Here is a 129,075-nt window from a genome sequence, read left to right as displayed (position 1 = left end):
CTGGCGGGGCTCAGTGCCAGATCCCGCACTCACACGGACCGGGCATCGCGGAGTCGGTTCGGAAGCCCAAGTTCCCAGTCCCCCGCCTCCCCCTTAGTGGAATTCGGGCGCCGCCCGGCCCGGCCCGGCCTCTGCCCCGTTCTGCTGCATCTCTTTCACTCATCCGCGTCTTGAAGACTTCTTTTCCTCCAGTTGCGGTTCTAGGTTCTGTTGTTTCAGCTCCAATCAATCCACACGCACTATGGAAGCACCGAGCTGTTCGGAGAGACAGCGGGCACCGGGGTATATTTGTACATGTCCCTTCACGGAAAAAAGGGAATAAAGGCTCTCTGTCTGTCATTCTGCAACCTTTCCCCAGGGGATAAGATACTTTGTAATCCTGGGGGCAGAAGACTTACATGCGCACAAACCAGAATGTAACAAGATGGTGATACCTGACATTTTTACAGTTTTTAACTGTATACATTGGGTAATCGAATCAAAAAGTCTTGAAGGCCACACTCCATCCATACCTAGCCATCTTCTGGGACTCACCTTAAATGGCTTACATTTGAAGGACTGATGACTGAGCTAAGACTTCCAGATTGCCCAAGAACTGGGATCCCCAGCCCCTTCCGCCGCCCTTTCTCTTCCCTGCACCATCACTTTTCAAGTGCTGGCTTACAGGACCCAAGGCTCTTTTGTGCCTTTCCTGGTTGCCCGGGTTTTAGTCACAGTCAAAGAACTCATCAAGGACGCAATCTGGTGGTGATGACCCCCTCCCTGCCTTGCGCTTGGGCCGATCCTCAGAAAGCCAAAAAAGTGGTAAATACTGGGATTGGTCTTGAAGCCTTTGGAACACAACAGAATGCCATAGACTTATAGAAGCACTCCAAGATGAGGCGTTAGAGCAGGACGTTGGAAGTTGGGAGGAAATAGAGGGATTTGTGATTTAGTTGTGTCCAACTCTCTGTGACCCTCTATAGATTTGGTTTTTGGCAAAGATGCTGCAGTGGTTTGCCATTTCCTTCTCCAGCTTATTTTACAGATGAGTAAACTGAGGCATGCAGGATGAAATGATTTACCCAGGGTCACACAGCTAGTATTCCTGACTCGTAGCTGCTCCTCTATCCCTTAGTCCTCTTCTTGGTCCTCATCAGCTCCCACGGTTTAATTATTGTCTTTATACAGGCGATGCCCAAATCTATATGTCCAAGTCACAGTGCCCTGAGTCTCAATGCTGCATCACCAACTGCCTTTTGGGCATTTCCAAGTGGATGTCCTTGTAACTCAAATTCAGAATATCCAAAAGAGAACTCATCTTTTCCTTCAAACTTACCCTGATTTGTCACTTTCCAATTTGTGCCATGCTATGGGCCATAGGGTCAAGAAGGGACTCACCTGAATCATTGAACAGCAACACAAATTTCTGTTGAGGGCATTGTCTCAGTTCTATTCTCCTGGGTTTGAACCCAAATCTTGTTTCTCTCACCATGCAATCCCTCATTACTGACTGTTTCTTGGTATCCACAAGCCCCCATTTTAGCTTAGGCCCATATCTCTTCTCCACAACTATGACAATGGCCTCTAGTCTCCCCCCACCCAAATGTGTCTTCCACAAAGCTGCCCAAGGGATATTCCTTCTGCAGAGATCTGCTCATGTGACTCCTCCACGCTCTACACTAGGAGTAGTTTCCTGTTGATCTAAGATAAAATAGAAAAACCTCTGTTTTTCTTTTTAAGTCCTTCACAGTCTGACCCTAGCCCATGTCATCCTGGATATTGCTCTCCCTCCTATACTACCAGCAGCCAAACTGGATGCTATCCTCCATCTCCTGTTTCTAGGCTTTTACACTGGCTGGTCCCCATGCCTGGAATGCCCTTTCTCCTCACCTCTGCTTCTGAGAATCCCTTACTTTCAAGACTCAACACAAGTGCCATTTTCCTCTTGAATCCTTTCTTGACACCCCTAGCTGCTGGCTCTCCCCTCCTCCAAAACTACTTTGTTTGTATTTTGGATGCATTTCATATATATTTACATATGGAGGTCTCCCTTGAGAGAATGTAAACTTCTTGAGGCCAGGGACTGTTTCATTTTTATCATTGTATTCCACCATTATGAGTACCCAAATTAGCTACAGAGGACACGTGAAGGGAGATGCTATCTGCATCCAGAGAAAGAACTGATAAATACAAGTATGTAGTAATTTTACATATACATAATATGTATAATATAACATATAATTTTACATATATAATATATAATTTTACATATATATAACATGTTATATATCTATAAATTTTACATACACATATATACATATATATTTGTGTTGTCAACCTGAAAGTTTTGTTAAAAGAGGCAAACAGGCTAGGGGATTTATAAATTCACGTTATTTTATTCCCTTAAAGCTAGCAGAATACATGCATGCACAGAGCCAGATAAAATCTGTCTGATAAAAAGAATGAGAAGACTTAAATACATTTTAGAACAATTCCGACTCAGGATGTCTACGTCACTTAAATTTATGATCTCCAAATATGTTTAACCATAGTATGAAAAAGGAATTTTCATAACTGAATAGGTAATAAATACAGTAAGATAAGAAAGTTGACAGTGTCAATTGAAATTATGACCCAGGATATCTGTTTTCTTTATCATTAACCTGACATAGTTATAGTATATGTCCATAAAATATTAAGATAAGAAAAGTCCTTTTATTCCAGGTAGTGTCTCGGGTTAAGGTCTTAGTGGCCATAAACAGAGGAAAATGCTCTTAGCTCTCTCTGGCCTTGTTGCCACAGGAAATGTAAGAAGGAGAATATCTGTCAGGTTGCGGGGCTTCTTCTGGTTGATTAGTTTAGACTCTGGTCCTTATTGAGGTTCAAATGATATTAAATGATTACCAGTGTCTAATGGTAACCATTTCTGGGAAGAGGAGGAGGGGGAACAAAGAATTTACTTGATAACTTTATTATATATTTAAAAAGGGGTAGCAAATTGTAAATAATAGATTTGCAGTTTCACTAGCTGTGTGACCCTTGGCAAATCACTTAACCCTGATTGCTTTAAAAAAAAATTTAAGAAGTGGGAGGAGAAGGAGGAACTCCCACAAGGGGCAAGGTGTAGATGTTCAATGAACAACAGAGTTGACCTGGTTAGAAGGAACCATGGCTGGTTTGGGCACTCCATTAAATGTAGGTTCAGGGCAGCGACTCACTGATCCAAGGAGGCTGCCAGGGCAGAGGCATCTCCCTGCTTGGGGAGGCAGATGAGGAGATGGGGGGAGGCATAGAAGTCTCCGGAGTGGAGAGCAGTGCTAGGTTAGAAGTGAGGACAGATGAGAGAAAGAAGGCTTGGGTTAAGTGACTTGGGCAGGGTCACACAGCCAGTTGAGCATCTGAGCTGGGATTCAAACCCAGGTGTTTCATGATCTCAAGTGCAGTGGTCTTTCCCTCATTATCCAGCTCTATCACTGACAGCCAGTAGGTGTTCTTGGCTTGAGCAAGGCTCCTATCAGTGAGGACTCATGTGTTCACTCTTGCTCTCTGAGGTGGTACTGTTCATCATCTTCCACCCTTCTCCTTCATATTCTACACCTGTGCTTAGATGTCCTTGGAGGTCAGTCCTCACTGTTGTGCAAGCAGGTCAAGTAAAGCAGTCGATGACCATTTGTGAAGTGTTCACCTCATGACAAGCACTTGCTTGGGAGGTGGTTTCCAGGCCCCTCATTGTGCTGACTAATTTAAATCAGAGAATCACAGATTTAGGGAGATGAAAGGCACCTCAGTAGCCTCTATCTAGTTCAACAGGCATGAAAAGAAGCCTGACCAGTGGTCTCACCCTCTGCCTGGAGACCCTCTCAAGATGGCCCATTCCACTGCACAGCTTCCATTGGGAGGAGGTTTTTCCTGATATCAAGTCTAGAGTTGTATTTTTGCAACGTCCCCTCACAATTCCTGGTTCTGCTCTCTGGGCAGAACAAATTAGAACAAGTCGAATTACTCCACCATATAACACCTCTTCAAATACTCCACAGCCACCATATCTCCCTTAAGTGTTCTCTTCTCCAGGCTAAACATTCCTAGTTCCAAAGCTTTCCCCATCATGGTGGCCTCCTCTGGATATTCGATAGCTTATTAATATCCTTCCGTTTTGAGTGATCTCAAGAATGGACCTCCATACTTTGGATGAGGTCAGGTGATGGTGGAACACAGAGAGACAATCACCATGGCCTGCGTCATTGGAAGCATGGAATTCTTAATACAGTCCAAGATCACCCTATGAGCTTTCTTGGCTGCCCCATCTTACTGCTGAATCCTATTCAACTTGCAGCCTACTAAGATCCCAGATCTTTTTCAGAACAACTGCTTCCTCCATTTTATGCTTTTGAAGCTGATTTTTTAAATTCAAATGCAAGACTCTGTATTTATCTCTACTCAATTTCATCTTATTAGAGTCAACCTTACGGTCAAAATGTCTCAATCTTGGCTTTCTTATTCAGTGTGCTAGCTTGATGTCATCTGTACATGGGATGATTATAATCATCTATGCCTCCATCCAAATCTTTGGTAAAAACATTAAATAGCACAAGACCAAGCACAGATCCCTGGGTCACTCCACTGGAGACTTCCTGCCACATTGACACAGCGCCATTAACAACTGCTCTTTGGCTTCACCATCTGACAGATTCCAAGTCCTTACTACTGAATTCTCATGCGATCCACATGTCTCTCTTTTCTCCACAAGAAGAGACATGAGAAGTGTTGGGGTGTCGGGAGTAATGGATAAGAAGACTGGAAAAATAGGAGGGGGCCAGTGATGAAAGGCTTTGAATGCCCAACAGGATATTGTATTAGATCTTGGAAGCAATGGGAAACCACTGGGGTTTATTGAGTAGGGGGGAGGGAGTTTCACGATTGGAGCCTGTGCTTTAGGAAAATCCCTCTGGTGCATGAATGGAGGATGGACTGGAGTGAAGGGAGTCTCCAGACAGGCAGACCCACCCCTAGGCTATTTAGATATTCCAAACATGAGGTGATGAGGGCCTGTACCAGGTGGGAGCAGTGTCAGAGGAGAGAAGGGAATGTATTTGATAAATGTTGTAAAGCTGAAATCGACAGGCTTTGGCACTATTTTTGATATGGGGAGTGAGAGGTCATAAGAAATCCAGCCTGACTCCTAAGTTTTGAGCCTGGGAGATTAAGAGGATGGTGTTGCCCTCTATAGTAATAGGGAAGGTAGGAGCGGGGAGCTTTTCAGGCAGTAGATCATGACTTCTGGTTTTGGACAGAATGTAATTGAATTGGACAGAATTTGAATGGAATTTAAGCTGTATACTGGACATGTTTAAACTGTCTGAAAGGCAGTGAAGATATGAGATTGGGGGTCAGTGGAAAGATTGGGGCAGGAAAGGTAGATTTGAGCATTCTCAGCAGAGAGGTGGTCATTAAATCCACCAGAGCTGATGAGATCATGTGGTGAAGCAGTCTAGAAAGAGAAGAGAAGAGAAGAGGACCTGGCATGAAGCCCAGAAGGACACCTATGGTCAGAGAAAGAGGATCCAGCAAAGGAGGAAGAGAAGGGGTGGTCAGAGAGGGAGGAGGAGAACCAGAAAGGGGGGTGGTCTGAAAAACCTAGAGAGAAGAGAATATTAAGGAGCAGCGATCACCTATGTCAGAAGCTGCAGAGAGGTCAAGGAGAATGAAGAATGAGAGAAGAAGGCCATTGGATTTGGCAACTAAAAAGTCATCACTAACTTTGGAGAGAGCAGTTTTGGTGGAATGATAAGGTCAGAAGCCAAACTGTAAGGGTTTAAGTAGAGAGAGAGAAGAGAAACGGTGGGGGCAGCCAGTGTAGACACCCTTTTGGAGTTTAGCCACAAAGGGCAGAAGAGACACAGGAATGACAGTTGCAGGGAGACAGAAGGTGGAAGTGAAGGTTTTTTTCAGGATTGGGGAGGCCTGGGCATGTTTGGGGACAGAAAAACAGCCAGCAGGCAGGGAGAGATGGAAAAGAAAGGATAGTGTAGGGACGACATGGGGCAATCTGTTGGAGACAGGATGAAATGGGATCAACTGTTGACTTGGCCTTGGTCAAGAGAAAGGCCACCATTGGACACAGGAGGAGAGAGGGCAGGCAGAAGGTGTCTGAGGGACTGGGGAGGATGCAAGCCCTGATCTATCTTGGGCATCTACTTCATACTAGTTATTGTGGTTCAGCTGTCTCCAGTGGAAGAATCACCCTCGTTTGCAGAGAAAACAGAAACCCCAAATCAAGGCATTCTGCTTTGTTTCTGTCCATCTCCATCTCTTCTACTTCAGGCAAAGAGTCTGACCTTTCTTGGAATCTTTTTCTCTCAACATAACTAAAAAAGCAAAATAAACAACACAGCAGATTCTTGGGTATCTTTAACTTTTTTCAATCATCTGTACATATGTATGTATGTGGTGCACAATATACATATGTGTATATGTATGTCTACATGTGCACAAACATGTATGTATATGTATACATAAATAAAATCTGTTTCCTATGCATTCACCTTGGTCTCTTGGTCTAAATTCCTTACTTTCCTTCTCATTGAAATTGTCTCTCTTTGTATGTTTGGAATTTTCATTCTTCGGCATCTCCTGTCCCTCCTGGATTGACCTCCCCTGAAACATTTTAGTTTACAGGATTTTCTCTTCCTTCTTTCCTCCTTTCCTCTCTCTCTCTTTCTTTCATCAGCATGGTGCTTTGATCTGCTCTATTTCCAACCTGGGCCAGATTGGCTCTGGTGGCTGCTCCCTGCCTGCCCTCCCATTGTCCTGGCTACTGGAAACTCACCATATTGGTGCCAGACTTGTGTGGACACTAGATTGGCTTAGTCCATTGCTGCTCAAATAATCCCCCAGCTCCAGCCTTCTCAGGAGAGGGGGCATGTACCTCCACACCCAATAATCCTATCTTTCCTTCGAACCCCTTGAAACCTGCTTCCTCAAAATATGGGGCTCAAGTCATACCATGCCCAGATAGCCTCTCCTTTGTCATAAATGCTAGGATGGAATGGTATGTCCATGTCTAGAGTACATTCCAATGACAAAATCCCTTCTCTTTATTTTTCCTTTGCCTTTCATCCCAATTCTGCCATGCTTCTGCTTCCGGTTTCTAGATTTCTTACATGAATATACCTTCTTAATATAAAATGTTGCCCCCTTCCCCTTTTACTTGTCATGTTTCTTTATAATAAAGCATAGCTAACCATACAGAAGTATAACCTAGTAACGTGTTTTGTCCCACCAATTCCCAGTGAAGCCTAATGAGGTCTCATTTGCCCCCTTGCATTAGGACCTGTTACTTGTTTGTTACCTAAACTTTGGGCACATGTCTATATGGATGCTTGATGACCTGAATCTGTTAGATTTTGTCTCCTGTGAATTTATGGGTGTCTCAACTGCTATTTTCCATTCTTTGTGACTATTCTTTGTAGTATCTAATTTTGGAGGATACATACTGATTGTCATCACCTTCCCTTTTCCCTGTCAGTTTAAAGCTCTTTTGATTAGATTTGCACCACATCTGGCATTCTTACCTGCCTTGGTTAGATCTACTCCATCTCTGGCCAGGCATCTGTCAAGCCTTTGATCCCGAAATCCCAATCTCATTCTTAGAAACCATTTTCTTAGCCTAAATTAACTTTCCTCTTCTGCCTCTCTGGCTTTTAAAGTGTAGCCTCTACCTGTACGTTTTTCACCTTCTTAGGCAGGTCTTCCTAAATGCTTGTGTGACTTTTCAGGCTCCTTCTGACCCCAGGCTTCAGTCATCTGCTCTGATAAGTCTTGGAAGCATTGTTGTCGCTTCTTGAATACATGTCCCAGGAAGACAATAGACCTTTCCACTATTGCTGTGAGGTCAGCCAATGGCTACTTCTCTCCTGGATCACTGCTGTCTGCTCGGATCCTTTCTACCGATCCCCTCCTCTGACTGTTTTTATGGCTTTGCTTTATCATTCTCAGAGGGCCTTCCAAGGTGCTTTCCTTCTCAGAGCACCCAGCTGTCTTTTCTTCAGAGAAATCTCAAATCTGTTTTGTTTTCCTCCATTACTATCCATCTGTATCTCTCTCCCTCCCTTCTTCCTCTCTCCTCTTTCCCTCTCTTTCTACTCTCTCCCTCCCACTCTCTTGTTGATGGGCGGTAGTCCCATCTGTTTTTACACACTATTGGGACAACTCTCCTTTCCTTTCCTTGTCTCTTCTTTGTAGCATGCTTCTACCCTCCTCCCTTCTTCTTCCTGTTTCCTTTATAGAGTTCTTCATTCTCCCCAACAATCTGATGTGTGGAGTTGTTTTTTCAGTTCCTTTGTGTTCTCCTCTAGGAGAACACAAGCTTACACTTGGAACACAGATACTAGTCATACAGACATGGCAGGAATATCAGGGTTGCCTGTAGGCTCCAAGTCCCTGCCCACTCTCCCTCCTCCATAGCGGTCAAGATCGTCAGTCTCTTGAATGGAATCCTCTCATGGTCTGCCCCACCTTTTCTTGATCTTACCAGCTCCTTTCTCCCTACCTTTCTTGAGTCTACCTCTTCAGGTGGAATTCACTCCCACTTTAATGTTCCTCATTCCTCCTCTAGCTTTCTAAATCTTCCCTTATCCCGCATCACTTATAAGCTAGGAGGAGACTCTGAACTAGCATCTGGATCTAGCAAGTGCTACATTTCCCCCCTCCCAAATTTTGCCAGAGTTCTCCCCAAATTCAACCTCTGACCTTCTTCAGTAGCCAAATCCCTCCAAGCCACCTCTTTCCTTCCATGGAAACTGGGAGCAGTCACGAAAGGAGCAGAGAACAGTTAAGCTTCCATAGGAATTGTTAATAGTTCATCATTATCTCCTGTTTTTAACATCAACAGTTTAGATGTCTCAGGTTTATTTATCTCCACCTTCTAATTTTTTGTTTTCTTCTAATTTGGTTTTGACCTTTGTTCTAAAAAGGCAGCTGATTTGGAAGTGGACTCCCCCTGTGTCCCCCTTCATTGGTAACCATCCATCCAGGGTCCCTTAGATATAGTCAGTTTCACTTTTTGGTGCTAGATGGTGCAGTGGATAGAGCACAGGTCTGGGGTTAGGAGGACTCTTCTACCTGAGTTTAAATCTGGTCTCAGATACTTACTAGCTGTGTGACCCTGGGCAAGTCATTGTACCTTATTTGCCTCAATTTCCTCATCTGTAAAATGAGCAAGAGAAGGAAATGACAAACCACTTCAGCATCTTTGCCAAGAAAACCCCAAACGGGGTCACAGAGAGTCAGACAGGACTGAAAAACAACTCAACAAACACATTCAGCACTTCCTGATTCTTTTTTGGAATAAAGTACTTATTACATACAGGTGCAAAGCTTCCTGACTTCAAGTTCTTTTGTTTTTTAATCTGAGCCATGTTTTCTGACCTATTTCTGCTTGGCTATGCCCACCTTTGCTTTAAATCACCAAAACTCAACAGAGGGTCTCCTGGAATTCTCCAGACATTTTCTGCCCTGTCCCTAATCCTTTGCAATAGCAACAGTTATCTTTGTGACGGTCTTGTCATATACGCTGATCAGGAATAATATGAAACATTCCTCCTTGTGTTGTTGGTGCTTAAGAAAGGAGAACCTGGAGGTTCTCTTTCCATTGAGTCAAGAAGTTGCTTTTGGTCTTCTGTTTTCATTTCTATCCAACAAGATGCCATTTTGGCCATTAGATGAGGACATCTGAGTTAAGGGTATGACCTCACACCTGGGGCTCTTAGCACACCTCCGCTCCCTTTCCCCAGCCCTGGCACCCTCTTGGGATGTCTCCCCCATTAAAATGACAACTTGAGAGCAAGGATTTTTCTACTGCTTTTCTATTTGTGCTTAGCACAAGGGATACAAATAGTAGAATACTTACTACATTTGTACCCACAGCAGGCTACAAATTTGCACGTAGTTAGCACTTATTAAAGCTTTTAGTTAAGTGATTGATTCACCAATGAAAGGAAAGAGGCCCCTCAGGACTGGGGGCCATTTTGCTTTTCACTCTGCTCTATGGGTTTCCAATGCCCAAGAACAATCACCTAGGGCACAGACAAATGGTGAAGAACTTCTTTATGCCTTGAGTCCTGTACTTGGGCCTTTTTAGCTTAGCAGAAACTACCAGAGTTTCTAAGGACTTGGTTCATGAAGGAACAACATGGGACCAATGGAGAAATGAGTTAGAATACTGAGCATCACCAAGGGTCAGAAGGTGCTGATTGGACTTACTAATTACATATTACTACTCTTGAGTGTCTAACTCTTAAGGTTCTAGGACATGGGAACTGAGCTTAGGTTTTGAGTGTGAGTGGCAAACCTATGGTGGCAGAAAAAAGGCCATCTCTGACAAAGATTTGGAGGCAAGAATGAATGTGTGCAAGAGAAAAGGAGATGAGCCTGGATGGAAATACAGGTAGAGAACAGTGAGAGATGAAATGGGATAGGTCAAGTAGGGTAGGGTTGGATTTAGGGTTAGGACTTAATTGTACAGGCACAGGTTGCTGCCGTGAGCTTTGGAGCAGAATGCCCTGGGGATCATGGTGTTTCAGTTGGATCTGTGAGAGGTAAAGAGCCCTGAAACAGCATCACCCCAAAGTATTTGCAGAAGTTATCTACACTGCCCTGGCTGCTGGGCTGTCTTTGTGCCAGCTCCCAGGGAGGTTGGAGGGGGAATAGGAATGGAAGAGCCCAATCGTTGGGTAGGGTGAAGGGATATTATCCCTGTGGGATAATAATGGCACCTCTCCCCCAACGTGGTTGTGAGGACCAAGCGAGTCAATCAACGTAAAGCAGTTAGCACGATCCTGGGCACATAGCAAGCCCTATATAAATTCTAGTTATTATTATTCTTGCCCCGGACACCAGCTACCGACTGACATTGATGGGCAGGAAGTCCTTCCAAAACATGTCTTGTTTCCAGCATGTCAAGTGGTTCAATATTGACCCAAGATGGATTTATTGATGGAAATGAAGATGTAGGATTATCTGCTTTGTTACTGTACACTAAGGAAATGCTTATTAAATGATCATTCATGCATGCATTCATCTGTGGGCTAAGTGACTTGGCCAGAGATGGGAGCTGTGGAGTCCCGGGTCATGCTGAGCTCTTCCCTGAGCAGTTTAGGGGTTCAGCTATCTTTGCCCTCCTCTGAACTCCAAGTACATATGTGTAAAGACATTACCTAGCTCTACGTTTGAGGGGAATCCCTGACAATATACATGGTCCTCCTTTCTTTAAAGGGCCAGAGTTCTGGTTTCCATGTGGGTCCCATTAGAAATGGGGTGGAGTCTGGAAGGAGTTACATGAACTGAGGCCCAGTGAAGTGAGCAGAACCGGGAGAACATACTCAGCAGCAGCAACACTGTATGATGATTTGGCTTTTCTCAGCAATGCAAGGGTCCAAGACAACTTCAAAGGCTCATGATGGAAAGTGCATCCACCTCCGGAGGAGGAACTGGGAAGTCTGGATGCAGATCAAATCAGATAACTTTTCTCTCTTTTTTGTGGCTTTTCCCTTTGGTTCTGATTCTTCTTTACAACATGACTAATATGGAAATACGTTTACTACGACTGTACAAGTATAGCCTTTATCATCAGATTGCATACTATCTTGGGGAGGGGAGGAAGGGATGGAGAAAAAATTTGGAACTCAAAATCTAATGGAAGAGAATACTGAAAACTATCTTTACATGCAATTGGAAAAAATAAAATACTATTAAGTAAGGAAAAAATTAGAAATAGGTGGAGATCACTGAATATGTTGGGACCCTGAAATCCAGTGTTGCAGGGAAGGGGCCAGAGAGAGGCTGGGGAAAAAGGGAACTCCATTCTCCTCACTCAACTAGACGCTAGGGAAGTTCAGAGGACCCAGCTGGATTATGGGGCAAGACAGGGCCTCAGGGTCAGACTGGATTGCGTTGAGAAAAGAACGGAGCTCACCTACAGGCTTCCCTGCCCTGGCCCTTGACATTGGACTGGCCTCAGTGCCGCAGGGACCCTGCTCTCCCTTCGCCCTCAGCTCCAGGACCAGGCCCTGGGAAGATAACCATTTTCCTGGCCCCCTCATCTCCTCCTCCACCCCTGGGGTCTACAGAGCTGCTCCTCTGAACCTTCGTTGCACCCAGGCCTCCCCAGAGGTGGGGCAGGGGATATCCTTGGAAGAAGTGGACCCTGGAAGCATTAACTGTAGTCTCTGCCTTGGCTCTGGGCCCTCCAGACATTCCTGAGGGGGAAGGGGACAGAAGACAGACAGCGGCCCCTCCCCAGAGTTCCTGAAGTCGCTGCTCATGGGCCCAAACGTGGTGCCGGCCCTACTCTGGTAGGTGGATCTGGAACAAGAGTGGCTGTCAGGGCAGCAGCACTTGGGGTCTGGCAGAGAAGCAGCCATCCCTCCCCTGAAATAAGGAAGTCAACCTTTTGCCTTTCACCTAAGGTGGCAGTAGAGACATAAACAATCCCAGGCGGCTGGTAAGAAATCACCAGTTTATTGAATGAAAAATCCAACAGCAACTTCCCCCACACCCATGGCCCTGACGGAGATAGCTGAGCCCAGGCACGGTGCTTTGGACAGCAGGACTGAGGGACAGGACAGGAGGGTTGAACCAGGATGGAGTCTTTCAGAACAAAGTTCTGTCCACATTTGTTGGCTAGGGACGACGTTGGGGATAGGGAAGAGGCTCTCAGTGGACAGAACACTGGAGGGCTGACTGCTGTAGCCCACCCCAGGATTAAAATCCCCCCAAAGTTGGGGTGGGGGGAGAAGGAAGCTAGAGCTCAGACACCTGCGTCCAGAAGGCAGAGGCGGCTGGAGGGGAGGGTTCCATCAGGGAGGCTGCTCCTTAGGGCAGGGGGCTCACAGAGGGAGGAGGGGGGAAGACAGACAGCTAGGTGGGTGTGCTGGGGCCAAGAGCCTGGAAGAGGCAGGACAAGGCTTTGAGGCGGGCAGGAGGAGTGTTGGGACTGGAGAAACCAGAGGGCACAGGGCCTGGAGTGCATGGGGGTTACAGTGGGCAAGGGCAGGGTGTTGGAGAACAGAAAAGCCAATGAGCTCTCAAGGACATACACACAACATTGACACGGACACACTGGGGACACTGGGGGCACTGGGCAGGGCCGGGGTGGGCAGGACACAGAGGTGTGGCTGCCCTGCCTGCCTCTATCTAGGTGGGCTCAGGTTGAGCCTTCTGTCTCCTTTGGGAAAGCCAAGTTGATTTGAGGCAGAGATGACGTTTGTGGGGATGGGAGGGCAGGGAACTAATTCCTGACAAATGGCTGGGTACCCAGGGGGCACTGTAGCCAGAAAGGAGGGGGACAAGGAACTTTGGGAGACAGTGGCCTTAAATGCAGAGAGGCTGGTAACTAACCAGACAAGGGCCAGGAATGGTTTGCTCCTTGGGTGGATTCAGGCTCCAGGAGCTGGGCCCCCTTGGAAGAGTTTGCTTAAATTCCAGTGATGGATGGGCTCAGGGCCCAAGTGGGGAGGATGGGGGGCAGTGTCCCTCAGAAGTGGGCAAGGGGAGAGGTAGACCCCAGTGCAAAGAAAGGGCACCCTCAGGCCCCAGGCCTGCTGGTGTCCCCCCCAGAAGGTGCCCCAGACCAGCAGATGACACGAAGGCCCGGAGAAGGGGCAGTCAGGTGGGTTTGTTGCCACTGAACAGGCCCACGGGGAAGTGCTTGACATGGGTGGGCCACTGGGCGGCCAGCTGGAAGAACTTGATGTCGCTCCACTCCACGCCGTCAATGGACACTGAAGGGAGGAGACAAGTGAGGGCCAGGGGCATTCGGGGGTTGGGGGGGGTCATGGGAATCAAGGATCATGGGCACTCGGGGGCCATGGGACCCCTCCCCCTCAGCTCCTCCCTGACCCCCCCCACCCCAATCCTCCTCACCTCTCAACATGGTCTGCTGTTGCTTGGCTGAGCAGATGAGGCGGCTGATGCCCTCGATGACTTGGCTCTTGGAGTCCACCTCCTTCTCTCGAGGCTTCTTGCTCAGGAAGATGGTGGGCACTGTAAAGCATGCCACCCATCAAGGCCACTGGCACAGTGAACCCCCCACCTTGCTTTCCTCCAATGCCCAAGTTCCCCTAGGCAGAGATGGAGGGCAGCAGTTTGTCCACATCAAGTGAAAGGTCTCTGTCACCCAGGAGCCTGTGTGGGTGTTAATTAAGCCCCAGAGATGGGTAGGGCAGCCAGGAAGGAGAGAAACAAAGGCAGGGATCCTGGCCAGGGTGGGCCCAGCCTCCTTCCCCCCCTCCAGGCAAGCTCTGGGTCAGAGCCTAGCGCCACCCCCCAGGCTGACCACCCCAGCATGGCTCACCTGCTTTGTTTCTCACCTCAAAGGGCCCAGAACCTGAGAGGAGGGGGCAGGGACCAGAGGCCCCATGGCAGGCACTGGCATAATGTGCCCCAACGATCAAGCTAGCCTTGCCAGTCAATGACAAAGGCTCTGAGGAGGGGCCTGGAGGGGTTCAGACCTCAAATCTTTCTGGCTTATTTCCTTCCCTGCCTCAAGCTACAGCCCAGGGAGAGGTCTTTCCCTGTCTACATGTCTGACCTTCTCCAAAAACAAGCATGGCCCAGGGCTTCCCCAGTCTGGCCCTTGATCCAAGGCCCAGCAGGTGGTCGCCTCCTAGTCTGAGCCCAGCTCAGGCCTGTCCCTGGGGCCCTTCTCCTGACTCTGGCCTCCGCTTCTCTGACCATAAGTGGGAAATCGATGTCTGGGAGCCCAGAGTCGGGTCTGATGAGGGGCCTTTGGATGGGCCCTTGCTCACCTTTCTTGTTCTTCTCCTTGGTGACCACAGTCATGGCCATGGTACCGGAGAGCTGTGTCTCGTTGCCATGGGGCAGCCGGGACACCTGCAGCGAGCGGAAGACACTCTTGAGGGTGTTCTTGGAGCTGGCATCCCTCTTCTCACCTTCCCGCCGCCGCTCCCCAGGGTGGGCCAGCCAGTAGTCGACTTGCAGGCCAATGACATCCCCGTACGGGCTGTTGGGACTCCTGGAGGCAGAGTGGACGTGGAAGAAGCTAGACTGGCTTCCACCTGCCAAGCACTGACTCTGCCCAGTGCCAGGAGACTGAACAAAGCTGGCTTGCCCTCAGAGGGCTTCCATTCTCCTGAGGGCAGGGTGGATAGGGAATGGGATGAAGGCTCTGGCCCCTTCTCTGGGCTGCCCAGGCTCCCCCGGGAGCTGGTGAGGTAGGAGGATACCAAGCAGGGAATGCTCCTCTCAGGGACAAGGGATGCTATGTGTGAGTGTGAGTGCACCCGTGTATGACTACAAATGTGACAGCTTGAATGTGTCAGCTTGAGTGCATGTGAATGTGTATGAGAGAGTACACATGGGTGCCTCGAAGCAGCCAAGCACTCCAGGCAGGAGGGGCCCCTCCCACCAAGGCACCCTGGGGAGTGGGGTAGGGGCAGCTGACCACAGAGCCAGAGCTTCTGCCTGACCTCCCAGGTCTTCTTGTTCAGTGCCCCTTATTTTACAAATGGTAGGAAGGAAAACGTCCAGGGCAGGTTAGGCTTCAATGCTAGGCTGAGGTACTAGGGAGCCACAGAGATGTCTGAGCATGGAAGTGACCTGGTCATCTCGGGGTTTGGGGAATGTCTGGCAGATGTGGGGGGTGAGAGGCCCAGAGAGGCAGGGAGACAAATGAAAAGTTGCTGCAGCCTTTTATCCTCCCCAGAATCTTGGCTTCAGGGGCTACAAGGGTGCAGCCAACCATTACACAGAGAGGAGGAGGAGCTGCCAGAAGCCACCCCCAGGATCCTTAGAGGCAGGGATGGAGGGGAGCAAGGCAGAAGAGATGGAGGGGGACCCTAGGACTGCACCCTCCTGCATGCTCCCTACTGCGCACTCCCCCTCTGCGCATTCTCTGTTTCATGGCACCTTGAGCACCAGGATAATTTTAGCCCCACAGGGGAAAAGCAGCTGATGCCTTCTTGAAAGGAGGTGTCAGACATAATGGGTACAGAGGCCACCAAGGCTCCTCTCACGTCTTCCTTCCTGTCTGGGTTCTCATTTTTAAATATTAAAGCAGGACAGGGAAGGAGGGCCAAGCAGGGCACCCTCATTTGTACCAAGGAGATAGACTACTAAGGTGCTATGGGGTTGATTCCTCTTGACCCTCTTGCCAGGTTCACTCCAGATGCATGTGGGTTGGGGGTGGGGGCAGAGTGGGTCAATGGCACGTGACACTTACCCAACCACAGCCAGAGCGCTGCTCATGGAGGGGGAGGAAGGGGGCGTGGCTGATGCATCCCGACTCAGGCCAGAGCTGGAAGGTGGGGACGTGGAGGGGACAGTGAGGCTGACCACAGGCGCATCATCGCCATCACCTGAAGGGGGAGAGATCCTGCTACCCAAAGAGCTCTCTTCTCCCTGCACCCCAGGGAGCCCACAGACCATCTCCTTGTCTGCCCTTGGGAACCCTTCTGGAGTGAAGAGGTCAGGACCCCTGGCAGTGGAGAGCATGCCCAGCCTAGGGAGGTAAAGGAAGGCCCCATCTTACCTGTGGTGAGAGGGGAGTCTTCCACCAGGCCTACTTTGACCACCTGAAGAGAAGGGAACAACAGGGAGGGTTAGCTCCTTCCTCGGTCGCTGTGCTGGTGGGGCTGAGAAAGTGAGGCCCTAGGCCTGCTCTGGTGGGGGCGGGGGTGGGGGGCTCAAGAAGAATAAGCCGACCCTGACCAGGACTTGTTTCCTCAAAAAGAAAAAACTCCAGAGAATTCTGAGAGGAAGAGAAGGCTGTGGGGGTGTGGGGGAGGGCCACATGGATGGACTGCAGGGTTCAGGCCTGAGACCCCCACCAGTGCAGGTTGTTCTTATTATCCAAGTCTGTCTGGAGAAGACCAGTGAGGTGAAGCATGGCATGCCCCAGGGCTTTCTGGGCCTGGCCTGAGTCCAAGCAGAAGGAGGGGGGCAGGGCCAGGGATGGGGTCCTGCTGCCTGGAGAACCTGCTGCATCACATGACAAAAATGAGCCAGCGCTCTGGGCTTCTGTTCTGGACTCTCTTGGGCCCTCCTAGGGAGCTCCCTCCCACCCCCCTCGGCTCCCCCATCAGGCCTTTCCGCTAAGGTGCTCTCTGAGAGAAGCACTCCAGGACCCCAGGCCCAGGTGTGCAGAAGCAGGAACTGCCTGCCAGCTGTAGAAGAGCAGAGGAGCAGCAGGGGGTGGCAACCTCTTTTGGAGAAGGCCCTCCTTGCTTTGGGGAGCTGGGAGGGGCCTGGGAAGGAGGGGCCTGGGAAGGAGACGCCCATCTACTCAGCTTAATTTTAAGGGAAAGCATCAGAAGACACAAAAATGAGGCTCTGCTTCCTGGCCATCTGTGCTGCAATGGTCCTCTCCAACGCGCTCTGACTTGGCCCATAGCTGAGGTCCATAGGCCAGGCCACACCATCTCCCCCCAAGGGAAAGACACTGGCAGCTTTTGCACGTCACTCAGCCCCCAAATACTCAGGGACACGGCCAGGACAGTATTCCCTCTGTGATAATGTAGGGTCAGGGGAGTTAGGGGGCCCCCAGGAGAGCCCCAAAGCCCAGAGGGCTCAGGGGAGGGGTGGAGAAGGGGGGACTCACCCCAATGAAGGGGATAAACTTCTGGTAGGAATCTTCATCTTGGCTGTTGGGAGAGAAGGGGAGAGGGTGTTGTGAGCAGGGGGCACTCCTGGGGACCTTCCAGAGGGCAGGGGGCAATGTGCACTCACAATTTGTGTCTGCAGGTCAGCATGGCCTCTGCTACAGGCAGCTGATGTGTCACACCAGCCCCACTCACATACTGCATCACGCGGCCAACCACATCCAGTGGCTCTGTGGAGAAGCGTGGAGGGTTGAAACTGGCCATTTTCCAGACCCTTCTCAACCTGCCAGTCACCTTCCTCATCATCAGTCCCCTGCCCACTGCTTCCTCTGGGGTCTCCAATTCCCTGTGCGGTGAGCCTGAATGACCTCTAGATCTTTCTTGCCACAGCAGCTGCTGCGCCCCTGGTTCCCAAGGGCTCACTGAGGGCTGGGCAGGGCTCATCCCCAAGGCTTTCAGAGGAGAAACCTCTAGCTGCCTGTGGGTCCAATCTAGGAATGAAAACTCCAGGGACACCGCCCCCCCCCCCCCCGGCCCCTGCCAGCTCCTCAGACAATGAACCAATGGTAAGGAGGAGCAGAGCACTGGGGACATCTCCCCTACCACCCTGCCCAACTTTCTCAGAGGGATTACCTGAAACTGGGGGCTCTGAGCGACTAAATAAGTCCCTCCAGGCTGGGTCGAGGAAGGTGCTGCTATATCTGCTGTCCACTGAGCCAATGTACTTGGCAACAGGGTGAGAACCTGGTGGAGGGAAATGTTACAGCAGAGGGTGAGAGATGGCTGCTCTAGTCCCCCTGGCCCCCCACCCTCAGCAGCACCACCCTCACTCACCCAGGGGCACGATGAGGAAGCGCATGTAGCCTAGCCAGTCGGACGTCTTGTTGGCTAAGGCCTTGACAAAGAAACGGAGGATGGAGCTCAGGTAGCTCTGCCCGCCCACCGCCACCACCTTCACGGGCCTTGGCATGGAGGAATTACAGTTGCAGCTGGGGAGGGAACAGGAGGAGGATGGTGAAGAGGTTCCTCAGGTGCCACTCATGCAGGGGGCGGGGAGGGCTGGCCCTTGCAGGTGTCACTTGTCAGGGAGGGTCCTAATGAATGGCACTTGGGGCCCGTGGATTAGTGACATGCCACCCACTCTCAAGCGTGGTGGAGGCAGAGGACAGTGGACTGCCTTCCTCCAATTTTGTCTGGACATCCAAAAGGCCACAAACAGGTGGGCTTTTGTAGGGAGGGGCCTCGAATGCAGGGGTTGGAGCCCTTACTATCTCTGGATGCGGGTGAGCAGGGCGGAGAGAACAGCATGGACTTCCACGGTGGAACACGTGCACACCACGGGCCTCCTCTGGTCCTGAAGCAGCTCTGCCACATACTGGGAATGGCAGCACAGGCCACAGGTCAGGGGAACGAGGGTCCCTGACTGCCTTTACCGGCCCCTCAAAGAGTATGGGGCAGGGCTATCCCCTGAGGGGCTTCCAAGAAATCTCGAGTGTGTCCCGGGGCCTCCCTGCGAGACCCGCTCTGCCCCATGCTTGACACAATGAAACCCTCATGTATCTGATTCCTCGCATTGTTGGCACCATGATCTTCATCTTAGACCTGGGGAAATCGTGGCTTCCTCAAGATCCAGGTCAGTGAGGAGGCCCGGGGGCCCAGCTCAGGTCACCAGCGACCATGGAGAGACTTGCCCATCCCCTCCTCCCTCACCTGTCCCTGCCAGTCGGCAGTGTTCACGAGGATGACATTTTCTGGGAGGGCCGCGTCAGAAACCAGGATCTGATTCAGCTGGTCGTACACCACCTTTCTTGGGATCTAGGCAGAGACATGGCAAAGGTACTCTTATCAGGTCCTCCCCCAGGACCCGTGGGGATGAACAAGAGTGGGTGAGGGAAGGCAGAAAGGGGGATGGTGGAGGAGGAGAATCAAGTCTTGGGCACTAGGCCTCCGCATGGAGGGAAGGAGAGTAGCTGCAGCTATCTAGCTGCCTAGCGCCTAATTAGTATGACTTGCATTGGGATAAACAAGAAGGTGATGGGGAGAGCCCTGTGAGGAGGGCAGAGAAGTTGAAGCCAGAGTGGCAGTGGCAGTGGCAGAGGCAGGGCAGGCCGGGTAGGTGGGAGGAAAGCCAGGGATCTCAGTCCCCACACAGGGCCTGCAGGCGGCTTACAGGGCTAGCCTTGTCTCTAAGACTGGCACCAGCAGGGAGACAGAAATTGGGCCAGCCCAGTGAATCACCGTGCTTGTTGCCTGTTTGAGGCACCCCCCTAACATCACCAAGAGAATCTTGGAGCAGGTGGGGAGGAGGGTGCAGAGGCATTCAGTCCAACCCCAACATGGCCTGGCAAGGCCCAAAGCAAGGACACTGGCTCTTGAGGAAACCCAGGTTTCCCTCTCATCAGATTTCCTTGGGATGGGCCCCCCAGCTCTGAGCTCTGTCTTCTGGGCCAAGGATAAGTCTAACCCTTGACTACTTCTGGAAAACAGATATTCTAGGACCCTTCTCTCAACCCCTCCCCTATCTTCCACATTGCCCTCACACCATAGCAACCTGCCAGGCCCTTCGCCATTCCCACTGCTTTGTTCTAGACACTCCCTGCTTCTGACACAATTTTTTAAATGGGAAGTTCTCCATTTCAGAATCCTCAGTTTATAGACTCAGGCTGGAGGCCCTGGCAGCAGCACCATAGAGAAACACTTGTTTGACACAGGGCCTAGGCAGGGTTTGGGAGAGCGGCTGATGGGAAGGGGCCTGGGGCTGACCCCAGGCAAAGGTCTTCTCAGTCAGTCAACAGGCCCTGACTTAGTGCTTAAATGGAGCAGTCCCATCTTGCTAGTCCACTGGCAAGAGCCAAAAGCTTGCAACACTTCAGACAGAACAACCGCATGTCTTTTCCAAGCAGTCACAGACTCATCTCAGGCCTGGGAGTGTTGCAAGATGGACAGACAGGAGGAAATCTGTTCCCTCTCCTGCCCCTCAGTGTCATCTATGCAATGGGGCACTATGGAAGGATGTGCACCCCAAGGTCTCAACTCCAGGGACCCTACCTGGGTGCTGTGGCCAAGGTCTGGAGACCGCTCACTGTCTGAACTGTTGGTCCTCTCGCTGAGAGGCTTGGAGAGCTGCCGCTCCTTCAACGGGGTACTCCTTTTCTGCCTGGGGGTGTGAATGCCATCCATTTTGCTGCAGAGATGAGCAGAGGAAGGTGTCTATGATGTCTTACCACTCCCAGGGGTTACACTGGGCCTGAGGCTGTCTTGCTGGCAGGTACCTGGGGGAGGCAGAACCCTGGAGATCCACCTTGCCAGACTTCATGGGGGTTTTCACTTTCTCGGGCACAACCAGAGTGGTGCTATCTCCAAACATGTCCTGGTCACTGATGTCCTGTCACAGAGAGGGAGGAGAGAGAGTGTGGTTTGTCCCCAATGAATCGATGGCTCACACAGGAGTTCCTGAGAGATCAGGGTGGCCATAACCCCACACATTTGCCCCTGTGAGTGAGGTACCCAGGGCTCCACCCTGTGCAGAAGAGTGGGCACGCTACGTAGGGTAGGACACTGACCCTGCCCAACAGGACCCTAAGCTTCCAGTAGGCCTGGCAGTCTTGACAGGATATCCTTGCAATGGTGCAAACTGTAGCTCATCATCAGCAGGTTGACAAACAAAGCCCTCTCTGCTGTCAGATGCCTCAAGGAGAGACACAATGATCGTCCCCAAGGGAGATACAACATGGTCACCAGCTGGAAGCTGGGGTAGGATTGAAAGAAGGGCTGACCTTGGGGTGGAGGGAGTGTGGGCAGGGATGAATCACCAGAGAGAGAGAAGGTCTGGCAGCCAGAGGGCCCTACTGCTCACAGGGAGCAGCCTGGTGAGCTCAAAAACAAACATTTGCTATTGGGCAGGGTCTCTCATTGATCGATCACAGTGGCACGCAGTGAACCAAAGTGCTCTGATGCACACATACCAGAGCGTCGTTCTCAGTCAGACTGTCATCCGGGTTTTTGATCCAAGCAGTAGCTTTGACTCTGTCCAGAGCAGTCAATTCCATCTGTAAAGCCCCGAGTACCAGTTACTATAAAACAAAGTTCCTTTCCCTTTGGTTTTACCGCAGTTTCAAAGGTGCTCAAGAACAATCCTCTGCCACCTTCATCATGTGAACCTTGGGAAAGCCCAGCCCTGGGTCACCTGTGGGTCATTCCGGTAGCTGTCAAGGTGATGATGCAGTCAAGAATCAACTTAAAAATCTCACCTTGTGGGCCTCTAATCCCAAAGGACATCAAGGAAGGCTGTTTCTAGGGATGCCATCTTCCCTTCCCTGGTCAGGCGTGAGTCTGCTGCCCCAAACAGCTGCAGACCCTGGTTGCTCTGGGGCCCAGTGACCCTCCCCTTCCCACCCACCTCTCCTAGGCCTGCTCCTTCCCCAACAGTGATCAAGCCCCTCCAATGACTCTGGGACGCCCACTGCAGAATTAACTAATTTCTTCTTCTACTGCTCCGATCCTCTGGCTCTCCTGCTCCCACCAGGGAGCACACCGCTGTATCCTGGGCCACCCTTTAAGTACTAGTTTTACCTCCCCTCCCTGCCAGTCAATGAAGGGGAAGGAGCCTCCTTCCTCTCCATTGTCACTCCACATTCTTCATCTGTCATCACTGGTCAGAAAGCTCTCCTTTTCTGAAGGTCACTTTGTCCCAATCCAGACCATGGGGCTGCTCCCCCATGTCCATCCACCCTGCTCCCAACATTTTCCCTTTCCACCCGAGTCCTGCCCTAAGGTGAGGGAATTTCCACATGGTTACAGATTCTAACATCCCAGAGCCTCTACCCAGCTCCCAGGACTCCTTCAGAGGGGTTCATACCCTTGGTTTCACTATTACCCATGAGTGTTGCACTTCAGTGACCAAGAATGCCTATGTCAAGGAATTCTTTTCTTATCCCCTCTTTCCTTAGACTCCTCACACCACCCTCCTCCACTCAACCCCCTCCATTCCTTTCTCCATGACTCTGGCCACAATCTCCCACCTTCCTCACCTCAAACCCTGAGTGACTTGTCCAAACTCAGCACAATCCTTTAATTTGGTTTCTTCAAACCTTTGTCCCAGAGCTTCTGGTGGCCTGCCAAAGCCCAGCCCTGAATGACCATGCTCCTCCATGTGTGCTGGTAAGTGGCACTGGAGGAAGGGGCTGCCACCAGTTCCTGTTAGTTCACCGCACACCTCACTCCTGGCTGTCCTGATCTCCTCTTCCTCAGCATTCTCCACCCTCTCAAGAGAGGACATCACATCACCTGCCACTAGCTCCCCGACCCGACTCCTGTCCAAGAACAAACTTATGCGCTCCTTTGTGGCCCTCACCATCACCCCCTTTCTGTCTGGAATCACGTCCAACCCCTCTCTGTCTAAAGACACACCCAATGCCCTTCCTGAAAAAGCCTTCCCTAGATTCTGCCTTTGCCTCTTGCTGGCATCCTTCATATCCAAACTCCTGGGAAAAGCTGCCACCCTTGGGTGCTCCCACTCCTCTCTCCATGACCCTTGGCAGCTCAGTTTCTGATGTCACCCCCACCATTAGTAGTCATCTCCTAATTGCCAGATCTGAGTCTCTTCTCTGTCCTCAACCTTCCTGACCCTGTAGCCTCTGTCAGTGCTGACAACCCTTGGCTCTCGTTGGCTTCTCATGACACTGATCTTTCCTGGTTCTCTCACTTCTCTGACCATTCCTCTGTCTCCATCACCGGAATCCATTACAAGTGCTGGAGCCATCTCCAGTCATCCTAATGAGTATCTGGTCACAGGACCCTGATGGCTCAGGAAGAGAAAGTGAAGCTGGTGACCTGCACAGCCCTCCCTCACTCAAAACAAAGTCAAGTGCAAGTCACGTCATCGTTTCTCTGAAGGCACATTCTTCTTCAGCAACGAAGGATGAACGCAACAACCCTTACCAGTGCTCAGTGTGGGTGCAGCCCAAGGTTCTGCCTGGACTATGTGTCTTCTAGTTTCCTACTTTATCTTCTCAGCTCTCAGGGGTTTCGTTATCACCTTCCTACACAGGGTTCCGTTTTCTATCCAGCCCCAGGCTCTCTCCTAAGTTCTGATCAATCGATCAACCAATATTTATTAAGCAGCTACGATGTGCCAGGCCTTGTGCCCATGGGTACATAAAAAGGTGTTGGGGGTGTAAGCTCAGTTCCATGTGGACAGTCTCCGGCAGGTAAAAGTGAGGACTTCTAAACCTTAGAGTTCTCATGAGGCCCCCCAGGGAACAGCTGGGAATTGAGGTGTGAGACACGGCTATCTCGTGCATTTCCGCCTCTTCCCGTGGGAAACATGCTGGGAGAGAGCATCCCCACCCTCGCCCTGGAGATTGGCCCGGGTCTGAGCACACCTATTGTTATCTAACAGGCACGGTATTCAGGTGCAAACTATGCAGCAGGAGAGCTTAAGTAGGGTCAGGAAAGTCTGAAGGCGCTCTTAGCGCTGAGGGGCCCTTAGAGGACAGAAGGCCCCTCTTCCATTCTCCCATTCTCCCATTCTCCCACTTCCAATCTCTTACTGTAAGATCTTTGCCTCCTTGGGAGATTTCTCTCTCTCCTAAGGAAGAGTTCCCCCTGCACATGTAACCAAGACCCTGAATAAAGCCTAACCCTTGTTCGACTCTGGAAAGTCTCTTCTCTCATACGTTTATCCGGTTTGGCCAGCCGAAGACCTGCGATAGGTAAGGTAAGACTCAGGTAGCCCTCAGGCCTCTAGGCCTGGCAAAAAGGGGAGAAAAGTCCTTGACCTCAAGGAGTTTACAAGATGATGGGGAAACCACAAGCAGACACAAAGCAAGTGACACAGAACAGAAACAGGGATCAAGGAAAGGGAATGAAGAAGGTTAAACAGGATTTTAGCAGAGACTTGGGGGGAGAGTCTTGTCCACTGGGGGCACTGGATCCAAGAGTCTGCGTGTGGGGGAGGGATAGGAAGACTGGGCAGATGTGAGGAGGCAGGGGACTAAGGCCTGTACTCCATTTTATGCCTCAAACTCCTAACACTTCCATCAGAACAGCTGAGGTTCTTCAGAACCTCGGTCTTTTCTGAACAATCCTATTGTGTTTTCAGAACCCCACCCACCATCATTCCAGGCACCCAGATTCACCTCAGCCTCATCCTGGACTCTTCATTCCCACTCACCCAATCAGTTGCCAACCTTTGTTTCTGTCTCCAAATTCATCCTCCTTTACTAATAAAAATCCTAACAGCAGCCAGTGTTTCTGTAGCACTATTCTGTGCCTGGCCCTGTGCAATAATTAGCTCACAAGATGCTCAGATCCTGTTATAGATGAGGAAACTGAGGCAGACTAAAGTGAAGTGACTTGCCCAGGTTTACCCGGCTTCCAAGTATGAGACTAGATTTGAACCCAGGTCTTCCTCACTCCAGGCCTGGTTCCACCATGGGGCCACTTTCCTGTCAGTCAGTTACCATTTAGTTTAGGCCATCAGAGGGAGGTGGGTGGCTCAGTGGATAGAACGCTAGGCCTAGAGTCAAGAAGGGCTGAGTTCAAACTCAGCCTCAGACATTCCTGGCTATGTGGCCAGGGGCAGAATCACTTCATCTGTTTGCCTCAGTTTCCTCAGTTGTAAAATGAGGGTAATAACAGCATCTTCCTCACAAGGTGGATGTGAGGATCAAATGAAATAGCTTTTGTTTAGCACAGTACTGGGCACATGGAAGGCACTTAATAGATGCTCCCCCCCATCCCTTCGCACTTGGACTGCAGTGATGGTCTCCAAACTGGCCTCCTACCTCCAGTTCTGCCTTCACGGAGCTGCCACTTATTTGGCCACATCTCCCCCTCCTCAGACAGTTCTGATTTAGGGACCAAACCGGAGGAATTTGAGGGGAGAAGGATGTGTCCAGTCAAGTTTTTTTAAAACTAAGTAACATTCCGTGAAAAATTACATTTTGGAGCAGGCAACGTCAGTTGTGAGAAAGCATCCTGCTGCCTTTACCAGAAACACCGCGCCCAAACCATTTAGATCAGCAGATTGGCCCCAAGACAGAAGCTGCTGTGTTACACAGCTGCTGTAGGTTGACTTCTTGAAATATTGGCCACTCAGACAGCTGTGTGTCAATGAGAATTCTGTGCTACAATGATCCATTCGGAGTCAGAGGGCGGAGGAAGAAGAACCAGGAGGGAGTAGGAAGGCCCAAAGCTGACGGGGACAGAGCAGAACCCACCTGGGCATTATTTGATCACGGAGGTCCTCGGTGCTCTGTTTTATAGACTTCAAAGCCCTAGTCTTGTAAGTAAGTAAGACCCCAAAGCATTCCACCCACATCAGACATGCATGGGTCTCAGTGAACCATGAAAAAAAGGCTGGCTAGGGTTGAGGGCCTGGTTTCTTTCGATATTCTTCCCCATGTAATAGGAACCTGGATTGGAAGGTGTCATTCCAAATAAAAAGGCAGCTTTCCTTCTTTAAACCTGGTGAGACATCAAACTGTCGCAGAGCTGCCAACAGTTTCATGGGCCTAAAAATCCCACTCATTTTGCCACCTGGCTACTCCAGTGCCCCCTTTTCTTGCCCCATTCTTTCAAGGGGCTGCCATTTTGCTGTGAGATCCTTGACCAAAGGGGCCTCTAAGAGTTGCTCTGGCCAAAAATCCCGCCCCATGCCCACAGCTTCCCTGGGGCCTCTGGAGCTCTGCTGGTCCTTGGAGGATGGGCTACTCTTGGACCTGAGGCCCATGCAGCTTTGGCAGCACAGCCTTTGCAAACACAGCAAGGGGAGGCAGGGGCATGACACATCCGAGGCCCACTGACCAACCAGCTTCCTCTGCCAGGGCTCAGTCCATATTCTGAAAGTGTCACCTTTTCTGCATGTACGTGTGCATGTATGTGTACACACAGGTACGAGTGTGCACACACAAGGCTGTCAATGGGCCTAGCTGTTAGGATGATGACCTTTCAAATGTCAAGGCATCCTCCACCAGTGCAGATAGCTGCCCTCTGCCCCATGTCTGACTGCAGACTTGGGGCTCATCCCCTAGCTCTGAGGAGTGACAAACCTGCCTGACCAGGCGACCTCCCCGGGATGGGCCCAGAAAGACCTGCTTGGGCACCACCCCTCCAGCAACACACTGTGGGCCTCACCAGGCTGTGTGATGCCAGTCTGGGAGCCCCTGCTGACCCTAACCCTACACACTAGCAGTCAGAGTTTCCATAGGGTAAGGGGATATGGAGTGTGGCAGCTCCACCTGGTGGCCACTGGGGAGAATGCAACTAAGAGCTGCCTTCATGCCTTCTGACCAAACTCTTTGTTCATTCCCACGTGTAAATCAATGACTCTAAACTGCGTGATAACAAACTCAAACAACAGTGATGAAAATCATCGAGCAACATAAAGGGGAGCCGAGCTGGCCACCCTACTGAGGCCTGCAAGGCTTTCTCTTGCGGCCAGCGGAGGCTCCCCGGGTGATGCTCAGCACACAGCAAGGACGCACATGTTTTCTCATTCATTCATTAAAGATTCCCGGAAAGGAAAGGCTTCGATTCACCCATGCAGCCGACTAGAGGTGGACAGCAAAGTGGCCCTTCTGACTAACTCAGGCAAACACTGCCACGGTGTATCTTAATAAGTGGGCACAGGGCCACACGGCCCCCCAGTGGTCTGCACACCCCCTTTGTGCTTGACGCAGCACCCAGCACCCAGCAAGTGTGTGCGTTCCTCCTTCATTGCCAAAGAAGACTGTGCCATCAGAGAAATGATGACACAACTTGCACTTGACTTTGTGTTGAGTGAGGGACGTCTGTGGAGGTCACCAGCTTCACTTCTCCTCCAGAGCCACCTGAATCCATGACCAGATGTTCATCAGGAAGACTGGAGATGACCCAGGATGAGGCAGTTGGGGTGAAGTGACTTGCCCAAGGTCACACAGCTAGCGAGTGTCAAGTGTCTTGAGGTGAGATTTGAACTCAGGTCCTCCTGACTCCTGCACTGCTGCTCTATCCACTGCACCACCTAGCTGCCCCATACCCAGCAAGTGCTGGATAAATGAAACACCCCCAGCTTCTGGCAGGCTACTCCCTTGCCTGGACAGAACACTCTCCTGTCCTCCAGCTGCTCCCTCTCTGTTCTTAAAGGTCCAGCTCAGCTCCTGCCCCTACCCCTACTCCCCCAGTGCTCTCACGCTACTTCCCCTGCCTCCCATGCACACCCTTTCAGTTAGAATGTTAATTCAATGATGGAGAGCAGGGCCTATGCCACAGCATCCTGAACACAGAAAGTTATGGCTAAATCTCAAAAACGCAGCAAGCACACTCTGATAGGAAGAAGGGAGGCTCTCAAGTTCTGGAGCATGGGAGTAACTGTGACTACCCCAGGCCCCTGAGGGATGAGGAGGTGTGACCTGAGCTGCCCTACCCATATGCCAGGTTGCTCACCGGGCTGCTGGCATCCTTTCCCAGGCTGCCTTTGCTATTGAGGCTGCCGATCTCCGTCTGGGAACTGGATTGAGACATTCCCTCAAAGAAGGGCCTGTGAAGAAGGAGAAGAGCCAGCATCACTTTGGTGTCTCGCTATGATTTTACACCCAAGTCTGAGAGAAAGTAATGGAAGGCAATGGGAGGCTGAACAAGGACAAGGGTCTGTAGGGCGTATCTGGTCTCTTGCCAGACCCTCGAGAGTCCCCGGGGCCCGAGGAGTGGGGAAGAGAGAGGACCAGGGACCCACTTGAGCTTGGGCTTGGGTGTGCTCAGGACACTCTCCGTCTCTTCCATCTCGGGTCCGCTGTCACTGGGGTTGTACATCTCCAGGCTGTCATACAGCTCATCTAAGTCTTCTTCCACTTCCCGGATCTGCTCCCGAGACACATGCTCCAGCCCAAAACCCACCTGTGGGGAAAGATGCCAGGAATCAAAGCCTGTGCCAACAAGGGGAGGGGCAGTAAAGGGCACGAGGCAGATTGGGCCCCCTGACACTTAGGGCCTCTGGGCCTCACCTGTATAAATGAGGAAGGGGTCAGACTAGACACATTGTGAGGCTCCCCCCAGCTCGAGGTATGTGAGCCTTGCCTGACAATACTTCTCCTTCTCCAAGAGGTCACTTCATCTAACCATTTCAGAGGAGGAAACTGAAGTAATTTCTTCCTTTGGGTATAAATCCCTGGATGTGAGGGCTAGTAACTACTCTCTAGGCAACTGTCAGTGGCTATTCCTGATTATTCTCAGGGAAGCTCCCTAATCTTTCAGAGGATGGAGGGCATTAAAATATGCAGGTGTCCTTTCCCAAGAACCAAGAACAAGAAAACCCTACAGGCTTTCAAGAGGTCTCAATCTTGCCACTGGTGAGTTCCCTGGCTGCCTGTCCCATGCCCACCTGCTGGTCAGAAAGACTGTATCCTGGGTCAGTTGGATATATCACAGGAAGTGAGCAGCATTGAAACAAGCCTTCTGTACTCTCTGACCAACCATGGGCTGAGCAGGGAGGGGGGCCTTCCCTGCTGCATTTCCACAAGAGAGTGGGGCAGGGAGGTAGAAGGTCAACTGACCCTACTGATGTTGTCCTTGGCTGAGGAGGTCCAAGCCCTCACTTATCTATGACTCTCAGGTCTCGACGTGACTGGGCAGTGGTCAGGATGTTGGGGGCTTGGGCATACCTCATCGGAGACTTTAAATCTCTTCAGCAGGGCCACAAACTTCTGTTTGATGTTGGGTTGCTGCAAAGACACAGGGAGCGAGTACTGTCAGAGGGTACTGGGAGGGCATTGTGCCATACTCCCACCTTCTGGGCCCAAACAGGGAAGAGGCTGTGGTGCTCAGCAGCTGGCCCAAGTGGGGGCCCTCGAAGGGTCAAACTGCCACCCCAGTGAGGGCACAGCTGCACACAAGATGCCCCTGGTCACACCCAGGATCTCTGGGTAGACTTTCCCCACCCCCAGCCGGTTAAGCTCAATGATTCCGAGGGAAGACCACAGGGATCACCTGGAGTGAGTGACTTGGGAGAGGACAATGCCACACAGTGTGGCTGCCCAGCTCCCAAGACTAGGCACAAAAGTCCAGTGTCCACACTTAACATCTAGGTTTGTTCTGGATGAGTGTCAGGAAGGTTTAGGGCAAACATCTGGAGACTGGCCCACTCCCACTCAGGCCCAAAGATGCTCCTGGCACGCTGACCTCCGCAAGTCCCAGGGGCAAGGCCACTTCTGCCTCTGCATCCCCAAGACCCAGCCCAGGCATTTCCTAAATGCTGACTGGCTGACGGAACTGCTCTAAGTAACTGAGAAGAGGGGAGCTCCTGGAGGGCAAGACCCCACACAGAACCCACTGACAACTCAAGTCCTATCCTGTTCCTCGTGGGGGCTCATGGAGGGTGTGACAAAGCCCAGAGAGCAGTGACTGGGTATAGGGAGGAGGCCTTCTCTGCTCACCCTTGTGATGGCAGAGGCTGAGGTCAATTTCCTCCGGGTTTTCTTCACTTTCCGTAGATCCTCATCTTCATAGAACAAGTCCTAAAGGGAGAGTAGTGTCACCTTCCCCTGCCCCCTCTGCAGACACCTTGCCTGGGGGAGGGTGGGAGGCTGGGAAGAGGTACAGTACCGTACCTGGCCATGCAAAGGGTCATCACTCCCCTCCTGCTCTGATGAGAAGCTCTCTTCCTCCTCTTCTGAGTAGTTGTCGATATCAGGAGAGCGGTCTGGGGGTAAATGCTGCTGTGAGGCTGGAGCTGATAGCCCAAGAGCCCACAGGGACCACATCGTGTCTCTGCTGGGAAGGTGGCGTTTGTGGGGAGGGGCTATGAATGGCAGCGTCCCACTGGGTCTTTCTGGACCAGCCTGGGAAGAGGGGGCTCTCTGTGAGGCTCTTACCAGACAGCTTGGACTTGATCCCTTCTTGGTCAATGGGCTGGCTTGACAGCGAGTAGATCTTGATTTCCGCCACGGGGACAGAGACGTCCTTCACATTACTGTGCAGGCCGAGCACGAGAGCACCTTCGCTGGGATGCTGCATGACCTGTGGGGAGGCGTGCAGAGATGCCAGCAGTCAGGAGAAGGTCCCCCCACCTCCCCTCTTGGCATATTCTCCACACACAGCCCATGACTGCCAAACTCTGAGCGGAAGCACCTGCCCACTCACCTGGCGACACTGGAATGACCACATTAATTTAACAGAGAACCAACCCTGACCTGTGAGTGCTAAGGGAGACTCAGTGACATCAGCACCACCCTCCCACCTTCCCCTTCATACAACAGGAAGCAGAGAAGGAGAATGGGTTACACTTGCTGCTGCCCTCTGGCAGTCAGGGCTGCCAGGCCCCACTGACCTCCGCCATGTTGATCAGCCCCACGGCCAGAGTCTTGTAGCCAAGGATCGTGCGGTTCTTGTAGCGCTTTCTCCTCTGCAGCATGATCTGAAGTTTGTTGGCATCACGCTTGAGGAAATGAGGGTACTGCAAAGGGCCAAGAGGGTAAATGGGCAGGTGGGTGGTGCAGGGCGGGGTGAGGCACCATGGCTGGGCACCTACTTCTGCCTTCATCCCGTGCTGGGATCGGGTGGGGGAGGCAGGGAACCTAGGCCATAGGAGAGGAAGTGAGGAGAGCAGTGGGTGTGGGGCCTCCAAGCTAGCAGAGAAGGCTGATAAGGAGGGAGAGATAACAAGACCTTGTTGATAGAGAAGCCTGTTCAGAACCCTGCTGCACCTGCCTCTAGGACCTAAAGCCTCTTCCCACTCCCAGTGGCCTCAACTGAGTCTGCGGCTTCTGGATCCCTAGCCTGCCTGAGGGACTCCCATGGAGGCTCCAAAGAGAATGAAGAGATCCTCTGATAATGGGGCGGGGGGGGGGGGGGGGGGGAGGATTTTAAAGTGCAAACAGAAGGAAAAGACCTCCAGGAGATCAGATTCCCTGAACATATGGAGGAGGAAATGCTTGTCTTCTAAGGAAAAAAGTGACCAACCCTTAGGTACCACAAGGTGCAGGGTCACCCAGCGTGAGACCGAAGAAGAGACAGAGGGTGGTGGGCGAATTTTGCTGACGAGGGGGTAAGGCAGCTTTTTGTCTAAGGGCCAGGGACAAGTGCACCCACTAACCAAGTCTGAGGGCCAGTGATGCTGCCTGTCACCTCCCTGAGGTGTCCTTTTCAGAGTGGCCAATGTGGGATGGATTTTGCTTGATTATGTACACTGGTTACAAGGGTTTTTGCTTTTCTTTTCTTTTTCCTCTACTAAAAACGGCAGGCTGGGTTTCAAAGGTGGGAGCAGGGAAATAAAAATGCATTCATTGAAAATTGTTTCAAAAAATCTATTTGCTGAGTGGGCTTTATGCGGAAAAGGAAAAGGGAGGAGGGGAGAGCTGCCTATGCTGTGTCTCATTGAGTCCCAAAGTGGGTAAAGTGGAGGAAGACGACTGACAGGAAACAGAAGTCCAAGGAGAAGCCGAGAATAAACCTCTGCTCTCAGATGCTCAGGTCTCTGAAAGAGGCCCTGAGTGAAGGAAGCAAACGTGACCACCGAAGTTCCAGGGAGACTTGGTGAGACAAGGCTGTGTTCAGAATGTGATCCTACAAATGCGCCTCTGATTCTAAAGAAACAGATGAAATGTGGGGTGGCTGAGGCCTTGGAGTCTGGGGGGCCTGAGCATCTTCCTAGACAGACCTCAACAAGCTGGAGGATCCAGAGGAAAGCAAGGCAGACTGGCCGGGGCCCCATGCTCATGGCACATGAGGCTTGGCTGAGCCTGCAACAAAGACACCTAGATGGGCACACTGGCCGCATTGAGCACAGGGAGGACTGCCATGGGGGACAGGGCCCCAGGGGATGGAAGTTGCAAAGAGCCAAGCTGAGGCTTGATGTCAGGAAAAACTTCCCAGTGACCAGCACTGTTCAGAGTTCACCTGTGAAGCCTGATCTAGAGGGGACCCTTGTTCTGTGACAAGTCAGACAAGCTCTTTCCAAATGTGAAGGGAGCTGGGATGACAACAGAAGGGTGAGCCTCATTCCTCAGCCTCTTAACCATGAGTGTCCCCTGCACTGGCTTGGGTGGTGCCTGCTCTGATGTAACAAATGGACTAAGGCTACCCCAATGAAGTGTTGAACCTCCTGAGAGCCTGCCTAGGATGGGATATAGCCCCATCTCAATCAACGTGGTCTCTGGGAAATGCGGGATTGCCCAAGGTAAAGCCCTGAGCCTTTAGTCTGGGACCTGTTAAAAAATATTTGGATCACTGCATTTCAATATAGTTGACGCATTAAAAAAAAAGTATTTAGAAAGTTTATTCTGGGAAAGTCCCAGAGCTTCCCCAGTCTGCAGCCCAAGGTGGGGTCCATGCCGTAGAAAAGGCCATCACCTGGAGGGAGAAGGTCAGCTGAAGCTCTGTCTCTGCCAGGCCACTGGCTGGAAGGAGGATCTCATTAGACCGAAGGATCCTTTTTGAGCCCTGAAATAGAGTTGGAACCTGTTATGGTGGGCGTATGGAAACTGCACCAGCAGAACATTTAGCATGACATCCCCAGGCTGGGCAGGCGGCCTTCCCCATTGCTATGAGAATCAGTGAGGGGACAGCTGGTCGCAGGAAGCCTCAAGGGCCACATGGCTTGCCAGAGCACTTCTGCAGCTGCTGTCCAGCAGCCCTTTGAAGGGACATGTGGATTCTCCTCTATGTTCTCAGTATCCCAGTATCCCTCCATAGGAAGGAGGGCTGGGCTTGCAAGTGGTTTCCCTCCTGTGTGATTCCTGCCTCTCCTGTCTCTGGTCTGCTCTGAACATGTGGTCTACACTCCTGGAAGGCTCAGATGCCCCAGCCCTTGGAGAAGCCGCCAGTGGAGAAGCTGCCACTGATTAGCTGTCAGACTACGCTCAAGGCAGACTCTCCGAGTCTCAATTTGCTCACATATAAAACTAATTGAGTGCCTTGGACCATGTGCTTTTGTGAGGATCCCAAGAGAGTATGTGGGCAAAGTGCTTCGTAAGCATAAGGTGCTGTATGAACATCAGCGACTTTACTACGACTATCACTACACTGAAAAGTAAGTGCTATATTCCCTGCATTTCAATCCTTGATCACAATTTAAATGTGTCCTATGCTGCGACATTCCCCATCTCCCAAAATATGTTTGAAAGGGGTTGACTGACGGAACAACACAATCTCAAGGTGGCCCAAGCCAAGGTACTCACCCTACCCTAGGAGGCTCTGCCACCTGACCCTAAGGACACAAAAAGAACTGCCTGGACAGCTGAGGGGTGGGGGTAGAACCTCCACTGTACCTCCAGTGAGGGGTCAATAGATCACTAATGCAGGCGGCCTCCTCCACTACCCCACCGCTTGGGTCACGTCCCATATCCCATACCAACCCACCACATACCAAGAGGCAGCTCCTGTCCCCCACATCCTCTCAGCCCAATCCTTCTGGGCCACGGGCTCAAGGTCTTTCCTATCCTGGATGCCCCACTCTGGACATTCCCCAGGGCCTTCAACCCTGCTGCCTAGGACAGAACATTCTCAATGGCTAAGTGCACAGGAACTGTCATTTCCAGGAGCCACACCTATTAATGCAGCTGGGACAAATGATGTGCATTTTGTAGATTAAGCCTGAGCTTCTAGCCTGCCAAGACTATTTCTGGATCAGGACTTGGTTGTCCCTTTAGGCTGTTTTTCCAAGTCCTGCCCCACAACTGCTGCCGTTCCAGGTGGAGGTCTGCAGGAAGAGGAGGGGGCCCACGAACACTGGGCCTCCCCCAGGATAAGATGGCCCCCTGAAACCTGACTCCAGTTTGGTCACTCAGTACATCCCTCAGTGGCCTCTCCCCTCTACTTCCCAAAGCCTTCCATTTTGGTCCGGACTCTCCTTAAGACCCCACTCTGCCCATTTCAGTACAGCCAGGGCTAACAAAGGACAGAATCAGAAAACCTCCCTCACCCCACTCTAGGCTGGTGACAAAAGCAGTCTATAAGGCAGGTATGTCTGTCTCTAGGGGGGGTGAGGTCCTTCAGTGGAGCCACATGTGCACCCAGGATGGCATGTTCAGGCACATTTTTGTGCAGGGAGGCACGGTGCCAGGAATGTAAGAGTTGGCAAGATAACCTCAGTTTCTTCCACAAGAACCAACGGAAGGACAGGTGACTGGCATAAGATGAACAGTGTAGGAACCGTACTGAGGACTGAGAGGTACAGAAGCCCAGGTGCCCATTCTGGCTGGGCAGGCACCAGTGCCCGAGTACTCCAGGAGATGCTGGGGTGACACACGTACAACAGAGCCTGTGGCTCTGATACCTGTCAGCACACTCAGGGTTTGGGAGCTGCCCTGTGTAAAGGGACTCCTTCTCTTTCTACTACAAGGAGGCAGAGCAGTAACACAACAGGTTTCAATTGTTCCAGTTGGACTAAACTTTACTTAAACCATACAAACAGATCTGCAGAAGCTGCTGAGGGGCCAGAGGAGATGTATAAACCACATTTATTCCCAGGATTAATTTTCTCCACTTAATGAGCTGATAGCAGCTTCCCAGTATCAGAGAGGGCATGGGACCCTGGAGACTGAGAAGTGGATTGGGAGGCTGCTTGACTCCATCCATGGCTGTTCAAAGGGTTCCTGAGATTCCCCTGGTGTTTGGGGAATCCTACTAGTCTCCTCCAGACAGACACATGACACGTGAAACAAGCTGCTGATTTACTCCCTGGCTTCACTCTTTGGCTACTCGTCTTAAAAGACATCCTCTGCATTGGCTTGAGAGATTTGATGTTCCCCCTCTATTAATTAGCTCTTTTAAGAAGTGACTCCATGGCCTAAGAAACTTTTAGATGCTAAATAAAACTACCAACTGACCAAGAAATGAATGGAAGCCTTTCTGGATGAACAGCACTGTCCTGACTGGCTTCCTCAGCTCTGATTTTCTGCATTGATGATGTGTGCGCTGAAGTTCCAAGCCCTCTCCCCAAGAGGGGTGGGTGCCTCTCCAGGTCTGCCACGGGAGAATTACAGACCACTGGACTGAATCAGGAGGGGCCTCGGAGCCCAGCCAGGCCAACCTGTCCCACTGTAGGGCAGCCAGTCTCTGGTGTTCTCCTGAGTGGAGAACACATGAGGCAGCCCCTCCTCTGATCAGGACAAAGTTCCTCCTCCCTTCCCCTCACTGCTCTCCATTCTGGCTGGTAGGTTTCCTTCAGAGATGCACCCCAGCCCACCTTTCTCTCATCCGTAGGTCTGCCTGGCCCTGCCAGCTAAGGTGGTTCAGGAGGAGGAGGGAAGGAAGTAGGAGGGAGGAGCCTCTCCTGATCCTGGTGGTAGCAATCTACTGGTGGTGCAGCAACTAGTAATGGGCTTGGAGATAGTTCCTGAGTTCACATCCTTCCTCAGATACTTAACTAGCTGTGTGATCCCAGGCAAGTCATTTAACCATGTCTGCCTCAGTTTCCTCATCTGTCAAATGAGCTGGAGAAGGCAATGGCAAACCACTCCAGCATCTGCCAAGAAAACCCCAAATGGGGTCACCAAGCATTGAACGTGATTGACACAACCAAACAACAGTAGGAAGCAGGATTTCCTTTTAATTTCCATTTTGTCTGCTACAAGAAGAGCGGCTGTCAATATTTCTGTACCAACAGGAATGACGGCACATTCCCAGGTGGCCAAAGGACATTGGTACACTGGCTTCCAGTGACTCTGTGAAATGCATAAGCTGTTTGGATTGGCTCAATCAGCACGGATGAAGTTAGGAAACCTAGCACAAACTAGCTCTGTGACCTCAGAGTTCACATCTGTAAAATGGGACCCCACCTTCTCTGGTTACTGACACAGAGACCATGCTGAATGAATGGGAGTGCTCTGAACAGCAGTGTGATCCACAGGGCAAAGCAAAAGCCCAAGGCAGCGTGGGGACGGGTCCTGGAGTGGGGGCTGCCACTCTTGGGCTTTGTTCCCAAAGGCAACTTACAATATTCAGGGATCTCCATAGGGCACCCTCCCTGCACACCAGGAGGATGCAGGAAGCCTCGCTGGGACATTCTGAGGACGGACAAAGTAACATCGAGGATCACTTTCAGCTACTTACAAAGGAGGTGCCGGAAAATTCAGAGCATTACTATTATTACTGCTTGGGAAAATACACAATTCTACATATGATGTTAAACATTTAATCAAGAAACAAATGAGATTATTTACTTTGGCAAAAGTCCACAGATTTGGGGGTGGCAAGAGCAGCAGGGAGCTTTTGCAGAGTGCACCAAGGCTGTGTGCAGTGGAAAGTAGCAGCTTTGAGCATAAGGGATGACTGCCCTAAACTGGAACTCTGTCTGTGATCCAGAAAAAGAGCATGTGGCTAGTGAGAAGGGAGGAGAAATACCCAGACTTCTCCATCCATCTCACTTCCCCATGTGTTCTGAAGTGGAAGGAAAAGACACATGGACTTCAGAGACTTTTTCATTTTCAGGGTGCTCTTTCTTCCTTCACCTGGTGACCCTCCATCAGCTAAGCTGAACATCCAGCTGTGGCCTAGCTCACTGTCTGGACCACATGCAGCAAGGACATGGCCTCTTCACTGTGAACTCCTTGGCCACTCATCTCCCAGGATCTCGGGGAGTCTAGCACCTCCTCGCCTGTGGGCACTCCTGTCACATTCCACATACCTTGTGCAGGTGGCCACACACACTACCTTCCCTCCTGAGAATCCCTCGTGGTACAGTGACTGAGGGCACTCAACTTGGAATCAGGAAGCCCTTGGTCAGACAGTCAACAAGCACTTTTCAAGTGAAAGAAGCAAAAGAAAATCAATCCTCACCCTCAGGGAACTTCCATTCCAATCCAGAACCAGAAAGGCCCAGGTGGGGCTGGCCGGGAAGGGGAGCCAAGGTCCTTGGAGAGGCCCTCAGCAGGGCAATCACATCAGGCCTTACCGTGTGGAACCTACAGGCCCCCACAGTCTGGTCTAGCTCGGAATCTCTTATCCTCGTCTTCTTGCCCTGTCTCTGTGAGGGCGGGGTTGTGGCACCTTGGCCTGGGCACCTGACCACATGTGCGCTTTTCTGTCTCCCAGAGTGGGATACACTGGAGGCCTGGAAGCCCCACTGACCATGGTCTGGGCAGAGACCGCATCAAGGTCAATGGTCCCTACAACGAGCCAGAGAACCACAGGCTCGGGGTGACTCATGGGACCATTCTGCAGGGAGCTTGGCAGCTGACCAGTTCAATTCATAGCTGAAAATGGAACCAGCTCCTCCCTGAAGACCTCCAATGGTGAGTAACCCACTGTTTCCTGGGCAGAGTGGTCCATTCCACTTCTAGACAGCACTGATTCCTCCAAGCATTTCTCTCTTCACAATCCCTGCTCTGGGCTGTTTCTTTGTGGCCAAACACACCAAGTGTAACCTCAGTTTCCTTCCCACTTCTATCACTTCTATCCCACTCCCTAGGGCACTGTCCTGGGACTTGTCTCTAAAAACTCTTTCTTGGTCATCTTGTTCAAATATCACCTTGGCTACCTACTGGATCTGCTATGACCCAGCCTCTGCTAGACAGCTTCAGTGGAATGTCCCAATAGAGCTCACCGTCCTGCCCCCAGACCTTCCATCTCCCTTCCTCTGGAAGCAGCACCAACTCCTTCTCATCCTCACCCACTTCCAAGCCTTCTCTATTCTATTTCTACAAACCCTCTCAGGACCATCTCTTTTGTTCCATCAGGTATCTCCACCTGCCCTATCATGATGGCCTGCCCTTTCTGAAATGTCCTCTGCAGAGTCACCAAATCAAGATGCTGAGGGCACGAGTTCTGACCATAGTCAGGAAGTGCTGCCTCAGTCCTGGGGACAGCGCCACTTTTCACGTGCAATTCACTAAAAGCTTTATACTCTTACTTGGGATATTTTTCCTCACTTAAGAGTGAGGAAACCCCCTTATCTAAGCAGATAGCTTACATCAGTAAGAGAAATTCTACTGATTAAAAAATAACCAAAAGCACACAAGAAGAATGAGCCTTTCCAGCTAGAGCAAGCTAGATCTCTCTCAATCAAGGGAGAGTCTAACTTTACCCAAAGGGACCCTCCCTCAAGTCTCTAGGGAGGCGAGCTGCAGCCAGAAGCCCTATCAGAAGAGAAGCTTTCTGCTCTCCCTGGAGTCTCTTTCAGAAAGCATGAAGAACATCTTCTTTCTGCAGCACTCTGCTGCCAGCTTGGCCCCTTCCCGATCATGTAACATTCTCTCCACCAACTCCAAGGGCCACAGACAAAAGGCCAAAGGCTGAGTTGGAACTTCACAAACATGAAAGTACAGAGTCGATGCAACTTATTCTCCAGGTCTCAGAAGGGGAGGCAGCTGCAAAGGCCAGGACCAGGACAAGAGCCCCTCCCCCTCCCCCCCCCCCCCCCCCCGGGGCCTTTCTCTCCAAAGGTTTATGTCATCCAGTAGGTCTGGGCAGTCGATATTTTCTCATCTATTATTTTATTATCTTTTAATTTTTAAAAACTGAATTTTATTTGCAAACACATATCAGCCTTCTCTCTCTGTGCACCCCCCTCCCACACCAAGAAAGCATAAGGAAAACAAATTCCCCATTACAAGCATGCTTGGTCAAGTCAAGCAACGTTTCTCACAGGCCATGTGTAAAAAACCATGTTTTAATCTGCACTCTGAGTCCTCTGCTAGGAGACTGGCAGTCCTCAGGACTTGTATGTGGTCACTGTGTTAATGGCAGCTGGCATGCTGGGCATGCTGGGCCTAGGCTCAGGAAATACATATTAGTTGTGAGACTCTGGGCAAATCACCTTACTCTGTTTGCCTCAGTTTTCTCACCATCAAATGGGTTGGAGAAGGGAAATGGCAAACCACTCCAAGAAAATCCCCAGTGGGCTCACAAAGAGTCAAGCACGACTTAAAAATGACTGAACAAAAAATCCCTTCCCCTTCCACCCAAGCCTGACAACTCACTGGGTCCAATTATTCCGTGAGTTTGGAAGGTACCCATGTCTGCTACTGCTTAGCGCCCAGTTGTCCACCTTGTCCAGGAGAAGGAGCACGAGAAGCACTTGATCAAATGCCGGGTTAGAATCTGGATAAACTAGACCCACAACGTGTGCTGGTCTAGCCTCAGCACCCCATCCAAAGGACACGTGTTAAATCTGGTACAACCTGTTCCTACTATTTCTGCTGTACTGCTGCCAGTCATTCACCGATACACTCGGTACACTCCTTTGTAAGAAAGAAAACCAGGGAAGCAAACTGATGGACAAAACAATCACAGCTGGCACCATATGTGGCATGCTGCACCTGTACACCACCCCTTCCCCTTAGAAAAGTGGAGTCTGTTCTCTCAACAACGGGGTCTGAGCTTGAGAATGAGCTGCTCATTCGCTCTCTCCCAGCTCAGAGATCCTGAAAATATTCTTGTGAAGTACAAGCCTTTCTGGGACATTCGAAGGCAGCTCTCCATCCCTGAGAATGGACATAAAATGCTGATGCTCAGGGCCTGAGGCAGAGTCTGGCATGAAGGAGGTGACAGTGCTCAGAGCCTCAGGGTGAGGGTGGCCTGATCAGGGCTCGCCCTTCTCACCTGCAGTTTCACAGCAATGACCACGGAGTTCAGGTCTTTGTCCATTTCCTTCAGCATGACGAGCTTCTTCAGGGTCAGACTGAAAAGCCTAGGAACGGAGAGAAAACAGCTCGTCAGAGGGAAAACACAGCAAGGGAGAGGAAAACACAGCTTCTCCCAGGAAGATGTGAGTGTCCTTTATTGCAAAGTGACCATTATTGATCCCCTGGCACACAGCACTGCTCTGAAGGAACCTGCAGAGCAGGAAAGGAGAGGATTCCAGAGAAGTGGGGGTCCAAAGAGCGTGTCGGGTTACACTGTCATCATGTCCACTTGGTTCATTCCTAGCATGGCACCCGGCCCACAGTGAGCACTGAAATCAGTTAGTTGGCTGACTGAGGTAGGAAAGCTTGAAACGGTATCTCCTGGTGACCTGCAGGGAGCTCCCACTCCACACTTCGAGGGGCCAGTCCTTGATCTCTAGGATGGGGTTAAGGAAAGGAGGTCTTCAAAGCCTCTTACCCTCACAAGCCAATCTCATGATCTGCAGCTGTGTCCGTCATTTTACTGAAATGATTCCCGATGCTTTTTTTGCCTGGGCCAACCCCTAAGTTAGCCCTGAGTTCTTACAAAGAGCTGCAGTGTCACCACTGGACGCCTGACTTTAGTTCCCCTCCCCCCTCACTTGAGACCAGGAGAGGGTTGATTTGTTGGAACCGAGACCCTAGACTTTGCATCTGGGTCCAGACTGTCATTGAGCACATTCTCTCTCTTCTTGTCCTTCTCCAGCATTCAACAACATTTCCTCCTTCTCCCGCCAGCTGCAGTTTCCTAAGCTAGGAAACCAGGTAGCTGAAGACTTGTAGCTCTAAACTGATCATTTTCTGGTCCTTCCAAAGTTCAACAAGTACTGACCAAGTGAGAAGACTGGCCCACTGCGAAGCCCTCCCTGACAAATGGGCTCCTCAGATCCCCCTCCCACTAGGTCTAGGTGCTTCCCCTCTCCCCCCAACAGATCTTCGGGCTGAGAAGAGGCAAAGCGGCCACTGCCCCTCATCAAATGGGAGACAACATGCAGACGAACAAGAAATAGTTAGCGGGACAAGATGAGTCTAAAGGACATGTGATGAAAAATGTTAATGCCTTCCACAGAGAGAACTGATGAAGTCTGAGTGCAGATTAGAGCATACTTTTTTCAATCTTTACCCTTGCAACATGGCTAAGATAATTTCACATGTATAATTGATAGCTCATTTCTTATGGGTGGTGGAAGAGTGGAGGGAGAGAATGTGGAACTCAACATTTTTAAAAAAATTAACACCAAAAATAAATTTTAAAAATTTAACAGATGGAAGGCACTTGAATTAAGGGGGGGATTGGGTAGGACTTCCTGCAAGAAATGGGATTTTTGCTGGGACTTAATGGAAAATAGAGAGGTCCATAGGAGGAGTGGATGAGGGGGAGCATTCCAGGTACAGGGGATAATGCCCAGAGCTGAGAAATGGAGGGTCCTGTTGACGGAACAGCCAGGACACTGGGGAGACAGGTGGGAGAAGACTAGAGAGGTACGAGGGAACTAGGTGACAGGAAGGCCTCTGAATGTGTCTTTGTGAGGGTGACATGACCAGACCTGCATTCCAGGACAATCCCTTTGGCAGCTGAATGGGAAGAGGCTGGAGGTGGAGGTCTGCACCAGGGTGGGGGAGGTGTCAGAGGAGAAGAGATGGTACAGAGGGGACACTGAAAGGCACTGGCAACAGCTCAGATATGGGGGTAGTGAAAGATAGTGAGGCATCTAGGACGACTGATAGAAGGTGAGCCTGGGTGTGCCAACTACAGTCAGAGGGAAGGAGACTTGGGGGAAAAGAACATGAGGCCAGTTTTGGACATGTGGAGTTTAAGAGGTCTACTGGATATTCAGTCTGAGATGACTGCAAGGCAATGGGAGATGAGAGACTGCAGAACAGCAGAGAGGAATGGTCAGCAGAGAGATGGTCATTGAATCCATGGGAACTGATGCAAATACCAGATCGCCCAGTGAAGGCGTCTGAGGGAGAGCAGAGCATCCAGGAAAGAGTCCTAAGGGATACCTACAGTTAGAGGGTATGATCTGGAGGAGGATTCAGTGTGGGAGACTGAGAAGGGCAGTCAGGGGAGAGAACCAGAAAAGAGGAGTACCTAAGGAGGACAGAATGAGCACCAGTATCAAGGTCTGTAAAGAGGTAAAGGAGAATGAGGGTTGAGGCCACTGGATTTGGGAATGAAGAGATCGCTGATAACTTAGAGCAGTTTAGGTGGAATGCTAAGTCCAGAAGCCAGACTGCAAGGGGTGAGTGACAGGAGAAAAAGTGGAGGCACCCAATGTAGACGGTCTTTTCTGAGAGTTCAGCCACAAAGGGCAGAAGTGATCGAGGACAATATTAGCAGAGAAGGGACAGGTGAGGGGTTTGAGAGTGGGGGAGACATGGGCATGTTTGCAGGTAGCAGGAAATGAGCCAGTAGGGAGGAAAAGACTGAAAATAAGCGAGATGAGGATGATTGGAGGAGACAGATGGAATGGGGTCACTTGAGCAGGTGGAGGAGCTTGCCTTGGTCAGGAGTCAGGCCACCCCATCATGTGACAGGGGTGAAGGAGGAGAGAGGGCCAGAAGGTATCTGAGTGATGGGAGAGAAAAGGGAGGCAAGGATTTCAGCTGAGAGGGTTGGGAGAGGGAGGTATCAGAGGATTGCCAGGCAGCAGTAAGGGCCCAGGGGATGTAGCACAACATGAATCTGTGTCAAACCCAGAACAGTTGCATGATTTTCTCCACCTTCATTCAACAACAAACATGTAGGAGCAAAGGCAGAGGATGGTGGGAAGGATCCAAAGCCGAGGTGTGGCAGGGCATAATCAGCCATGTTATAAGGGATTGAGGGACTCAAGGACAGTGCAGTTGAATTGGTCACTGAGGAGTCGAGATGGGGAGAAGAAGAGAGGATGACCAGCACAGGGAGGTCACACTGTGTTATGTAAGGAAAAGCAGAGGGAGAGGTAGAAAGCCAACAGAATACAGTCAGATATGGGGATCTGGGGATTCTTGGTAGATTGGTACACTGGGTACATTGGTGGATGATACAAGACAGAAGGCATGACCATCTTTGTGTGTGGTTGCGGTGTGGCGGAGTGGCTCATGGGAGGTTCAGTAGGTTAAGGACCTGAGCGGTTGGGGGTGCTTGGGGAAGGGACAGGGAATCAGCATTTATATAGTCTTACTATATATATAGACACCGAGCTAAAGCACTTTACAAATCACAGCCTTTGAAGTCTGTTAGTACTCCCATTTCACAGCTGAAAAAACTGAGGCAACAGAGACTTCATGACTTGCCCAGGGTTCCACAGCTAAGTGTCTGAGGTCGGCTTGAACTTGGATCTCCTGACTCCAGGCCTTAAGCTCCACCCCCCACACCACCGAGTGCCCTCTTGTGAGGACAGGAATTGGTAAGGCCCCCGGGGGGTAGTGGGTGAGGGGGTTGGAGACAACACCTACCAGCACTTGGACTGATTGGGAGATATGAATGGCATGTTGAAGGAAGTGTGGCTGCCTGAGGGAAGGAGGAAGAGGGAGCATGGGGAGTCTCTCTACTACCCCTGCCCCAACCAGTGGACCGAGCAGGATGAGTGAAGGTGCAGCCAGGCCTGGAGAGGTGGCCAGGGAGACTGCATCCTCAGGGGGAGCCAGGTTTCAGTAAGAACTACAAGATGGGAGAGTGGGAGAGGAAAAGATTTAGGGTGAAGGGAAATTTGCTGCCTATGGAACATTCCAAAGGAAACAGAGGAAGGAAAGGCTGGTGTTTGCCTGGAACTTTGGGGTGGGAGGGTTGAGGGGGTGGAATAAGGAATTGGGTGGTGGGGGATGGGGAACAGGATTAGGATGGTGGTTTACAGGGTCAGAATCGCAGAGTTGTGAAGGGTATGAGCAGGTGGGAGAACATTCCTCACAGAGAGGAGAGGGCTGCTCCTTTTCCCAAAGGAGGCTCGAGACTGAGTTTGAGTGGTGTGCCCCACAGGATGCAAGGCCCCATCTCCCCCTTCTCACAGATGGAAGGTGAGAGGTCAAAAGCAAGGACACTGCCTTGGCCTGGGTTTCCAGATTTCCCCATCCTACACCAGGAAAAAACAAAAGTCACCTGAGGGTAAGGGCTGTGCTGTTTACACCGAGGTCCTCCTGGTGCCCAGCAGAGCCCACACAATGAAGGCTCGATAAACACCTGCTGAATTTATGAGGGTTATTTCCACCACTTAGCAAGCTCAGCCTTACAAATGTAAGCATTCCCTACCATTCTTACACATGTGAAAGCAGAGGAGAAAAGCGATCATGGATGGAGTTAAAATGATTAATTGCAGAGAGAAAGGGGAGAAGCTGGGGTTTGATTATCCTCTGTCAGAGTGACAGACGCGTCTGCAGTGCCTGCACCAGATCTACGGCTTCAGGAACGCAAGAAACAAGGCTCTCAATGGGAGGGGAGCACAGGGCAGCAAAGTCTGGGAACCATTGCTTTTTTTCACTGCTACTAAGCATGCTTCACCAGGGTTATGGAATCGAGATTTTCTCAAGCAACAGATTCTGAATGGTTCAGTGATGACCATCGCTTGTGGTCAGGTGGAAAGCACAACACATAATTTCCCAGGTCTTCTGAAAACAAATGAAGCCCGAGAGCCTGCTCTCCCTCAGCAGATTCCAGAACCCAAATGGATCTTGGCAATTCTTTCTCTGAGCTGCCAGTGCCTCTGAAGAGGGCCAAACAGCTGACAAGATGGTGGCGGGGCTCCTCTCCACATCTCCTTCACAGACCTCACCAAACTGATGTTTCTGAATATGTAACTCACAAAACCCTCTGGTGGCTCCCTTTCTCTCTAGGATAAAATACAGACTCCTGGTTGGCTTTTATGGAGCCTTCCACAATATGGCCTGGTTTTCCACCCTTCTGCTGTAGTGCAGTCATTTCAGTTGTATCTGACTCTGTGACCCCATTTTTTTGTGTACCTTTTTTGTGGACCTCCTCCAGCTCACTGTACAGATGAGGAAACTGAGACAAAGTTCAGTGACATGCCCAAGGTCATACAGCTAGAGTCTGAGGCTGGCTTCCTGACTCTAGGCCTGGAGGCTCTATTCAGTGAGCACCTTAGCTGCCCTGCTTTCCACCCTTACTATACATTATACTCCAACCAAACTGGTTCACTTTCTGTGCCCTAGTCACAAACCCTCTGGCTGCCGTGAAGACTGTCCCTGATGTTTACAGTACCCTCTCTTCTTACCTGTGCCTCTTGAAACCAGGGCTCCCTTCAAAATTCTAGCCCAGGGTCACTTCCTAGAGATGGAAGGCCTATCCTCATCTCCCCATGTTCCCTACACCCCACCAAAGGATTTTTTTAAATCTACTCTGTGTAGAAGCATTTTTAATGTTACGTTTTTGTTATGAACCTAAAATACCTAAAAAGAATATCATCACGTATATAGCAGAACCCAAAAAGAGGACAGTAAGAGAGACTGGAAACCTCAATTTCATTCCTCCTGTGCTTTGAAAAGTATATAATAAATTCGAGACAGAATTGTCAAAACTGTCAGGGCATGGCTAACAGGCTTCATCACAGGGATGACAGAGGAGACTTGTATGGAAACGTTTCTTTTTTTATGTTAAGTTCAGAATAGAGAAGAAAATCAGCCAATGGAAGGTATTTGCAGGGAAGATTGCTTCCTGGATGATATGTGTACCATAATGCCGCCTCCCTGCCCTAACCTGGCACAGTATAGCTCTACTGAATCAAGCCCACGGATGATGAATTACTGATTGATGGTTAAACACATTTACAAAGAACTATCTGCCCAGAAATGAGTCAGATCCATGGGGCTGTGCTAGAATGTGAAGAGAAAAGAGAAGGGGACCCAGGGCAAGAACCCTGAGGGGCACCCACAGTCCATGATCATTTGCTGAGCCCTCCCCTTCCCCTTCTCCCCTCTGCCTTGTCTCCTACCACCCAGATCTCTTTTCCCCTATGTCACATAAAGAAGGGGTCCTTCCCAGATATCCTCAGCCCCATTCTATCCCCTTTCCTCCAGCAGGTTACCCCCATTCTCTCACTAATCTTGGCTTCCTTTATCTGATCACAATCTTTTGCCATGCCATCCCTCCCTGTCCTTGTGACTTCTAACCCTGTTTTTCCTCTCTGCCCCCTCCCCCAATAGATCACTCCCAGATTCCTGTACGTCCCTCACCCATTCTGACCCACTCGTGAACCAGCTCTTCTTCCCTTGTTCCCTTGTCCTGCCATGTTGCCACCTTGGATTATTTCCAGAACCTGTTGACTTTATTCCCATTCCCATGTGGCTGAACCCCACTGGAGAAGATCACCAGTCACTCGCTAGCCGGGCTCTCTGGGGTCCTTTTCCGTAACACCCCTCATACTGCAGCCGGGCACCCTCTTTTCTCTCATCACAGAGCATCCCTTCCTTTATCCCTGTCTCACACAGTGAGATGACCCTTCTCTTTGTTCTATATGCTTTTGCAGTCTTTCTCATAAACTTCCCATTCTCCCCAAGACAGCTGCCACCGAGGGCAGGGCCTGGCCACATCGTCCTCCCTAGGGAAATAAAGGCGATGCAGAAATCAAAGACAGACAGAAAGAAACAAATGCCAGTGGGAGGGGACTAGGGAGAGGAACGCTTGGCCTGCCTCCAATGCAGAGCTGAGCAGCTTCAGCTGTGGACGCTGCTCCCGAGGGGCCTCCGTCAGGGGCCTGGGCCAGGCCTGGGCACGTGGCTTGACATTAATGACCTGCACAGACAGAGGCCATGTTCACCAAGCTGCCTGGAGGTCAGTTAGCAGCCGATGGCTGACATTCCTGTGCTTGGTTCCTGGAGGCCAGAGACCTAAGCCTGAAGTGACTCAAACTCTTCCACTGGACAATCTACCTGATCTCCCCTTTCCTTCACCCCAACAACTGCCAAGTTCTTCTCCCTGATCCTTCCCAGCCTTGGTCCTGTTCTGCGGTTCATCACGCATCAAAGATTGGAGCTTGGTAGCCATCACATTTTCTTGAATTTATTTCAAATTTCTTTTCCCCAAATAACAACGTCATTAATTTTAGAACTCACTAAAGCTAACCTACTCTATGTCACTTAGATGATTTCATTCTCCTAATTCTCCCTCCTTCCACAGAATATGCTTTCTCCTTAGATGCCCACTTGGCAGAACTACGCTGTGGGCGTTCCTGGGGAGCATGGGAGGTCCTCCTCCTTCCAGGCCCCAGATTCTCCGAGTCTGTGATTCTGATTCCATAGGAAATTTGCCCCATAACCTTCATCCCTTTTCTAGATGCCAAGCAAGTAAAATGATCAAGCCATGTAGTCCTAGAGATAAGTAGGTTTGATCTCACACAATCATGGTAACAGACAGAACGCTTCTTCACCAAACAGTGTCTGGGAGGAAACAACATGTCTCATCTTCCAAAGTCAGTGCTTCCTTTGACACTGTTCTCTGTGGTGTGCCCCCCCACCCCAAGTCCAGGAAATGGAGAAAAAAGGCTGCTCGGTGTTTGCTAGTGGAAAATGGGGGCATGACAGCAGTCAGAGGGCTGGAAGGGGCCTCTGGGGCCATCTGATCCAACTGGGACCTGAGCGAGAGACCCTTCTACAAAAGGCATCAATTGACAAGCACCTATGATGTTCCAGGCACTGTGGTGATGGGACCAGGAAGGGTTTTATGTGGAAAAGGGTGCCTGGAATGAGGTCAGAGTCACAGAGGATGCCAGTGCGGCTGGATTGCCGACTATGGGGAATGTATTTTTCTGTGGGGGGAAAGGAGAGTAGTTCCAAGGGTTTGGGGGAAGTTTCTGGTGTGCAAAAACAAAGTGTAACAAAAAACGTATTATTTTAAGAAAGTATTTTCAGGATTTCCTGCCAAGATGGCTACTGATGAGGGAGTACCACCCCCAAACCAACTGACAATCAAGTAACACAAGGAAAAACGACTCTAAGCACCATGTTCTGCCTCATCTCTGCACAAAAAGTCAGACATTGGCGACACATGGGCAGGGCCAGCCATCCAAGGCAAAGGACTCCCCCGGGGTGGGGGGTGGAGTGGGGAGCCAGGGATCCAGACCCACGAGCTGGACCCTGATTCAGTGTTCTGACCTTCAAAAATGGGAGGGGATGCAGGAAAAGGGCAAGCTGGGTTGTCCATTCCACCCAAAAGGGCAACAAGGGCAAGGCCTCAGCTCAGGACCTAAAGCTGAGACATGAGTAGAAGCAAGAATGACATTATCAAAATTAATTACAAATCTAACTCTTCAAAGGAAATGGATTTTCCATAAGGACAAGAGGCAAGGGATAAAAAGCGAAGTAAAGGCCTGGTTAGGACGACTCAGGAGAATGAGTAGCCTAGGAGAGCATGTGGCCACGTCCCCCACAGATCAGTGAGAACACGTCCCTCACCCTGCTCTGACTCAGGTCCAGAATGCTGGACTCGGGGGAGAGGGTCTGAAATGCTAGGATACCCAGGTCCCTGGAAGCGGTGGCGGCTCTCCCAGCCTGTTTCCATGAGTATACCCACGTCAGGAAACATAACCATGATTTGCACGACATTTTCCTTCTGTCTGAAAGTCAGCTTTGGTTCTGTTTTTCCCAATAAGCACCTAGATATTTCGTTCTTTTCATGTGCTCGGTGTCAGGGAGTGGAGGGAGTCCAAAGAAAGGAGCCAGCAGCATGTGCCCAACCGGAAACTTGCAGGAAGGAGAAGCCAACAGCCACGATGCCCTCTGCAGCACCCAGGCCCACCGAGGCCACATTCACAGCTGCTAAACAAGGGCCACAGGGATAAGCAGGGATCAACCCACATTGGTAAAACAGTAGCCACACGGGCAAAATGGTGCTTCACGAAGATCTATATTCAAATCTAGCCTCAGATACTTATTACCTGTAACTCTAAACAAATCACTTAACCTCTATCTCCCTCAGTTTCCTTATCTGTAAAATGGGGATAAAAACAGCTCCTTCTTGCCAAGGTTGTTGTGAGGATAAAATAATATATGTAAAGTGGTTTGAAAACCTTATTTCCTTTTTTAACAAAGTTATTAAACCAGCAGATCAGGAGAAGGGTATGGATATAGTTTACAGAGGTTTTACCCCAGCACTTGATCAAATATCTCATACTATTCTTGTGGAAAAAATTATAGAGAAGCATACTAGTTAAATCAAAGATAGTATATCCATTAAATTTGCAGAACACACAAAGCTGGAAAGAATAGCTACCATGTTATTATCGAAATGCATGCAAATGTGCACACAGTTCATGGGCCTGTGGAAGGCTCCTCCCTGGAGAGTCAGCTAAAATTCTGGCTTTAAAAGGCATTTTCTGCCCCTCACCCCCACCCCCTGGCTCTGTCCCCTCCCTGGACTCCCAATGCCTTCCCTCTGAGATGACCTCCCATTTACATGTTTTATATCTTACATGGATGTCCCCAGTCAAGGCAGACAATCACAGATTCATCATCATCATCGTCACAAGAGCTCATATTTCCATAGTGCTTATTTTGAACTGGAGCCTTACCTTCACAGGTCATCTATAAAATGTCAAACTAGCTGAGAACTGAAGTCATTCCACAGCCTGGAGCAAATGCAGCATCTCAGAAAAAACTGCTTGGGGGCTGGGGTGAGGTGGGGGGTAGGAAAGGAGGACCCTCTGCTCTGGGAAGGGTCCAGAGGATGTTGGCTTTCCAATCTTCTCATCCTGGTCAGCTGACAGCGCTTTCTGCCTGGAGGAAGACACCCAGTTCTACAAAGAGCCCAAGGAGAAGGCGCTGAACTCAGGTCTGGTGGCTACTAGGAGCCAGTTCTGCATATATTGGTGCAAGAGGGCTCCCCCTCCACCACTGCCAGTGGAAGGGTCTGAGGTGTTTAGACCCACTGTGTTTACTGTTCCATCTTAGTCGAACAGCCCATTTCTCAAGGCTATTTGCAGTTGGCTGACTAAATGATCCTGAACTGAAAGCCTTGGCTACTTTCATGAAAAATACTCCATCTCATGCTTATGGTGAAAAATGCTACCCACCTTTAGTGGGAGAACTGATGAACTCTGAATAAAAATGGAAATATAAATTTTCTGGCTTTCTATATATTGTTTGCCTTTTTTGGGTGATACGGCTAATATGCAAATAAGTTCTGCATGACTTACATGTGTAATTGATTTCATTTTGTATGTCTCATCAGTGGACTGGGGAAAGTTTGGAACTCAATTTAAAAAGAAAAGGACATTAAAACATAAAAAGAACATAAAACATAAAAAAACTGTTAAAAATAAATAATAAAAATTTTTGAAAAGGCAGAAAAGGAGGGCCAAGCACAGGTGTTCTTCCATCTTTTGATGACTCTCACACAGCTTCAGGAAGAACGAGCGGGATCACACGGAACCAGACCTGGAGACACTCGGGATGTCAGGGATCCCTCGTCATAAACTCCTCCCTCCCATTCAGAGTCCTCCCTCCATTTCAGAAGGGATCCTCAGTGCTCACAGTCTTCCCTTATCTGCTGATCTACCTTGGGTAGCCACTCTTTCCTGGCCAGTTAATTTTCTGCCCTTCTTCTTTGCAAAGGAAACAAAAGCAGCCTTGGTTTGTCCTCACATCTCTTCCACAAGCAGAGGTGGTCAACTGTGGTCCAAAACCCTTTTCAAGTCCACAGCAGAGTTTTCAAATGAGCTCTCCTAATCTGAAGGGCACGCCAGACTGTGCCACCAAACAAGAGGGCATCTCTGGCTTCCAAGAACTGACTGACACAAAACTCAAGTGTCTCATGTCAACAACCAACTTACTCCTAATGCGATCGGAAAAAAATTTCTGCTTTGCCTTTTAAGCTTGTTGGTCGAACTGCGGGGACTCTTCATCACACTGAACAAAAGGTCATTGAGAAATCCAGGGGCACCTCAGAAACTGACCCTTATGACATGTTTGCTTCCTGGCACAAGGCCTAAACAAGATGAGACAGGAGAACAAGGAGATATGCTTTGCTTTAGAAAAAAGGCAAAACATAAGAAGGTGCTTAATAAGATGTTTGAGCGGTTCTTAGAAAGCCCAAAGAGTAGCAAATTCTCTTTGGCATACAAAGCACAGCCAGGGCATCGGGTATAGACCAAGAGAGAGGCTTTAGTAAACGTGCCCCACCTCCAGAGCAGTGCAGGAGCAGTGGCTAACAGAAAGACAGGCCCTAGACTGAAGGGGCAGGTTGGCTCCATGGTCGCTGCTATTTAATCTCTCCTGGCTTCAGGTGCTCAATATGAAAAATGAGGACAATGCCACTTGCACTGTCTACACCAGAGCTGTGGTGAGGGTCAAAGGGCACAGACAAAGGTTATTGCTGTTTTAATATACTCCAGCTCGTCAAAGCGCATTCTGGCTTCAAAAATGAGTGCCACATTCTGGAAAGCCATCCCAACGAGACCCCCAACCTACTGAACTGGGCCTACCTACCCTTAGCGCCAGCAATACAGACAACCAGGCCCATTTAGTCTGCACTTGTAGCCTTTTCAAGATGAATAATTTACTGTCAGTGCAGTAGCCGACCATGGTGAATTCCTTCTATTTGACTTGTCTTAGAAAGACTCTGAGAATCACCTGACAAGACCACCTAACTGGACGCTGAGGTCCTTTCTTGAACTGAACTGTCAAACATTCAAACCACACTGTAGGGCAGGTAACTCCCACGGCTGGCCACACTGTTCGAATGCCAAGCATACATTTGCCGAGAAGACTATTCTACAGAGAACTCTCACACAGCAAGCCTCACATGGAGGTTTGAAGGGATACAAGGGCACTTCTGGAATCAGTTGGGAAACACTGGCACAGGACAGTGCCCGCATGGCATGCCCACATCAAAGAAGATGCTGTGAGCTACGAGCAAATCACAGCAGCTCAAAAGAAACGTAAGATGGGAAAATCTAGAAACATCTCCCTTCCAAACGTTCACATGGACTATTTGTGCCCAAGACATGATAGAGCCCTCCAAGCTTGAATTTGTCTGATTGGTCACAGTTGCCCTAACATAGCAATGCCATTTGGGTCTTCTTTGGGCATGAAAGACAACCACTCCCAGGCCTATACTTCTAAAGAGCTCTAAGAAAGCAAACATGTTTTAGAGCAGCAGCCCATCAGCTGGGGCGAAGCTGAACAAGTTCTGCGTTAGGGAATCCTATTGTGCTGTGAGAAGTGATGAAGGGGATGGTTTCAGAGAAACCTTAGAAGATATGTATAAACTGGTGCCAAGTGAAGTGAGTAGAACAGGGGAACAATTCATACAGTGACCCCCACTCTGAAAGACTCCAGAATTCTGACCAACCACCATTTCAGAAGGCACATGCTAAAACATGCTGTCTCCTGACAATGACAAAAGGAGGCTCACTTCTTTAGGACACAGTAAATGTGGGGATTTGTTTGGCTAGCCTGTACATATTCCTTGCTTTCTTAATGGGAAAGACGGGAAGGTGGAAGGGAGAAAGTACCAAGATGAAAACAAAACGAACCACATCCAGTCAGTAAGTGCTCCTTCAGTTCCTGTGCCTTGCACTGCCCATGCTCCTCAATGAGGAAAGGATAGGATCCTTGGCCTTCGAAGTACTTGCCTTCGAGGTAAGAATCAAGATGAATTTCACCTTAACAATTCCATCAACACCGAGCAAACAGCATGAAATGTGCCAATGAACAGGAGAGCTCATTGCTACAGATGTTCCCTTCCCCATCATGAGCATCTCTGACCCATGGGTTCCAGCATTCCTCAATGTGCTATGCTAGGGCTCAGCCTCAGTGTCTCCAGATACCAGTGAGTGCTCAGGCTCTCCACCTGCCATCCCACCTTCTTTCCTCCTCTTTGTTTCTTCTTCCAAGCTCCTCCCTGGTTCTGTGCTGCAGTTTGGTCAAACCCATCAAGCCCTGGCCCCTCCGTCAGCCTCTGGGCACTTCTAATTTTGAATTTCTTCTGAGGCGGTAGTATTCCATGAGTCACAGCCAAGCGATGACCTATAAAACACTGGTATTAAAAATATGGACTGTTGTTTATGAGAAAAGTTTGGGGATCGGCCAAGGAGCTTTGCAATGTCAACTCCCTCTCCTTATCCTGATGAATTCTGGGCACAACATGCTGTCCATTTTCTGTTGTCTTTCCAAGAGAGATAAAGTGACAGATGAGCTCTGTAGGCTGTAAGCTGTGAGCTGTGAGTGCCTACTATGTGCCAGGACTGTGCTAAGTGCTGGAGAGGCTCACAAATCTAACAGAGGAGACGAAAATCCAACCAACATGTACAAAAAATAGAGAGACGGAATAATCTGGAGATAATGCTAGTGTTAGGTAGGCACCTCTCCTAATCTGGTTAACAAACACGGCTCTTCTGCTTGGATTTTCCTGGGTGGATGATCAGGTCAGACTCTTAGGAGGCTATGATCTCTTTCAGAAGCTCCACTCCACCAGGGCTTCTGCTGTGTAACCCACACAACGTACTCTCTGAACAGGTGTGCCTGGAGGTCCCCTCCCCTCCCCCATAAGAATCTCTCTTCAACTGGAACTCTCTGTTGGATCTTTCCATCCCAGTCTCAAACACCTTGAGTGAACATCTTCCTGTTTTATGCTTTACAAGAATTTTGTGATCAGAGGATCAAACGAGATGGATAATAAATATGACGTGCTTAGTACAATGTTGCCCCGCCCCTCCAACAAGTCCGTCTCTGTCACTTTTCCCCCAAAGAACCCTGGGTACCTTTGATGTGTTCTCAAAGAGCACTTTACACAGCAAGCTTCCCAAAACAAGCTGCACAACAGAATTCTGGGTCTTCTACCCAGTTCAGTCAATTGTGTGACAGCGTAGACATGATATGGGCAACACTTTTGTTCAAACATCTTGTTGCTCCTATACCAACAGTCTCAATGTGTACGTAGGTGACTCTCACCAAACTCGATAAGGTTGTGGCTGCTGATGTTCTTCCTATGGCATTTTTTGATAGTATTACAAAGTTGGAGATTTCCCTCAACACCTCTGTAATCTCTCTGAGACCTGAGCCACAAGCCACGCTCTCACAATTGGTTCTCCTTCCACGGCTGTTTGACCCAATCCAGTTACTCTACCATCTTTGCTGTGCCCTGGTCCACAAGTCCAAACTGAATAAATTCTACAAATAAGTTTATGTTATATTGCAGGGCTAATGTGGGCTGTTATCGCTCTTGAGTTCTTTGGCATAACCGTTTGCTGACTGAGCCAATTTTGGGGCTTTCCTGGTCTCCTCATAACAACTAATATTAGTTAAACTTCTGTATAAAATTACTATAGTCTGTGTCCATAGCCTTTCTTTCTTTGGGATCCCATTTTCACCCTCAATAACTTATTTAAATAGGTCAAGCATGAGTTGTCTCAACTATACACCATCTCTTTTTCTCATTTTAATTCTTTTTTCTAGCTTTCTGCTACTTGTTATCCTTCTTTTAATAATTCAGTAGTCTGACTATAAATAGACTGCTAATTCAGGATTGATTCCTATATTAGTAAATTATTAGTAAATAATTTATTTCCTATCAAAATAGTTATCTCATTCCGTCACGTTATTTAGTGCTCATCATGTCCAATATCTACCTACTAATCCTTTTTTTATTTTTAGTTCCAAATTATCTCCTTCCCTCCAGTCTCTCCCCTACCCACTGAGAAAGCGAACAATATGAAGTCAAGCAAAACATTCCCATTATTAGTCATGTTGAGAGACAGCGAGAGCCTGCTTCCATGTGTTCATTAATTATCTCTGTGGAGGTCAACTGCATTTTTCATCATGAGTCTATTTATCAGAATAGCTACTTCTCTCACAGTTGATTACTGTTATGACACTGCCAGGTCTCGAAGGGAAAGAGCGGATTCCAGACAGAGGGAAGGTCAGTACAAAGGTACAGAAAGGGGAGACAGATGCCTCGGTAATACAATGACCAACTCAAAAAGTTTTTTTTAAATTTATCATATGAACTTGACAAACAGAAACAAACATGAACATTTCTTTACATAAAGAACAAAAAATAAGGGTTGTCTAGGATACCCTGAATCTCTATTACGTACAATTTGGTAGTCTTTAAATTACTCTATGTTACAATGAAGTCACACTTTCTGCTCTGATTTACTGCAAATTAACGGTCGTCCATGTGTAAGTAGCTGATTTTGAAAAGAGCCAAGCTACAACCATTGAGAGGGAGTGGAAGGAATGACTCAAACCCATGGGTACCTGCAGGCCATACTGTCCCTTCTCTGAGCCACCAGCCTCTCCCCTTCCTTTGGCTAGATTTCCTTCCTTCCTTCCTCCTGCCCACTCTCTCCCTCCCTCCCTTCCTTCCTTCCCATTCCCAAAACCTTAAACCCAGTACACTCTGAAGCCCATAGGTTGGACAACAATAGGTCCCTGCCCAAGCTCCACTTAATGGCTGGCTTACAGTGATTATCAATAGTAACAGTTTCTCTTTCCCTCCCAGCGTGACTTAGATCTTTTTTCCTTTTGCTCACTAAAAGGTCATTCCCTGATTACTTCTTAAAGAGGCCTATTCATTCCGCGGGTGTTACTTACCCCTAAGTGAGTACCTGAAAAGGCCAAGGTCTCCCACTGCATCCTGATGAATATCTGGTCACTGGATCCAGATGGCTCAGGAGGAGAAAGTGAGGCTGGTGACCTCGTACAGCCTTCCCTCCCTCAAAGTCAAGTGCAAATCATGTTATCATTTCTCTGATGCCATGGTCTTCTTTGAAAACGAAGGACCAACACAACAAAAAAGAATTTACGAGGAGCCAGGGACAGCTCGGTGTTATCAGTAATACATTCAGTCACTAAGTAGTGTTTTCAGCACAATGTACATGACAAAACCAAGTGTTTTTCTGCTCATGGAGACACTTCTTAATTGGACAAGACGAGCTCAGATTAGGGGGCATTTAAATTATCCCCTTCAAAAGCAGAAGACAGCAGTAGTCTTTCGGCCACTTGAATTGGGCACCTTTCCAAAACTGCTTAATTACATTTTGAGGCTAATTCCTTAATCCAGTCCCTTACATCTCATTTAATGGAAAGGAAAAGTAACAACCATAACCACACTAACACCCTGTATTTGTAAAAGTGTATGATAACTTTCCTGGCCAATCTCAGGAGAGGAGACACAAAAATCAGAAAATCATTTTCCTGTGGGTAAGAACAGACAACACCCTTTTCTCTGCACCCTGAAGAAACACTTATTTGCACAGATTTTCACAGCAGCTTCTCCCTATAGAGTGCAGGCTGCTCCACTAGTTTTTATAAGCAGTGACACTTTCAAATCATGAATAATTACCATCTTCACAGTCAAGCACCTGGCCAGATGACCTTGGCAATGTACTGAGTCAAGGAACAATTCCACTAAGCACATTCACCTGCGACAGTGCTAGGCCGGGCTCAGTCTTACCATCATCTCTACTCTAAAGGCTGAGAAACAAGCCTAAGTGAAAAGGCCTTACCTAAATCAAAGCATTAACTGAAAATAGGAATAAGTTCTGTTCAAAGGAACCACAGCTTCTTCCTTTACCCTCAAAGTTTATCTAATGCAAAGACTTTAAAATCCTGCCTTCAGTTTCCTCAGCTGTAAGTAGGTAGGAGAGTAGATGGGAGCATGAATCTCTTCCACCCTCCATTTAAAATACCATAGTATACTAGAAGCAAGTGGCCCAACTACCCGCTGCCTCTGCCCCCTCCTTTGGGGGCTGCCCTTGGCAGAGGTAAAGTGCTTTTCCTGTCTTTGGATCTCTTATAAGAAGTAATATGGGAAGGGGAATGAAATGAACCACACTGATTTCATCTGGTGACAATTCTGGAGCTAGCTCAGTTTCCTTTCTATTCAACTATGGGACTAGTTCAATTTCTGTCTTGTGAGAAAATTTTATTCAATCATAGGAATTGTGAGAAAACTTTATTGTACTATTTGAAGCCTTGGATGGCTGGGAAACTGGACCACCTCTTTCTGCTGCTTAAGGTGTGGGGGCGAGTAGGACACCTCTTTTTCTGATTTCAAAGAATTAAACCTGTTTGTTCTCTCCCTCTCAACTCAGAAAGTCCCTAATTTTTCCTCCAATAAGAAATCAGATTACTTAATCTTGTATCCTGGTTTCTATCCTGTTGTTTTCTTCTGATGCATAAAAATCTGTCTCCCCTTGTAATCAGGGTACAGTGCCAAGCTGAGACCTGGTCCCAAAGTGTTAGGCAACTGGCATGCATGACTTAATAAATCAATATGCTTGGAAGCTCAAACTTTTGTTTCCTCAATTATTTCAATCAATCCACATGCCACAGGGTTAGGCTGGAAGACTGCTACAGTCTCTTCCAGCTTTAGCATTCTAGGGTTTTATGACAATAATGCAAATAAACTTTAGGGCCAACAAGAAAACCACCTCTTCCTCCAGCACTCTGCCAAAGCCACCCCAGCCTGACATTCTTGTTTCTGAGACAGAACTAAAATAACATTTGAAAGATGGTGATGTAGCACTGCCTGAATATAGACAACCCAAAAAGGTGGGCTCCCTCCAGATGTATTTTCCCAATCACCCAAAGCAGGTTTCACCTCAGTTAAGATCCTGTCTGTCTGTCTTTAAGTCATGTATCCTGTCCAGGGCCATTTAAAAGACAACTATAAACTATCTAGGAAGGGCCAGTCAAGCCCAGGAAGGAAGAGGGCCCTGGAAACTGTTTGTTTATAGAAATAAACAAATCCTGACTTTTTTTCTCGTCCTAAAAAGCACTTACCAGTTTGTTAGGATGTCGTTCAATCACCTAATCCATCGCTAGGCTCTGCCAGGAGCTGAGGCTACGTGGACAAAGAACAAAATGATCCCTCCTCTCATGGAGGCTGCGCCCATGCAAACGTAGACAGAATCAATACAGAGGCAAAAGGAGTTAAACACAAGTAGTTTGGGGGGCGATCAGGAGAGCCACGCCCCAGGCAGCCCATCATGAACTGCCCTCAAGGTCCTGGATCTTCTTTGAGGATGCACTAAGGAGGGCAAGTGGGTCAGAATGGCAGTTGGCCAGTACAAAGGCCCAGAGCATGGAGACAGACACAGGGGAGAGGCATGGGAGGAACGGAAAGGAGGCTGGCTCAGCTACATCACAGACAGAGGGTGGCTGGAAAGACAGGCTGGGGCCTTGACAACCAAACAGAAGCGTAGACCTTTGACACCAGAAGCAGACATACGAGGAGACCCCAGAACAGGGATGGAGCAGAGATGGACCCCACAGTCTGCGTAGGATGGGGCTGAGTGGGAATTGTGCCCAAAATAGCACAACTTGGTACTCTTTTGGATGGCTGTGAGGAGCCAAGGCCAAAGCGAGACTGTTCCCAGCCTTGGGAGATCAACTTGAGGAGAGGTTCCCTGACTGAGCGCCCACCTACGAGTCCTCTGCATAGAGATAGAGCCAATGCAGGAGGTGGTGTTAAGGTGGAAGGGAAGAGTACAGAACCTTGGGGGCCCATGACCATCAGGAGGCACAGCGAGGCCATGCAGGAAAAGGAAACCCAGGCACCAAGAGAGTCACAAAAAAAGAGAGGAGGGAGGCTCATCAGTGGGGTCAAGAGTTTAAGGATCCAAAAGAAGAGGCAGTGATGCCAAGGCTGGGGCCTCCAGGAGAGGCAGGTGGTGGGGAGTTGGGTCTTCTCTGCCCCACTGGCAACAGATGACAGGGTAGGACCCATGACACACTGGTGATTCACCAGGATAAGCCAAGAGGGTTTTGGAGAAAGATCATTCTTCCTAATAACTGAGCCAAGGTCAGGAAAAATGGTGACCACTCTTCTACAGCACCGTGAATATCACACCACAGCAGGAACTGGTGCAGCCACCATGGAGAGGGCCAGGAATCAAGGCTCTGCTACAGATTCCTGAGCTCTCACTGCCAAGACTGTGAGCTTCTAAGGAACAAAGGAACAGGAAATATGAAATCAAAACTCAATTAAGACAGGTCCAAACACCCTGCAGGGCTGCCTTGATCATGGACAGCCCAGCACACACATAGAAAGCATGTATTGAGCATTTTAAGGTTTGCAAAGTACTTGACAAAGATTATCTCACTGAGAAGTGGTAGTTATTATCCCCATCTTACAGATGAGGAAACTGAGGCTAAGAGAAGTTACGTAACTTACCCAGGGTCACAGAGCTAGTAAGTGGGTCTTGCTGACTTCAGGGACTTGGTGCTTGATCCACTATGACCTATCTGGTTCCCCTATGGCAAATGTGTTGAGGGCATGGGGAACACAGGATGTATTGTTGGAGGAAATAGGCACGTTGACAAGACCACCACTTTATATGGGAACTTGGAGATCTTTGCAAATATTATATCCTTCCCAAAGAATGTACGCTTCTTGAGGAGCTGGTTTGGGAATGGCAGCAGTGGTTTGGTCCCTGAGTCTCCAGCTCCCGTCAGAGGGCCAAGCACACGCTCCCTGAATGTTTGACAAGAACTAGCTGGCTTAAACACCTTTCCATTCCTTTCCTTTCAGGGGCTCCTTCTGCAGCAGATTTAAACTAACTTTGGAATTACAGAAAGTGCTAGATTTGCATAAGATACTCATCTCTCCCAGAATTTTTAAATGTATCTTTCAGAGGAGTTTTAGTAAGGTCAGCTAACGGTGGAAGGGGCAGGAAGCCACAATGCACAGAGAGCTGGCCTAGAACTCCAGCCTGATACTTACTAGCTAAGTGACCCTGAGCAAGCCACTTAACCTTCCTGGGTAAAGCCCAGAGTGCAAACCAGAAGAGTAGTGACCAGACCTCTTTTGGCATCACACCACCAACGAAACATGGAAAATGTTCAGACTGCACAACTAGCTTTGAAAACAGAAGCATAAAAATAGCCTGAGAGTTAGGACAGCACCTCAGAGTCCGACTTTATCATAAAGGTGGAAATCAAGAAATAGGCTACAAAAAACGAACAATGAAAAAAGAACTTGATCATGAGAACTTATTATGGTGGCAGGAAGACAGCCATGTGAAAACAGCTACAACCAAAGAAAAATGCTCACTGGAACCAAGTCCAACAAGAATTCCTGGAAGTGTCAAAAAAGAGATAAGAATGGTAAAGGAATAACTGGGAAAAGAAATGAGAGTGATGTACAAAAAAAATTCTTTGGGAAAAAAGAACTCCTTATACAGCAGAAAAGGCCCAATGGAAAAGGGGGCACGTAAATTCCCTGAAGAAAAGAAACCCTTAAAAACCAGAATTGACCAAATGAAAAAAGAGGCACAAAAATTTGCTGAAGAAAATAATTCCTTAAAAATTAGAATTGGGCAAGTGGAAGCTAACAACTTTATCAGACACAAAGGAATAAAGTCAAAAGAATGAAAAAGAAGAAGAAAATGTGAAATATTCCATTGGAAAAACTGACCCAGAAAATAGAATGAGGAATAATAATTTTAAAATTACTAGACTACCCAAATTCCACAATCAAAAATATTCTAGGCATCATATTTCAAGAAATCAATAAAGGAAAACTGCCCCAACATTTTAGATCCAGATGGCAAAATAGAAATTGAAAGACTGAGCCAATCACCTTATGAAAGAGATCCCAAAATGAAAACTACCAGGAATATAGCCAAATTCCAGGACTCCCATATCAAGTAGAAAAACTGCAAGTGGCCAGAAAAAAACAATTTAAATGTCATGGAGCTACAGTGAGGATCACAAAAGATTTTAGCAGCTACTACTATAAAGAAGCGGAGGGTTTAGAATATTATATTCTGGAAGGCAAAGCAGCCAGAATTACAGCCAAGAATGATCTACCCAGGACATTTAATGAAATAAAAGACTTTCAAGGATTCCTGAAGAAATAATAAGAATTAATAGACAATCTGACATTCAAACACAAGACTCAAGAGAAGCATAAAAAGGTCAACAAGAGAAATCATAAGAAACACAAATAAAGTTCACCTGTTTACATTTCTTTAAGGGAAGATGACATATGTAACTACTAAGAACTTCATCATTACTAAGGAAGTTAGAAGGAATCTACATAGACAGAGGGCATGGGTCTAAGTCCATTATGGTGGGATGATCTAAAAAGAATTAAATGAAGGGGCAAGACAGAGAGATGAACTGGGAGAAGAGGGGAGAGAGGAAGAATGAGGAAATAATTTCATATAAAAGAAATGCTCAAGGAAGAGCTTTTACAGTGCAGGGAAAAGTAGGCAGAGGAAGGTGAAGGGCAAGACTTCAACTTCACTCATTATAGATGGATAGATGGACACTCAGTTGAGTAGAGGGAAATAAGAGGGGGAGGGGTGAGGAGTGACAAAAGGGAGAGTAGATTAAAGGAGGCAGTGGTCACAAGCAAAATACACTTTTCCTAAGGGACAAGATAAAAAGAGAGAGAAAGGATAAACAGAAGGAAATAGGATGGAGGGAAATACCCAAAAATCCTAACTGTGAAAGTTAATGGGACGAGTTTACCCATAAAGTGAAGCACAAACCAGAATGGATTAGAAACCAGAATCCAACAATGTTATTTAACACACACACACACACACACACACACACACACACACACACACACACACACACACAGTTAAAGTAAGGTGATGGATAAGAATTCCTTATGCTTTAGCTGAAGTAAAAAAAGGTAGGGGTAGCAATCATGATCTCAAACAAAGCAAAAGCAAAAAAAAAAAAAAAAAAGACCAAATTAAAAGAAATAATCAGGGAAACCACAACTGGTAAAAGGCATAACAGGCAATGAAGTAAAACCAGAAATTTTTATAGCAAGTTTCTCTGGTAGAGGCATTTTTTCTCACATACATATATAGGGCACTGAGCCAATTTTTTTTTTTTTAAAGAGCCATTCCCCAGTTGATAAATGGTCAAAGGATATTAACAGATAATTTTCAGAAGAAGACTATCTACAGTCATATAAAAATGCTCTACATCATTATTGATAAGAGAAATCCATATTTTTAGAGAAATCCATATTTCTAAATCACTATTGATTAGAGAAACCCATATACACAAAAAGACTGTATAGCTCCTCTTTTTGTGGTGGCAAAGAATTGGAAATTGAGGAAATGCCCATCAATCAGGGAATAGCTGAATAAGTTGAAGCATATGACTATGATGGAATAATTTTGTACTATAAGAAATGATGAGGGGGATGGTTTCAGAAAAACATGGGAAGACCTATATGAACTAAGGCAAAATGAAGTGAGCAGAAGCAGATCACTGTGCATAGTAACAGCAAAGATGTTAATAATGACCAACTGTTTAAGACTTGGCTCTCAGACCCTCTGTCTGGAGGACTGCATTCAGCTGTGGACACGATGATTTAGGAAGGACGCTGGGGCAAGCTGAGGAGTACCCAAAGGAGAGCCCAAGGATGGTGAAATGGTCTTAAATATGTGTCATATGAAGACTGGAAGAAGAACCTGGGAATGTTTAGCCTGGATAAGGTCGGAGGTCCCATGACCACTGCTCTCAAGAATCTGATGAGGGATTCCTCTGGTTCTGTTTATCCCAGAGAAATGAACAAAGGGCAGAGAGGCGGGTCTCCAAAGAGAGCGGATGGCTTGGGAGGCCTCACTCAGTGCAGGCCACTTAGCAAAGCTCAGCTGAGCCCTGCTCTGAGCATGTGTATGTGTGGGGAGGGGGGGGGGGTGTCGGAGGGCGGAATTCCTTTTCAAAAATGGGTTGGACTTAATGCCCACAGACACTTCTTCCAACTGTAGACATCTGGGATTCTGAGCTCTGCCTCAGTGGAAGGAGTTTCCACACCTGAATCCCAAAGATGACTTTATACTGTACATGCATATAAGAGCTTTTGTCCTTTTAGTACCCAAATGCAAAAGCAGTAAGTGATCAGGAAGTGTCCCTTGGTGCTGGGCACTGTCCTCTGATATTTCATTCTTAGATTAGCAGATGTTTGCTTGGACTTCTGAAGTCAGAACTGTAGAGGGAAGCATGAAGTCACTCAATTAGGGAAATTTCAGAAATCACTACATTGCAGGATACTTGGTTCATTTAAACTCTGATTAAAACTTGTTACAAACACTGACATTGGGGAAGGCAGCTTTCATCTTCGGGCTGGGCTTTGCACGAATGAGTACATGCTTTCATTTCCTGGGGCTTGGGCAGATAGCTCAGATGATCACAAAAACCCAAAAAGTCAAACATTAGCTTCAACACTAAGATTTACTAAGGAAACTTCAACAGGACAAAATTTAAGTGCTCTATTCAGTGAATAAAGGAAATTCCCAGTTTTAGTTTCCCAACACACCAAGGTTTACCCAATTATTCCTGGGAATAAAATAGAGATTGTTCCCAAAAACTGCGATAGGTTAGTTTGACACTGATTTCTGGCAATATTCTATAACGACTGGTTTGAGAAAATACAGCAACCACCAGGAATCATGAGCAGTTCACTGATACGAAATTAAATACTCTATTCTAACAGGGATGCAAGGCTGGTGGCTGGAGGTGGGGGGTATTTCAGAAGTATTCAGTGTATCTGGATTTAAGAAAAGCATGACACATTTCCCATGATACCTTTGTGAATGAGATGTTAAGGCTTGGTCATTGCGACAGAACAAAGAGAGGTTAACAGCTGGCTGAATGAATCAACAAGATGAGTGGGTGGAGTGGGCCTCTGGGATCCTGTCCACAAGCCACGATTTAGGAGAAGACTTGGGAGTCCTTTGTCAGTCCACATGAGACAAAAGCAGAAAGGTGGGAAAACTCACAGGTAACAGAATGACCTCAAAGAGCTGATATTACAGGCTAACCAGGAAGTGCGCCATTCAGCAGGGAGAAATACAAGTCCTCCATTTTGGTTCCAAAATCTCACCTGTACAAGTATGGATGGGGAAAACCTTGACTTGGTAGTTATACTTATGAAACTTTTGGGAAGTGAGCCAGCCACTAAGGATTCATTAAATACTTACCACACTTAACCAGGCATGGTGCTAAGTGCCAGGGATACAAAGAGAGACAAAAACAAAAAACATAACCAGGTATCAAAGAGCTTACATTCAAATGTGAAAAACGACATACAAATTGCCACGTACAGGGGAGAAGGTAAAGGCCTCCTATGGAGGCAACACTAAGCTGAGCCTTTTTAAAAAAACTTTAACAAAATTTTCTTTAGTCAATTATGAACTAAATAATTTTATAAGACAACCTTCCCAATATTCTGCATCAATAAAGAAAAAACTGTATATCCTATGAAAAGTGCCTTACTGAAATCAAATTTCTTTATGGGTACAAAACTCTTAGTTCATAATGTGAAAAAAGGATAAAATGACTGGTACAAAGCATTTACTTGAGAGAACCAAGGTTCTTGGTGAGTCGAAGAGAAAGCCACACCAGGACAGGAACCTTTGAGAAGTCCTGACTGATGAGCTGCCAAACAGGAGCTAACAGAGAGCAGAACTGGGAAAAAGGAAGGAAAGAGAAGGGGCCCATCCAGCCCAAGCATCCCGCTCCCATACTGCCCACCCAAAGTACACAAAAGAAACCCAACTTAAAACTGTTGCCTTAGAATGAAAAGCCCATTTTAGGTAGAAACTCTGAAACCAGACACCAAAAGAGAACATTTCACAAACTCCACATACCTTCACTCCCTAACCCAGTGATTAGGGGCTCCAGAGATCTGGAGCAGGGAGCTGTGAGGCTCACAAGGCCAGGCTAAACCTCTGGATCTTGTTATTCAGTCACGTCTGTCTTTCTGTGGCCCCATTTGAGGGTTTTCTTGGCAAAAATACTGGAAGGATTTGTCATTTCTTTCTCCAGCTCATTTTTACAGCTGAAGAAACCAAGGCAAGCAGAGTTAGCAGACTTTCCTAGGGTCACACAGCTAGGAAGTATCTGAGGCTGGAGTTAAACTCAAGTCCTCTTGACTCCAGGGACAGTGCGCTATCTAACGGGCCACCAGGCTCTTAAAACCAAGAAATCTGAGTTACGTACTTTGCCGCTTCATGAACAACAGGTCATTGACACTGCTCTCCTATACACAGCCAAGGTTCGAATCAACAGGACGTTGGACCTAGAAGGGATCTTAGAATCTAAGCCAACTCCCTAAATGAACACAAGTGAGTTAAACAGAGACCTGACTCAAACCCACGTCTCTCCTGCAGCCCAGTTTAATGGTCTTTCTACTACAGCGGGTGGTCTATGTCATTTTAAAATTTGGAGGTCTTTCTTTTCCAATTTTTGATTCAGGATGTGCAGACCCCACCCCTCAAACTTTCCCAGCTTCTTTTATTAGTTCTTCCCTACCCTCCCACATAGTCAGCACCTCTGTGTCACCAAGAGGGAAACTGTGGCACGGGAGGAGTGCGCTGAGTCACCATGACAGGTCTGGAAGAGAAGAAGCCAGGAATGTCCAAGGCTACTGGAAAAGCTGCTGAGCTCACCACATTTCTACATGTCTCCTCCCCAGACATCAGGGAAAAACAGTTACCTGCCTGAATGCTGCTGCCAACAGCGCAGGAGGCCCAGGGGCTGAGGCCAGCAGGCTGTGAGACCAGCATCGGGAATGAGGCTGGTTGTGGCTGCCTTCTCAAGAATGGGGTTCTTCTGACATCCCCAAGTTCAATCAATGACAGTTCCATGAGCTCCATCCTGGAGGGTGAGCTCCTGGCTCCTTCTTCCCAGGCTCCCCAACTTTGGGCCCAGTGCAGTAAAGCTTGCACTAAGATATTAGAGAAAAGAACTTCTGTGTAACCAAATGCAAAGGATTTCAATATTCAATAGAATGGAAAATAATCCCCAAGTATTCCAAGATCTCAAGTCTGAATGTAAAAGCAATGGGAATTAACATTTACGTTTACTATGACTTTAAGAGCTACAGCTCTCTTTTATGGTTCAAGTCTGCCTCTTCATTGGACATTCCAATTTAAGGAAAACCAAGGCCCAGCCTTCCAAGCTCTCACATGGGCTAGTCTCATTCATTCTCTGTCTGCCTATCAGGAACTGGCTATCAGTGGATAATCTGCTGAAGACCCTGAAGCTAATGAACAAAGTGTGAGGTGGCTATTCTCAAGGGGACAGAAGAGAAACCGAGAGACTTTGTAAAGACCGCTGACAACATTCTGCTTCCTTCCCCAGCACTGTCCCCATGAGACCACAGTAGTCAGAAAACAACCCTGAAGCACATAACCTACCTAGGAAAACAAAATTAATAACACTGCTAGCCAAGTCCCCATATGTTGTGGTTGGACAGAAATTATTCCTTTCTCATTCATTTTCAAATGCCTAAAGGATACACTGGTACCCAAAATACCTCTAGGAAGGCCACAGCATCCTGGGTAAATATACTGGGCAGGGGTTCTCCCTGGCAGTCCCGAGAACCATCCCAGAGGTCTAGGAGGGCAGAATAATACCAAGATGCTTTCACTGGGAAGGTCCCTGCTAATCTTTAAAAGTGTAAAGGGGACCTGAAGTCAATAGGAAGGCCTTTTCCCCACAGCGGTCCACAACGGAAAAAATAACAACAAACCAATGCTGGGTTGGCAGCTAGTGTCATCAGGGACCAGATCACTCGCCGTAACTAGAGCCACTGTGTGGCTGGTGTCCTCATCCATTCAGTAAAGTCCATTAAATCAGTTGTCAGGTATTAAGGAACTGCCTCCTACATGTTGACCCTATGGAGCTTCCTTTCCAGCAGGGGAGGGAACAAAGAAGGCCAAACCAGAGAGTCCCCTTAAGGGAAGGGAGGGAGCCAAGCTGTGCAGGGCATGAAAAGACACAAAGAGGACTATAAATGCCTTTGGCTGATAGGGAGCCTCATGAACACGCAGGGCCTATGGTGGAAACAGAGGCACCCTGACCTGGACACTCAAGGCAAGGTAAACAACCTCCACCAGCATCCACCGAGAACTTCTCAGGACTGTAGTGAGGCATTCAGGAGGAGGGGTCAGCAGCTGGAGGAGAGTCAGGGCAAGATGGCAGCAGCATGGAGTAGCCCTGAGGAAGGCTGACAGGTACACAGACTCAAGTAATGACAGCTGGTCCCTGTGGAGGTCTTTAACACTGGGAAGGGGCATCAGAAATATGATCTCATTTATTATTAAGGCTATGAGGAGGGGCCAGGGATAGAGCACAGGACCTGGAGTCAAGAAAACCTGAGTTCCAATTTGACCTCAAACTCTAACTGCTCTATGCCTCAGTTTCCTCATCTGTAAAATGTGGATTCTAATAGCACCTGCCTCCCAAGGTGAGGACAAAATGAGATAATATTTGTAAAGCACTCTGCAAAGCACTATAAAGTGCTATGATGACTACTATTGTCCTCACAACAACCCTGAGAGGTTAGATGTTGTTCTCCTGAGTCGAGATCCAATGTTCCAGTGACTGTTCAAACACAGAAGGTATTTAATCAAATCTTGTAGAATGTGCTTTAAAAGAGGTAAGTTTCCTTTCCTACTAATCATCTCTATAAAAGCCAAGACCAGGGTTTGAATGCCTGGCATTGCATACCTCCCATCTGAGCCTAGTCCCAATGCCAAGTCCTCTAAGTTTTCCTTGCCCTCCCTAGTCTGAAGGAAGCTCCTTCTTAGACATCTCAAAGCACTCTGTTTCTACTTGTAGTGAGAACTTGTATTACAAATCCAAGGAAGCATCTCACTCTCCTTATTAAAATGAGCTCTCTGAAGACTGGAATTGACCCTGACATAATGTCCAGCACAGTCAGGGTGGCTACTACGTTTTTGCATGCAGCAGATACTCGTTCAGGAAATGACACAGACAGACGGGATCTGAAATGCTTTCCTCATATCATGTCTGTGAAGTGGGCAGAGGCACCATTATCCCCACTGAGGCTCTGAGAGCCAGAAGAAGCAGGATCAGGAGCTGTGCTAATATGGGCTGGCATACTCTACCCCCATGCCAGGCTGCCATGTTGCCAATGACTAAGAACAGGGTCTGGAGGAACAGCAATGAAGCAGGAAGAAGAACATGAGAAGGGCTTGGGGAAGAGAGAATGAATTGGGTTTGGAGCTGGTGAGTTTAAGAAGTTTCCAAGGATGAAAGGATATCTCTGGAACATCCGCTTCGAGGTCAGCAGAGAGGTGAGAGCAAGATAAGATTGCCAAGAAGAATCATCTAGAGAGAGAAGAGAAGAAGGCAAAGGGCAGAGAACACTCAGGTGCAGGCACAGCCCAGGTGATGGCCCAGAGACAGGAGGAGAACTGAGGGAAAGCAGAAGAGAGAGCCAAGATGGTCACTGGCTACAACAACTTCAGAAGGGATGGAGAGGGAAGAAAACGGAAGCATCTGTCACAGGCTCAGACTGGGAAGGAGTTAGCTCAGAAAGAGAAGTAGAGTGGAAAGGGAGGAGAGATACAGGGGGAGGCCCAGGGGATGCATGGATCAAGGAAGGCCTTTCTGAGCAGTGGAAGCTGTTAGGTGCCCATCAGATGGAGGAGTCTCATGGCCCTTAAGGAGCAGCAGCCACCAAGCAGATGGTCAAGCTGTATTTTTGATGTCATCTCCACTGATAAAGTCACCTCAACTCCTGATGCTGAATCACGGACAGGGTCCAGGACTTTGGGGGCCACCATTTTCCCTTCTGTGTCCTCAGTTGCTGCAGAAGCAGGTCCCGGCTGCATCTCCCCAGGATGACCCCAGAACACGGGCAGCTTTTCCCAGGTTCTTGGGCTCAGGCCCTGGACTGTCCCCATCAGGGTCTGAGGGGAGACAGGGGTCAGACTTGGCACAGGCTGTCTCCTGTGTCTCCGTCAGGGATCCTGGCTCCTCCAGCTAGGTTGGTTTAGAGGGTTTCAGTGACATCCTTGAGGTGCCGCAGTTAATTAGTGTCAATCAGAATTCAAACCTCTATTGTCTTCTCACTCAAAATCCAATGCATTTTATGTACTATAATTGCTTTAGAAGCAATGGAAAAAATGGGGTTTCCACAGCTACCCTTTCTGACTATCTCGAAAAGAAGCAGGTTGGGGATGTAGGTAAAAGGAGTGAGATTAGGCCTGGAAATGGAAGAGGGGATTGATCTGATAAATAAATACAGAGCTTTCATGCTGCATTTTCTTAAAGGAAGGTGATCCAATGATGCCACAAAGGAATCTCACTCAAGGTCACAGGATCAGGCTCCAAGTGAGCCTAGGACTCAGTGACTGCTGCTCCAATGCCCCTACTCTCACCTGGTTATTACGAGACTCAGTCATCTTTCAGTCCTGCCAAAAGAGAGAACACAGGTTATTCATTAAACAACCATTCATCAACCATGAGGAGGGAGGCTTCCTTCCCCAAGGAGGGAGAGGGAAGGCAAAGGCCAAGTCCAAGATCTGACCCCTTCCCCTCGAACCATGTGCTGTGGGTCTGATACACCCAGCAATGTAACCAACAGTGTTCACACAGAGAAAAGTAACCTATTAGTCATGCCAATTCAAGTTGAAACATGGAATAGAGATTTACCAGTTAAGGCAGGTCTAAAGCCTAAATAGCTAGGGCTTATACAGCATTTTTAAAAGCCTGACGACAGTAAAATTATGGACATGCTATTGAAACTGAAATAACCAATTAGGGGTTCAAGGTACCAGAGGACTGTCCTCATTCTATCATCACCCAATAGATTCCCCCTTCTTAGAATTCCAACCAAGCTGTACGCAATATAACGAAAAGAATGCCTCTTCTGTAAAGAATCATGCCTCCTCCATACTAAGCCACCGCCCCTTCAATCACCATGTTTTAACAGTGAGTGGTGGGAAGAATGTGGAAGATTTGGTCTCCTGCATTGATCTGTAGCCAGCCAAGAGCTAACAGGAGGTTCTGAAGCATTCCTTCACTTGTCATCACTTTTTTAGCAACGTATTTGTTGGGCAGCAGCCAAGAAGTTCAGAACCTCAGGACAGATGGACAACAACCAAGTGTCTCAGGGTAAATTGAATCAGCAATTCAGCAACCCTTACCTTCTGCAAATACATGCACCAACACAAGTCCTTGATGGAGGGAGAATACATGCTGGGGATTGAGCTGAAATCCTGAATCAAAGCTTCTGAGGACATGGAACCCAGAAGCCCTTTGGGCCAACCCCAGTCCCTGGAAGACACAGGTATGCATGCCATAAGCGGGCCTGACCCTCCTGGCCTTTGGAGGACTGCTAGTACAAATCCAAACTGTCAGTCATCTTTCTTTCAAGGAAAAGGTCAAGTCAAGTCAACAAGTATTTATTAACAACTTACTATGTGCCAGGTACTGTGATAAGCCCTGAGGAGACAAAGAAATGCAAAAACCAGCCCCCTCCTCTCAAGCAGCTCCCATTCTAATAGGGGAAGCGACATGCAAACAACTCCCTACAAACCAGACAGAGAGGATAATTGGACATCGGCCCTGAGGAGATGCCTGGCAGAATAAGACATATTTCAGACCCCTTCAGTTATACACAAAAAGAAAAGCACTGCTCCTTCCTATTGTTACAGATGCATCACTGTGTTTATTCCTAAAAGTAACAAAGTCCAGTCACAGAAGAGGCAGTTGGAGAGACAAGGCTGGAGGTTAACAGATGGGTTGGGGCAGGAATCATCACATCGAGATGGTCCTTAAATCCATGGGAACCAATGAGATCCCCAAGGGAAGCAGCCCAAAGGGAGAAGAGCAGAGGGCCCAGGCCAGAGGCTAGTGGGTGTCCTATGGCTAGAGGGAGGATCTGGAGGAAGATCGAGGGAAGGACACAGAGAAGGAGGAGGCCCAGGGGAAGAAGTATCCCACAAACCTGGGGAGAAGAGAGGAGCAAGGAGGACGGAGGGCATTCTGAGAGTGCCAAAGGCTGGGAAATATGTATTTACTCATTTAAAAATAACAAAGAACAACCCATTACAAGCTAACCTATTTTTATGAAAAATAACTATTTTCCAAAGCAAAAAAAAAAGCTAGTGAGAACAGTTTTACATGTTTCTGCAAATCTCCATAATGTCTGATTTAAGAGCATATACAGGTGGCCTCTCCTGTGCATTTCTATATGTGGTGATAAACTGTTTTAGCTGACGGGTCTCACAGACGGGAGATAGAGAACGGAGGTGCACTATGTTAGAGAGCGGCCTAACACTGCTGTGAAAAGTCTTGACCTCAAGGACACAGGGATCCCCAGGCAAACTTGGAGGCTGCTGAGGCTGGCGAGGAGCCAGCAAACAAGCATGGAGGAAGGCCAGCCTCATGCAAGACGCAGGCTCTTTCAACTTAATCCCTGGCCCCAGCCCCACAAAGCTCAGCCTATTGTCCAAGTGATCAAATTGCAGGTTGGAAACAATGAGGGCTTTACCAGGTAAACCCTGCCAGTGCGCCTGACACATTGGCTACACACAGCTTTGCAACAAGGTCCTTGCATTTCCAGCTCCTTCCCCGTATGTCCCTAAAAAGGAAATATTGTATAAAAAAAAAATCATCTTAATTACAGTATATTAGGAGGCTGAGAGGAGGCAGTTTAGAGGCAGGAAGCCCAGCATCAACTTCCTACTTCTTATCTGTCTCTTGGTCTACAGAGAGTACAGCAAGAACAAAACGGAAAGGAAAGGCAGCACCCGAAAAGAAAGGGGGGAGCCAGAACCTACAGGACCGCTTCCACGGGCAGCTAAAGGAACAGCTCCTCAGCTCTGGGCCAATCAGCCTTAAGAGGAAGCACAACTGAGCCACCCCGAGGGGCTGTCAGGTCCCCAGGGGTGCTATCCAAACTCTGAGAGCTGGGGGATTGTGACAGACAACGGAGAGGGGAATGAAACAGGCAGGCTAGGGCCATACTAATGAGGCCAGAGAGGCTCCATCCAGCAGGACGACCGGCGGGGCACTACAGCTTTCCATTTCCATTCCAACATCCCCTTCTCTTCAAGTATTCCTCCCTAGCTCCCCCAGTGAGAATCTGCTTGTGGAGCAACAAGCAACTGTCAGTATCCAGAAGGGAACCTTTGGGACTGCAGGTCTCTGCTTCCCCAGCCCTTTGCGCAGAGCCAGGCCCAGGGCATAGACCTTACAGGTGATGTCTGAATTGGACTGAATCCTTCTCTGAAGATCCTTTACCTCAGGGACCCCACAGGATTGGGTTTTGTATACTTCCTCACTTCTCCAGCTTTTTTCTGCGTCCTTTTAACCTCAGAAGAACTACAGAAGAACCAGGTAACTGTGCATGGGTGTTCCCCGTTGTACAATCAGGCCTTAAGTAGAAGTTCTCCAGCCCTGATGCTAAAAAAGGCTTCATGCTGTCCCCTCCCCCCAGCCCATTACTCTGTATTTACATGATGTCATCTGACTCAAGAACTAATAACAGACATTTAAATAATGTGGCAAAGCACCATTTTGTCATGGACTCACAGCAACGTTCTGAGGCAGGTGCTACCACAGGGCAGCCAGTTGGTGTACCCTTGAGCCACAGAGAACTGGGTTTCCAATCCTGTGATCCTGGATCCTACCGTGTGACCCTGGCCAACCACTCTTCCTGCCTCAATTTCCCCAGCTGTAAAATAAGGATACTACTAGCAATACCTACTCCCAGAGCTGTTACCAGAATAAAGACAGCTGGCCCTACTTTGTAGACACGGTTCAGAGAGGAGTGTGTGACCCTCCAGCTTCCTGTGCCTCACTTGCACATACTCTTTCTCTACAGTCTCTCCTCTCTAAGGACAGAAGATCTTGGGCAGGGGTGGGGGGGGGGCCTTTACTTTTGTTTTTGTATTCCCAGCCGTGGAACAGTCACTCCAGGAAGAAAAGGGGAAAACCAGTTAGTCAGTCAATAAACGTTCATTTGGAGCCCAGTAAGTCAATAAATAAGCATTAGTCATGCAAGGGCTGACTCTGTGCTAGGCACCGTGCACAGATGCATGGACAAGCTATACCCCAGAATCAAAGGAAAGATTGCAGAGAGGGAAGGCACCGGAACTAAGAAGGGCTGGGAAGGGCCTCTTGTGGCTGGGACCGGGAGGAAGCCCCCAGTGCACCCAGCGAAGAGAAAGGAGTGCCTGCCCTCAAGGGACTTGGACTCACAGAAGAACCTTCAGCTCCAGTCCCAGGGGTTAGGCAGTGGGGTGATGATAGGCCCAGCAGGACAGATGACAGTGCGGGGGGCCCAGAGCACCAGAGAGGCAGGGGCAGATGGGAACAAAGAACAGGAAGGATGACACCCATCTCATCCAAGCCAAGCCTGAGCAATTCAGCAGCTAGAGGATTTGTCAAGAGGTGAGTCAGCAGAATGCACATGCGTAGGGCCTCCTGCCTATAAAGGCTGCTCACAATAAAAGATGAGGGCATTTCCCAAAATCGTTGTTCAGTCATGTCTGACTCTTCTTGACCCCATTTCGGGTTTTCTTGGCAGAGATACTGGAGTGGTTTGCTATTTCCTTCTCCAGCTCATTTTACAGATAAGGAAACTGGGGCAAACAGGGTGAAGTGACTTGCCCAGGGTCACACAGCTAGTCAGTGCCTGAGACTGGATTTGAACTCAGGAAGATGAGTGTTTCTGACTTCAGGCCCTGCATTTTGTCTACAGGGTCACCTTTTACAGAGGTCCTATTATGGACAAGGGGTCAGAAGGAGGGTTAAAAGCGGGCACAATGGGGCTTTAGGTTCTACCACTATTCTGCTGAGTCTGCTCCCTCAAAGGTCTCTTCTTGTTAAACTGCCCACACATCTCCACAATGTTCTGTAGACTCACCACGTTCCCAACTGCACTCCTCATCTTTCCCCAAATCCTTCCCCTCCTTCCTAATTTCCCTATCAGCACCCTCCTTTCCACCCAGTCTAGTTTCCTCCCTTTCTCATTTTCGACATCCTACCTGCCAGGTCCTAACTCCACTCTCTTCTAATAAGGCCTCACACCTAGCCTAAAGCAGCTGGTTTCCCTGGCCAGTCTGCAATCTCTGGTCAAACTGATCTAGGTTCCTAAAGGGAAGATCTGACCATTCCCAACCATGCAATCAATGCCTCTCTATTACCCCTAAGAGCAAACATAAAATTAATTAAGCATTTATAAAGAGTTTACTATGTGCAAAAGTCTGAGCATACAATGAGGAAAGTCACTCACTGGAATGGGGAAGATGACCCAAGTAGAAAGTTTTAGCAGATAGAAAAACCCCCATGGTCCTTAGGGTGCAGTGGCCAAGCTGGGGGTCAGGTCTCTTCTCTGATGTCATTTGCGTTAATAAAATCACCCCAGCTCCTCATGGTGAGCCATGTAACATGGCCAAGGACTTTGTTCTTGCCCGGTCCCCAGTTGCTGTGGCTGTAGCCCTTAAAGAGGAAGGTTCAACTGAGTCTCCCCAGGGGCTGCTTTCCAGGAAGATGGAAGGGAGCTGGCTCCATCCAGGCAGAGGGGAAACCTCCCCTTCTTGTCCGCCCTGGGACTGGCAACTGGTCAGCAGCTGTCAAAGTGATTTTCCTAAAGCGTAAGTCTGACCATGTCACTAATCTGTTTAATAAACTCACCTCCAGGATCAAACAGAGAATCCTCTGCTTGGCTTCTGACCTGTCCCTATACTTCCCAGTCTTCCTCCCTTCCAGTGACATTGGCCTTCTCATCATTCCTCACGTAAGACATTCCATCTCTAGACTGGGTATTTTGATTGGCCTGTCCAGCATGTGCCTAGATTTCCCTCCCTCCTCATCTTCATTTCTTACTTTGCCAGGCTTCCTTCAAGCTCCTGAGATGCCACCTACACCTGGATGCCTCATCATTCTCTCCAATGCAACAATTTCAACAGGAACCTCATCTCCCCCCTAAATCCAGCTCTCTTCCACACTTCCCAGTAAGTGTTAAGGTGCTACCACTTTCCAGTCCCTCATCCAGGCTCCAAACTGAGCTCATTCTTGAAGCTCACCTCTCAGCTCATTCCACAGAGATCATCAATTGCCATGTTTGATCAATGCTCCAGGTCCACACAGGAACAGCTCCAGCTCAGGCCTCCATTACTTGTCACCAGGCCTATTCCCACTAATCCATTCACTGACTCAACAAGGAATTATTAAAAGTCAATTATTAAAAGCCTTCCTAATTAAAGCCAGGCACTGAGCTAGGTGGTGGGAATCCAAAGACAAAAAGAAAACAGTCCCTGCTCAAGGAGCCGTATCCCAAAGGAACACAGAGCAATAGGGGGAAGGGCTCCCATTCAATTCCCCTTGACCCTTTCTACTGCATCTAACCAGCTATTTCAAAACTGAGTATTCATCCCCCACTTCCAAGCTTTGGCACAGGCTGCCCCATGCCTAAAAGTCTGCCATCTTCATCACCACTTCTTAGAATTCTGGGCTTTCTTTGAAATTCAGCAAAAGTATCTGAGCACCAAACCCATCTTAGGCCCACTGTTGTATGGTCCATGAGCTAAGAATAGTTTTTACATTTTTAATAAAAATGTATATTACATATTTTATGATATATGATACCATGCATATTTTGTGAATAATTTACAAAATATAAAAACCACTCTCAGCTTATGAGCCAAATAAAAATAAGTGGTGGGCCAGATCTGGCTCTCTGGTTATAGCCTGCAGACCTCACCCAATAGGAAGCCTTTTGACCCTGCAATACCACTAGTAGGTCCACTTCTCAAGAGGATTGGGGAAAACGGAAAAGAACCTACATGTTCTAAAATATTTACAGCAGCTCTCTTTGTAGTGGCAAAGAACTGGGGACGCCCATCAACTGGGGAAGGGCTGAACACGTTGAGGTATGTGTTCATGATAAAATATCACTCTGCAACAATTTTAGAAAAGCATCCACGAAATAATAAAGAATAAAATGGGCAGAACCAAGGGAACATTGTATACAGTCACATCAGTACTGTTTTCAGAACAAATCTGAGCAACCAAATCATTCTGACTATTGTAAATGCCCAAATTAACCTCCTTGAATCCAGAAAGGAATACTGCTGTGGTTTAGGAAATGATGAGCGGCCCGATTTAGAAAAAATATGGAACGACTTGGACTTAGGAAGGCAGATGCTATCCACCTTCAGAAAATGAGCATAATACGGTCTTACATATACGTGTATGAGTGTCTGTGTATATATGTGTATACGTGTGTGTATATATGTGTGTATGTGTGTGTGTGTGTGTGTGTGTGTGTGTGTGTATGTGAATATCCAAGCTTAACTGTAGCCTTCTTTGGGGGGAGGGAAGGAGGAGAAAAAAAATAAAGCCAAAAGTGCAGAGCAGAGAACAAAAGAAAAAAAGCTGGGCAGTTCTGAAAACAATGTGCAGTATTTATTATATAGGTTTTCTTGAAATGGAAATTTCCTGTTTTATATCAAATTCTCTCTTATGGTCTGCTGTGTATATGGCAATGTTTTTTTTTCTTTTCTCATTTTGTATCTAAGTGTAAAATAAAAAAAAAAATTAGAAAAAACCCAACCCAACAATAGGAAGCCTTTCCTGATCCCCTATTTATTTCCTACCTCATGAAATGAACTTTCATTCTTAAATCTGTTTAGATAATATTTTCCCCAGAGAATGGTCACGGGCCCCTCAAGAGGAGGGGGTGTTTTATTCTTGTCTACATAGCATGTAGGCCCTGAGCTCACTTGATGCAGTTCCCCAGTGTTCCAGGGTTTCATGTCATCATCCCCATGGCCTCCACCAGAGGAAGCACCTGAAGGAACCCCCTGGGCAGAGGCCCACTTCCGTCTGGACTCATCTTCCATGACTTGGCAAACACTTTTGGTAAGTGCAGCTCCTTGTTTTATGCCTTTTTTAGAAGAAATAACCAGAGAGTCATCTAGTTGGGTTCTCCATTGCTGTATCTTTCATAGAACCTTAGAGAACTTTAACATTTGCCCAGGAGAAATGCTGTTGAAGGAGAGAGCCTTCAATATGGCATTTTCCTCCCTACTGAATAAAAAGCTATTTCCAAAAAAATTCTTTTTGGAGAGTTTTAATTAATAAACATTTTATTTTCATATCACTTAATCTCCCAATATACCCCTCTCCCTTTCCTACCCAGAGAGCTATCCTCATAGCAAATGTACCGGGTGTTGGCCAATGAGCTCAGTCCTTATGATAACTGAGTAAAACTGATGCAATTCCCCATGTGGAAGAATTCTATGTGGAAATGCACTGGAGAGATCTGGAACATACTAAGACATTCCGTTAACTGGTCTACCTTTTTAGAGCCTTTTTGGGCTATGGTTGCCTGGCCTGAACTGGGGGGTGGGTAGGCAGGGAAGGGAGGAAGACCCTGACAAGGCACTAATCAGCCTTCATCTTCCCTCTTCATGGAATTTCTTCCCACCTGATGGCATGCCATTAGGAGATGAGAAAGAAGAAGTCAACGCTGGGGAGGGGGAGAATGCCAGTTTTGGTCTTTTTGTCAGCAATTTTCTCCATTTAGGTAAAAAAGAATGGAGTTTCAGAAAGACCATGTTTGGTTTTGTAGCCAGTCAATTCAGTGCGCATTTAGGGTTAGGGAGCAAGGGACCTTTGGGACCTAGTTGGGACAACTAGAATGACTCCTACATCTCAACCAGTAATGAGGTGAACCTGGTGGCATCATCACTATATAGGAATTACTATGCTAAGTTTCAGCTCACCTTCTCCACTGATGGAAGATGCCCCCATGGTGCTGTGTGGAAATGCTTCTGTATTTGTTATTTCTCTGAAGTAAATATCCTTTATAAAAGCTAATGGATGTGAACTGGCCAAATGGAACTGGGGTATTAATCATTAGGAGCTAACTAGAGGGAATCACACCAGAATGGAAGATGAGCTTAGGGGTAGATACCAAAATCTCTAAAGGGTACCCCACAACCCTAAGGGGAAGAGTATTTATTACACAAAGAATGTTTTTTTAAAGAGGAAAGAAAAGTAGTTTGACAAAACTAACCAAGACATCAAGCTACAATATATAGTTTTCCAAATTTATAGGTAATTCCCAATTTCTGAAAGGAAGGTAGGGAGATGTAGTCTCACACTTCTTCTTCTAGTCTAGGCTCAGCCACAGCATTCATGTTGCATCTTTGGTGCTCTTTCCATTCACGCTGCTGTGGTCACTGTGAATAAAATACTCCCAGTTCTATTTATTTCCATCAGCACCAGTTCATACACATCTTCCCAGGCTTCTCTGAATCCTTCATGTTCCTTCTTCCTTAGGGTACAGCAATAATCCATTATATTCATGTACCACAATCTATTTAGCTATCACAGGCTCCACCAAGAAGCACAGAAGGCTCTTGCAGTCTCTGTCCCTTCCCATCAACTGTGTAACAATAAAGATATGGTTTGCTCTCAAACAGTCTTTGCAAAAAACTTGCCTTTGCCTTCTGCGTGGGTTTTGTGGGAAGTACCCCTGACTTTGTTCAGCATGATTTTTCATAGGCTCACAGATTTAGAGTTGGGAGAGACTGAGCTTTTGGTTATCCTGCCTAATTTCATATGCCTTGATAAGCAACTCCTCAACACCTTAGCGTCACAAGCTAATCAATCACTCCTCTGGATGCTCTGTCGGCCTGAGCTGACTTCTCTACTACCATCTCAGTACACGGTGGGGCTGTGGTGTTAAGGGTCTGGATGGGACAGATTCATTGTTACTAAAGCAGAAAACAAATCCTGACAGAATTTTTTTCTTTTCTTCTGTCACAAAGCTCCTCTAGCTTTCCCCTTGAATGCTCTCTGGCTTAAGTGAATCTCATGCCAACATTTCTGTGGACATGTTTTTAAAATGAGTTTATATTCAAAATCAGCAGTTCCTGTTTAGTGGTCCTCTATGATGTTCCAAGATATGCATGCAAAAAAATGCTTTAATGATCTTTTAAATGGCAAATAAATGCTCGATTATGTTACAAATATATTTTTCAGCAAGCATGTGCTTGTCTGATATATTACAGTTTGTTTCTGCAGTGATTCAAAACCATCACGATGATTTAGCACAATGACTTTGTTATTTCTGAAGTGATCACATCCAACTCTAATTACTTCTAAGTGCCACTAATGCAGTCTAATCCAATTTAAACTTTTAATTTAAGCTTTATTTCTCAACTTGTCATCAAATTGTTTCCAAACCTCAAGGGCCTGACATTCAAGCATAAATCAATTCCAAAGAATGATAAGATGCATGCACAAACTTTTATTTGGGTTCTGTGCACTTCATCTGCTACGTAATCATGTGGTCAAGATGTTGTCACTGCTTTTGCTCTTGCATCACAAATATCAGGCCGCTTGAAGATCAAGCCATGTTGCAACCAACAGAGACCATTACAAATGCTCTGCAGAAATAAATCTTACACTGCCTCTATTAAGGGTGTTTCCTGATTTAAACTTATCCCCTACTTATGTTACTATTCTATTTGGAGAATTTTGAAATGAAATCAAATGATTTCAAATGCTGTCTGGTCACTTATTCAAAGTACAGTTTCCATGACAGTACAGCCACCTGCCATTGAGAGAAGAGTCAAGCCTGACAAGTGTCTTTCTTTACAAAGGTTAGTTTATAAGTAAAACAACATATGCAACTGCACCTTAAGAACATTTATCACATAATATAACTCATGTAATTAGCCAGTAAAAAAGGACTTTCTTACATTCTATCTACTCATTTTTGCCAGTTGCTTAGATAGTAAAAAATAAAGGGAATTTCTATCTCTCCGCAAAACTTCTAGAATTTTCCTACCATTCTGTACCACATATTTGTGTGAGTATGCATCTTCACTTTATTATTATTTTAAATCAAAATATAGAAATAAACCAGATGCAAATTACGAGACTGTGTCGGTCTGATATTGGGTCAAATACTGGGCAAAAAATGGCAAACCTTTGTTCAAATAAAAAAAATCCAACACAAAAATTAAGTTTACAGATTATTATTTTATTATGCTAAATATCTCCCACCACTGTAACATCATTTCATTTAATATGTTATTTACACTCAAAAAATTTGTAAATTTAAGATTATTTCTCTTACTTTCATATATATATAGCATTTGTAATTACTTTATAATGAAAGTTTTATAATTTTATATTTTATTTTCATAATCATGGGTAGAATACAACTTTACATTTTGTAATTATAATTATATAATGTAAATTTTAATTGTAGCTTTTGTGGACAAAAGTTATCATTATAGTAATTTTAAACTCTTAATGAATAAATCTAAAAGATTATTGGGTAATATATTAATTTACACTGGGAGTACGCAACATCTTTGTTTGTTTGTTTTACGGAGTTTACAGAACAAAAAATACTGGGAACTTTTTTCCCTCAACTGCTGTTGCCCATGGCTGCCACACCTCTCCTGAGGTAATTTATACATTCTTTTGCCCTCTTCATGGTAGTGATTCAGTTCATCTGTAAAATGGGAATACTCCAAAGAGGTGTCATGTGAAATGAATTTTATAATCCCTAAAGTGCTACAGAATTCAGGTGTATCTCTAATATATCTACTTCCTTTTTCATTTTTCTGTGGGGTTGCATTAACTTTGTATTAGTGAGCCTGTCTGTTAACAGTCTTTGCCAGTGGATGTGATGTAAAACTCCCTGGATTGTTTTAATTTGCAATTATTTTATTGGTGGTCATTTGAAACATTTCTATATGAGAGCTGGTTTGCAAACCGTTTCCGTCCCTTAAGTTATTTGGCAATGGTCCTTTGTCTCCTATGTCAGACTTTTATCCGATAATACTGATGCAAAGACTTTTTCTCACCAAATGGTTTTTCTTATTCTAGGAGCACTGACTTATAATCTCTCCTCTCTAGGTCTGTCCTGGTTTTCCTCCTGTCTCTGACTACTTCTCCGTCTTCAATGCTGCATCCTCCTCCAGATCACACCTTTTAACCACAGGGGTCCCTCAGGGTTCAGTCCTGGAACTGATTTTCTTTGCCTCTAGACTACTTCACTTGGTGATCATCTCTATGCTGATGATCTCAGATCTACCTCTCTGGCTCCAATCTCTGCAGACCTCCAGCCTTTCAGCCTCATCCGAGATGAGCGTCCAATAGACATCTGAAACTCACCATGTCCCAAAGCGAACTCTGAGCCCTCTCTCCCACCTCCTCACCTTCACCTTCTTACTTTAGAGGGTAATGTCCTTCTCCCCACCTTTCAGGCTCACAATCTAGCATCCTCCACGATTCCTCACTATCCCTACCCCCAAATCTAATCTGTTGCCAAGACCTGTTAATTTTACCTTCGCAGCTCCCATCAAGGTGGTCCTCATCACGTGGAGCTGCTGGGGCCTCCCAAGAGTCTGTCTGCTCCAATCCATCCTCCATTGAGCCATCAGTGTGATTTTCCTATACCACAGGTCTGTCATCCCACTACTCAATAAATTCCAGGGGCTCCCTTTTGCCTGGCACTCAAAGCTCTACCTAACCTCATCCCCGCCCCCAACTTTTGCAGGCTTCTTACACACCCCCCATATCCTCTCCCATCCAGTGACACTAGCCTCCTGGCTGTGCCTGTCCCCCATGCCTGCAATGTTCTCCCTCTCCCACCGGACTACTGACCTCTCTGGCTTCCCTACAATCCCAATTATAATACCATCAATTAAAATCAATCTACAGGAAGTCTCCTCTAGGGAGTATCTTTCCTTTCAATCTTGTATAGAGCTTGTTTTGCATCTATCTGTTTGCACTGTCTTCCATGTCTTCCATGACCACTTTTGGTACTCCCCCCGCCCCTAACACAGTGCCTAGCGCATAGTAGGACCTTAAAAGAAAAGAAACGAGAGATAAGAGGAAGAAGCATCCCCACATTAGGAAATTCAGCAAACCACAGGAAGAAACAGAAGTGACTTTATTAATGGAGCATCCTGCAGACTACCAGGGCAGAAAGAAGAAGCAGATGAAGGGTTTGGGAACAGACTAAGAGCCTGGCCCCAAGGCACAGAGCACTCCCAGGATCCCCACATCTGCAGAAGCTCACTCTTAGCCAAAAGTAGAGTGCTAATAATCTGATTTGCCTTAGAACTTCCGCCTCCAGAAGGTAGAGGAACTGAAGTAAGTCTATTCTGAATATCCTTCTAATAGAAAGGACCTCGATTGCAGAGGCAAACTCGAGATGTCCAGGAGGCTGGCTCCTCACTCCAGAAGCTTCTGAGGGGAAGCCTGACCAAACGTAAGGCATCTGAAAAAGCAGACCTGGATTCTAATCACCGGTGGTGCAGCTAGGTCACTTCCCTTCAATGGCCTGGCCAATAGAGTATTAAAATACTCTGTTTTAAAAACGTGAAAAGTATCCCTTGGAGAAGCGAAGTCGTGGAGACAGTGCAGTGTTCCTGAGGAAATGGACTGGGCAGGCATGTGGCCCAGAAGTCCCGCCCCCCCCCCCCCCCAAGGGGCTACTCTGAAGCTTTGGCCAATGGCAGGGGTCAGGAGTTACCCAGCACGCAACAGAGGGTGAAGACCATGAAAGTGCACCCCCAGAGGAAGGGTGCCACCCCCACCAAACAAGCAGAAAATTTGCATCTTCAAAAACTTTCCTAATCACCCAAGGCCTGACTCCACAACATGCAGCCCAGCCCAGCCCCCTCCCACCAGAGGCGGCAATAAGGCGACTTTAGCAAAGACGAGAAAGAAAAAAAAAGAGAGAAAGAGAAAGCCACATGTGCTTCCTGTTTGTGTAACAGCCAGTGGGGGAAGATCTATTTACATAACAAATCAAGTAAGCAAAATTCTGAAGCTAACTCAGGCCACCCAGGGAGGGAGCAGAGAAAAGGGCTGAAAGAATAACTGGCCCCTAATCATACATTGGGAGAGCAGTAACGGGGGTTATGGGAGAGGGAGAACACTGCATGGGCCACAGCCAGGAGGCCAGTGTCACTAGATAGGAGAGGATGTGGGAGGGTGTAAGAAGCCTGCAAAGGTTGGGGGGAGGGGTGCTAGGTTAGGTAGAGCTTTGAGTGCCAGGCAGTAGGGAACCCCTGGAATTTATCAAGTAGTAGGATGACAAAAGGAGAAGGAGTAGGATCGATCAGAGCATTCCACAAGGTCAACCCCCAAATGGCACCATTCAATGGACGAAGGGCAGGTCAAGTGCGTGGTAGAGGGGGGATGGAGAAGGAAAGTTGTGGGGATGGGGGAGCCCTTCCCTCAGACACGCTCATCTCAGGCCAGGCAGGGGGTACCTGGCCACCTAAGGAGGTTCCCACATTAAAGACCTTCAGCTCCCATAGGGAAGATCAAAAAATGTGTAAAGGGAATAATAAAATGAAAAACCAACTACATGATCCCTGTCCTAGAGGGGCGGGCTGGAGGGAGTGGGGAAAAAAAACTAGCGGCTAAGAAGATACAGACCCTCAGCATTTATCTGGGGAGTCTGCAGACCTGGGTGATCTGGAGGTGAAAACACTGAAGAATGGACAGGTACAGAAGCTGCTACAGAATTTTCAAAATGACTTCAGAGAAGGCCAGCACTGCTGCTACTCCCTGGAGACTTATTAAAGACCTGAATGGTGAAGGAGCTGGCATGTGGATCCAGGGTTCTTCAGAAGATCACTGAGAATGCCATGCGCTCAGGCCCAGTCAGACAAAATAGCAGGGGGCCAGGTTTGTTCCAAGGTGACCTGGTACTCCCGGAGCACACAGTAAATCTCAAGAGCCATAACCCCGGAATGAATCATGACAATGAAGTAGCTAGAATTTCACACACAAAAACTGAGCCTTAGGAATTAAAATTTCATCCGCAGAGTATTACTGCTGGCTGACAACTTCCCAATCATTTATTAATGGAAAACAACAGGCTTTGGTGAGCAAGGCTTTTGCTGAACCCCAAGAATCAGTGATCAGAATGGCAGGAGATAAGGGAGCTACACCAAAGGATCAAGCTCAACTAGACAAGGCCAGGCTGACAGGGAAGAAATGGGGACACACTGGGGCATGCCAGGCTGGGAAAGCACCAGCTGGGGAAAGGTCAGTTTCTCTTGGGCTCAAAGGAAAGCAAAGATGACCCCGAAGGCTGAAGCTCTGAAGAGTTTGAGAAGGCACACAATCAGTAAATTGGGTAGGATTAGATGGGGCCAAAAGGCTTCAAGCTCCAACCCAACTGCATGCATCTTAGGGATGTGGGTTGGTAGAAAAACTTGAAAAATACTGGCCCAGAAAAGTAGTAAAATATTCAAACCAAAAGAATTTCATGACATCCCTGAGTGTTAAGGCAGGCCATTTTGAGGCACAGAGAGGTGAAAGGAAGGAAGATTCTACAGCCGGTCTTTGACAGGAGAGAGAAAAACTAGGGCCGTTCACTAGGAAACACTGCCTTGTCATCTCTCCTCTAAAGTGCAGTAGCAAGAGAGTTCATCTCAGAGGAAGAAAGAGCAGCTTGTTTCCTGTGACAGGAGTTGGCTATTGGCTCAGAAGGAGAAAGCATCAAGGCGTCTAGTCAAGACAAAGGTCTTACTTTAGGGAATCTCCATTGCAGGCTAGGCCAGATTTAGAAGAAGATGCAGGAGGTCACTGGCAGGCTGGACAGACATTTCACTCCCTCCACAATCTCCACCAGGCAGGATGCCTACTCTCCTTCTAAGCATGGCTCTGGAGCCCCTTCCTATAGGGGCCTTCTCTGATCCACCCAAATGTGGGGCCTTTCTCCCTTTGGAAATTATTGTGTCTATACTTTGTATTTATTTTGTTATCATCATTCAGTCGTGGCTGACTCTCAGCAACCCCACGTGGGGTTTTCTTGGTGGAGACCTTGGAGTGGTTTGCCATTTTCTTATCTAGCTCATTTTACAGAGGAAGAAACTGAGGCAAACAGGGCAAAGTGATGTGCCCACGGTCACACAGCCAGGCCTGGCATTTCTTTACCTGGGTACCTGTTGTGTCTCCCAGAAGAATGTCAGCTGCTCCAGGGTAGGGTCTGTTTTATTTTTATCTTTGTGTTCCTGACATCAAACAGAGAGCTTTACGCAGGGCTGGAGCATAACATTTTGTAGCTGAACTGAAGAATGGGGCCAACAGCAGGAAAAAGGTGAAACTCTCCCAGACTCCAAGTCATCATCTTTCACAATCTGAAGGTTCAGAAAAATCTCTACTTTTGGGAACCTGGGCCAAGGACACAGGGAGATATTACCCTTGGATGGGTTCCCCCAAAGAGGTCCACGGATTTCTCATGCTGAAGACATACAAAAGACCAAGGAGGGACTGTCCAGGAGGAAGGAGACTGACTGTGCAAGGTTATCAAGAGGTTAATGAATAGGATAACTGGAGAACTCTATGAAGTGACTAACAAAATGGTAGAGGGCCTGAAACCAGATTGCATGTGTGCTCAAGTGCCACAAAGGAATGGGTCTCTCCCATACACAATCCTACCCCTCTATGGTGGGCAACTGTCATTTGTAAAATGGAAAAGCCAGGACCCATCAGTAAAGGGCAGAATCCATCCCACCGCCATCCCCAAACACTTCTCTTAGTATTTGTACCAGTCTTGGAAAAGTGGGGAATACACACACACACACTCACACAAACACACAAAACTTCCCAATTTAAAGAAAATTTTGGTTCACTTGGAAATTCATCAGTTCAATTGGATAAATTACGCTGATTGTCAGTGATATCAAATAGTTAAGTCACAGTCTCTGTTCTTAAGAAGTTAATTTTCAATAGGGAAAAAGGCCCAGAGAAGCGACTAAGAGAGTGTGATTAGGTACAGAGGTGTGGTCTAGACAAAGGGGAAAAACAGAAGTGAGTAGAAGGGGAGACTGAGCTGGAGGAGGTGGCTGGGTCACAGAGGGCCCTTCAAGTGGGCCAGGATTTCCCACTTTACTCAGTGATGTTAGGGAAGTTAAAGAGCTCACAGTTCCTGGAAAGCAGGTGTAATTATGGTTGCTTCACTACTGATTTCAAGGGTACTAGTCATTAAAAACACAAACTGATGGTATCTCTTCGGTTATCTGTGTGAGGCTGGCTCAAGAGTGTCAATAAATTATGCCTCAATCTCATTTATTATGCATTTATTCATCTGGCCCTAGGAAGGAAAGGTTTCCAAATTACAAATCAGTTCAACAAAACAAGAAAGGAATGAAAACTTTCCTTTACAGGCCAAATGTACTTAACTGTTATTCAGAAATAGGGTGAGTCTAATTTGAGGAAGAGATTTAAGAACTCCAATCAGTTTTCTCTAACTCAAAATGTTTAAAGGTTTCAAAATTCCTTAGAAGAGGTATTATCTCACATCTATTAGGAAATGACAAATGCTAGAGGGGATGTGGGAAAAACAGACACTAATGCATAGTTGGTGGAGTTGTAAAAGATTCAACCATTATGCAGAACAACTTGGAACTATGGCCAAAGGTCTATAAAACCATGCACAGCCTGTGACCCATCAATATCACTACCAAGTTTTTATCTCCCAAAAGAGACAAAAAAAACAAAAAAGGACCTATGCACACAAGCATATTTATAGCAGCTCTTTGCTACTGGGAGCAAAGGACTGGAAATGGAGGGAGTGCCGTCAGCTGGGGAATGACTGAACAAGTTGTGGTATATGAATGGAAGGGAATACTATGGTGCTATAAGAAGTGAGGAGCAGGCTTGAAAGACTTCCATGAACTGATGCTGAGTGAAACGAACAGAACCAGGCGAACACTGTGTACAGTGTGTACAAGACAGCTCTGAAGGACTTCCAATGAAGAACGCTATCCATTCCGAGAGAAAGAACTCATGGAATCTGAATACGGATCAAAACGTATTTTTTGAACTTTCTTTTCCTTGGATTTGTTTTTGGTTTTTCTGGTCCGTTATCTTTCTTTCTTTTCTTAATATGGAAGTATGTTTTACATGACTACACAAGTGTTACCTATATCAAACTGCTTGCCTTCTCATGGGGGCGGGGGGAGAATGTGGAACTCAGATTTTCAAAAACCAGTGTGAAAAGCTGTTTTTAATGTAACTAGGGCAAGATAAAATACTAAATAATTTTTCTTGAAAGATTATTTAAAAAAATCCTTAGAAAAGACCGTCATCCCCACAAATGCTTCTGCAAAATGGGCAGATTTTTAAAAGACGTCACTCAGGACTAGGATACAGTAACAATTCTTTCACTGGAAGCACAGTGCTACAAACATTAGCTATCGATAGGTACGTCCCAGAGGGAAGGGAATTGTAAGCCTGTCCATTCTCATGGTTTCGACTGTACCCTCCCTCGGGTCACATAATCAGCTATCTGTCCTGATTAGAGCAGCACTATCAATCCTCCCTGTTGGACACTGCAACATTCAGGTCCCAGCCATCTTCCCCAACACACAGCCCACCCCCTCAAAAAATAAACAAAAGACCCAGCTGTTCTCACCAGCTTCCCAGGAGGTCAATGGCACCTCATTCATCTCCCCAGTTCACCCATTAGTCACCATCTGGCCAGTTCATTCACAGCTCATTGCCTTGCACTGGGATCACTAGAACAGCTAGCTCTCTGGCCCTGGTCTCCCCAGCACTATTCTTGCCCTCTTTGTCCCTGGCCTTTTCTGAGCACTGAGTTCTATGTTGCTTTGATAGTGTTGCCCATGATGTGGTTTTACAGGGTCTGGCACACAGCAGACAATAAAAGTTTGCTGCTGACTGATACATCATCTTTTCCCCCACACTCCTTGTGGAAAAGGCTCCTGTTCTGTACCTGGCCCAGAACAGGTATTCACAATAATCTCTGTAACTGCCTCGACCTGCTCACATATTGGCCTTTTTTCTTCCTCGCAGAAACCAACTTCCTAAGAACACCAGGCAGACACAGCAGCTGGCTGGGAATTACTCCCAGTACCTTTTGGAGACAAAGATTTTAAAGAAATCAACGTGGTCACATTGTTATGGGTCTCTGCCCACACAACATACTCTTCTTTCCCACTAACACATCAAAGTAGAGCTTAAGTTTAGACCCAGGAAGGAAGATATGCTGCCCAAGTGACTCCCCAGTGAGTCTGGGTGGGAGGGCAGCCTTGAAACTTTGTATCCTGGCATCTCTATACAAACGGTTAACATCAAGTCAGGACAAAGTTACACAGAACCTAAAATGTCAAAATCATCCTTTTTTTAACAAGGGATTGTCAACTGGATGAACAGAAAACTGTCTTCTACTGACTTAGAAAGTAAAATTGTGGAAAAAATTTCTATTGATAAAACAGAATCCTAGGCAGGATACTCAAATAAAAACTCAATTTTCCAGGGTGTAAAACTTGGCATTAGAAATAGCTAACACTAAATAAAACCACAGGAACTTTGGGACATGGGAAAAGTCCAACTAGCAATGGTTTGGGGGAGACTGCAGGCCTTCTAGCTCCCCGATCTGGCACTGGGCTGGCTCCAGGCAATAAGGGGCCCCACTGGCCAGGACTGAGGCAGCCTCCAAGCTGCCTGCCTGCCCACTTCTTCTGGGCACTGGCAAAGCCCTCTGTGGGCTTGGACTATTCTGAGCTGCCTCCAGTTCAAGGGCAAGCAGGCCCTAATCTGACTCTCCTAGAGGCCCCTATACCTTTGAACTGAGGCCCACAAAACTGCTTCGAGAATTCTCTCCTTAATCTGTGTGGAATTTCTGGGAGGTAAGAAGAGAATGGGGAACCTGGAGTCAAGTGATCTGGCCTAGAGAATTAGGAAAGTCTATGACCAATGGCTTTCAGGGGAGAAGGTGGCCTCAGGGACAGCCATGGGCATGAGGTGAGCTTCCACAGAGAGATGGTGCCCAGATTCAGCCCTGAAATGTTTTCTGGACTGACAGAAGCTGCTGTAGGGCCTCAGCACCCATGAGCAAAGTACATAGATGGGGACAAGCCCAAGCTCTAGAAGAGGGGGATCTGGGGGGCTCAGAATTCTAGGACTCAGAGTTTTTGTAGGGAAGGAAGCCGAGAGGGCCTAGCCTTCAGGATGAGGCAGGCAGAGTGGTGCTTATTATAATCCATGAGGCTAGAGGTCACCAGCTGGCTCACAGCTCTAGAACTGGAAGAGACATTTCAGGGCATCTAGTCCCTCATCTTACAGACAAAGAAATGGAGGAGGCCCAGGGAGGGGAAGGGATTTCCCGTGGTCACATGGTGAAAAAGCAGGAGAAATGGGATTTGAACCCAGACACCCCTTGATCACAGAACAGAGCTCTTTCCAAAGGTAGGCAGGTATCAGTGAGGCCCAAGAGAGGAGTCAATGCACCTCTCCACCGCACCAATAAAATACAATTTGGCATTTAGTGATAGCGGAAGAATCTCATGCTTTTTCCTTTCCAATTCAAAAATAGCTTTCTGTTCCTGATCAGCCAAATCAGCTCCTGTGCCACAGAAGCCGCCTCTTCCAAAGCTGTTTCAGGCCCCCAGAGCCTGAGCAGTCCAAAGGCAGGCTGGCTGAAGAAGCAGGAAAAACGGTGCAGGCCTGAGGGACTTGAGGGGGGCCTTGGAGCACAGCTGGTACAACCCCCTAAATTGGTCAATCAATACTATTCCATTTTCCATCTGCAGCTCAGCTTGGCTTGGCGCTGATCAATCATCTGAAATCTCATCAACAGGCAGATGAACTCAGCAACTTCCCCACTCACTCTTGATGGCCTCTCCCCTCAAACTCTGCCCAAACTCTCCCATTTTCCACAGAACATCACATCCCCTACTCCAGGTGGTCACCCCACCCAGTCCCTCCTTTTCAGCATCCTTTTGCATACTGTCTTTCTCCCATGGTGGCAGCTAGGTGAAGCACTGGATAGAATGCCCAGCTTGGAGTCAGGAAGACTCTTCTTCCTAAACTCAAATCCAGCCTATGACTCTGGGCAAGTCACTTCACCCTGTTTGCCTCAGTTTCTTCATCTGTAAAATGAGCTGGAGAAGGAAATAGCAAACCACTCCAGTATCTCTGCCAAGAAAACCCCAAAATGGGGTTAACAAAAAGTTGGGCACGCCCCAAAGACAACAATAAACATTTGCTGAATTGGCCAAGTGACTGCTGGGGAGCAGGACCTGAGGCCTCCCTCTTGGTCCCAGGGCTCACCAGAAACCAATACACAAGTCAGGATCACAAGGCAAATGCAGACAGTCCTGAAGGCCAGAAGAGCTGTTCCAATGAACCTATTATAGCCTGGAGTGTAAAACAACCACTACAGAGCTGTAACAAAATTAATTCTCAAGCTCTGAACTCCCTAGGGTACTGATTTCCAACTGCCAAGAGCAAAACTAAGAATATTTTCTCTCTGAAAAAATCAGTCATAGCTTCATGGGTTGTTAGAGAAACCATCTAATCCAACCTCCTAAGAAGGAAAAGAAACTGAGTCGGAGAAGTACGACACTCTGCCCAAGACGTCACCCACATATCTCAAGTTCCCAAGCTCATTTTCACTAAGAAATGCTAATAATGACTCTCAAATATTCCAACAAGGCCATGATCTAACCAACTGGAATGTTGGTTAGACAGTGACACAGCCCATCCACACTTGTCCAGCTACGTGTGTTGCCCCCAACGAGAGGTTCCTTCCCTCCAGATAAGCCATCTCATCTTGAGCACAGCAGCCTTCTACCCCCATCTCAAAACACGATGCCTCCTTCTTCCTCCTCTCTTCCATGGGGCTTGTCAGCACATGATGGTGAGATCCCCTCCAAAGCCAAGGCCTCCACAAGCCCAGAATCAAGAATTTGGAAGCCTTCTCTCCAAACCTCATCCCCTCCCCTCCTCGGGACCTCCACTATCGGTGTGCTCTCACCAGTCTTGACCCTATTAGCCAGTCTGACCTTAGATTCTCCTCTACTTTCAAAACCTTTCCCCAAAACAGAAAACTGGGAAAGAACTTTTGCAATTAGTGTCTGTGATAAAGGCCTCATTTCTAGAATATAGAGAGAACTGAGTGAAATGTACAATACAAGTCATTCCCCAATTGACAAACGGTCAAAGCAAAACAGGCAGTTTTCAGAGGAAAAAATTAAAGATATCTATAGTCATATGAAAAAAATGCTCTAAATCACTATTGATCAGAGAGATGCAAATCAAAACAACTCTGAGGTACCACATCACACATATCAGATTGGCTAACATGTCAAAACAGGAAGATGATAAATATTCGAGAAGATGTGGGAGGGTTGGAACACCTAATTCTTTGTTGGTAGAGCTGTAGGCTGATCCAACCATTCTGGAGAGCAATTTGGAACTATGCCCAAAGGGCTACAAAAATACGCATACCCTTTGACCTAGCAATACCACTTCTAAGACTGTATCCCCAAGAGATCATAAAAATGGGAAAGGGTCCCACGTGTACAAAAATATTTATAGCAGCTCTCTTTGTGGTGGCCAAAAACTGGAAATCAAGGGGATGCCCATCAACTGGGGAATGGCTGAACAAGTTGTGGTATATGAATGTAATGGAATGCTATTGTGCTATAAGAAATTCTGAACAGGAAGACTTCAGAGAGGTCTGGAAGGACTTATATAAACTGATGGTGAGTGAAACGAGCAGAACCAGGAGAACTTTGTACACAGCAACAACCAGCGTGTGAGGAATTTTTCTGGTAGACTTAGAACTTCATTGCAATGCAAGGACTTAAAAAATTCCCAGTGGTCTCTTAAGGCAAAACGCCTTCCACATCCAGAGACAGAACTATGGAATTCGATCGCAGAATGAGAGATCATTTTCTTTTGCATTACATTTTGGTTTGTTTTATGATTTCCCATTCATTTTAATTCTTCTATGCAACATGACTAAGGTGAAAATGTAATTAGTAGGAATGTATGTGTAGAACCTATATAAAACTGTATGCCGTTTCAGGAGTGGGAAGGTAGGGGGGAAGAGTGGAGGGAAGGGGGAAAAAATCGAATATATGTGGAAGTGATTGTAGAGCACTGAAAATAAATAATAATTAAAAAAAAAAAAAACCTTCCCCACCCCCTTGTCCCGTCCCCACTCAGGTTCTGTTGAACCCTGACCTTACCAGAAGAGGTCCCCCACTATCCTGATCGAGTCTACAAATTCAGGTTAACTCATCTCAATTCGGCCTTCCAAGCTCTTTACTTTTCCCAAGCCGCCTCCACCCCACTCCCCACTCAGCTGTTCCAAGGCCTCTGTCTTCTCCACTCCTGCTCCTCAGTTGACTCTCCTCATATTTTTCTGAGAAAACAAAGGCTACTCATGGGGATGCCCACCCCCCCATCCACACCCTCTCCTAGCCCTCCAGTCTTTGATGCCCTCTTTCCTCTCTTTGTGGTCTCCCCTCCTTTCTTTTGGCTGGTTCTACAACCATCTCCCTCCCTCCCTCTAACTCTCAACATCTTCCTACCCACCGACTCCTTCCTTGTCAATAACAAAGGTGTCCAGGGATCTCAAGCTGCTCTTCAACAGCCAAAGTCCGAGGAAAGTGCTGATCACAGCTGCCTTTCTTCTCAGTCACTCATGAGCCCTCTGCAACCTGGTCTGGACCTTCTCCCCCAAATGCTCATTAGCACTTTCCCGTTGGTTATCTATTTCTATTTATCCTATCTGCATTATCAGACTGTGTGCTCTGGGAGGGCAGGGAGCGTTCTGGGTCTAGTCCTTGTGGCCTTGTTCACCGGAGCAGCTCTCTCTACAGTGACCGAGGATCTCTTAAGCTGCCTTTCTTCCTGACCTGCCTTTAGCAAGTGATGCTCCCACCCACCCTCTGCTCCAGTCTTCCCTTTGAAGGTGTAGGGAAACTTCTCTGGCTCCCCTTCCTACCTACAGGACCCACAAGGGCTGGCACTGCACAGCTGGCTCCCAGCTCCTCCTCTCTCTGCCTGCTGGCCACAGGCTTTCCCAAACCCATCTTATTCCAAAGTTCCCTATCTCCATCAAGGACACGGCCATCCTTTCATCCACCGACCCAGAATCTTCCTCAACTCCATTCTCTGCCCAACCTCCCATACTGAAGCAGCTGCCCAGTGCTGGAACGTCTGCCTCTCCTACATCGGCTCCCATCCCCAACACGTCCATGGGACTCATTCAGCCCCTCACTGGCCCTGACTGGACAGGAGACTGCAAGAGAAAGCTCATGCCTGACCATGTTATGCACCTGCTCAGAAAGCTCCTGGGGCTTCCTGAGGTCTCTAGAGAAAGCTCGGTGGAGTCCTAGAGGATGCCAAGGGAGAGGGCTACAGGGGCCATAGGTCACATGATCCTGGGGTTCCAGGGATCATGGACTTTAGAGGCCTTGGGCTGCACAGGCAATAAAGTAGACACCAGCCCCATCCCTGCCCCCAAGAGGCTCCAATTCTAACAGTGCCTGGGGACAACGGCCCTCAGGACAAAAGGAGCCATCAAATATCCACAGAGGAATGCTCTGGGCCTTTTAGCCAGCCCAAGATACAACCTGTGCCTCTGGAGGACAAGGACCAGGGTGCTTTCCAGCATTATTTCTACAGGGCCTGCCACATACAGATGCTCAATAAATGTCTGATTCGATGACCTGACCTTAACTCAAACTGAGAAGCCATACAAGAAACCATCGTTAACATTCCCTACAGAGGGAACAGTTCCTGCTCTCAAGAAGCTGCCATATTATGAAGGAACACAACAGCTGGGTAGTGCAGTTCCTGGGCTGCAGAAGAACCCAGGTTCAAATCCAGCCTCAGATACTGCCTAGCCCTGGGCAAGTGTCCTGACCTCTCTGTGCCTCCTCAGTTTCCTCATCTGTCAAATGGGGATAAAATAGCATCACCCTTCCCAGGTAGCTGTGTGGATAAAGTGAGTTAATGAAGGTAAGGCATTCTGCAAACCTGAGAGTACTCCATGAACACTGGCAATTATTATAAAGAGTAATTTCAAAAGGAGAATCCCTGGGGTGTAGGAGATGGCCATGAGGGAAGCTGGGAAGTAAGAGGACCGAGTGGAGGAGGGGAAGGGGCCTTCTGAACAAGACCCTATAAACTATAGGGTTTCCTATAAACTGGGGCAGACAGACACCACCACCTGCCTGGGCCAGGCCCACTGACACATGGTGGGGGGCTCAAAGAAGCTCCTCTTCATTTCAAGAATGACTGATGGCATGAAGCAAGAATATGGGGAGGAATAAGCTGGCACAGGTTAGGGCCTCAGTCCATTTTTCAGAGGCTTTCATATGGCCATCAAAGCAGATAATGCCAGTGGGCTTTTGGCTGAAGACTTCTAGCAAAAGCCTAATAATGGCGAGTTGGGCCCATGTTCTGTTGTGCACATCAGGCCTACCATGGCGAGTCCCAGCTGATGCCACCACCATGTTTCAAAGGAGTCTTGCACTAATCACAACTTCAGTTAATACAAGAGCTCGAAGCTCTTAACAGACACTTGGTTCCCCTTCATGGCATCCCCAGGAGGTAAGAAAAGGTGCTGCCATTTGACAGATGGGAAAATGGATGCACATCACACAGATTTCAGAACGCCACTGATCAGCCCACAACGCTTCAACACTGACTTAATGAAACAACTGGAAGCTCTTCTTCTAAGAAGGCTCTTGGCTTATGAAGGCACCAACATCTGACCTGTCTAGCACCATAACTAGCCTGAAGTCTAAAGGACTTGACTGAAAGAACAGAAGTGTTGCTAGAGATGGGCACACCAAATCAGATGCTGGGCCTGAGCTCTTCCACTGCCACCCATACACCTTCATGTTCTCCCTTTAGCATGGAACAACTAGGGGTGACACTCTCATTACAGTAACCACAAGTCTTCAAAAAGGACCAAATGTTCAGCAGCTCTGTCTGAGAAGGCCGGGAAAACTGACCTGATTCAATGTCTGTCAGCTGTCCGATCTTTCCAATACCTGCTAGCTCTCAATTCCAAAGGCTTTCAGTTAGCTGGAATCTTAATCTATCTGGACTGTGCCGTTCCCCCAAAGGGGCTTTGTCAGAACATGGGAGAACAGTCCAGGGGAAGGAGGCATACATACTGCAGGGATTTCACTATAAAATCTGCCCTTCTTAGGATGACTACCGTTTTTCCTGGAGGAATCTGGCCCATTGGGCCTGAAAGAGCCATCCAGGCAAGGGGGGTCCAAAACAGAGTTGGGTTTGACAGGCAGGGGCCTCCCCCATCTCTTCTGTTCATGGGAGCTGGTAAGAGCTTGGCCCAGTCATGACCTCCAAGAACAAAAATGCTGAGCAAGCTGAGTCTGGCCCAGAGAGGGCAGGACCTTCAACTGCACATGTTGGGCAAAAGGAGAAAACTGGGCCAGGAAGATTCCTTTCAGCAATAATGTGTGTCTGACGCTAAGAAGGAAAAAAATGGAGGCTTAAAAGTTTGGCAAAGGCCTGCCTATTCTTTAGTTATGACAAAGGCCACATTCTGTCCCTGAGACATATGAAGTGTATAAGCCTGTGTGAGGGGCTGATGGACTGAGGCAAAGTCCCGTGGAATTAGGGAGAGAAGGTATAATACAAAGGCAAGGGGAAGGAAGGAAGAGGAAGGCAACGTCAGGCAACGTGCGAAGGACTTTGCAAATATTAACTAGTTTGAGCTTTACAACAACCCTGTGAGGGAAGTGCTGGTATTATCTGAATTTTACAGCTGGGGAAACTGAGGCAAAGAGCTGTGAACTGACTTGCCAGGATTCAACAGCAAATAAGTATCTTGGGTAGAATTTTAACTCAGGTCTTCCTGACTCCAGCCCCAGGACTTGTGGCTCTGTAGAAGTTCAGAAAAGGGAAGAGGTCATTTCTGACAGGCATCCTGAACGGACTCCTGAATACTGGGTGAGGGGGAGATAGGGACCCTGAAACTGGGCCCTGAAGGACAGCTGAAATTTCCACAGGCTGAGATGGTGGGGAAGACAATCCAGGCAGAGCAAAAGGCAGGTGGGGAAGAGCTGAGGGGACCCAAGCAGCCCCTCAAGGACAAGGTACACAAAAGAGGGCCGACAAGAAAATGGCATAGGACAATAAGACAGCTGGCTTGTGTCCTGCTCTGAACTCTGATGTCATTGGGGTAGCTGGTGTGAGGAGACAGGAGAAGTTGAGAAACCAGTTAGGAGACTCGGCTGATAGTCCAGGAAGGCAGTGAGAGGGTAGCCCTGGCAGCAAGGGGCAGAGCGGCTGTCCTCCTGCTGGGAGACTCACATAGACCTTGCCCTGCCCCCACCCTGTAACTTTGCAGGGGAGGGGGGGTTACTGTATGTGTGGAATAATAGTAGATGTTTTTCAAAACTTGGTTAATTTTTTTGAATTTTTTTTTTTTATCCTTTTTCTACTTTCTTTGTTATAAGAGATGTCTGGGAGAGAGCAAGAGAGCGCAAGAGCGAGAGAGAAAGAGAGAGAGAGAAAGAGAGAGAGCAAGAGCGAGAGAGAGAGAGAAAGAAAGAGAAAGAGGGGGGGTTACACATGTACATCATACAAAAACAACAAAATATTGATAAACTCTTTTTCCATAAAAAAAAGGAAGCACCGAAGCGATGGACTGAAGCCCTCGGATGCTCTGTGCTGCCCCCACTTCTGGCCAGGCTACTGAGGCTCCCGATCTGCAAGGTTGCCTGGCCTTCGTGGACAGGCCCCCCGGAATGGTTAGATATACCTCACACTTTCGGGATAGACTGCATAGATTGCTCCTGAGAAGCCACACACTAGTGTGTGAGAAGAGCTTTGCCTTGTGCATGGTCCCACACCTGTAAGTGTCACAGGCCTCATGGCCCTACAGGAGTTCAGAAAAGGGAAGTGCTCACTTCTGACAGGAACGATGGGGTGAGAGAAAGGAGGGGAAGAGGAGCCTGGGGCCAGGCCATGAAGGACAGATAGGATTTCTACAGGCTGAGATGGGTGGGGAAGGGCCTGAGGGAACACAAAGCAACCTCCTGGAGGACAAGTGGGCTGAAATTCCAGCTCCGTCCCTTATGACCATGGTGACCTTGGGAAAATCCCTTCCCATTGCTGGGCCAGGCCTCTCCTCTGTAAAATGGGAGAGTAGGCCCAGGTGGCCTCTGAGGTTCCTGCTAGAATGGGGACAGACCATCCTTGGAATTCATTAGATGTCAACTGTGAGGAGGAGGAAGTTTTGGGATGACTTGAAGAGCTGGATTAGAGAGAAAAATAGGGATGGTGGGAGGTGGGAGAGTAAAGAACCTGAGTCTTGCAGTCAGAGAGGCTGGCGGATGGCTGGCCAGGCATGGTCACTGAGCAACAGAGCTGATGCTTCCTATCTCAGCCCCAACAGCGGCAGTCTCAGCGATCACTGCCCAGAGAAAAGATAAATGGGACAGAGCAATCTTTGAGAAAGATTAGAGAATAATGGGATGTGGAAGGAGACCCCCCTGACCCTCTGCCCAAAGGCCTCCAGGAAGGCTGACCCCACGTCCCCTGTGGAGACAGCCAGGCTTTGGGGAAGGTCTGTCCCAACAGCCAGACTCAATCTCCCTCTTGGCAATTTCTATTCCCTGTATCCAATTCTGTCCAAATGGGTCAAATAGAAGAAATCCAAGTCGCTGTCAGAACCAGGACACACAGCCACTCAGACACCACTGCTGCTAAGAAGCTGAACTGCTTTAAAAGCATGTTCTCCTTCATCTCACACTCTGCACAGCTGCTGCAGAGAGAAAGGTTTCCAGAGAGTCTCCAAGGGCCAGAGCAATGCTCTGGAGGCCACAAGTGGCAGCCATTCTCAGGAGGGACACAGCCCAGGCCACGAGTGACAGTCCCTGAGCTTGGGGCCTAGTTTTCTACTACTTATTGCCAGGGCCACAAGGCAAGGGGTTTTTCCTTCTGAACCTCAGTCTCCTTATCTTTAAAGTGGAACATAATTCTTGGCCTGGCAACACTATAGTGTTATCAGGATTGATAACATACATGAAATCCTCATACAAAGAAGCCATCATTCATTCCATGAACATCCATGTAGCCTAGAAGAACTTCTAGTGTGGGAAATCTACCTAATACCTAGTCAGCCCAGAAGCCATGCAGTAAATCCTGGGGCCTACCTGGAGGGGAAGCACCAAGGGCCTGAGTGCTTTGTCGTAGCATTCCAGCCCCGGGAAGCCCCTGCACAACACAGGAAATGGAGCACAAACATGCTGTGTGACTCTAAGCAAGTCACCTAACCAGTCTTAGCTGCCTCATCTGTCCTGTGGTACCAGCCTCAGGAGGCTGCTGAGAAGGTCTCCTGTGACATGTGACCAACCTCAACTGCCTGGATGGACAGAGGGAAAGACAAATGAGGTAAAGCTCTTGTGCCTCCACCTCCCCTCCTTCTCAAAATAAGAGTGTACCAAGGACAAAAGGAGGAGGCAGAGGAAGGCCCAGTCCTCCCTCTCAAAAAAAACAAACCAGCTCAGAATTCTATAGGTGAGAGATGACAGCTGGTGGGAGCTGCCGGACTCCACTGTCCAGAGACTTGTCTGTCGTCTCCACTACAGGTGGGAGCAAAGCAAGACATTCTGAAGAGCATTCCGGAAAAGACTGTGGGTCGGTTCCACCGTCCATATCCATCATCTTACTCCAGAGGGAGACAGTCATTGGATGGCTGAGCAAAGCCCATCAGAGAGAGCTGGCCTGTGGTGGGAACTGCATTAAAACATCATGACTGTGCACGTCCTAGTCTGGTGTAGTTCACCCACAAAGCAGAATCCTGCCCCCAGAAGACTATCTAGAAGCCCCTGCTCTGAACATACATTCATAGGAAAGAGGGAAAAAATGACCAAAACAGCACCTGCTGTTTGCCCTTCCTCCCCAAAAGGAGTTAAAAGAACGAATAACAGGTCTAAAGTAACAGGGACCATCACCCTCAAAGACAAAGCAGTGAGAACCAAAAACATTTACCACCAGCTTCCATGGCAGAACCAGAAGGAGAACTCAAACATCCTGCCCCTTAGTGTCCCAAGAATTCCATACAGGCACAAGCACAAAGCCCAACCCAAACCCAGCACCTGCCCACTGTGCCCCAGCACTCCTCAGCACGAGCACCAGAGCCAGAAATTTCCAAAGCTTCACCATCTCTCCCTCCAATCAAGGAATATTTATTAAGTGCTGACAACCAACAAGCGCCAATGAACTATACAGCCCAAGCCTGGAAACACCTCGGGGGAAACACCCAGAGCTCTCTGGTGATGGCCCTTCAGCCAAGCCTGCAGGGGCAGAACAGCCACCCTATCCCTCTCTCACAACCTAGGATGAGGTACTACCCCATACTCTAACTAGGCCATAGGTAACGCAAGGTCTGGGACCACAACAAACCGGGAGCATCTGAAACTAAAAAAAAAAAAAAGTACGTGAGCCAAGATTAAGAACAAAAATGGCCAGCGGGGCATTCGGGGCATCCCCATCGAAGCCTGTCTCTACAGGACAGAGTGACCCGGCCTGGGTGAGGCTCCAAGGGCCCTGGGCACTGGTTTCTAGCAGGTGAAAGGGAGCACAGCTCAAGCCTCTTTGCCTCCAGGATGATGAGAACATCAGGACAAACATCCAGGACCCTCCAACAGTCCCTTTTGGGGCCCAGTATCTGAGACTAGAGACTGAGAATCCTAGCAGTCCTTGGGGAGCTTCCCCAAGCCTAGGGGATCCCAGAAAGAAATCACTCTAGGGACAACTCAGAGCCCCAATTTGATTCAGAGACCCCGGATGAGGAAGACTGGAGTCCTCCGACTACCTGGGGGCCCTGACCAAGTCCCCCATCTCACAAGGCTGCTGCCCATCTCCAAGGAAACCCTGAGCTAGTCGCTCATTCCAGATGTGAGGTCCCCCTCCCCCCCCGGGGCCACCTCCTCTCCTTCTAAGCTCACCAAGAGGGCTCCTCAAACACAACAGGGGAGACTTCCTTAAACAATCAGAAAATCCAAAGTAAGAAATCCAAGTTAGGAGCCACCCAGGTGTGGGTAAATCAATCCATGGGGAGACAGGCTCCAAAAAAGTAATTTTCTCTCTGCCCAGGAATCTGAGATTCACTGGGGGCTGTGGATAGAGTTACACTGATAGAGGCCCAATATTCTGTTACTACCCTGGCCCTCTGGAAATCCAAGTCTTCCAAGATAAGACAGCTTTTAAAACCCTTGAAAATCCCTTGAAAACAGAAAGTCCATTGGGTCTCATTTCTTGCATTATCCTGCCCTTTGGTATTAAACACAATGTATCTGGCAATCGTTCTCCATCCTCAGTCTCTGTCCAAGTTGACCAACACAAAGGCCCGATGTGACTGACTGAAGTATCAGAGATTGAAACCCCAACAGTCAACAGGCTCCCTCAAGAAACCCAAATAAAGGCCACCCCAACATGGCTTCAGCTTCCCCCAAATCACCCAACTACTGGAAGGCAGCCCTGCCAGCTCTACCTCCACTTTCCCCATCAATCAGGCCTCACCTGAAGCAACCGCCTTGGAGAACTCGGCCCAAGGGGAAAAATGACTGGGGCTGCTCATGCCATGGGTACAGGCCACTGAAGAGACATTGCATAATAATAAATTCAACCCTTCTTGTGTCTTCCAAACCCAGTAACTCCAAACAAGGAGAGAACAGACATCAGGTAAAAATGTCCCACTTATGTCCCTATCATGGAGGGGAAGACGTCCAGAGGCTCCTGACAACTGACCACTGACATCTTGCTTGGCAAATGCCCGACAGCAAATGGTAGCAGAGAGCCACATCATGAGGCAGGGCAACCAAAGAGCCATGCAACCTTCTGCTTTCTGCAAACAGAAATCAGCAGAGATATTGGTAACGTTACTGTGCACCCTTCACCAAGGGCCATGGTTCTCCCCTCGGGTCCTGAGTACAAAGTTAACTCTGGGGGTCTTCTCTGCTTTATGCCAGTCAGGGGCTTTCGGCCCATGCCCTGGAACTGCCCAGGCTGGGCATCTGATGAATGCCTCCTCACATAAGCACAAGGGCAGAGACCTCAGAATTAACTGGCCAGAGATATTTAACAGTTGGAAAGTCGACTTCCTTTGCCCCCGAAGGATGTCATCTTCCTTCCTGGCCAACTGTTCCACAGGGAGATGGGTGGGCCCTGGGACACCATCAGGGAGCTGGCCAGTAGACGGGTCAGGGCCTGAAATTACAGTACGTATGACGTGGCCACAAGTGCAGACAAGGGAGCTGCCCTGCCTGAAGCTCTTGGACTTTTGAGAGTCCCCCGGTCTCCTTACCAGAGGCTGTGGGCCCCCACTGTACTGATGCCCCCATCTTGCCAGTTGCTTGTGCCTTTCCAACCCCACAAGCTGTGTCCAGGCAGCTGTCTGGATGTCACCAGCTAAACCTCACGATGGCAGTCAGGGTGGGCAGGCAGCACTGACACGGGGCACACCCAACACCACAGTTAGCAGGAACTCCAAGGTCAACGGGGGTGCATCTAAACAATTCTATTATGGTCAGCCTGGACGGAAAGAGGGGCAGGGCCCACAATCGCCAAGAATATCACAAAATACGAAGCACCCACCTCTGGGGGTGCTGAGCTAGGCTGGCACAAAACAAGCTAAATTAAGCTCTTGGAGTTCATAAAATAAACCACCCAGAAAAGGGGAAAGATGGAGAGATGAGAAAGCAGAAGGCAAAATGAAGGGGGTGCTGCCAAAAGGACAGTAACTAGACAGTGGGAAGGCTCTCCCTTGTGGGCCCAGAAGCACAGGCCTGCAGTCTACATGCAGCACCCAAGACTCAGCACTGATGAAACACCTACTGCATGCCAGCAGGGGAGAAAGGCAGGACCAGGCCCTGCCCTTAGGGATCTGTGGCAGGCTGAGCTGCAGGGAATCCTCCCTGAGTTAGCCAACAGGTACCCCTCTGGGCACTGCCTGGGCCTCCTGGAGGGGGAAGCCTCTTGCTCCTGCAGGCCCTGGGCCCTGTTTTCCACAGGTTTCCTTCTCAAGAAAAGAAAAACCACCGCACACTTTGGGCTACTGGGTCGGCAGAGGGGAATCCCTCTGAACTTCCCTGGCAGAAGGCCCACAGACCAGAGCAGCACCCGGGCAAGGCACAGGAAGAGGGACCTGGGGAACAGGGAAGCACACTGGGCATCGGCAGACTGGGAGGGATCCCTGGAAAATTTTGCAAGAAGATGAAGTGGGGGAACAGGGATGATCTGGAGCCAGAGGCCTCGGGTTGTGTCACCTACCTGGGGGAGCCTCAGTGTCTGAACAGAAGGGACAGCCTCCAGGGCACTGGGACCCCCTAACATGTAAAGCTCCCTGCCAAGACAAGGATGCACCAGGAAGGCCTGGGGGGCGCTTCCATCAGCAGCTGCAAAGCAGCATGTACCAAGGGCCTGCTGTGCACCCGGAGCTGGGAGGGCAACAGGTCCCCGAAGGGAGTCTGGGGAGGAGGGAGAAGCAAACTCCGAAAGGAAGAGAGGGCCACGGGGAGCCGCAGGAAGTGTCCCAAAGTCCCAACAGGAGGGCACGGCTCAGGCTGCACATGGAGCCACTTGTCTGGATGCTCCGGGCAGCCCGCGCAGGGCTCATCAGCCCCATCTACAGCTGGCACAACAGGCCCTGGGCGCTCCCGGACGCTGGCACCCAGCTCCGGGCTCTCGGGGGGCTGGCAGGACGGCAGGGCACCTCCATGCCCACGGCGACAACGCTGAGGGCGCACCAAGATGACAAGCGGCAGCCGGGCCGTGTCCTCGCCCCCGCCCCTCCCTGCCCCTCACCTGGGCACGCAGCTGGCCGAGCTCCGGTCCACCTCCCAGGTGGCGTACAGGTTCATCTGCACCGGGGCGGGCGCGGGCCCGGCGGCGGGGGGCCGCCCGGGGGCGGCGGGGCCGGGGCCGGGGGCGGGGGGGCCCGAGGCCCCGGGCCCGGCGGCCGAGCTGGACGAGGCCGAGGCGGCCGCCGACGTGGAGGACGTGGCCGAGGCGGCCGGGGCCGCGGCCGGGGCCGGGGGCTGCGGGGCCTGGGGCGGCGTCGGCGGCGGGGAATGGGCGGCCCCGGGGCCTCGCGGCCCCGCGCCCCCGAAGCCCCCCGCCCCGGCCGCGCTGCCGCCGCCGGCCCCTCCGCGCTCCGCCATGGCCCGCCCCGGGGAGCCTGCCGCCGCTGCCGCCTCCGCTGGAGCCGCCGCCGCCTCGGGGACCGCTGGGGCCGCTGCTACCGCTGCTGGGGCTCCGCGCACGCGCGGAGGAGCCGCCTCGCGCCGCCCGCCGCTTGCCGCCGCTCCGTCGGGGAGGGGGGGGGGGGATGGAGGCGCGCTCCCGAGCGCAGGGGGCGGGGCCTGGCCCCGCCCCCCAGGAGAACGAGCGTGGAGCGCCCCCTGCCGGCGGGGCCGTTGGCCGCCCTAGCCTTCCTCGGGGCACGCTGTCCGAGCGGGCGCGCGCTGCCGCGGGAGCGCGCCGCAGAGGCTCCGCCCCGCCCAGGCGTTTGGCCCGCGGCGGAAGGGAAGCCGCTCCTCGAGAGGGTAGGGGGCGGTGCCAGGCGCGCTGCCCTCCCTGGGCTGCACGTGGGTGCCGGGCTCGTTGCCCAGCCCCGGGCAGGGGCCCTTCTCCGCCCCCCTGGCTCTAATCCAGCCGAGCCCGAGCTCAGGAGCCAGTTAGCACATAAATAGCCCCGGATTAGCCCGGGCTAATCCACTCACCCTGGCCCGCACCCCGCCCCCTCCAGCACCCTCAGAACACCGCCCCAGAGCTGCATGGCAGCAGGGCTTACACTTGGGGAAGGACCCCCCAAGAGCCGGGGCCCAGCGTCTGCCTGGAGCCCCCCCCAAAGAGCCGGGGCCCAGCGTCTGCCTGGAGCCCCCCCCAAAGAGCCGGGGCCCAGCATCTGCCTGGAGCCCCCCCCCCAAAGAGCCGGGGCCCAGCGTCTGCCTGGAGCCCCCCCCAAAGAGCCGGGGCCCAGCATCTGCCTGGAGCCCCCCCCCCCAAAGAGCCGGGGCCCAGCGTCTGCCTGGAGCCCCCCCCCCAAGAGCCGGGGCCCAGCGTCTGCCTGGAGCCCCCCCCCCCAAGAGCCGGGGCCCAGCGTCTGTCTGGAGCCACCCCCCCAGGGGCGGGAGCCCAGCCTGCCCCCAGAGCCTTCCTCCCCACCTCCGCCTCCCAAGGCTGCCCACCCCAGAACCAGCCCGGAGCCCAGCTCTGGAGGCCCAGGCAGCAGGCCAGTGGAACGAGGAACGTGCATGTGCTTTTCAAGGCCAGCTCTGGAGGCCTGCCACACACAACAGGCCTGCGGGGGGGCCCTGGCCAGGCAGACACAGGCTCCTTGGTCAGGCCTGGCATGCCCAGTCCCTTTCTGGGCTGTCTGGCCTCCCTCAGAAGGGAATGTCAAAGATGAAGGAGATGTAAGCAGGGCCCCAAGGAGACATCCTTTCCCTGGGAGGGGAGAGCTTTATTTACAAAACAGGTCTGAAATAAGAACATGGAAATGAACAAGAGTCCTTGGGCCCCAGGAACCAAGTTAGGCAGAAAGATGAGCCAGGTGTCTTCGAGGTTAAAACTTGAATTCCTTGTATTTCTTACTGCCCCCACGGCTGTCCTGGGGCTGAGCCTTCCGCTTCTTTTGCTACAAGGGAGAAAGGAAGTCGTTGAAAGCCCGGCCCAGCACACACCATGCCCATTCTCATCAGCAGAGGGCAAGCCCAGCCCCTGGCCCAGGGGCCACCCACTAGGAGGGGGTCCTTCCTACCTTCTGCTTGGCAGCGTGTTCGGCCACCATGTCACTGAAGTCCTCCTTCTCCACCTGGGCCTGCTGCTCCCGCACATGCTCCTCATACTTCTGGGTCATGGCCATGGGATCTAGCTCCAATTCCTCTGGGGCCAAGGCCACTTCTACCCCTTGCAGTTCAGGGGCTGGGCCCTTCCGGCTCATCACCTGTAGGACGAACAGACAGTCAAAGCCCTGCTCAGGCCTCCCCATGCCCCTCCCCCTGCAGCTTGGGCTCCAGTGCTCACCGTAGACATGTCATAAATATGGGTGGAACCCATCATGGCACCTCCAACAGTGGCCGTTCTCTTCTCAGGCAGCACAGTAAACAGCTGGGGGGTCTCACTCCTGCAGGGAGGACAAAGGGGGTCGGGTCAGCCCAAGAAAAGACCAAAGGAGTGTCCTTGGTCATCCTGGACTGCCCTTGGGTGGAGGCCATGGTGTTAGAAGCCAGGTTTGCCAAATTTACCCCTGGAGGAATAAGGGCCTCCTAGCCTGTGTCTAGAAGTTTTTACCATCAAGACTGGTCCCCACTTCTAAATAGACTTCTACAATCAAGAGAGAGGCAGTCAGGGATCACCACAGTGCCATGTGCCAGGCAAGAGCAGGATGTCAGCCTCAGGCTGGGTGCCCCTGGCAATGCCTTCCCCTCATCTGCCTAAGCACCTCCATCCCAGAGTGGTGTTTGAGAAATGCTCTATAAATGCCCACTCTTATTACTACCTCAGAAATGCGCCCACCCAGGACATGAATAGAAGTTGTGTCCCCTCCCAGTGAAGCCCAGCCCAGAGTGGACAGCTGCTTACCCATCCATGGCCTCCTCAATCTTCTTTTTTCTTAGCTCAATCAGTTCAGGCGTCTCCATTCCAGCTGGGACTGAAGAAAAGCCTCCTGGGGTGATGAGACCACTGAAGAAAGGAAGGCGAAGCAGAGTGAGCAGGGATCCCGAGACACTGGACTCAGGAGTCTCTCTGAAAAGGGGGTGCCTTTTCGGTACCTGTCTGCCGGGGTGATGAAGCCGGTTTCATCAGGCTTGTCTTCATCACTCTCCTCTTCTTCCTCTTCCTCCGAGGATTCCTCATCTGAAGGCTCCAGCTCCCCCCAAGGTGTCCGGTCAATCTCTTCTTCCTCTGTCTTAGTCTAAAACAAAGACTGTGGGACCTCAGAACTGAAGAACATGGAGGCTTCATGACCTCCAGTTGGCTCCAGGAAATCCCCCTTGGGTGGCCATGCACATGAGCACAGCCACACACAGCAAGGGGCAAGATACACCCACCAGGAATGAGCCCTCAGTGGGGAACACCACAGAAAGGCAACACATTTGAAATAGCAAAAAATTAAAAAAAAAAACCTGGAGAAAATATGTCTGTCCGATGACCGTGGGGCAATTCACTAACATCTGGAGCGATGCCTGAGATGCTGTAAAGCATACCTGGTCTCAAGTTGATATATGATAATGTGTTTAATAAATGTGTTTACGAATTAAAAGGGAATGGTGTTCTGGGAGCACAATGAGCAAACTTTTCAACCAGAGGGTGTCTATTAGCCCCAGACAAGTGGTTCCAATGGGGGGGCTCTGTTTGGACAGTCAACCCCCTCCCCCCAGGGTGATTAAAGGGCCACTTTGCTGTTCACTGTGCATGCGGCCGTACCTGGAATTCCGCTGCATTGGTTCCGAACACATCTCCATAGAGTGGTTTCCCCGTCTCATCCACAGGAGGTTTTCCCCAGCCTCCTGCATGGTAACCGAAGGAACAGCTCTGAGAGGAAGGGAGGGGACTTAAGTTAGCTCTGGAAGAATGAAGACACAAACGGCAGAACACAAAGGGAGGGTTTGTGCCAGAAGGGACCCCACCCAGCACTCAGGTTGCTGGTGTGCTAACTGCCACCCAAAATGACTGTGCATACATTTTTGTCATATATGGCCTGGTGGGACAGCGATGCCTGGTCTGCTTTGTGTGTGTGTGTGTCCCAGTCCCTGGCACAGGGCCTTCAATAACCAAGTTGAGAAAGAAGTATGTGAATCACCTCAGGAATGGGAGAATTCAGTCCAGGGATCTTCAGGTTGGGGTAGGAAGGGGGAGGTCCATACCGCTGCATAGCAATCAGCCACGGGGGAGGAACTTTGTGGGCATTCTGAGGATGAGAGACCACTATGAGAACCTCTCCCCAGCAGAGACCCCCCAGCAAGCCCACCCTCCATTTCTCCAGCACCCACTGGTCCAACTGGCATCCCCAACGAAATCCTCAACTCATCAGACAAATCTCCCGGCTTCTTCTCCTTCAATCGAGTCTCAAACTCTTTCCCCTGAGAGAAAGGAAGAAAGTATCAGAACACCTTAACACAACAGGCATTAAGGCATTCGAGGGAGGGAGATCGTGGGAAAGAGGAAAAGAAATGACTATCTGTATTGGATACAGGGTTCCATTGAAGGGGGATTGGACGAAACAGGGCTGGCTGGTTTTATTTACAGATCATAATCACAGATCAGTTCTGTTCCTGTCTAAAGAAGGGAAAGCCTAAAGAAAAGAAGGGAAGGGAGGCCTGCCAAGGACCAGAGATGATTCTCAAATATATTCCAAGGGCTGAGGAGAACTTAAATTACCTTTCTCTCACCCCAAATTCAATGTTTGTACTAAAAAATCAACCTCCTGAATTCAGTTCCCAAAGACTAAGGTCTGTTATCCCTTCAAATTATCCTTTCAAATACAAACTGTCCTCCTGTCCTAAAGCCCATTTGAAGGGACACTGGGGTGGAGAGTCCTGAGGCCTTCAGGAAACTTGTGGATGACATGGGCCCAGAGGTGCCCAGTCTCCCATCCAAACCCTGCACACCTCATAGTAAAGGTCCCCATGAATCGTCAGCTTCGGCTTGGTCTGCCATTTAAAGAAGGCATCGTGGAGTTTCTGGTAGTCAATGTCAATCTTCCCCATCTTGGGTCGAACCTTTTCTCGCATTTTGGATTTCATGGTCTTCTGTTCTTCCTGTTGGATAAAGAGTCAGAGGTCAAGGGTCATGGGGGCTATTGGCCCACGCCAGATCCGTCAGAGGACGTCCACACCCAGCCATTTTGGTGCCTGGCTCTTTCTGGTAAATTGGTCAGTCACAGGCCTGACACTGTGCACAGGGCTGTGGACAGAAAAGAGGCAAAAGAAGTACCCCCAAGAAGCTCCTGATCTAACATGGCTATATGCAAATAAGATCCAGAGAAGGCACTGGAAATAATCAAGAGAGTGTGTTAGGGTTAAAAGTGATCAGGAAAGGTTTCCCACAGAAGCTGAGAGCTCAGCTGGGACTTGAAGGGAGCCAGGGAAGCCAGGAGGCAGAGAGATGAGGAGGGAGAAACCACCCAGCTACAAGCGAGGGCCTGAGAAAATGCCTGGAGCCAAGAGGGGAGTGTCCTGTGGGAGACACAGCCAGGCCAAGGTATGGAAAAGGGGTGGAGGTGGGGGAGGGGTGAGTCAGAGCCCCACTTCCAGAAGATCATCCTGACAGCAGAGGGGGGAATGGGCAGTTTGCGCAACAGCCCAAGCATGGGGAGGGCTGGCCAAAGGCAGGGTCAGAGGGCAAGGGTGTGAGAGAGGGGTTCTGGAGGCAAAATCTCCAGGCCTCATGGGAAGTGGTGACAGAGAGAACAGTCAAGGATGACACTGAGCCTGAAACCAGGTGATTGGAAGAATAGTGAGAGGGGCCTTTGACAGTGATAAGGAAATTAGGAAGCAGAGAAGTTTGGGGGGAAAATAATGAGCTCAGCTCGGGACGTGCCCTGACATCTGGTCAAAGGCAAGACAGGCAGATGGAGAACCCTCAGCATGGAGGTGGCCACTCATCCACAGGAGCTGATGAGGCAGTTGGGTAAAGCGACTCAGAGGGGAGCGAGAAGGAGCCGGGATGAGGGGCCCCACAATATGGAGGAAGATCCAGTGAAGGAACTGTCAGAGACGGAGTAGAGCAGCAGACGTAGGCTTGTGCCCAAGCAAAGACTGAGAAGGAACTCCACCCACTCAAGCAGACATCTCCCAAAGCCCTTCCACATCCACCCACGCCTTGCCAGAGAAGGGCACTGAAGAAGGCAGTCATGTTCAGCAGCAAGGCTTGAGGTTTACAAAATTGACCTTACTAGGGGTGTATTTCAGGAAAGCCATGGGGGTGTGGAAAACAGGGAGGTCTTTGTGAGACATAAGCCTGGTCCTGTCTGTGGTGAACTGGCTCTCCCTGCATTTCCCATCATGCTTAGAGTCAGGTGACAACATGTTTACATGTGAGGTGGTTCTCTGCTCCCTCCAAACCAAAGGTAAGGAGGTAAAAAAAGAAACAGGTTTCTTAAAAACCAATACTGGTCATCTTCAAGTCGGAGCCGATGAGGACCCAAGCTTGTGCCATGTGCCAAGACAGGAAGGAGGGCAGCCCCAAGGAAAGAACTGCCAGCCTGCTGCAGGGGGGAAAGAACAACGGAAACAGGGATAAAAGCCGCAGCTCTCACCTTCTCCTGCAGAGCCTCCCGCATCTCCTGGATCCCCGTCCGTTTGATGAAGTCTGGCAGTTCAAAAGGGGGCTTCTCAATCCCCCGCTTGCCCTGCAGGTATTTGCGCTTGAAGCACCAGTGACGTGGGACTGGCACCGAGTTCCTGGTAGCCTTCAGGTGCACCAGAAGCTTGGGATCCTGGGCCGTCACGTCGTGCATCTCCACCACGTCTGGCCGGGCCACCAGCTTGAAGGACCGCACACAAGGATGATTAGAACCTTGTTCTCCCACCCTCCAGGGACCAAAGGGTCCCTCCCTTCCCAGGCTCACCTGTTTCAGTTCAGCCACAGTAAAACGGTTCATCCTCCGCAGTTTCTTCTTGGAGAGTTTGGGAGCCTCAGGTTTCTTCTCCTAAAATGGGGTGAGCCGTGAGCCTGAGGCCACCCCCTAACCCAGCCCTGCTGGCCCTCCCGCCTGCCTCCTCACCTGCTCATCATCGCTGCTATCATCCTCGCTGTCTTTGCGCTCCTCCTCGAAGCCCTTCTTCTTGGGGGCGGCAGAGTTTTCTAACTTGTCCAGTTTCTCTGGCTCCTTCTCCTTCTCTTTCTTCACATCATCAGTCAACTACCAGGCAAAGCAGATAAGAAGAGACTTTCTCAAGCTCCACACACACACGCCCCCACCCACCATTTTGCTCTTGCACTGACCCTGATTTCTTCTTGGGCCAGAGCTGAATACTGTACCTTGAAAGCTTCAAAAATCCTTTTAAAGAAGATAAAGTTGGGTTCGTAGATCTCAGGCTCCTCAGTCACGTACTCAATCTCTACTGCGGCAGCAGGAGAGTCTGCTCCTCGGGGGCGTGAAGACTCTTTCTCTCGGCCCCCTGGACTCCCAGAGGCAGCGGCTCGGTTTGATGCCGAACGCTGGGGCTTCTTCTTCTTCTTGCGGTTCCGTCGCTTTCGGTTTTTCTATGGCGGATGGAAACAAAAGAGAGCCAGAGTCAAACTCTGGTCTCTCAGTCCTTCCCAACATTCATTCAAAGACCTGAACCACCCCCACTCCTGCTCAGCTCTCTCCTCCAGCCACCACTGAGCTCACATGTTAGCTGCCCTGTGCCAGGCCCTGGGTGAAGGCCAAGGAAGGCAGACAGTTCCCTGGCCTCCAAGAGATGAGCTTTGCAGCCAGCTGGATCACATACCTCCTTCTTAGATAAAGATGCTGTGTCTTCCTCAGTCTCAGAAGCTGAGACCCCTAGCGATGATCTTGTGTCTGTCTCCATGTCCTCTTCATCTACAAGGCAGAAAGAAAAGATCTCACATTTCAATTTTTCATAGCTACTGCCTCCTGCCAGGTGACTGACAGCTCAAGGGACTAAAGGCAGTAAGAAAGCTGATTCACCTACTCTAATCCAATCAGTATTAAGCAATGTGACATGATATGGTTCCTTGATTTACCCTGAATTCTTTTTCTTTAAGAAGGGTCCCTGGTTGGGCTAAGAAGCACTGTTCGAATTTGTGACTAATCTGTCTAAATTTATAAGCTCTGGAGCACTCAAATTCTATTTTTTATACAAATTGGCCATAATTTTAATTTTTTAAACATAAGGTTATTGTGTTTTTTTCCCATTTTTCTTACTTTCATTTTGTTAAGACCAGGAAGATTCAGAAGTGGAATTGTTAGTTCCTCATTTTCAGCCAGCTAACTACCTAGTTAATTTTAAAACTTCCTGTTGGCAAGGTTAAAATAGATTATTTCCCTTTAAATTCTTTTAACAAGGAGTAATGAAATCATTAGTAGAGAAATGTCTTAAAGTGGTTGAGGGGGAACTTTTGGGGCCTTACAAGGAAGCTGTGACCAGCCAGGGGGCAATCCCACCATGTTCTGACCTGAGAAGGCAGCTTATTTTAGTTTGACAGATATGAAGAAAGGAAAAGGTTATTTTCACTTCTATTTGCTTAGGACTAAGTCAGTTATTGACAATCAATGCTAAGTTCTGAGGAAGTTTTAAAGGGAAGCAGGTATAAATTTTGCTAAATATTCACTTTTAAAGGAATTAATTTAGGCCCTAGTTCACTAGTCTTAGGACCCCAGAGGTTATGATGCCCAGAAGGGTTATCTCCCTTGCTCCATATTCAAGTGAGGTCATCTCCAGTGCCTTCAAGTTGGAGAACTTCTCAGAAGGCACAGCCAATAAGGCAGGTCCTCAGGATCTACTCCAATTCTGTTAGAGGAAGTTTCTTCTAACAGTGCTGCTCCGAGACAATTGCAGGAGGGACAGGGTCAGGCAGAAGAGGAGAAATGCATCCTACAGAGGCATTTAACTGGGTTAACCCCACTGGGTTAAGCATGGACTCCCTGTCTGGGGATGACTAAAGACAGAGCTATTAAGCTGTGTAGAGTCTGGTTTGAGAATACAAATCAGGGGACTGATTTAAAGTTAAAGTTTGCATTTTAAGAACTGTTTTATTAGTTAGTCATAAGATGTGATCAGGAAAGATTCAGTGAAATTCAGGGAAGTGTTAAAATAAGAAAAACTTAGAAAACAGTATAGGAGAAATCAGATTAAAATTCTTACGAACTTAAATAATTCCACAACTCAGAATTTTAAAAGGTAACTCATTTGCTGAGCCTAAAGAAGTTTTAGCTAACTGATCTCCACACCTGATGTTTTGGGGTGCCAATCTATAAAATGGGTTTTCATTTTTGTGTGGACTGGGGTTGGGGAACCTGTGGTCTCTAGGCCACCTGTGGCCCTGCAGGACCTCAAGCTGGGCCTTCTGACTGAATCCAAACTGCACAGAACAAATCTCCTTAATAAAAGGATTTGTTCTGTAAAACTTAGACTCAGTTAAAAGGTCGCACCCCAGGACCTAGAAGGCCACCTCAAGGTTACAGGTTCCCCATCCCTGGTGTAGAATAAAGGTATACTTAAAAATTGTTCTTAATAAGCTTATCATAGGAAGGAATTCTTATTATTAGAAGGCAGAATGAAGAAATTTTCGATCATCTTCAGAAAAGAATAAAAGTGGGCAAACTTGGGGAGCAGTTCCCCTTTTCTTGTTTACTGTTTCAAACAACCAATCTGAGGGCACCGAGGAAGTCCTGATTAGGGATCCCCAGAGTGAAGGGGATTCCCAAAGTGCTCCCAGAAAAAGAAAAGTTGTTTAGAGATCAGAAAGCAACTGACGGTAAGTGAGGTTTCATGATACCACTACAGTTTAAGCAAATTGTTTTAGGTAAATTAGAAGCACAGTAAAACTTGTGTTTAAATTATTTGGTTAGTAAAGTTAAGTTCAACTTGTATAATAAAGCCCATTGTAAGTTAGGGAAGGAAATCACTGAACACAGAACTAAACAAGGTTATGTATATATAAAGAAATAGATCTAGAAATCAATTAAGTTCATGCACACCCAACAGAGGTGCCCCCAGGTAGGGTCTCCGTATAAGCCTGGACACCAAGTGTGTGACTAGATCTCCAGAAGCCTCTCAGAAAGGCTGAAGAGGATTGAACCATGTGGCTCTTCAGGACAGGGACCCCTATTTCCCAAACCCTAAAAGTGTAAGGGATAGTTTAGCTTACAAAAAGGGGGAAAGAGCAATGCTGCGTGGGGCTGTGCCTGTGAATGGAGCATGGTGCCGGGATACCAGAAGCAGAGAGTAGCAGCTGACAGTAGAGCCCTGTAACCATTTAATAGAAGAGAAGGATCCTTAGTAGCTTTCATGGTACTGGGGCTGATTACAGCCACACCAAGACCATATGGGGCAGCTCATAGTGAGAGTGGCTTTGAAAGTAAGAGTGGTCAGTCTGAAAGCCATGAAGAAAGCCATAAATGATCACAGTTGTTAATGATCAAGGGTGCCTAAATCAGAAAAGACCAAATTAAAATGAGCATATGACTTCTAAACGGTATAAAATATAGAAATTTTGAGAGGAAAAAGTAAAACTTGCAACTTATTGAAAGAAAAAAATAAATGGACTTAATTCTGAGTGATCTGAAAAAAATAGAGAAAAATTACACCCTAACCCTTCAGAAAAGTACAATCTCTATGAGACAGTTTTCCAGTACTGCAATTCCTGTCACATTCCTGTGCCATAACTGGGCTGTGGCTCATCCCCCGAGATGTTGCCAGAATAGCTGGATCAATGCATTTCCTGCATCAGAGGCGAAATTTAAGGATAGATACTTTCTCCTCTAAAGTCATCCTGTTTACTTAAATTGTGACACCTGAAAATGAGGAGCTTGTTGCTGAGTTGTTTGACTCTTTGCCGATGGCTCATAAAAACTAGGTAACTGTAACTAATTCCAATTGCCCACGGCATGAACTGTGCCTTTGTAACTACTAAAGAACCAAAAAGGAGTTCACAAGAGGAATTAAGCAAGTAGAAGAGTAGTATTGCTTAAGGAAATAAGTTAAGAATGAGAGGATAGGTAAAGAAAATTGGAATTTGTTTGCACCCAGAGTGTAAGTTCAGGGTTTGAAAGTTAAAGGTTTTGGAGTTTTGAAAAGGAGATTTCAGAAAGTGTCTCCAACCCACTGAAACAGACATGATTTCAGAATTTTTGAAAGCAATGCCCTTTGACAGCTGCACCACATCTTCCTTCTTCAATCAATATAAGACTACAAAATACTCTTCATAAAATATGTTGCTTGATTGATAAAGTATCACCTCTTTGTCTGGTTTAGCCTGGATTAGTTATTCAGAACATTTGAAGGAATTTGTTTGGCTCTCTGATTAACTCAAAGAAACAGCTATTGGAAGCTGGGAGTGTCCCCACGAACGGTTTGAATAGAAGCCAAGCAAAGCTAACAGAACATTGTGCAATAGGAATTTGAACTACTGCCACTGGTCATTCAAAATCAAAACTGACTGCATTGAAAATATTGTGATGGCAGCAAATCAGGGAATCTGAATCAGGGAATGATAAATATCTACACCTATATCCCTGGGCTGTTGGGAGAAACACATGGTTGTGCAGTGCTGACCACAGTGTGCTGCTCAGGCCTTGAAGGATACAATCCAACAAAATGCTAGCCCATTTCCTCCTCCTCCTTCTGCACTCATCTGGTATTCTACCCAGGGGAAGGTACACTCCATGCCCAAAAGTTGTCTTTTTCCCTCTGGGTTTACTGGCTACATTTCTTGCTCAAGGATCAAGTCTTAAACCCAATTCACTCTGGAGCTCACAGGCTGGACAAGCCTCCACCCACCCAGCACAGGGTGATCTTAATTACTAAATAGCAACTGTTTCTTCTACCCAGGAACCCTGAGGGTCCTCCCCTCCCAGTTTGATTTTTTTTTTTATTAAAGGGGCTATCTCTTTAGTAACTACTTAAAGAAGTCTATTCATTGAATGGGTATACCTCACTCAAAGTGAGAATGTGATAGGACCTTACCCTGAAAGGGCCAGGGTCTCCCATTGCATCCTGGGCCATCTCCAATCCTGATGAATATCAGGCCACTGGACCCACATGACTCAGGAGACAAAGTGAGCTTGGTGACCCTGGTGCCCAGTCCTCCCTCCCTCAAATCAAGGTCAGCTGCAAGTCACGTCATCATCTTGATGTCACGGTCCTCTTTGAGAATGGAGGACAAACACAACTTATTCTAGTTGGCATGGAATGTTAACAAAATTGGGAAATTAAAGATTAAGCATGTAAAAGTATCACTAAAAATAGGCTTACGCAACTTTCAAGACATAGAAAAAGCTTGGCACACGATGGGCACTAAACTACTATGATTAGCATGGAAATGCCATGGGTAATAAGAGAAATGTCTTTCTAGGCCGTGGTAAGTTTAAGAGGTATTTAAATTATCACTTGATGCTTTAAGTCCAAGAAGACAAAGAGAAGCTGTGAAAGCAAGTTTCTTCCTCTTTTCAATCTGAATATTGGTACATTACAAAATGTCTGTTATGTGATTATTACAGTATATTTTACGTAAAAAAGACTCTAGAAAGTATAATAATAATACTAAATAACTGACCATTAGGAGAAAAACCTGGTAAAATCTTCTTAGAAAATCTTTGTCTATGAGGTACCTGGGATGAGCCCTGCTGACAGGGAACTAGGGCCTCTCCCACCCAAAGTGGAGAAATGAAAATTCTGAATAGTAAGTGCGTCTCATTTGGGGTCATCTGGAAACTCATGTAATTTTATCTTTTAACGCTACTATTTTGAACCAACTATTGACTGTGTATGAACTTGCGGTACAGAAGTAGAAACAGCAGTCCAAGGCTGAACAGGTCTCTTGGGTCTGGGTAACTGAGAAAGGGAAGCCACTCCTCCTCAGGTATGCTGTCTTAGCTCATAAGGGGGTCACTGTGGCCCACAAGGGATAAAAGACTTAATTAAACTAGAGTGGGTAACTCCAGACACCAGCCCAGTGATAACATACATGACAGCCACTTGTCCAACTTATGTAGCCTTTAATCAGCTGGCCTTTCAAGTCACATCCACTGGTGGCCATCTGCTGACTCATATCCCTCTTTGGGCACTTACAGAAAAAGATTATTAGTGCATGTCAGTCTCTGACCAAGGTTTAACTATTCCCTAGTTCTAAAGTCAGAGCTCCCTCTGACACCATGGTGGGGGGGAGTGGGGAGTTTGAGGATAAGTGAAAATGCATGAAATGTGTGAATTGTGAAAAAAAAAAACTACCTGAGATTTTGAAGCTAATATATGAGAAAAATAACAATTATTTAGCTCTAGGCTGTAGTCAGTGAAACTGCTGTTTGAGGAAGAGTCTCTTGGGACTTTAATTTGCTGCTTGAATCCAAGTGTAAGTGTCTAATCCCTCATAGGGTCACTGGTTCATCATTCAAGGAAAATACTATGTGCCCCTGCAGTCTGAGGATCACCATAGGTGGATGGCTATCCCTGGGAAAGTCGAGGGAATGACACTGCAAAGGTGAAGGCAGGATTCTCTTGACCAATCCCCATCTGCAAATAAGGTATTTTTTTCCCATCTGGTCAATTCTGATCCTGGCTGTGACATCTGTGACTCATACCTGAAATCAAACAGAACTAATGCCACTGTGTCCCTGCTTTTCTCCTCACATAGCAAATTCCATCGATGAGGGCAAGTATAAAAGAAGATGAACCTTGTTGGTGATTTTTGACTACGTAACAGATATCAGTAAGGTATCACTTTGAATTGGAGATCACCTTATAACATTCTTAGATCATGATAATTAGGAGACATGACAATTTTCAAAACTGGATTAAGAATTTTACATGTAAAAATTGTTTGAAACATCTACATAATAATATTAGAGAGTAAAGACTCATTTTCCATTTCAGGCCCTCATGATGCAACAATTAAAATTGTGCGAAGTTTCAGAGATTATACTGGAGATAAGATTTGAGTTATTTAGTCTGCAACTGCAGTCGTTCCTAAAATTAATGTGAAGATAATTGGGTATTGGTGGAACAGGTGATGGGACCTAATTGTTGTACTATTAATTACTGAGCCTAAAGCACAAACATTTTCAGTTTAAGTTTGAAGAAAAGAATGTTAGACTATCTCGTGTTACCTAAATAGGAAAAGTCAATTTTATTTGGGTTTATTATAACCATCTGAATGTTGAGCATGTCTTGAAAGGCAAACACATGTCATTATAAATGTCTCATTCTATCTATACTCTCTTGAAACTGACTGCTCAATGCGTTCATACAGCCCATCCCAGAATTTTTTCTTACAATCACGGTTATTTGACAAATTTTAAATGAATTCAGTTGTGTATCAGGGATCATCATCTTCTTAAAAAAAAGTGTTCATTAAGAATTCCCCAGCAAAATCTCATCCTCCTAGGGGAGAGGGGAGCAGCTAAAAGAAAACAGCTCGGAAAAAAAATGTTCAGTTAGTTTAAATAAACAGTTGTAACAAGACTAAGTCATTATATGCAGCATATATAAAATCTGGGCTCAGAACTTTTAGATTTTTCAGTTGTTATTGGAATTTGCCAATCTAAAAATGTAAATTCTCTGGTCTAGTGATGTTCACATCAGTGTTATTAAGGTTTGAGCTGGTTCTAACTACCTGACCTGGTTACTGTCCTAACAAACCGGAACTGTATGAAGATCTCTTGAGTCAGAAATTTTAACAGAGAAGGGGCCTCTATAGGTCAGTGGAAGAGGAGCAAACTGAGCAGAACCTGCTCTGAGCCCCGCTCATTCCAGTATTCCTAGAAGGGCTCTCCAAAGGACAGCAGGAAGACATCAGAGGACTCAGAGGAGAAGGGATGAGGAAGTGCAACACCTTCATCATCCTCATCCTCTCCACAAATAGCTCCTCCTGAGTCTTTTCAGTCTCCTGCTCTGGCTTTTGCTCCACCACCGACAACGAGGATGGTTAAGTCCTTTGTTCACGGAATTCCTCTTGCTCCTCATTTCTCCCACTCCTTATGCTACAGCCTTCTAGCTCTATCTGTCTGCAGGGATGTTGCCTCTCACCACCATAATGGGGTGGCCATTCGCCAAAACTGATTGAATTGTTTTCATAAACTCCAAAGATGTCCAGAACTTGCGTGTAGGGCAGACAAGCTTGTGGTGCTGCGCTTGACCAAACACCAAACACCCTACACTCCCCCGATTTTTGTATCTTGTAGGACATGTTTTGGTTGGAGGTGCTTGTCCCTCATGGTTCTTGGTCAGTGTCACCCCACACGTTTATTGTGCATTTAGTGTATTATGAGTTATTGTTTAATCAAATAGGACATAATCAGTACATTAACTCTCTCGTCACCTTCGCACCCCTGGAGGACTGCCCTCCATGCAGACTGTAACGATCCAAAGAAATACCAGGGTCTTTCTGTGGATCAAGGGGGGAGTGAGAAAGGTGATTCCTTGAAGACTCCTATTCTATTCCAGTCAGTACTAAGCAAGGTGATGTGACTCTATAGGGGTAGTGATTATAAGCTGTTATTAGGTCCTAGAGCTGTGAGCTGCAGACTCCAAGATCACTTGCTTGGCCCTCCACCCTGGTTTTGCCTTGACCAAGTCCATTGCGATGGGAGGTGACTCAGCTACATGGAAAGTCCCCCCCTCTACTTCTGTACCTCTGGACCACTCTCTCTTGTCCAGCACAGTCTTATAGCCACCTTGTCAGTGGAGATATTCCTCACTTCACCCAACTCATGACCCTGTTAAGAGATCCTAGCCTATGTGTCATATGTCAACCAATGGAATTATCCTGTATAATTCTAGCTGTTTTGAATGTCTAGATATCTGACCCTACAAAAGTAAGGTCCTGGAAGAAAGGGACATTTCAAATTGTGAGGAAGATCTGAGGTCTACTTCTTTAGAGAGGACCCTGGACCCTTTAATAAAGTGCCACTGGCTCAGAGCTCTGCCTCAGTCTCTTGGACTGTAGACTGGCTAGTAGCAGGAGTGCCAGCCAATACATCGGCCCCTCCCTGCCTGCATGCCCTCTCTGAGGCTCGTCTCAGCTGTGAAGCACTGAACAGCCTGATGACAAAGGTCCCATCTCTGAAATTCTACCTTTAAGAGTTTACATGAAAAAATACCTTTAAAATGCCAGCTCACTCCTTTCTTGTCTAGGAGAGGACGGGTAGGGTGTCTGGACATCCCCTCACCCTATAACACTTACCCTGCACGGATATCAGCTCTTCCTGTCGAATCTCCTTTAGCTGCAGGATCTTCTCTAAGGCCTGGGGGATCTTGGGCCCCACGCTGGGGTCATCCGTCTGCCAAAGACACTTGGTGAGAAGGAATGACCACAGTAACCTTATACCTACCAAGTGACCCTTTGGTACCATTGGGCTTGGAGAAGAATGAAAATCTCAGACCCACAAATGCTGGTCCATCCCATGTTGGACTGGCCAGTGTCTGAAGGCCTTTCCAAATGTCAGACTGTGCCAAGTGATCCCTCCTGAAGAATGCTGACATCAAGCCATCACTTTAAGTTTCACTAAGCCCAGCCCGTCCTCCCCGCAGACCCTATGACTCAAGTCCTGCTGACATGACCTCCTTATCTGCCCAGCATCACTCAGCTAGCTATGTGACACAAGGAGACAATCTGACATCTGCCTCCTCCACCCTCAGCCCCATCTTTTGCATTGATCTAGGCTTATCTGTGTTCTCATTCTTCCTTAAACAGTGTGCCTAGCACAGGGCCTGGCACATAGGAGGTGCTCAACAAATGTTCATTGCATTGAATGGACTCTTCTCTCCTACTTGTGACTATTGATCTCACTTGGCTTTGTCTCATGTTAGGCCATTATGTCCCATGACTCACAAACATCGGTTTTAGAAGGACACTCAGAAGTCATTGAGCCCATTCAGGAATCCATACTCCAATACTCCTAACAAGTGGCCATTCCAACCTCTGCCTGGAGACCACCAGTGACAGAGAGCTCACTATCTTCCAAGATGGCCCAAGATGTCCTTTGGGACATCTATAACTATTGGTCAGTCTTTCCCCTACCTCAATCCTCAACCTGCTTCTCCACAATTTTTACCCACTGCTCCCAGGTTCTCTCTGTGAAACCAAAGGAGAAAGCATCTTCCTCATGAGGGCCTTTCACATACTTGAAAACAGCTATCATGTCTTCCCTAACTGTCCTGTAAAGCTAAATATATCCAGTTCCTTCAACTCATCCAAGGTTCATAATAAGAGATAAAAAGAGAGAGAATGAGAATGTTCTGCTGAAAAAGGCTCTCCAAGCTGAAGCAACAATCTATTATTAGTGAAGCAAGCTCCAGGGGTCTTCTTAAGAGTCTGCGCTGAAAGCTTCCAGGCAAAGGGGCCAGTTTTCTCCCCTTGATCTTACCTCTCTGTTTTCTTCTCCTGGAGGAGGTGGGGGGCCCCGAGGACGGGGGCCTGGAGCCCCAATGGGGACACCAGGGGGTGGGGGACCTACAGGAGCTGCAACTGAGAGAAAGAAATCAAAAGTCAGAAGAAAAAAGCAGCCCAGTCGTTCATGCTCACCTCCCCAAATTCTCTTCTCCACTTGAAGATCTTACCTCGAGGAGTCATGGGGGGCCGAGCCCCGATAGGACCCATGTCTTGAGAGGGCCGAGGGACTGAGGAACTCATCTTGACCATCTCCTGCCGTTCCTGTTCCAGTAACACAGCTGCCTGAAGGAGGAGAGTAGCACAAAGCCCTAAGAATGCTGACTGATGCAGTGACTAACCTCAATCCCAGAGGACTGAGGATGGACCATGCTCCTCACTCTCTGACAGAGGGTTGGTGGACGCTTGTCCTTGGAAACAGACAAGGTAGAGATTTGTTTGGCCTAACTATCTCTATTCATTACAAGGGCTATGTTTCCCTTTTATTTTTCAATGGAGGGAAGTGAGAGGGAGAAAAACAAATCCTTATTAACTGAAAAAGTAAAATAAAAATTACATTAAGAACATACACATCTGCAGACAGCATTAACAATCCTATTTCTTCATTCAAACAGTACTGTTCTGGAGCACAAGCAGTGGCCAGCTTCCCTGGGCCTCTTGTCAAGGCTCTATCCCAGGACCATCTCCAGCCTCCCCCGGGCAGGGAACATGAACCAAACAGCAATCCCCAAAATAAAATAAAGACAATTTATCATTTGCTGACACACAGCTTAGCATTTTCTTCCCTCATTCTGAAATGTTTTGCAATCCATTCTTATCTCAATAATGTAAATGCCCTGAAGGCAAGGAAATGCCATCTCCTCCTCCACCTCACCTGGGCACCCAGTCAGTATCTGGCATGGTCATTCAAAGGCCTCATTAAATGGGCCTCCAATTAACTCCTGAGGCAGGGAATGTGTATAAATGAGCACAGCTCACAATTAAATAGCATTTAAGGTTTCTGAAGCATTTTCCCCACATGGTCTCATTTGATCCTCAAAATACTCTCAGACATTCCACCAGGTAGGTGTAGTTACTGTCTCCATTTTATAGCTGAAGCAGGTGAGGCTCTAAGATCCAGGAATTTGCCCAGAGCTACACAGCCACGGCTACACAGAGTCAAAGGTCAGGTCCTCCTAGAGCTCAGATCACGCTTCAGGGTTCACTGGGGGGCCATGAGCTGGTTTTTAAAATATTTTGGTCACTGTATTTCAATACAAATTGGTTTCCTTTTTAATCTCATGCCTTTTATTTATGCATTTAAAAGCCCCATTGTGATGAATGAATTGAGTCTATTTTCATCCAACCTGCTCCAATTACACAATGTGTCTAGAATGGGTAAAGCCAGGAGAAGACTGCCATGAGTTGAGAGGGGTGAGAATGTGGGAGAAGTGTTTCTGGGGAAAAAAAAGCTGGCCCCTGCCTGGGTCTGAGCACTGATGCTCCTTCAGGGAGCCGTGCTCCACACTCTGCTGCTCCCCAGGGCACTTTCATGCCACCCTCTGCACAGGCCTACCTGCTTGTCCCGCACCAACTTGGCCTCTTGCCGCATCAGCAAGGCGGCCTGCTGCTGGGCCAGCTTCAGCCGCTCCTCCTCCGACAGGGCCACAGGGTCACCTACCCTCATGGGGGGTGGGGGCCCCAAATTTGGTGGGTGTGGTCCTACTCCCATGGGGAAACCAAGTCCTAGACCTGGTGGCGGCGGTGGTGGTGGCGGTGGCGGTGGCTGCAGCGGGGGGAGCCCCATAGGTGGAGGAGGCAGGGGGATTCCAGAGAGCTACGAAAGAAAAAAGACACCGAGTGAGCTGAAGTGCAGTCTAGGGACCACTGGGAGGTTCTGAGACCCTTAAAGACTATGTTCATCATCATCATCATATGACATCTTATTTTTGAATACTGAAAACATAAAAGATATACCCTATATAACCAAAAGCTCTTGGGATAGGAAATGTCCTTGATGACGTCTGAGTGTGTTAGGAGCTCTTGGGACTAGAACACTTGAAAAGTGCTGGCCCTGAGTCCAGGAATGGCTCATTCCTAAAATACTTGAAGAGTTCCATCCCTGGGAGCGGGAACATAAGCCTTCCTAGTCCTATGTTACAGATGGGGAAACTGAGGCTCAGAGTCAACGTCACAAACAGACTGGAAGCCCAGTATGCCGCTATGCACCCTGTAGTCAAGCTGGGGGGTCCAGAGTCCCACCCTCCGAGGCTTTCCAGCTTATCTGGGCCTGCCTTAGAGGAGGAGTCTCAGTCACCACAACTTGAGCAGGAGGCCCTGGCCCACAGCCCGGGGAACACCATAGTGCCAATCCCAGGCCCAAGCCAGAGTCAGCGGGGCAGAGGAGAACAAAGATGTCCAGCCAGGTGGCCTGGATGATGGGGTGGAGAAGTAGAGGGAATAGGCAACCTGGAGTCTAGAGAACCGGGTCCTGCTTCTGCGTGAGGTCAGGTCGCTAACCACTGCATACCGCCCCTCCCCCCCTCCACAGGACAGATCTGAACAGTCTCCCCTGAACAGTCAGAATCCTAAATCAGATGATTGCATCCATAGGGGGCCCTCTGCACTGATGCAGGTGGCAAGACTTCTAGGCCCTGGGAGCCGTTAACAAGTAGACATGGTCCAACAAATGGATCCCCTGCAAGGCAACCTTCAGGCCATGTCCTCTTCACCCCGCTCTCCCCTAAACCACATTAACCACTTCCTGACCTCTGGGGTCTCCCCACCCTTGATCCTCCACTTGGGGGCAAGAGTGTTTGTCTAGTCATGTCCTGCTCCAGGATACACTCTGGCTTCTGTGGGGAACAGCCTGGCCCCTCTGACTCCTGACCCAGCTGAGCCCTCTCAATCTTCCAATGAGAACAGCCTCCTAGCTGGTCCTTCCACCCTGACATGAGCCAGGCATCACCAAGGCCTGGAACCTTCCCTACGAAGGCTGCCTCCTCCTCCTTATCAAACATTACCCACTCCCTCATGAGGAGGTCCAGTCTTGGACGACAAGGCCCGTTTTTATTATTTTGCCTTTCTCTTCTCCTTGGGGCTGGGCACAGAGTCTGGCACAAGCGACCACTTTAAAAGTGACTGGGAGTGACTGAACCTCTGTGGACTAAGCAAGGTGGGTCCTCAGAGCCTCCTGGAGGAGGCCTGTGTTCTCCTCTCTTAGGTCCCTTTACAAAAACCCCAGTTCTCAAGGATTCCATCAGCACACCCAAGCCCCAGGAAGTTCCCTCAATCTGGGCCTCAGCAGAGACCACAGGTTGGCTGCCTGAAGAAGTCCTTAAGCTAACTGAGAGGCTTAGACCTTTCTCAGTCTCTTCTGAAGGTCACCCAAGGCACAGAGAGGATAAGGCCATCAGCATCAATGGGGCCTAAGAAAAACACCAGTCTGTCCTGTACTGAAACACTAAGATTGTAAGGGACAGATCCCAAGATTCCCCCACTCCAAAGCCCTTCATGGCTCCCCATTATTACAGAATAATAACAAGCCTTCACACTTATTAGGCAGCACTTAGAAGGTTGGGAAAATGAAACAGCCAAGTCCTTAGTCTGGTATTCAAGACCCTCTATGATCCAGCTCCATTCAACCACAATAAAACACAAAACTTCAGTTGGCACGGGGATCACCAAACCAAAAATGGACCCATTCACGAAGGTAGAATTCTTCTAAACATCCCAATACATAAAAACAAAAAGACACCAAATAGACACAGGCCACGGGGGAGAGGAGGGGAGAAGCCTGCTATCTCTGAAGGTCAGGAAAGAGGCTGGCCCCAGTTTTGGCCATGGGATCTGGGAGTCACCTCATAAGAGATAGAAAGTGAAGACATCAGACACGGAGAGAGCGCACGGGGTGGTAGACGAAGGTCCAAGTCCTAGAAAAGGAGGCCAAAACAGGAGGAGTGGACGGACAGAGAGGAATGTTCCAAAAGGGTCAGGCCACAAATCCCAGGGAGAGAAAAGCTCAGCTAGAGAGCAGCACAGTCTTCTGGCCCACTGGGGTCCACTGAGGCCAATGCAGCTTCCAATTCTGCCCAGCCAGAGACTCTTCTCCCCACATCTCTCCTGCCACTCTGACCGCTTCTACGCAGGACTTTCTCATTTCTGCTGCAAGTATCCGTGTACGTTTCACAACCAGCACCACTACCACCCAAACCCTGAAGACAGTCTATATAAATTGAATCTCGTTCCCCCAATGACAGATGTGGAAACCATGACTTACCCAGGACAATACATAACGGAGCCTGGGTCCCTGGATACCAAAGCCACAAAACCCAGTGTGGTGTTGGACAAGAACTGCCAACTTCCCTCTCTGAATCCTCCCATCTCTGGAGTCCTCAAGCAAGGTCTTTTCAATTGAACTGAATACCTGGGCAACTTTAGGGAAGTCAGTTCCACTGTTTGGGCCTCAGATTATAACCTCAAAATCAGGGAATGGATGCACTGGCCCTTCAGGTTCCTTCCCATCCTGCTACCCTGGCTGTTGTGTGGGGGGGGAGGGGGGAGGTCACCTCCTGCTTCTCAGGGAACTTTCTTCCCATCTCTACCCTCCCCCTCCTCCCCAGCCCAGCCTAAGCAGGAACACAGCTTAAGGCTCCATTCTCAGCCCCAGGAGTTTCTCTCCAGACTCACCTGTGCTGCCATTGGGGGAGGGGGAGCAGTTTTGTCTCCATCTTCACCTCTCAGAACTGGCCGATTCAGCACGATGCCCGTCTTGGGGGGAGGAGGGAAGGAGATGACAGAGAAGGACAGATCAGGACCAAGCAGCTCCAAACAGATCATCTGAGGTGTCCCCTGTGCCCAAACATCTACCCCACCATGCCATGCCCACCACTTACCTGCCGGGTATAGCTTTGCAGCCTCTCCACCAGCTCCTCTCGGCTTCCTGAGGGGCCATGGCAATGGAGGGAGGGAGGAGAGAAAGAAGATGTCAATTTAAATTGAAAAAATTATATATTAAACAATCCTCTGGGCAAAGCAACATGCTAGACCCCAGAAATAGAGAGACTTTAGAATGACAGTTACTGCCCTCAAAAATCTTCCATTCCAGTAATGGGGAGGAGGGGGGCTCAGAGAACAGCAGAGAACCAAGCAAAGCATCCTCAGAAGCCTGGAGGATGGACAGCACTAGGGTGCCCTGGAACCACTTCCAATGAAAACCAAACCTGAACTATCACCTCCAGCCTCCATGCATTTGTATCTGGAGTCACAGAGTCCTGCTGAGGTCAAGGGCTAACAGGGGGCTTCCTCTCCCTGGAGTTTTCTAGCACACTGCTTGATTGCTTCCTACCTTGAGCTATACTTGCTGCATCCCTGCACCTGCAATAAGGACATCACATGCCTGGCCACCCTCTCCAGGCCCATTCAGAATCACAGAACTGGAGGGGACCTTAGTAGCACATGTTTAGGAAAAAGAGAAGGGACCTGGGGAGCAGCCACACCTGTAGCTACCAATCTACCCCAGACTCAAGAGGAACTGCCACTAGAATAAATCTGCTCTGTGAAGTCTGGATTCAAAGAGCCACATGTGAAGCCCTAGAGGACCATGTGAACATCCCCAACAAGTAAGTTCTTATCTACCTTAGATGAGGAAGAATTCATCAACTAACAATTAATCAAATCAACACCTCCCACATCAAGTCCAAACTTGTTTCTTGAACCTTCCAGGTTCTGCTCTCTGGGGTCAGTCAAGAAGTCTAACAGTCCTTCCTCCCAATGACCCCCTTGGCCACCTTCTTCAAACAGACTTCACGTGCATGAACTCGAAGGCCTTCCCCTTCCCGGCTGCCCTCCTTTGCACCCTCTCCTTTAGCCTGACCTAGACAAAGCCCAGCAAGCAGGCTGCCCCTCTCATTAAGACCCAGCAGTCACACTGGCTCTTGGGGCTGCCACACCGTCCAGCTAACCCATCAAAGCCCCAAGGCCCTTTTTTATGTATTCCTCATCCAGTTTTGGTGCACCTGCTCTTCTGAATCCAGGGCTACGATTTTACATTTATCGCCACTAAATTTCATCTCGTCATATTCGGCCCAACGCTCTGGCCTGCCACGATCATTCGATAGTCTGGCTCTTCTTTACAGCAATCTCACCTGTAAACTGGCACCACCCACCATCTCTGCCTTGATCCTGGGCAGTGATTAGAAGTGCAAGCCGCTAGGCTCTCCGAATCACTGTCCTGGCGCTCCAGTGCCAAGAGACTGAACCTTTCATGATGCTTCTGATTGGCCAGACAGCCCCAAAGCCCTCTGATCGTATCATAGTTAAGAAAACAGATTTCTGCTTTTCCTACAATATGGAAAATGGCCATCTTTTTTCAAATGCAGCAAAATCCACCCTGTCTCCTTCCTCTGTCATCACTGCTCTGTCTGCCCCAACACCATCACTTTTACTTAAGAGTTTCACCAGCCTCACAGCTTTGAGCTCGGGCGCCTGCTGTGCTGTGGCTCTTCTCAGTCCCCTGGGGGCTTCCACTGTCTTAAATCAGGCAGTGGATGTCCCTCTAAGAGGGCCCCACTGACCCCACAACTTCCCTTTCAGCTCCTCATAGAAAAGACTTCTCTGGGGGCTCAGAAGTCCATTTGTCAGATGTGGCATCTCCCACGCATGCCCAATGCCAGAATCTGCCCTCCTCAGACCCAGAGTGCCCAGCAGACCATCCTTGGCTGTCCCTGCCATCTCAAATACATGTTCCAAGATGGACTGGACACCTCCTCTCAAGCATATCACTTCCACCCCCCAAAATTGGGTGAACCTCCTCGTTACTAAAAATCTGACCCAGAAACAAACTGGTCTATTTTAGATGAGTAGTATTATCACAAAGCAACAAATAGCTGTTTGGCTCCTAGAAAAAAAACAATGCTCCAGAATACATGCAAATAAATGGATCTCCCGTGCGCTGTCTACTCTGCGGACAATATCCTGCCTGACTCTGGGCTTCCCCATCCCTCGGTTTCTCGGTTTCCAGTCATGAGTCTACCTTCTCAATCAGGCCACTCCACCACTGCTAGCTTTGGGCCTAGCCTGCCTCTTCTGAACCATACTGCCAGTCATGAGGTCCCATCCTACCAAGGCTGAGGTCAAACCTGCCACAATGCCAACAACAGCCACAAGCAGACAATGCTTAAAGGTTCTGCAAACCTCTCACAACCCTGGCAGGCAGATGGAATTAGGATTCTCATCTCACAGAAGAGGAAACAGAGACCAACAAAGGATAAATGACCGCCCAGGCTCACAGCTGTAGGTGTCTGAGGCCTGACTCCAGGTCGGGTAAGTCTCTCCACTGCAGCACCCAGCTCATCTTACTTGCTATGCCAACATTAGACGTTTCTGTAGAGAGATCTGAGGGCACAGACTGGATCACTGGCCAAGTCCAGGTGTGGCCACGGCTCTCTATGGACAGGTTCGGCCTTCCCCATCCTTTTCGACTTAGGAGTTCTTTGAATTAGATCTGCAGGTTTCCAGGTGGATACATTCCTATCAGTAATCCTTGTTAAGTGCTGAGAGCCTGCTTTTCTTATATGGGGAACCTACTGTGTGCCCGGCACTGAGTGGGCGCTCCGGTCCTCACAACAGCCCTGCCAAGTAGGTGCTGTTAGGATCCCTATTTTGCAGGTAAGGAAATTGAGGCAGGCAGAGGTTAAGTGACTTGGCCAGGGTCACACAGCCAGTGAGCGTCCGTCGGGTTGGATCTGAATCCAGGGGTTTCCTTCCCAAATCTGCCTCTCTTCTGAACCCTCTGCCCGGGTGTCCGGCTTTGTGGATGTCTGCCAGGGCTCCTTATAACGCTCTCGCTCGCCCCGGGAACCAGGACAAGTGGGGAGTACAGGAGGCCCGGCCGGTGGTGTTCCCGCAGGACTCGGCACCCATTTCTTATCCGGTCCCGCTCCCCGCACAAACAGGGCCGGGAGCATTCAGACCCCAGAGCGCAGCCCTGGGGGAGGGATACCCCCAATCCTGCCGACTCTCCCTCCACCCCCGGCTCCCCGGGATCGGCCCCCCACCCCGGGGCTCGCAAGAGGGCCTGGCCATGGACCCCCTCCTCTCCGCCCACCGATCCCATGAGCCTCTTCGGGGGACGGTCCCCCGAACGCACCACACGGCCCATCCCCCTGCCCCCTCGGACCCGGGACACTAGGGGGCTCCGGGCTTGGGCCGAGGCCCGCCAGAAGCGTTTAACTGAACTCTCCCCGAAGCTCCCCCCCCACCTCCCCTGGGCCCCGATCCAGAGATGGGGGCTCCCCCGCCTCGATTTCCCCACCACGCCCCCCAGCCCCGAGGTCTCCTCAGCTCCCCCGCGGGCCCCAGGCCTCCTCGCGAGGCTCACGGGCCTCGGCGCCGGAAGGCTCACCTTGGATGGGGGCTCCAATTTCCGCCAGCTTGGCCTGCAGCTCGGGCGCGGCCCAGGCGCCGTAGGGGGCCGGCGGCGGGGGCGGCGGGGGGGGCGGCGGCGGAGGCGGCGGCAGCTGAAGCTCACCTTTAGGCGCTTCGGGATGTTCCGCCGCCATCTTAGCGGCGAGAAGGCGCGCGGCCCAGGGGACTGAAGAGCTACGGCCTGCCGGAACTTCCGGAGGCGACCAATAGGAGCCGAGCCTACGGGATGGGAACAGCCAATAGAAATGCAGAGAGGGAGGGCGGCTTCGTGGAGCACGCCGGGAAGCGTAGTCGGGGAAATCCGCGAGGCGCATGCGGAAAGGGGTCTGGTTCGTGGCTAAGCCTTCTGGGAGTTGTGGATCGAAACCAGGGGAAGAGAAGACGGGCCCCTACGTCAAGCCGTTGCCAAGAAGCGGTCCCGCTGCCCCATGGGAAATGTAGTTCCCCACCGTTTCCAAGAGCCATTGTCAGAACTGGGCTGTTGCTTCTCCTTTCTGGGGAGAAGTGAGGGACCAGGGGTGTGGAGTATCACGCCAGACAGCGTCATGGGACCCTAGAGCTGGACAGATGAGGACATTGAGGCCCATGGTCGGGAGGCCTGGAGGCAGATTCGAATCATCCTCAGACCTGCCCTGTGACCCTGGGCAAGTCACTTCCCCCGGGTTTGCCTGGGCGGGGGAGGGGGGCCTGGTCGGTAACTCTGATCCACAGCGGCCCCTCCCGGCAGGAGGTGGTAGTTGCGCGGAGGCGCCACGAGGCGCTCTGTCCAGCAGCGCTCAGCATCTTCCCGGATCGTGCTCGCCGAGGCAGCAAGCGCTGACTGCGTGGTTGTCGGGGGGCCCGCACCCCCTTCCGTCAGCCCCGCAGACGAGCGTTTACAT

The 129,075-nt window shown here is 48.7% G+C and overlaps 2 protein-coding genes across 4 annotated transcripts; both read right to left on the bottom strand.

The window, feature by feature from the left end:
- Positions 1-12,479: 12,479 nt before the first annotated feature.
- PACS1 (phosphofurin acidic cluster sorting protein 1) lies at positions 12,480-102,900 on the bottom strand. 3 transcript variants are annotated; one of them, XM_072639156.1, is made up of 24 exons: positions 102,530-102,900; positions 40,116-40,203; positions 32,925-33,014; positions 30,904-31,029; positions 30,449-30,593; positions 30,185-30,276; positions 30,011-30,091; positions 29,240-29,299; positions 28,315-28,475; positions 28,026-28,119; positions 21,563-21,646; positions 20,870-20,982; positions 20,646-20,781; positions 19,308-19,412; positions 18,866-18,972; positions 18,432-18,586; positions 18,231-18,341; positions 17,725-17,827; positions 17,597-17,639; positions 16,529-16,571; positions 16,220-16,355; positions 14,787-15,013; positions 13,903-14,022; positions 12,480-13,760 (listed from the first exon to the last, which is right to left on the bottom strand). In XM_072639156.1, the coding sequence occupies exons 1-24, from the start codon at positions 102,883-102,885 to the stop codon at positions 13,645-13,647; spliced, it is 2,892 nt and encodes a 963-aa protein (XP_072495257.1). In that variant the 5' UTR covers positions 102,886-102,900; the 3' UTR covers positions 12,480-13,644. The 3 variants fall into 3 exon arrangements, with proteins under 3 accessions (XP_072495257.1, XP_072495259.1, XP_072495258.1); XM_072639158.1 differs by lacking the exon at positions 102,530-102,900 and adding an exon at positions 64,741-65,179; XM_072639157.1 differs by lacking the exon at positions 102,530-102,900 and adding an exon at positions 52,974-53,321.
- A 1,268-nt stretch (positions 102,901-104,168) lies between these two features.
- SF3B2 (splicing factor 3b subunit 2) lies at positions 104,169-128,343 on the bottom strand. The gene is made up of 21 exons (XM_072639159.1): positions 128,172-128,343; positions 124,663-124,709; positions 124,457-124,537; positions 121,344-121,604; positions 119,959-120,073; positions 119,766-119,866; positions 118,583-118,679; positions 110,170-110,261; positions 109,715-109,939; positions 109,458-109,595; positions 109,302-109,382; positions 108,990-109,217; positions 107,341-107,490; positions 106,723-106,812; positions 106,533-106,640; positions 106,157-106,264; positions 105,502-105,644; positions 105,311-105,412; positions 104,753-104,852; positions 104,487-104,672; positions 104,169-104,363 (listed from the first exon to the last, which is right to left on the bottom strand). The coding sequence occupies exons 1-21, from the start codon at positions 128,326-128,328 to the stop codon at positions 104,292-104,294; spliced, it is 2,682 nt and encodes an 893-aa protein (XP_072495260.1). The 5' UTR covers positions 128,329-128,343; the 3' UTR covers positions 104,169-104,291.
- Positions 128,344-129,075: the final 732 nt, after the last annotated feature.

This window comes from Notamacropus eugenii, chromosome 2 (genome assembly GCF_028372415.1).
Source record: "Notamacropus eugenii isolate mMacEug1 chromosome 2, mMacEug1.pri_v2, whole genome shotgun sequence".
Lineage (NCBI taxonomy): Eukaryota > Metazoa > Chordata > Mammalia > Diprotodontia > Macropodidae > Notamacropus > Notamacropus eugenii.
The sequence above is the reverse complement of the archived record's forward strand: the minus strand, read 5'-3'. Positions and strand labels throughout refer to the sequence as shown.

Excerpts from the sequence above, each read along its gene's own strand:
- SF3B2 (XM_072639159.1), bottom strand. The coding sequence starts at position 128,328 with ATGGCGGCGGAACATCCCGAAGCGCCTAAAGGTGAGCTTCAGCTGCCG. Across the intron at positions 120,074-121,343 it reads AGTTGGTGCGGGACAAGCAG|GCAGCTGTGTTACTGGAACA; the intron begins GTAGGCCTGTGC and ends CTCCTCCTTCAG. Across the intron at positions 105,413-105,501 it reads TTCATCACCCCGGCAGACAG|TGGTCTCATCACCCCAGGAG; the intron begins GTACCGAAAAGG and ends TCCTTTCTTCAG.
- PACS1 (XM_072639156.1), bottom strand. The coding sequence starts at position 102,885 with ATGGCGGAGCGCGGAGGGGCCGGCGGCGGCAGCGCGGCCGGGGCGGGG. Across the intron at positions 18,973-19,307 it reads CTGCCGACTGGCAGGGACAG|TATGTGGCAGAGCTGCTTCA; the intron begins GTGAGGGAGGAG and ends TGCCATTCCCAG. Across the intron at positions 18,587-18,865 it reads CTCACCCGCATCCAGAGATA|CTGCAACTGTAATTCCTCCA; the intron begins GTAAGGGCTCCA and ends TTCCCTCCCCAG.